Source organism: Balaenoptera ricei, chromosome 1, assembly GCF_028023285.1.
Source record: "Balaenoptera ricei isolate mBalRic1 chromosome 1, mBalRic1.hap2, whole genome shotgun sequence".
NCBI lineage: Eukaryota > Metazoa > Chordata > Mammalia > Artiodactyla > Balaenopteridae > Balaenoptera > Balaenoptera ricei.
Window position 1 is genome coordinate 103,431,410 of NC_082639.1, and position 144,179 is coordinate 103,575,588.

General features: G+C 41.7%; 3 protein-coding genes, 1 long non-coding RNA gene and 1 pseudogene across 12 annotated transcripts; 3 read left to right on the forward strand and 2 right to left on the reverse strand.

The window, feature by feature from the left end:
* Positions 1–839, forward strand: part of LOC132351520 (WW domain binding protein 1-like) — a 1,121-nt pseudogene extending 282 nt beyond the window's left edge.
* An 8,692-nt stretch (positions 840–9,531) lies between these two features.
* Positions 9,532–68,514, forward strand: TTF2 (transcription termination factor 2). 9 transcript variants are annotated; one of them, XR_009504310.1, is made up of 27 exons: positions 9,532–9,576; positions 9,656–9,758; positions 12,095–12,181; positions 21,829–21,895; positions 22,711–23,712; positions 24,311–24,425; positions 24,765–24,947; positions 26,752–26,879; positions 28,131–28,212; positions 30,041–30,160; positions 31,751–31,901; positions 34,174–34,279; positions 37,226–37,407; positions 38,118–38,271; positions 38,599–38,690; positions 39,514–39,596; positions 40,000–40,133; positions 43,865–44,035; positions 46,385–46,443; positions 47,285–47,435; positions 48,127–48,209; positions 50,016–50,090; positions 52,984–53,165; positions 53,460–53,595; positions 53,908–53,977; positions 63,329–63,756; positions 64,328–65,794. XR_009504310.1 is itself a non-coding variant. In XM_059928768.1 (23 exons), the coding sequence occupies exons 1-23, from the start codon at positions 9,549–9,551 to the stop codon at positions 53,126–53,128; spliced, it is 3,501 nt and encodes a 1,166-aa protein (XP_059784751.1). In that variant the 5' UTR covers positions 9,532–9,548; the 3' UTR covers positions 53,129–53,752. The 9 variants fall into 9 exon arrangements, 2 of the variants coding, with proteins under 2 accessions (XP_059784751.1, XP_059784782.1); XR_009504305.1 differs by having other exon boundaries at positions 52,984–53,595; XR_009504312.1 differs by having other exon boundaries at positions 38,151–38,271; positions 52,984–53,595.
* TRIM45 (tripartite motif containing 45) lies at positions 63,294–72,132 on the reverse strand. Its single transcript, XM_059928812.1, has 6 exons — positions 71,379–72,132; positions 68,991–69,724; positions 67,622–67,751; positions 66,657–66,771; positions 64,457–64,583; positions 63,294–63,559 (listed from the first exon to the last, which is right to left on the reverse strand). Exons 1-6 carry the CDS (start codon positions 71,864–71,866, stop codon positions 63,411–63,413), a joined length of 1,743 nt encoding a protein of 580 aa, XP_059784795.1. The 5' UTR covers positions 71,867–72,132; the 3' UTR covers positions 63,294–63,410.
* A 791-nt stretch (positions 72,133–72,923) lies between these two features.
* On the forward strand, positions 72,924–92,947 carry LOC132351526 (uncharacterized). Its single transcript, XR_009498367.1, has 6 exons — positions 72,924–73,288; positions 81,894–82,027; positions 84,198–84,287; positions 87,852–87,949; positions 88,076–88,183; positions 92,570–92,947. It is a non-coding gene; the product is annotated as an uncharacterized LOC132351526 (long non-coding RNA).
* An 11,707-nt stretch (positions 92,948–104,654) lies between these two features.
* VTCN1 (V-set domain containing T cell activation inhibitor 1) lies at positions 104,655–126,132 on the reverse strand. Its single transcript, XM_059919276.1, is given in 5 exon segments — positions 104,655–104,776; positions 109,785–110,063; positions 112,934–113,281; positions 124,379–124,443; positions 126,098–126,132. Coding segments are annotated over 5 exon segments (849 nt in total).
* Positions 126,133–144,179: the final 18,047 nt, after the last annotated feature.

Here is a 144,179-nt window from a genome sequence, read left to right on the forward strand (position 1 = left end):
GCGGCAACATGAAATCCACCTGATCGCCTACCGGGAAGCCCACAATTACTCAGCGCTGCCATTTTATTTCAGGTTTTTGCCGAACTCTTTACTACCTCCTTATGAGGAAGTGGAACCGACCTCCAACTCCTCCCCCGCCATACAGAGCCTTCCAGCTCCAGCAGCAGCAGCAGCTGCCTGCAGTGTGGCCCTACAGGCCTACTGCCTACCGTGTGGCCGATCTCACCAGGGCCTCCCAGGGGGCTCCGAGCAGCCCCTTGTCGGGCCCAGCAGAAGCAGCACGCGACCCCCGAGCATCGCTGACCCTGAGCCCTCCGACATGCCAGCAGCCCCAGCAGCCGCCAAAGCCCCCGGGATGGAGCCCAGCGGCTCTGTGGCCGGCCTGGGGGAGGTGGACCCTGGGGCCTTCCTGGACAAGGATTCCGAATGTAAGGAGGAGCTGCTGAAAGGGTGCAGCTCCGAGCAGGGCGGCGCCCTCCCCGACAGCAAAGACAAGACGCCCGGCAGACATCGCCGCTTCACAGGTGACTCGGGCACCGAGGTGTGTGTGCGCAACCGGGGCCACCATGATGACGACCTCAGAGAGTTCAACGTGCTCATCGACGATGCTCTGGACGGACCCCTGGACTTCTGCCGCAGCTGCCACGTGCGGCCCCCTGGCGACGAGGAGGAAGGGCTCTGCCAGCCCTCGGAGGAGCAGGCCCGGGAGCCCGGGCGCCCCCACCTGCCGCGGCTGCCTGCCTGCCTGCTGCTGAACACCATCAACGAGCAGGACTCCCCAGACTCCCAGAGCAGCAGCTCCCCCAGCTAGAGCAGGCCCTGCCTGCGCCCGAGAACTTGGCGACGCAACCAGGGTAGGGAACCATGAGAGAAGCATTAAGTGACTGTGTTCCTTTCCCGCCCCCCCCCCCCCCGCCCCGCTCCTGCATTTTCCTGCATCTCCAGGTACAGTTTGGGGTGTGGGTGCCTCACCCCCCATAGAAACACAGTGTCGTGGAGGGCCAAGAAGTTGTCCTGTGACTCATTCCTCATACCCCACCCCGTCCCCCTTTACCTCTTTTCAAATCACGTGTCACTACCTGCTTGGGTCAGAGAGATGTGTGTTTCAGAAGCCCCCAAGGAGGGGGTGAGACTGTGCCCTGAGGTGACTCTTGGTGATGGAGTGGATTCATGTTCTGGTGTGAGATTACAAGAACCTCGCCGCGTCTCAGTCCGAAAGAGGCGGCAGGTCTCAGCCCTGGGTGAAGCCCCCAGAGGTCTGGGGATTGTCACTCCTCGCTGCCTGTGTCTCCGGAGCTGGAACTGGGCCCCTCCTGTGGGAGGATGAGAGCTGACCGGCCGTTTCGTGGTGGGTTGGTAAAGGGCTTGTGCCCTCAAATTCCAGGTGATGAGATCGAGGTGGCACGATGCATCCTGGAGGGGCCCCTTCCCAGCAGGTCCTGGCTGGCTGCAGACTGGTTCAGTGTGGAAGATTACACCTGCCTTCTCTTGGTTTTTTTTTCTTTTTTTAAAAAAAACAACAACAAAAGCGAGCTGAAAATAAGAACTTGACCAGTGGGAAGGCAAGAATTCTGTTTTAGAAAAGGAAAATTTATGGCTTTTTCCCAACTTGGCCTTCAAAGAGTCCTGGCTACAGTTGAGCCAGAAGGAGAAGTTTTGTGTGCAGGCTTGGCTGGGGGCTATCTCTGGAACTTCTGCGGGCGAGCAGGAGGCCCTGCGCTGTGGCAGCGGATAGAGGTGCAGCTTTCCGCATCTCTGCCGTTTGATCTGTGCCCATAGGTGACCAGTACCCTCCCCCATCCCAAGCACACATCTGCCGGCCTTCATGTCTCACTGTTCTCTACGAACAAATGAGGAAGCTGTGGGTCCTGAGAAAGGGCGGTCCCGCAGCCTGACTCTCACACAGTATTGTCTCTTGATTCTGAATAAGCTGTTTTGTTTATTTGTTTATTTTTTCAGACGGACCGTTCGGAAAAAAATGCCTTGGTTATCTGTGGTTTTCGTGCCCTTTCCCTGCTCCGCGCCCCCTTGAGTGGGGTAACTAATTTTTGTAGCCTATGTCAAGTGTCTAAGTGGCCCAGGTAGGAGGGTGAGGGCAGCCATCCTGAAGGACCACAGGATCCTTATTGCTGTAGTTTGGCCTCAAAAACCAGTTGAGCTTTGACAGGAATAATCTGAACGGAGAAAGCAAACTGCCGAAACTAACGTTCCCTGTCCAGCCCCGTTCATATGAAGAGTTTGGTTCTCCTCCCACTCTTGAACGATGACATTCAGGCTAGGCATTGATGTTATGGTAAGAAAGGAAGGTATATATATATATGTATATATATGAATACACGTGTATATATGTGTGTATGTGTATATATATATGTATATATACACATACACACAATATAGACAAATCCAAGGCTGTGATGTGAACGAGTGTCTGAGTTTGGAGTCCACAAAACCAAAATCCACGTTGAACAAAGTGCAGTCCGTATACAGCGACTTTTTGGATAACCTGTGTGTGTCTGTCCGTTGTGTGTGAGCCCCCAGCCCTGTTTTCCTGTGACTACGCTTTGAACGGCAGCCACTCTGCTCACGTTACCCACGCGTTTGGAGCAGGCGCGGCCCTCTCAAGGTAATTTATTTTACGCATTTACTGTTTGCTGAGCAAATGTCTGACTGTGCACTTGGGTGAACTCAGCAGCGCTGTCGGCGGCAGTCCCCACGTTTGCCAGAGATGCTGTGCTCCAAGTAGAGGTTTTACTCTACCCATCACTGCAATTTGCACATTGCTCCGTGGACACTCGGAGGCCTGCGTTCTGCTCCCTGTAAACGGAAACGTGCTCTGAGCCTGTCTGCCTCCCTCAGCTGCTCCTGGCCCTCGGCGTCAGCCCCCGGGGGTGTCCACAACCGCTCGGGACAGAAGGCCAGGGTGGAACCTCAGACAGAAGCTGGACTGGATCTTCAGTGTCAAGCTCGGACTGGCGGTGGCCCAGACATCAGCCCTGCCCAGAATTGCCAGGAGGGTTTGGCAGCCTCCACAGTGTCGTAGGGCTTACCTCCCTCTGCTGAGGTCCAGCGTGTGGCCGGAATGTGGCGCGAGTGGGCAGGAGTGTGCCAGAAGCCCTCAGATGCCTTTCCTGCCACCTTTTTTTTTTGTTTTTTGTTTTTATCCCAAACAACTCACTGAAGTGTCTCAAAGGAGATCAAGTTTTACCAAAATGAACCCTGCTTGAGTTAACTGGTTGAAGGGATGGATTCTGGCCCTCTCAGGATTCCTTCTCCAGTCAGAGTGGGGACCTGGTCCACGCGTTTACTGCTGGGTTCACTGCAGCATCCAACGCGAAAGGCGTGAGAAGAAGAAAACGCAGCCGGTGGAGCTGGGCTCGAGTCCAGAGTCACAGCCTGGCCCCTGCTACATGAGGCTGCCCTGCATGACGAAAGACCGAAGTAGGGAGCTGAAGGACTCGGGAGGGCGCCGGGGAGATTTGAGGGAGTCTGGTATCCCAGGTGAATAAGAAGAAAGGGTTGGTCGAGGGTTTGGTGCTACAGTCGGAAGATTTGCAAATGCTAACACGTTCCCCTGTGAGGCACATCACCCTTTGTCAGTTATTGCGAATATGTGTATTTTAAGCAATAAGATTCAGCTGGTCAGACTTTTCTGTGCAGTCTCGGTGATGCATTTCCTGTGCTGTGATTGTTCTGAAGACAGAGTGGCTCTAACCACCGTGAGAAGCCCAAATAAAATCGATCCCCGAAAAAAAGTAAAAAGAAGCAGACTCACAGATATAGAGAACAAACTAGGAGTTACCAGTGGAAAGAGGGAAGGGGGGAGGGGCAATATAGGGGTGGGGAGTAAGAGGTACAAACTATTAGGTATAAAATAAGCTACAAGGATATATTGTACAACACGGAGAATATAGCCAATATTTTATAATTACTATAAATAGAGTATAACCTTTAAAAATTGTGAATCACTATATTGTACACCTGTAATTTGTATAATATTATTATACATTAACTATACTTCGATTAAAAGGAGTTAATAGTTTATTGTTAAAAACATTTTTCAAAGCACTATAATTATAGTATATATGCAATCCTATTACTTAACATTCTATAAACATTAACATACGTTAATATTTCTTTGATCTCCTTGAGTTAATAACAATTAATGTCAATTTTGCTTAGGTTTTAGTTTAAGTTTCATACAAACCTTTAAAGGAAAAGGCCTTTCAAGACCAATATAAAAGAGGAAGATGGGGGCTTCCCTGGTGGCGCAGTGGTTAGGAATCCGCCTGCCAATGCAGGGGACACGGGTTCGTGCCCCGGACCGGGAAGATTCCACATGCCGCGGAGCGGCTAGGCCCGTGAGCCACAACTACTGAGCCTGCGCGTCTGGAGCTTGTGCTCTGCAACAAGAGAGGCCGCGATAGTGAGAGGCCCGCGCACCGCGATGAAGAGTGGTCCCCGCTCGCCGCAACTGGAGAAAGCCCTTGCACAGAAACGAAGACCCAACACAGCCAAAAATAAATAAATAAATAAATAAATTTATTAAAAAAAAAAAAGAGGAAGATGATGGCTAATAAGCGCATGAAGAGGAGCTCAACATCAATAGTCGTTAGGAAATGCACATTAAAACCAAGCTGAGATATCACTTCACAGCTGCTAGAATGACTATAATAAAAAAGACAGACAATAACAAGTGTTGGTAAGGATGTGGAGAACCTGGAACCTTTATATGTTGCTCTTGGGAATGTAAAATGGTACAGTCCCTTTGGAAAACAGCTGGTAACTCCTTAAAAATTTACACATAAACTTACCACCTGACAAGCAATTCCTCTTAAGGTATCTATCCAAGAGAAATGAAAAAAAAAAGTCTATATAAAGACTTGTTAATGTTCATAACAACATGATTGCTAGTAAACCCTAAGGGAAAACAATCCAAATATAATGGAATACCATTCAGCAATAAAATGATTGAAACTTTGATACACACTACAACACGGATGAACCTCAAAACATTATGCTAAATGAAAGGAGACAGAGGCAATGGACTACATATTGTATACTCCATTTATAAGAAATGTCCCAAAAGGCATACTTATAAATACAGAAAGCAGATCAGTGGTGGCCTTGGTGCTGGGGGTGTTAGTGGGAACTGACTACATACAGATTTGAGGGAAGTTTTGGGGGGTGATGGAAATGTTCTAAAACTAGATTGTGGTGATGGTTGCACAACTTTATAAATTTACTAAAAAAGTATTGAATTGTACACTTCCCAAAAAAGAAAAGTGGATGAAGGAGGGCCTGATTTGAACCATTTTGGGGGTAATATTTTAAGATCCGTGACATTTGGAACGTAATACAAAATATGGTACAACAAAAGAATTTGTAAAATCTCTTCACTTTTCCAATTATAACCAGATTTGTCTTTACTATATTCTCATCCTGACTGTGCCTTTATCAAAGTTTAAAATGGTCATATATTTGAAAGGCACAAAATAAAATGAAATCGAATTACCATTACATATCGTTAAACAAAAAGAATGAAAACAGCAGAAAAGGTGGACCTTGTGTTTGGCTTTTATGTTAATATGCTGCTACCTAGTGATCATTTATAAAATGGCAGGACTTGGTTTGTTTTTTTATCTTGGATTTGTTGAGCCACGTCTGTATAACAGAAATATCTGAATGCTTGGCTATGTGTAGGTTAAATATCTAAATGAATCACTGAATAATTTATGCTTCCTAAAAACACTGTGGTGGCAAGAACTGGATTGGGAGTCCCCCCAAAATGGCTTCCAGTCCCTGATCTGTCCAGTGTCAGCTTTCTGACTTTGAGCCAGGAAAACATTAATCTTCTGGTTCCAAAGTTCAAGGAGAGGCTCGTAAGGAAGTGGCTAATAGCATGGCCTTGGGGCAAGCTCCTTAACTACTCTAAACCTTGGTGTCCTATTCTTTAAAATGGGGATAGAGGAATACCCACTGCCAGGGTACCTCTGAGAACTACATGTAAGAATGCGTGTAAAAGCACTTATCTCAAAATATACCTCAGAAGTTAGGCTACAGTGATGTTTCCCTATAGTAATAATGTGCCTCATGGGGACAAAAAATCCTTTATCTACTGTTTAAAATTAGTTACCACTCCCCACCCCAAAGCAATTAGCAAAAACCCAGAAGGATATAAATTCAAAATATACTTAGATTATCAGCTAATTGGAAAAACATATTCGGACAATTTCATTTTTAAAATAAGGAGTAAAGGTAAAGGTTGCATAGAACTTTGAATTTTACAAATAACTTGAAATTTGGAATTGCTGATTATTTTAAAACAATCCAGACGGTGACAGGGATGTCAAGGGGTGACTTCTAGCTGATACTCTCACCACCAGTATCTTACGGATGCCTGTCATGTTTAATATATGCCAGCCAGCACAATTCTGACCAGATAAAATACAACTGTTCCATTTCCCCAAGAATTAAAATGAGTGTTTGCTCCACTCTGGATTTTATTCCACAAGTCAGTGAACCATTCTGCTTAAGGATTAATACCATCTACAACTAAAGGGTTTCTACTATTTACTCCTTCATCCATTAATTTCCTTAGGATGTCAAAACATCTAGGTGATTGATCTTAGGTTTTATTTTCCATGCAGATGTTTTGGCATTGCTTATACAGTGTATCTTTGTCTTTAACAGCTTTATTGAAGGATAATTTAGACACCATAGAATTCACCTATTTAAAGTGTACAGTGCCCTGAGTCTTAGGAAATGTATATAGTTGTGCAGCCATTACTACGATCCAGTTTTAGAACAGTTCCATCACATACTTTACGTTTGACCAGCCCCATACAGAAAGAATGTATTAGCTCATTAACCTGTGGATTTAAACCATCTAGCTCTAGGACCTAGTCTAGCCATTCATTTTGAATCAATCAAGTTTTAAAGAAAAACAAACTCAAAGTCTCAACTTTACTCAAAATAGGAGTCCATAAAGCACATCGTGTCCAAAGGGCTCTCCAAGAGTCTACAGGCTAATTAAGGATATAAATTAAAAATAAGTTAATATATACACACTAATGTATGTATTTTGAAAAGTGTATATTGTATAATTCACTATAGTTTATGCCAAAATTATGGCCACCTTTCACAAAAAAACTTGTTTGTATTTTCACTCTTATAAATATGATTAAGTGGGACAAACTGTCCAGAGCTTAAACATTTTGTTCTAGCATATCCCAAATTTATGGGAGAAATAGTTCCCCTTTCTGTGATTTGGCTGTGCACATTTTCATGGGGTTGGACCTGATACTGGCTTGAATACTTGCAGAGGAAGAGCTTCTTCCTCAATGGGATATTTAAGAGGCCCCAATTTTGTCTTATTTGTTTCAAAAAGATATTATTCAAGAAATAATTAAATTATCATGCCCCTTTTCCTGCAAATCCAGTGTTCATGGTCTTCTTCTCTTAACACAGCATCTATTAAAAATGTGCATAAAAAACTCTCAATGCGAGAATTACAATCTGGGAATAATGAAAATGCCTCTATTTATTTATTTGTTTTTTGCTCCTTTCCTGTCTCTACATTTATCTATAGGTGTTTCAGAAGGGATAGTTATGTATAAACTAATTCCACTTTGCTTCCAGACACATCTTTATCTAGTCCTACAGAGTTTACTGCTAACTCCACTCATCTTGACATTTAAATACTATTTTACATTGTTATTTAAGTGTTCAATATGTGCTAGTTCTGTCTCCTCCAAATACTGAGCAAACTCTTTGTGGTTAGAATAGTCATCTTAAACTTTGTATATGAAAAAATGAATTGTATATTTCTCAAGCACCTGGTCCACATTGGGCACACAGAAAGCTATTTAATAAGGACTCACTTAATTAATAAATGATACCTTGGGGCTTCCCTGGTGGCGCAGTGGTTAAGAATCCGCCTGCCAGTTCAGGGGGCGGGTTCGATCCCTGGTCTGAGAACATTCCACATGCCACGGAGCAACTAAGCCCATGAGCCACAACTACTGAGCTTGCGCTTCTAGAGCCCGTGCTCCGCAACAAGAGAAGCCATTGTAATGAGAAGCTGGCGCACCACAACGAAGAGTAGCCCCCGCTCGCCGAAACTAGAGAAAGCCCGCGTGCAGCAACAAAGATCCAACACAGCCATAAATAAATAAATAAAATCTATTAAAAAAATAAATAAATGATACCTCAGGTTTGTCTCCCCTCCTCTGGAACCCCTAGGACATTTACATTTATTATATAGCCCAGATTTCCTAGAATTTGCAGATTTCCTGTCCTACGGTCTCCATAAGTACAGTTGCACACGCCATATGTCTGGACATATGGTCCTCAGTAGTTTTAAGACGAAGCCATCTTTCTTGCAATAAGTCTCTGATTTCTATTCCTCCCTTTTTGTTAACTAAGAGACCTGATTACGATTTCAAATAGTCCCCTTTCTTTTAACTTCACCCTCGATTTTTAATATTACAAAAAGCATACTAGTAGAAAAAGTCTGACAATACAAAGTGTGCAAAATAAAACTCCCTTTCACCAAAGGCAATCTATTTCTCCTGTTGTTTCCACTTTGACATTTCTAACTCAGGTCTCCTACACTGAGCGCCTAGAGAACATGCAGTACACAGAGGAGGCAGCTGCGCTGTCCCCTGGGCACCCGTCGGCAGACGGCCCACTCGCTAATTCTCTGACCTCAGGTGAGTCACTCAAACTTCTATGCGTGTCGGGGGTCCTTAAAATGCTGCCCATGTCACCAGGTTGTCAAGAGAGACATGTATGGTTTAGCGCTTTGTGTTGTGTAGCCCTAGTCTTTATGCCTGCTCTACGATAGACTTGCCAGTTCACCCCGCAGCTTTAAAGGACGCCCCATCGGCCCTCACTCGCGCCCCGCCCCTCGCCCCTAAATTGCAAATCCAGTGCCTCCTCCTGCGGTGGCCCCTTCTCAGGGACTCCTCCCCTCCCCAGTGACCCCTCGCGGAGGCAGGGCGCCCACTAGCGCCAGGCCCCGGCTCGCAGACGACCGCGAAGCTCCAGGCGCTCTTGGACTCCGGGAGAAGGCAGCTTTCTTTGCAGAGGAGTTTGTAACGTCTGTTTCCTCTAGGGCCGCCTCTAGATCTTAAATGAATATACGCTAGAGTCGCCCCGCTCACAGTCCCGTTCTTTCGTCTTCCAGGACCTGCAAAGCAAAGCTTCCCTCGTCCGGGAAGCCCTGCCAGCCCCCAAGCCTCCCTCTAGCACCAGCCACGCCCCACCAGCCAGACCAGGTTTCCCCCTCCGCCCCCTCGCCTCATTTTTGATTTCGGCGCGCCGCGAGCCTAGGGCGGCTGTGATTTGGTTGGAGGTGAGCACACTTCCCGTCTGATTAACGGATAGTAGCTAGGGTGGGTGGGGCTAAGGCCGCGGCGGTGAATTATGGGGGTTAAGACTACAAGAGGTGGGTGACGATTGGTTCCTGAATGAGGGGGGCGGAGTAAAAGGCGGAAGCAGGCGTTGTGGGTGGGGGTGGTTTCGGGAAAGAGGAAAGAAGCAGCGGGATGGAAGTAGTTGGGTGTCCGCAGCACGGTAGGAGGTCAGGGTCCTAGGGGCCTTCGGGGTCTGTCAGCCTAGCGTGGCGTAATCATTGTCGACCTTCTCTCCTCAGGGACCTTATGTATTCTGAAGACCGGCGTCCGAGATGGCCCGAATAAAGGAAAGAGCTTCTACGTGTGCCGGGCGGACACATGCAGCTTCGTGCGGGCCACCGAGTAGGTCTCGAGCTGGGCACGATTCCCTGCGACTGCGCGTGGCCTCCCAGGAGAATTCTCCGGCTCCCCGCTTCCCACAAGGACTAGGAGAGCTGGGACCCCCGGTCTGCGGAGCCAGGGCCCTTTAAGTAGTTGGAAATCCCAGGAAAGTGTGGCATGTTAGGGACACGCTCCGCCATTGCTTCCTGTGTGACCCAAGGCTGGTTACTTTCCCTCTCTGGGCCGCCAATTCCCTCACTTATAACGTGGAGGATTGGCTACATCTGGATCCTTCTGGTCCTTTTCAGTTCTGGGTTTCTGTTCACCTGTCAGGCCTTGACCCTCCCTTCTCCTGCTTGAACATTACCCCCTTCCCATTTAAGTGAGGCATGCAGGCATAGCAGAAATTAATTGGCGCCAGCTTTGCACTAGTTTTAGGCAGAACTGGTTTTTACTTATTTTTAAAATTTTGTTTATTTATTTATTTTTGGCTGTATTGGGGCCTCGTTGCTGCGCGCGGGTTTCCTCTAGTTGCGGAGAGCGGGGGCTACTCTTCGTTGCAGTGCGCAGGCTCCTCATTACGGTGGCTTCTCTTGTTGCGGAGCACGGGCTCTAGGCACGCGGGCTTCAGTAGTGGCGCATAGGCTCAGTAGTTGTGGCTCTCGGGCTCTAGAGCATAGGCTCAGTAGTTGTGGTGCACAGGCTTAGTTGCTCCGCGGGATGTGGGATCTTCGCGGACCAGGGCTCGAACTCGTGTTCCCTGCATTGGCAGGCGGATTCTTAACCACTGCGCCATCAGGGAAGCCCAGGGAAGCCCAGGGAAGACCTCCAACTGGTTTTTAAATGTTTGAAGTTAAAACACTCTGGTAGTCAGATTAACAGCCCCCTTTAAAAATAGTATTCTCTGCATTTAAGTGGTGAGATTGATATTCTAAAGAAACAAATTACTTTAGGGATTAAGGCCGAAAGAAACATCAGAAATCTGATTCAGCAGTCTAGTTTTTTACAAAGGTGAAAGCTGATACCCAGAAATATTAAGCATCTTCTTTGAAGTGAGGAAAGTTAACACTGTTCTCATAAAGTGTTGTTAATGTTTTCACAGTACCAAGTGTCCACAGTTTCTATGTGAAATTTTAAACTGTCACATCATTATGCATTTTTCCTGCTCTCTACTGAACTTGGTTTAGAAAAGGTATTTTTCTACATATGTAAGGCGCACATAATGGATATCAATACTAGAAAATAAAGTATTTTTTCAATACGTATATTAACTTCTCATGTTTCCCCCAAATGATTTAGATGATTTGTGTTCTTGTTATGCTTTGAAACTAAGTGGAAGATTTTTACCCTTTTTCAGATTTAGAAAATAAATTTTTAGAGAAAATATTTCCTTAGCCTTCTAATAAGTTTTTACATTTGAAAGAAATTACTGGGATCCAATTTAATTAAATACAAAATGACTCTATTTAAATCAGTGTTAAATCTTAAGATAGAAGGGACCAAACAAAAATACTCAAGCTATCAACACCATATCATTATGTCAGAGTTTACTGTTTAATTTCTGATATCTATATGGAGCTTCTTAGGTTCAGTACCTAGCTCAAGTTTCATGAGACATTAAAGCACATTCAGATTTGTAGGAGTTAAACATTAATGGAAGCATAACATTTGGTTTTAAGTGAAGAGAAAAATGCCCTTATATGGCGTACCATTTATAAGAACATATTGCTATACAAACTAGTATAATAATATTTGACACGAAGATGGTTATTTGATAAATTTGACCTCTTTGGAATGTCTCGTAACCAGAATATAAGCAAAAAGACAGAAAGAAAATGCCACAGGTCATGTGAGAGTACTTTAGATCTTCACTCTCAAATGTTATACATAAATACTTTCATAATAAGAAGTTGGAAGGGAGGAGTTGGACTTATGCCAACCAAGCATGAAGCAAATTAGTAGAGTGTGTTTGCAGAGTTCGCATGCCAACAACACTGAGTGACAGCTAACAGGTTATCAGGAAAAAGGATGATGCAAGAACCTGAGGAAAATTCACAGCTTGGAGGTATCGCAGTATAGTGGTCACATAGCACAGTATTGTTTTAAACTTGAGTCCTCAGGAAAAAGATAGGTATATTTACTGTTATGTTTTATTTGGAGGCATGAGAAAAGATGAAAGCTGGGGGCCCTTTCCCCAGAGGAATGCACCTAGACATAAAAGTGTGTGGGATTTACAAACCCAGTAGAGGTCATACATGGACCCTTAAGTTTAAAACCCATATTCTGGATTTAATTTTAGGATACTGACCTCTATTCTTTGCCTCCTAAAACAAAATTTCAATTTTTTTTCCCTCTAGCATTCCTGTTTCTCATTGTTTATTGCATGAGGACTTTGTGGTAGAGCTTCAGGGTCTGTTTCTATCACAGGGCAAGAAAGAATACAGGTAAGTGTCCAAAAGGAACAGCTAAGTGTATTTGTTTTTTATTTTGTTTTGCTTGGCCTGGTGGGGTTACAGTCAGGTGTTTTCCTAGGATTGACTATTCTTTAAAAGTCATTAAAAAACAAACGGTATTTCTATATATATTGATTATCTTTTGGGCTGTCACTTCCTAACTTCTGAGCTACTGGTTAATGTGAGAAGCCTGACTTCTGGTTAATTTCTGGATAAACTGCTCTACCTCTCCCCCTCTCCAGCTCTCAAGTAGCCAATTTAACATCAGCCCACCAATGGTCATTAACTTGTACTAACTTGTCAACTTTCTCATTCTAGTAGTAGAACGAGGTAATGTGTAAAAATGTCTAATGTATGTTAAGTACTCAATAAATGCTAGTTTCCCAACTCAGAGAAGGGGCAGAGAAGTCTATATAGGTGGCAGATATTTGTCATGAGTATTGAAAAATAAGTAGGAATTCGCTAGGGGCAAAAAAGAGGTCATATTTAACAGATCAGTATCCTGCATTAGTGTACAGGGGCATGAAGTAATTGCAAGCATTTGGTTCAGTGGTAGTTTAGCATATATTTAAGTGGAGACTTCAGAAGATAAGACTGGCCAGGAAGGCAGGGGCCAGATGTAATGCTTTTATATGATATTCTGTGCAGTTTAGAATTTATATATTCTAGATAAATTTTTCCCCCCAAGTATAAGCATTCAAGTACCATCTTCACAATTTTTACATAACTGAAAACTGCCTGTACTACTATATTTCTTAACTGAGTTATGCATGCAGTAAAATGCACAGTTCTTTTAAGTGTTCAACCGGTTGAGTTTTGAGAAAGGTATATACCCATCCTTTATAACCAAGATCCCAGTCAAAATATAGAATATTTATTTCTATTACCCCATTAAGTGCCACTGGATCCCTTCTAGTTAATCCCCCCACCCACTGTAGCCAATCATTGTTTTGATTCATACTGTATGTATTCTTTTGTATCTGGCTTCTTTTATGTAACAGTATCTGTGAGATTCATCCATGTGGTTGTGTGTATCAGTAATTCATTTTTTTAAAATGAATTTATTTATTTATTTATTTTTTGGCTGCGTTGGGTCTTCGTTGCTGCGCACGGGCTTTCTCTAGTTGTGGCGAGCAGGGGCTACTCTTCATTGCGGTGCGCGGGCTTCTCATTGCGATGGCTTCTCTTTGTTGCAGAGCACGGGCTGTAGGGCGTGCAGTCTTCAGTAGTTGTGGCGTGCAGGCTCAGTAGTTGTGGCTTGCAGGCTCTAGAGCACAGGCTCAGTAGTTGTGGCGCATGGGCTTAGTTGCTCTGCGGCATGTGGGATCTTCCCAGACCAGGGATCGAACCCATGTGTCCTGCATTGGCAGGCGGATTCTTAATCACTGCGCCACCAGGGAAGTCCCCAGTAATTCATTCTTTATTATTGCCTGATTGAATTCCATTTTATGAATGCCATTTTTAATACCATTTATGAAAACCATTTTGTTTCATGTGGTTTTTTGCCATTTCTGTATATCTTCTTTGATGGAGTATCTGTTTAAAATTTTTGCCCATTTTTTAAATTGAAATTTTTAAATGAGATAATTGTAGTCACAAGCAATTAAAAGAAATATTGATAGTACAGAGAGATCCTCTGTAGACTTTACCTAATGGTAACATTTTGCAAAATTTAGTATAATATCATAACTAGGATATTGATATTGATAATCCACTGATCTCATTTGTAAAGATGGTTTTACTTGTACTGATTTGTGTGTGTACATATACATTTAGTTCTATACAACTTTATCAAGTGTAGTTTCGTGTATTCACTACAACAGTCAAGATATTGAGTGGTTTCATTACCAGAGGATCCTTCTTGTTGCCCTTTTATAACCACACCCACCTTCCTCGTTTCCCCCTGTTCACCCCTGCCAATCATGAACCTGATCTCCAGCTCTAAAATTTTGTCATTTCAAAATGTTACATACATGGAATCATACAGCATAACTTTGGGGGATTTTTGCCTATTTTTAAAATTGTGTTGTCTTTCGTTATTGAGTTGAGAGAGTTCTTTATGTATTCTCTGTACAGGTCCTTTGGCAGATATATGGATTGTGAATGCTTTCTCCCAATCTGTGGCTTTCATTTTCTTGACTATCTTTTGAGGAGCAGAAGCTTTTCATTTTATGAAGTCCAATTTATCATTTTTTTATGGTCTGTGTTTTTGTGTTCTCTGAGAAATCTTTGCCTACCTCAAGATCATAAAGTTCTCTAGTGGTTTCTTCTAGAAGTTTTATAGTTTTTTTTTTTTAATGGCTCTTTTGTTTAGTCTATACTCTACCTCATATTATCAATAATTTGGGGTACCTCATGAGATTCAAATTGAGGTTCATTTAATTTTTCATATAGTAATGAATGAATGTGATTCAATTGTTTCAGCACCATTTTTTGAAGGCTTTCCTTTCCCCATGGAAAAGCTTGGCACCTTTGTTGAAAAATCGGTTGACCACCACGTGTGGGTCTATTTTTGGACTTGCTAAGCTCTTCCATTGATCTGTTTTCGTATCCTGACACGATCAGATAAGATCGTGTGAATCCAACTTTCCTTTTCAAGATTGGCTATTCTAGGTCCTTTACATTTCCATATAAAATGTAGAATCGACTTTTAAAATTTCCTCAGAAAACTCAGTTGGGATTTCATTGAACCTATATAGATCAGTTTGGGGAGAACTGACATCAGTATTGATCTTCCAGTTCATGAGCATGGTATATTATTTATTTATGACTTTCAAAATTTCTTTCAGCCTTATGGAATAGTTCTCATTATAGAGTACTATACCCTTTTGGTTAAATTTAGTCCTCAGTGTTAATGTTTTTTGACACTGTTATAAATGGAATTTTTTTTTTTTTGGGCTGCACCATGTGGTTTGCGGGATCTTAGTTCCCCAATCAGAGATTGAACCGTGACCATCGGCAGTGAAAGTGCAGAGTCCTAACCACTCGACCGCCAGGGAATTCTCTATAAATGGAATTTTAAAAAAATTCACTTTTCTGTTGTTTTCTGCTAGTACAGTGGTGCCAGTAAGCCTCTAGTACATGAAGTTAGGATGTTCTCCTTTACACACTACTGGGGACCCTGAATCATACAGAGATATTGTTCTATGTGTTAGGAAGACGCCGAAGAATTTTTCATTCAATTTGCATTAAAAGAAGAACTATTGAAGTTAGATTAGGAAGTGAAGGCAGTGGAGGCACGGAGCCCACTGAACTAATAGCTGCTATTGAATGCCTACTACGTGGCATGTTCTTTACCTCTTATCTTCATAGAATCTGCTGTGAGAGGTTTTAATATCCCTGTTGTATAGACAGATGAGGAAACATTTAGAGAGGTTAGAAAAGGAATCTGAGGTGCCATGGTTATGATGTGGCATCGCTGGGATTTGAGCCTAGGTCTAACCAACTCCAGGCACACCCACCTTCTCTAAGTGAAAGATGGGTTTGGATTTAAGCCCTGGCAGTGGAGTTGGGTGCACTTAGACTGGAGAACACTTGCTGAAATGGATATGGCACATTTCCTGGTAGGGTGTTTAAGCATGTTTAAGCATGTTCTTTCCTCCGTTTACTCAGCTGGGACAGTGGTCATCGTGGCCCCGATTTCACTGGGTTGTGAGGGTTCACTGAGGCTATGTGTGGGGTGCACTTAGTCTGGCATTCAGCACGTGGTCAGTGCTCAGGAAATGGTTGCCTAGTTGGGTTTATGGATGATGAGTTTACCATTAAGCAAGGCAAGGAAGGAAAGGTAACATCAGTAGAGGATGGCTAACACATACAGCTTTGGACTCATTGTGTCTTATGTATGTATGAAACCAGCTAACAAAGTGAGTGGGCAGCTCCGAAGAAAGGTCTAAACTGAAGACAGAAGTTTGAGAACTTGTCTCTAATATTCTTCACACTAGGTAGATGAGGCTGAGAGGTGATCATTATTTTAAAAATAGAAAAAGAATGCTTGAATGTATTTCTTTTAGTCCAAATCTAGAACACTTATTAGGAGGTACTTACTAGAGCTTTAAAAAGCTTGTTTTAGGACAAATAAAATACAGTTCTACAACACACAACAAAATAAAAACAAAGCAAAAAAAGCAAAAAATCCAACAAGTACCCTGATAGGTGGTACAGGCTGGAAATTTAAAAAGAAATAGGTAATGTGTCTATGGATGATGACTTCCTTAGCAGACAGTAAGGCATTTAGCCAGAACCCCTATACTCTGGAGAATGATGTCAGGGAGTACAGCCTTTTCTTCCCCAAAACTGGGTTTTCTTTTCAGGATCTTAAAGTACTTTACATGCTTGAATTAATACCATTATGTTTAACGCTCAACCTAGCTAGGCGACAGGTGTAGCAGAGTAATGCAGGGGAGGTATAAACCAAAGTAGGACTAAGATGCCCATTTTTGTTACCTTGGAGTAAAGCTGCTTTTGTGTGTAGTTCTCTAACTAAGCACCAGATGGTACCACTCACCAGCGTTTGACTGACCCTTCAGCCATGGGCATTTTTAATGCCCAGTTTATGGGCATTAAAGAAAACTATGATAGTCCCTCAGTAGAACCAGAGGGAACAACCCTTGCTTTGACGTTAATGATGTGGCACACGTTGATACACAGATGTTGGACATTGTCATCCAGCTCCTGAGTTCATGTTCTCTCCTCTCTCTCTCCCTCTTTTAGCTTTTATTCTCAAGGATATGGGGTCAAAATAGATGGTAATATTCTTTTGTCTGTAGTTGGGTAAAACCAACCAGTTATTTTAGTTCTTTAAATAACTGGTTGTAGTGGGATGTTCAAAATACTTCATTTTTCATACAACTTGAATCTTTGCATGTCTAGGAAACTCCTTGTGTGGTTGGTTACTGGGTAGAATTGACATGCAGATTATTTAACCCAGTGATGATTATCTAGGCTGATGGCGGAGAGGCATTTGGGCATGAACCAGGCCCATGCAGAAGGACCTCAGGCCCAGCAACCCATGAAGAGCTCCACTCAATAAAGCCAGGACTTTTACTAGGTGCTGTAGAGTGTCGTGCACTGTGCTGTATCATAGAAGTAATCCTTGTATGGAGAGGATATTAACCCTTTGTAATATGTGTAGCAATTACTTTCCCCAGTTTGCCTTTTGTCTTATAATTTCACCTATAGTATTTTTACTATATGGAAGTTTAATACTTTTATGTAGTCAAATTACTAAATCCTTTCTCTCTCAGCTGCAGGATTTTGTCATTCCCTTTTCACTTCAGGATTACAAAAATATTCATCTCCATTTTTTTCCTAGAACATTTACAGTTTCACTTTTTTTTTATTTTTAATAAATTTATTTACTTATTTATTTTTGGCTGCGTTGGGTTTTTGTTGCTGCGTGCGGGCTTTCTCTAGTTGTGGCGAGCAGGGGCTACTCTTCGTTGTGGTGCGCGGGCTTCTCATTGTGGTGGCTTCTCTTTTTGCAGAGCACAGGCTCTAGGCGCGCGGGATTCAGTAGTTGTGGCACACGGGCTCAGTAGTTGTGGCTCACGGGCTCTCGAGCGCAGGCTCAGTAGTTGTGGCGCACGGGCTTAGTTGCTCCGCGGCATGTCGGATCTCCCCAGACCAGGACTTGAACCCGTGTCCCCTGCATTGGCAGGCGGATTCTTAACCACTGCGCCACCAGGGAAGTCCTACAGTTTCATTCTTTACATTTTTGTTCCATCTTGAATTTTTGTGTAAAAGAATGAGGTAGAAATCCAGCTTTATGTTTCTCCGTTGCTGCATATATAGATGTGAACCCATATTTCTAAGGTCCCTGTGACACAATTGGGATAAGGGACACACGGAGGTTGGCGAGCAGTCCAATCTGCACGTTAGAGTGCTATATTGGATGTGTTCAAGTGCCAGATGCTTCTGTGACTGTAAGACTAACAGTAGGAGATTAAGGCTGATGAAGGTTACCGAGAAAGTGGAGGAACTGAGACTTGGATTTGGCCTTGAATGACCTCTTGCTGGTTTCTTCATCATTATTGTTCATAACCTATGTCCTGGAAAATAATTAATGAATATACTGTAGAAATTATGCTCTTTTTTCATAGTGGAATCAGTATTTGCTTTCTCTATGAGAATATATTTCCACTGCTTTCTCTGTTGATTTACAGTTTAATAAATGTAACAAACTTTTTATCCTAAAAGCAGAGAAGCCGCCCAGATTGATTTTAATAAAAATGTAAGTAGAAGCATTTTTTGCACTGTGCCTAGCACATAGTTGATGCTCAGTGTGTGTTATTTTCTTCCCTCTTTCTCCAAATCTTGCCCTTCTTCTGAAAGTCTTTGAGGCGTGGGCTTTAAAACAGATACTATAAAATATTCTTTCAGTAAAGGTTTCAAGTACTTGATACACTTTCAACAACATCAGGAATTTGTTCTTGACTTATTTTTGTAAGTCATAGTACTCCCTAATAGTAGCCAGTACTTTGAATTTTTATGCATTCAAGGCATTTCAGAAATTTTCAGAACTATATGTTCAATATAGTATCCTATTGCAGTAAGATAAATTAGAGACCAGTACATGTTTTTTAAAATTGTGAGCTTGAATGGGAAAATTGTGAGTTCGTATGAGAGGGGCTGGTCCTGTTTTCTTTTTAACTTGACTTTTATGGAATACTTGTCCATTTGGGGCTTGTTATCTTTGCTTCTATGTCCAAGCGAAGTATGGCGTTGAGGGGTCGTGACCTGCTCAGGATTTGTTTTTGAGTTAGGACTCAGACTGTTGTGATTCCTGTTGTATATCACAGGACTAATTTAAGAAGTTTGAAAAAGAACAAGAAATTAAACGGAAAGAAAGCAGAAAGAAGGAATTAGCGCAGGTAAAACTTAAATTTAATGAGTTAGAAAGCAGCAAAAAGAGAACTAATAAATAAAACCTAGAAGCTAATTGATGAAGAAAAACAGAGAAGGCTCTAATCCACAGTATGAGATATAGATAGTTGCCTTACGGATATATTAAAACACATGTGAAATGACATATACAAAAGGTTATTCGTTGTGATATTGCTTTTAATAGGAAAGAATTGGAAACAACCAAACTGTCCCCATCAAGAGGGTATGGTTAAATAAATAATGGGACATCCTTATAGTGGAAAACTGCAGCTGTGTAAAAAACTGTGCAGCTGTAGGAAAAAAAAAAAAAAAATATATATATATATATATAAGGAAGTCCTTTATGTATATGTTTTTATAGAAAAATCTCCAAGACATTGTTAGGTTTAAAATAAAAAAAAGAAACAAGCAACGTATTTAGTACCTTGAGTAGAGAAGGAAGAAATAAAATATTATATTGATCTGAATATGCATTAAAACCATCTCTGGAAAGGCAAACAAAAAATTAATGGAAATGGTTACTTGGGAGGGATGTGAACGGAACATATGAGGAGGGGGTGCTTTTCACTGCCATTTTACACTTTTTGATTGAGTATATTACCTATTTAAACAATTAAAATATGTATTTTAAAAGCTCTTTTTTAACTGATTACATGTTTTTGAGAAGTCATTTGGGGGAAGGAAAAAATCAGTTGGTTCTGTTTAGTTCAGCAATACTTAATTATTATGTACAAAAGGCGAGGCTTAGTTAGGAATGAAGAGATCATATATGGTTATAGCCTTCTGGTTGCTGAAAATATAGTTGGGTAGACAGGCAGATACAAGTGTAATACAACTATATACAACAAAAATACAGAAGCAGTACAATGAATGAACAGGGCAGGGGATATGGGAAAACCTTGCAAAGGAGGTGTGTCTTGAACTAGGTGTGGAGGGACCTGTAGGACTTTAACAGCTGTTGATGGGGTAATGGTGGGCAAATAGGGATAAGGAGGACATCCTTTGGATGGAGGATGGTACACATGCAAAGTCCAGTAGGATGGAGAGTGCGTGGCTTAGTTTGAGGATGGGACAGAGTAGCCATTTCTGGATAGCTGGAGTGTAGGTAGTGTTTGTGTGAGCAGGGACTGTCTTGTACTGGGATGTAAGTCTGTATTCAGTCTTTTTTTTCTTTTTTTTTTATTCCTTTTTTTTTATTGTGGTAAAATATACATAAATAATATTTATTTTAACCATTTATAAATATGCAGTTCAGTGGCATTCAATACAGTCACAGTGTTGTGTAACCATCACCACTGTCTATAACAAAAACTTTTTCATCATCCTCAACAAAAACTCTGTAACCATCAAACAGTAACAACCCCATTTTCCCTCCCACCAGCCCTTAGTAACCTCTATTCTATTTTCTGTCTCTATGAATTTGCCTATTCTAGGTACCTCGTGTAAGTGGAATCTACAATATTTGTCCTTCTATGTCTGGCTTATTTCACTAAACATAGTGTTTTCAAGGTTCATCCATGTTATAGCATGTAACAAAATGCCATTCCTTTTTTGGCTTAATAAATCCCCCTGTGTGTATATACCATATTTTGTTATTCATCGGTTGATTGACACTTGGGTTGTTTCCACCTTGTAGCTATTGTGAATCATGAAAAGGAACGTAGAGCTACCATATGATCCAACAACTCTGCTACTACCTACACTGCACATCTAAAAGAACTGAAAGCAGGGATTTGAACAAATATTTGTACACCAATGATCATAGTCTTTTTTTTCTTAATGGAAGATCGGAAATATATACAGAATTAGACAGGATAGAATAATACAGCACATGAGCTTCAACAGTCACCAATTCATGGCTAATCTTGTTCCATATATACCCTACCCACTCCACCCCCCAACTCCTGCCATATTTGGAAACAGATCCCAGATAATGTCATTTCTTCTGTAAATATTTCAGTGTGTAGCTCTAAAAGATATGAACTCTTTTTTTTTTTTTAACCAGTTGGAGTACAGATTTCCAGTAGATTCATAAATGTTATAAATAGTTTATTTTTTGGTAGTTTTTGTTCATTTGCTTAAGTCAAGATCCAAATAAGGTCCACAGGTTGCAGTTGATTGATAGGTTTTTTAAGTCTCTTAAGTAGGTCCCCCCAATCTTTTTTTCTCCCTTGTGATTTACTTGTTGAAGGAATCAAGTTGTTTATCTTAATAGCATTTCCCACTGTTAAGAGTTTGCAGATTACATCCCCTGGTCTAGTTTTAATGTGTTCCTCTGTTGTTTGGATTTCCTGTAACTCGGTAATTGGATCCAAGTTTGACCAGATTCAAGTTAGTTTTTGTTTGTTTTGGTTTGGCTTGGCTTTTTTGTTTGTTTGTTTGTTTTTTACTTTATGGGAAGTATTATGGCTTCCCATTAGGGACACATAATGTCTGTTTATCTCCTTTTTTCTGATTTTAGCAGTCCTTGCTGATCAGTGTTCCCATGTCAGTCATTCTGTAGAGTTAAAAGAATAAATCTATGAATATCCTCTGGTTACCATGACATCTGTATCCTTTCACTTCTCAGCTCTTATAAATATCCTGTGAGATAAAGAATTTTTAAATGTCGTACATATAAGAGTAATTGGTTTCAAGTGACCTTTGAAAGCTGGTATCAGATAATTGTAAGATGTTTTCTTGGGTTAAAAACAAATTTATCTCTTGTTTTAATGTATTTTCACAAATTTGATTATTTCTGTTTTATACTTCATTAGGTTATTCTTCCGATGTGTTAGAAGTAAGGCAGAGGGGAAGCAATGGTGTGGAAATATCCCATGGCAGGTAGGAATTATTCATCTGTTTTCAAACCTGACTATTAAGATTGTTTAATCTGTGGGATCACCTGAAAAGACCCTGAAGTCCAGTATAAACTGGTTTTCATTGTACTGTCTCTGAAAGACAGTTCTTTTCTTTAAGCATGGTAGACCTTGTTGGGACTCTTAATTCAAAGGACTATTTGGGTCTTAAATATAGTTAGTATCCTGCTATTTAGGGAAAAATTTAAACTTACTTGACTAACTTCAGCATGTTTTTATAGGCTGATATCTATTTGATGTTGGTATAAGCTGAGTATAATTCATAAGCTTCTAGAATGTGAGAATTAGGAGAGACCCTACAGAAATCCAGTACATGAGGAGCTAGACTGTGCAAGGTCATGAAACTTGTTTTTGTAGGGAGATAGCTTGGACTTAAGATTCTGGATTTGCACCGTGAAACCTTCCTAAAGCCAAAATCAAAGCAAGTATAGGGTACTGTTTAGGTTTGGGGAAAAGTTCATCTTGAGAGAATAGTTTTTCATGAAAAGTATACATTGTGGCTATTGCTATTATTAAAACACTTTGACTTGGTCACTACTGTTCCTTGAGGCCTGGAAAAGCAGTGATCACGGACAGAAAAGGAACCAAGCATTGAAAGTACTGTTAAGAAACGAATACTTTGTGAGTTCGGCAGTCCTTTCTAGAGGGAGAAATGCTCCCAGGAACATTCAGAAAAATTGGACTGCTTTTACCGTGTTTCCATTTCCTCTGAAAAAAGGTATTCTAGATGTTAAGGTTGCTTTAATATTTTATATTAAGATGATTTCCTTTGTCTTTTAGGATCCTAATTCCAAAGAACATTCTGTAACCAGTAAGTCTCGGCATGCCTCTGAGCCATCTCGTTATCCTTCCAGCCAGCAGAGAAACCCGTTCAAGTTAGTTGACAAGAATCAAGAACCATCCCTCCGGAAGCAGTTCATCAAAGGTGAAGATGAGGAAAAGACAGCTGGTAGGAAGCAAAGAGAAAAGGGAGATCCACTCCTGGATCAAAAGAAGGAACAGAAGCCTGAATCTAAGTGCTGGACGGAGAAAGATCTCTCATCTGGCCTGGCGGTAAAGAAAAAACAATCTGCTGTTCAAGAGACGCGGCGAGGGGAGAAGACAGAGTTTCATAGTGCAGCAAAGGAGGTTGAAGGGATGCACAAAAGAAACCTTTCTGAGATGAAATCCAAACAGGTCCGTGGGAGTGAGCTGAGAGGACCATCTGCATCTCAGGAGAAGTCAAATGGTGAGAGTCATTCTGTCCAAAAAGAATCAGAACCTCCAAGGGAAAAGGACACTAAGACTTTGCCTCGAATTGTTCACAGTCAACACCCAATAAGCCAGCCCCTGAAAGGGGGACACCTCAGCAAGGAGCACCCCAAGAGCTGGGAAGCTAGAGAAACAAAGGCAAAGAATGACCCAAGCACGCAGACCTGCCATAAGAGTCTGCTCCAGGGCCATTTGCAGGCACAGCTGGAGGCCCGGGACACGCCTGCTCCAAAGGGACCAGCTGCTCAGCCTGCACCGCCGGCCGCAGGGCATCCCCAGGGAGAGAGGCGAGATGCCGATACACGCGGTGGTGACAGTGAGGAAGATGACGTCGTTTTTGTTTCCTCTAAGCCAGGGAGCCCCTTGCTCTTTGACTTGACTCTAGACTCACAGAAGAAGGAGAACCTTAAATGCCCTGGTCAGAGTGTGCAAAGAAAAATTCCTCCTGACTCAGGCGTTTCCAAGAAGGGAGAATCTTCAGACCCAGCAGCCCAGCGTGTGTACCTCACAACACAGCTGAAACAAAAGAAGGTACTACTGACCTGTGTTTTGTTTATAAGTTTGGAGCATTGCTTGCTGTGGGCAGATAAGGGACGCCACAAACAAGTTAAATATATTAACGTGAGAAAGGTTTTTTTTTTTTTTTAAACATCTTTATTGGAGTATAATTGCTTTGCAATGGTGTGTTAGTTTCTGCTTTATAACAAAGTGAATCAGTTATACATATGTCCCCATATCTCCTCCCTCTTGCGACTCCCTCCCTCCCACCCTCCCTATCCCACCCCTCTAGGTGGTCACAAAGCACCGAGCTGATCTCCCTGTGCTATGCGGCTGCTTCCCACTAGCTATCTGTTTTACGTTTGGTGTGTATATATGTCCATGCTTCAAAAAAAAAAAAAAAAAGTGAGAAAGGTTTTAGCGGTGGATGTTTAGTTTCTGCCTTTTGCTATGTTTATATTTTCAGGCTTGGTAAGTCGCCTGGGTTTAGAAAGAAAAAAGTTTCTGGTTTTCACACATATAGTTAAAAGACCGTGATTTCAGAGTTTTAGCATTTTAGGCTATTTTAATCTGAGACTATCTTTCTAATGACTTGAGAGGAGAGACCCACGTTATAGGATCTGTTTTCCAGAGAACACTGGCATCTGTGAACATCCAGGCTCTTCCAGACAAGGGTCAGAAGTTGTTCAAGCAACTTCAGGAGCTGGAGGATGCACTCAGTGCCCTGGCCCTCTCCCCAGAGCAAGGTAAAAGGGGTTCTGCCCCCGAACTCGCAGTTTGCATGAACTTCACGAGACATTCGAGAGGCGTGTCAATAAAGAATAGGCTGACTCATTCACCTGCTCATCTTGTTATCTGTTACTGAGCTTCCTTTATAAGTTATGCCTGTGATTTATGAAAACTTCCTCCTATTTCCTGTGGACTCAAGTCTTTTTCCCATTGTTTAAGAAATGGTTTAAATGCTGTGCTCTCTCAGAAGTCTTCCCCAGCTCATGGCGATCCCACCCTCTCTTGACCTCACCTCACGTGTAGAATTCCTTCACTTTTCTGAAGTGTAATCTGTTCTTCCCTTGTTTTTTGAGCAGGCATTAATGAGAAGAGTAACACTCAAGTACCACAGCAGAGTAACTTCACCAAAACAACCACTGACCCTCCCCAGTTGGTGCCTCCCAAACCCCTGCAGGGCCGGGATCTCCAGCCTCTGGGTTGTCTAGGACTGAAGGCTGCCCGCCAGGAGGCTGCTGGAGGGTCTGATCAGTGCTGTGGAGGTGAGATCCGAGGGCCTGGCCCTGGTGGGAATTGCTACACCTACGAGTTAAATGCTGCCTCGTAGATACCTTTGTAACCATGAAAAGGGAGAAACCATTCTGAGTTGCCTGTGTGATAAAGCTCGTGATGCTCAGCTAAGTTTATACACAGTGTAATTTAGATCTTTGTGAGGGCAGAGACTGTGTCTGCCCTGTTCACTGACCTTGTTCACGGTCCTTGATCGGTCGGCCCGGTGGTCGGCGTATGGGAGTCATCCAGTAAATGTTTGTGGGTGAAAACTTGAACTCATATCACGATGAGGGAGGCAAGCCAGTGGATATGTTTATAGTCCTTCTGTGTGTGTGTGCGTGTGCACGTGCGCTGAGGCAGAGCAGGGGACTATGTGACCATGACCAGTAGACTCACAAGAGAGCAGTACCACCCGATTTAAATGAGTGTTTCCATCCTGAACTCTGCAGAAAACAATGAATTCAGAGGCACCTGTAGAATGAAGATCCCAGGTAGAGTCTCAACTATGTAACATGATCGGTTGGTTTGCTGACCAGGACACAGGACCTCGAGTGGGCTGGCAGCGAGGAGAAAAGCTGAAGCCAGTTTTCTCCCAACTGAGAACTGCTCGAGATATAGGGAGGGAAAAGGAGAGAAAAAAGAAAACAGGAGGAAGGGAGGGGAGAAAGGTTGAAGAACAGTAGTCAAGAAGGGGGTAAGGAATAGACGGGGTGCCAGATGAAGCAAAGGTCTCTCTAAAAGGGCACAGAGAAAACATACTTACATGTATAAAATAGATAAACAACAGGGACCTACTATATAGCACAGGGAACTATACTCAATATCTTGTAATAACCTATAATGGAAAAGAATCTGAAAAAGAATATATATATAAAGAATATGTATGTATGTAACTGAATCACTTTGCTGTACACTTGAAACTAACACAACATTGTAAATTAACTATACTTCCATTAAAAAAAAAAAAAGAAAAAGTACTTGGTCCAGTGGCACAGCATAGCTGTACTCCAGACTGTTTGAAGAACATTGCTGTGTGACAGCGTCATTCAGTAATCACCATGGTGATGGAGTTGCCTAGAGAAATTAAGTTATGGTGGATTATTAAGGTACGAAGTTATGTAATATGTTTAGGAAAGAATTCCATTAAAATAGCCTTTCATTTAAAAACATTTTAACATTTAAGTGAATAATTAATTTTTATTTGTCTTAGAAGTCTCTTATTTGGATACTTCATCCCTAAACTTGCAACCAACTAAGGTGCTTGTGTTTATTAATGAAGCTCAGTAGAAGTTCTCTGTGTAGAATGAGTGGGCTCCAGCACTGAAGTATCACATTCTCGGTGCTGTGCGGACAGCCTGGGGCGCACACTGTAGGGGCTGTGTCTCCCTGTCTGCCTGAACTTCGTCAGACTTCCTGTTGCTCAACCTCTTCTATTGCTGGCTTTTCTTCTTTGCATCCAGCCCCAGGGGTCTTTTTTTCTGAAAATTCTCATGGTATTACCTTCTTCCCTGCCACCTCTTCAAAGCTGAAAGAGAAAAAAATATTCTGGGTTATCTTATTTTTTTTATTATACTTCATTTTGTCCTCTATTAGAACACTTGATAATGTGATTTTAAAAAATAACAGACAGACAGAGACTAGGGATAATGAAGCCTGTGAGTCTAGGAGAATCTGGAGGCAAGAATTTTTAGTCCATACAGATCCATCATCTGGCAAATAATGAATTGCCTTTTTGCAGCTCTGCCCAGGACGTAATACTCGCAACACTTATAGGTAACTTCGATTTGTACGCAGGCCCCATGAGCCAAGATCGCCTTCGCTCAGTGTGGCAAATCACAAGTGAAGCCATTGATGAGCTGCATCGATCACTTGAGTCACGTCCTGGCGAGACAGCTGTGGCAGAGGATCCGGCTGGGTTGAAGGTGAGCCGGGAAGGCCCACAGGGCAGAGTGTCCTATAACAGTATCCCAGCGCCCACGAGGAGGGGGACCAACTACTGTGAAAGTGCCCATCAGAGTGCCATTCTGACATATCTTTTCTACAGATAATGCTCAAGTGGCTTCCCTTGCAGTATTTTCTTTTTTTCTGTTTAGCAGTGAGAAGAAAAAAACAACGCAGTTTTTTTTTTCTTAAAGTCATACAGTTATATATGTCTGTAGCAGTAACAGATCCATTTACTGAGCTTCAATAGGTGCCACAAGGTTGCAAAGGAATTGCTGCTCTTAGTGGACTAGTTGGGGTGAAAGTGCATGTACAACCTGTGTAAGACAACTAGACAATGACTGTAAGACAGAAAACATGCATTGTCACGTACTGTGGACTGTATGCAAAGTACAAAGGGATTCGAAATAAAGGAAAAGTTACTCTAGGTCAGCAGTATTATTTGTGCCTTAAAGAAACTGCAAGCCTAGAGAGAGGATAGAAACCAAATACTCCAGTTGGAGGGAGTGGTGCTCAGAGGGGAGATACAGGGATTGGTATTCATAAGTGATGATCAGGTGACATCAGTGCCTGAGCTGGGAGCAGCAGGTGAGGTAACTAGGCAGGAAGAGTCCCTTGCTGTGGAGCCTGGACTTGGTGAAGGAACTTAGACTGGAATGGCTCAAGAGATATCATGGCATCACTGTAGAATTTTGAGCAGGGATGTTTTGTGAAGGTTATTTATGTCACAGAGTTCAAGGTCAACTGGAGGAAGGAAAGAATAGAAGGTGGGCCCCCAGTTAAAGGGCTATCAATTTATGACTAGCACTGCGGACTGGGACATTGTCCACAGAGAGGAGAGGCACGTTTAAGAGAGAATGAGGAAGAGCCAGTGGAATGGCTGGTAAAAGTTGGGTGACCAGTCAGAGGTCTTGGCTGCAAACAGTAGAAACTGACTTGGGCTGATGAAGCAGACAAAGCAGGACTCTCACTTGAGAGCGAGAGAGGCGGCTCTTGATAGACATGCTGGACGACTGGCATCAGTGACAGCTGTCCTGGGCAGACCAGGACGTGTGGTGAGAGGGAGGAGTCCAGGACTTCAAGGAGAAACGAGCGGCTGATCTGACAACTAGGATATTGGGAGGGTCACTTATAGAAAATAAACAAGTAGAGTATGGAGTCCATGTGGCCAGGCTGCAGCATAGCCTCTCATCAGGAACTGGTACTTAACTTTCGGTCATTACCTTTGTCAGATCCCTTTGCTGCTGCACCAGAAGCAGGCATTAGCCTGGCTGCTATGGCGGGAAAGTCAGAAGCCACGAGGAGGAATTCTGGGTGAGTCTGGTGTTAGGCTAAGAGCCAACAAATGCAGTGCTTCGTTCAGTCCTCTCAACTCCGGGTAGGTACTCTAATGCTCCATTTGACAGATGAGGAAACTGCGGTGTGGGAAGTTTAAGCCACGTGCTCCAGAGTACACAGCCATAGGATCCGTCAGGTCTTGGTTGCAGGCAGTAGAGATTGACTCTGGCCGATGAAGCAGAGGGAGGGTTTATTCTGTGGTGGCCCACAGAATCTCTGGGAGATGTGGAGGGCCGGGCTGGACTTCTAGGAGCAATGGCAAAAGCCAAGTCACCAACGGAGTGTCCTGTAAGAACCGTCATGGCTGCTCTGTGCCATCGAGCAGTAGAAGAAAGCACTGCCGCCCCCAAATCAAACACTGCCGTCTCCAACCTTTCCTGTAGAAAGCGTTTCACAGGGAGCCTCTTTTCTAAAGTTACTCACATCTGAATCGAAGTCTGGTGTGAGTGTAAGTGCTCTGTAGAGCCAGGTCATGCTGCCGGTGCCTTAGCTGCAGAAGAGGCAGGAAGTAAGTTTTCCAGGCTCTGCTTTGCAGACTCGTCACGCTAAAATTTTCCAAGGTGCTCAACGTCCAGAGAGCATGACAAATGTCCACTATGGCTAGTAAGTGGCTGTGTCTGGGTCTCCAAGACCACCTCCAGGTTGGATGATTTGCTAGGATGCACAGCATATAGTCATATTCGTGGGTGTAATTTATTACAGTCAAATAAATTGAATAATAATTGAGCGATTTGATTTGATATAGATCAGAATTAGCAAAGGAAGAAGGCATTTGGGGCAAAGGCCAGGGAAAACCAGGTTCAGGTTCCAGAGGCCTGTCCCAGTGGAGTCACTCAGTGTGTGCTTAAGTCTTCCACATGTAAAATGTTGCCAACCAGGAAAGCTTGTTAGTGATTCGGTACCCAGGGTTTTTACTGGGGGCTGGTCACATAGGCAGCTTCAGGCTGGCAGGTACTGAGATTCCAGAAGGAAAGCAGGTGTTCAGCATAAACTGTACTGTTGGTACAAGCAGTTTAGGCACAGTGAGCCACTCTTACCCAGTCTGGGAATGGGGGGACCCCTCCTGAAATCCAAGTTTCCAGATGCCAGCCAAGGGCCAGCCTCGTAAGCTGGCCTTCCAAAGGAGAGTAGTCAGCTGCTTTGTTAGCTCTGCACAGTGGCAGAACCAGACTTTGAACCAGAGCCCATGCTGTGACATTTTACTTCTGCTTACGTCAGAATGAGTATTTAAACTGTTAAAAAGGGGATAATAATATTTTATAGGGTATAAATAGTAAATTGGATGAGCTCAGTAATCGGCACAATGATGGTACCCAAGAACTGCTAACTTATGACTTTCTTTGATGAATAAGTTAAGGGGATGGAGGACTGTCTTGAATTAACTCTAACTCCAAAAGTGTGGTAGTAAAGTGGGTGGTAGGCTATATCTACTGGACTTTTTTGCTTTTGCAGAGAAATAAATAAGACTAGGCAACATCATCAAACCGAGGGAGATATTGATGAATGTATTGGATAAGTAACAATATAACACGGAGACTCGAATAAGATCTAAATAATAAGTTTTAAATTTTACAAAAGTCCTAGTAAATGTCTTTGACCTAGATCTCAAAATAAATAGCAAGAGTTAGCGTTCATTTTAATAAGAAAGACAAAGGCTTCAATAGAGGAGGCAAAGCATGGGGACTGGAATGGCACTGACAGCAGAGGACCAGGGCTGGTGTCTGCCCGGGGCTGCTTCTCTTGAAGCTGAGCTGATTCTTTGCCCTAAGTAGTTACCTCTCCTATTTGTGTTTTTATTTTCCAGCGGATGATATGGGGTTAGGAAAAACCCTGACAATGATTGCACTCATCCTGACCCAGAAGAATCAAGAGAAAAACAAAGAAAAGGACAAAACCACGGGTTTGGCTTGGCTTTCCAAAAATGGTATTCAAAAGCCTGCTGTTTCCTAAATCATGTGAGGCAGCGGAGAGTGGAAATTTTTCAGCCATGAAAGGATGCCTTTGGTCATATTTAATTTATTGGAAAACTAGCATTAGACTACTTTCCTATAGTATCATTTCTGACACTGAATACGCTAACTAGAAGTGATCATTTTTTCCTTTTAATATAAGGTTAGCTTGACCTGTGATTAGGAACAATTTTATGGAGAAAGCTAAGGCTCCAGAAAACTTAGTTTAAACCTAATGATTATTTTTGTTAATGTTGAGGATATAACTATGGGATAGATCCAAATTAGTTAATATGTTATTTTTTGAAAGAAGATCTGTGACAAATTCAGATTTTAGCCACCATAGCAGACACTGTTTTCCATGTTTCTGAACTTCCAGAAGTTTCCAGATTCTAGACAATTTCTCTTATTTCAACCTCTGTTTTTAAAATGTAATAACTATGTAAGTACCTTAAGGGTCCTATATATTATGTAGAGCCAACACCACATGTAAATTGCCACGTACACATGTACATTTCTCAGTTGGTTAGATAGTTAAGGAATCTGTGGCCATCTGCTGTCAGGGCCTCTAGTGACCACTGTTGCAGCTGGACCCTGTGTCCCTGTGTGTAGTAGCAGCATGTGCGCACCTGCACACACACAAAGGATGGGGGGCAGTGGTACAAATACTCCGGCACTAACTGGTTCCAAAGTAATGTTTGCTTGTCCTAGGGAATTTTGTACTTACACTTTAATGTGAATGTAATTAAGTTATGCTTTTCAGAGAAAAGTAATAATACTCCCTTGTAATGAATCAACTCAGGATGAGTTAGGAAATGATCCAGCTTCTACATTCTGGCCACTGTGAAAGCACATTGGGGTTTTTTGGGTTTTTAAAGCGAAGTCGTGTGCTACCCACTTTCCTCGCCCTCTTTAGCCTTTCTCTCTTCCACTTTTATAGGGGAAAATAAATAATGGTTTTGAGTTAAAAGATTATTTCTTCCGTTTTCTATTCTACTTCATGCATACTTCATTTTATTGCACTTCACTTTATTGCGCTTCACAGATACTGTTTTTTACAAATTGAGGGTTTCTGTCAACCCTGTGTTGAGCAAGCCTTTTGGCGCCATTGTTCCAACAGCATTTGCTCACTTCATGTGTCCATGTCACATTTTGGTAATTCTTGCAATACTTCAAACCCTCCACCAGTAAAAAGATTACGAGTTGCTGGAGGCTCAGATGATGTTAGCATTTTTAAGCAATGAAGTATGTTTAAATTAAGCTATGCACCTTTTTTAAAAAACGTAATGCTATGGCACACTTAACAGACTATAGTGTAGTGTAAACATACCTTTTATATGCACTGGGAAACCAGAAAGTTTGTGTGACTCACTTTATTGCTGTGGTCTGGATCCAAACCCGCAATATCTCCAAGGTATAAGCTATGTGTAGAAATAGAAGCAGCAGTTGTTAAAAATATTGATTGAAGGAATAAATGTCAGTCAAGGGGAAGAGGTAATGCCTTTAAGAAGTTAAAACTATTTAATGAGTGTAACGAGGTGTTGATTTTCTTTTCCCCTCTCAAGACTCCTCTGAGTTCCCTTCCCATGGAACACTAATCATCTGTCCTGCTTCCCTGATCCATCACTGGAAAAATGAGGTGGAGAAATGTGTGAGCAACAACAAACTAAGAGTCTACCTCTATCATGGGTCAAACCGGGATCAACGTGCAAAAGCGTAAGTGCAGAAATACTGCACACAGTACGAGGTGCTCAGCATCTTGGCTTAAGGGGCCATTTGACCTTACTTGCTCTCCCTGACATTTCATTTAATCAGGGCTAGTGGTATTTGTGAAGACCAGAGGCACTCTCACCACCAAACAGCCTTCACCTGTGCTAGGAGATGCATCTCGAGACAGAATGGTGTTCTGCTGCTATATCCTGTCCCCATCCTCCGCAAGCTGCCGTGAGAGTTAGCCTGAGATGCCTGAGTTGTCAGCCAGGGGGCAGCAGCGTTCCCCTGGTAAAAGGGGATATGTCACAATTATTTCATGAGTGCTGAATTTCTTTTTTTTTTTTTATAAATTTATTTATTTTATTTTATTTATTTTATTTTTGGTTGTGATGGGCCTTTGCTGCACGCAGGCTTTCTCTAGTTGCAGCGAGTGGGGGCTATTCTTCGTTGTAGTGCATGGGCTTCTCGTTGCGGTGGCTTCTCTTGTTGCGGAGCACAGGCTCTAGGCGCGCGGGCTTCGGGAGTTGTGGCTCATGGGCTCTAGAGCGCAGGCTCAGTAGTTGTGGTGCACGGGCTTAGTTGCTCCGCGGCATGTGGGATCTTCCTGGGCCAGGGATCGAACCCGTGTCCCCTGCATTGGCAGGCAGATTCCTAACCACTGTGCCACCAGGGAAGCCCATGAGTGCTGAATTTCTGATTCCAACTTCACATTCTTTTTCTGTTAGTGTGAATGGACCCAGCTCAGTCTTACAGAGCATCTTGATATAATGTTAATGATTAGTTGCTATAGCCTAGTTATATTTTTATGGCTGTATTTTTTGTATGTGAACCATCTAAGAAGTTTTAGATTCAAAAGTTTAGGATTAAATGTAAAATAGATAGCTAGTGGGAAGCAGCAGCATAGCACAGGGAGATCAGCTCGGTGTGTTACCTAGAGGGGTGGGGTAGGGAGGGTGGGAGGGCGACTCAAGAGGGAGGGGATATATGTATGCATATGGCTGATTCACTTTGTTGTACAACAGAAACTAACATAGTATTGTGAAGCAATTATACTCCAATAAAAATCTATTAAAAAAAAAAAAGTTTAGGATTAAGCCTAACTGAATTCCTGAAGGGGGATGATCAGGAAGGAGGAAAGAAAATGTTTCCCCAAATGGTGATTATAGTCCTAGTCTTTGTCTTTTGGTTTTAAAGGACTTGTTTTTTGTTCTTAATTGTGATATGATGGTCTGGGTTGAACACTTGCTGATCTAGTCAAGAACTAAGTTGTTTCTGTTTCTAAGTAATCTCTCTCCCCAGCCTCTGATACTGGATATTTTCTCTCTTAAAGAACAGGGCAGTAGTCTCTCACGGGTAGATTGCCAGCTTGGTTGGTGACCCTCAGTCTTCAGGGCACACCAGCTCTCATGACTGATAGTCATTTGAGCAGACGAAAGGTATCAGGGCAGCAATGGCTGTCCCGCATGGCTTCTTCGGCATGGAGTACTGTAGATTTTTATTTAGAAGTCAGTTGCATCTTACGTGATTTGCATTTTGATCATACTGGGTTTGATGTTCGGAGGGCACTAGCTGACTGATTGGAATCACTCTCAATTATACATTTTTTATATGATGGTAAGGCAACATGTAGACATCGCTGCCTCTCCAAATACATTTTTATCAAAAGTATTTATTGAAGTTCTCTCAGGTACACAATACTAAGCTTCCTTGGAAAAAGAATTGTGCTTTTCATTAAGAATCTTTACATGTAAAGAGTATAGGTGAGGTAAACTGAAAGTGTACGACATGTATCTTTATGCCCAAATGTCAAAGCTAGATGGATGGGTTTTCACAAATCCATTACAGAATGAGGAGGAGAAAACACCATTGCTGTAAGATGAACAGTACTTCGAGGGTTTACTTCCTTGGGACTTTAGTGTCATCTATGTCAAATTAACTAAATATTAACTTCCAGACTTTCTGTTCTTGCCAGATCACCTCAAGCTTAATATGACCCCGCCAGAGATGATCTTTCCTGACTTGGCTGGGAAGAGGGAGGCTGTTCTAGTTATAGCGAATAATCTGTAAAAATGACCAGTGGTAAGCAATAAGGAAGCCAGGTGTATAAAATTTACCTCTCCAGAGTCATGTGTGTGTGAATTAAGGACATGAATTAATGAGTTCTGCTGTCTGTCCTTCCAGCCGTAGGCATTTTTGTGAAGGAATCAACTCTGTCTCTCGTTGTCAGGGTCGTGGCGGGATGGTTTAACTTTTGCTCTGTGTTACATCTCTGCAGCCTCTCCACATATGACATCGTGGTCACTACCTACAGCCTTCTGGCCAAGGAGATTCCCACAAAGAAGCCAGAGGGAGAGATGCCAGGTGCAAACCTCAGTGTGGAGGTGAGGCGTGGGTGCTGCCAGGGAAGTAGGGTTGGAACCGCGGATCATTTAACAGGAGTCTTTTCACAGCATCAGAGATGGCAAAGGAACCCTCCCGTGAGGTCATGAACATTCGAACTGTTTCACCTGTGGAAACAGAGAGTTCTTTCCTCTGTCCCTTCTCTTTTACTCTAGACAACCTCCTCAGCAATAAAGGTGGAGATGGTACAGTAGTTTGCTGTGTTTTAGAAACAATAACTACATTTCAGTTGGTGGTGGTCATATCACATGAATAAAGGAAAGCTTCACTTGTTACAGTGTTTATTTGAGAGTTCTGGGGGTATATTCTCAGGATGTGTTTTATATTTCGTGTTAGGAATAGTATTTTCATATGAAGCCATTATTCCCTGCCTTCCTCTACTTTCCAGGAAACGGGGTTGCAAATAATAAGGCTACAGTGGGCCAGAGGCTAAATGGTAACCAGGGGAAAAAACCTGAATGTTTGTTGCTGTGTCCAGGGTAGTCTCAGTTACATAGAGTAGAGGCTTTATTGCATAAATATTGTGGGCTTTTTCCCCCTGAAAATACAGTGTTGTTCCAAGAACTACCCTTTTGCATATGCTTTTAGTCTTAGTACAATAGGATATTCACAGCTTTCTGTATTTGGGGAGATCTCTAGAACGCTTCTCCATCTCATGACCAACTCTACCTTCTCTCGGATGATTAACTTTTCAGATTCCTCAGTAATTCCTCTTAGCTTTGAGGCTAAAACCCTCATCCCTTTAAATGATATATTAGGCCTTTTACGGTCTTGCCCTGCCTGTGTGGCCTTCCTCCCCCACACCCCAGCCCTCCCAGTGGCACCCCATGCTCAACTGTACCAAGGAGTGTACTTCCACCCATGATCTGTCGTGCTCTTGTGCCTTTGTGCTCCCTCTGAATGGAATGCTTTGCCTCCCCCTCTGGTTAAATGCATCTCCTAGCACCTTGTGCTTGCTTATGTCACGGCAGTCCTTTAATTCCCCAAATATTGAGTATCTACTGATGCCAAAATCTTGGCTCTCTGTGCACCGATGTCGAATAGAAGTACGGAGACAGCGTTTGGAGGAGAAAAGAAAGGGTAGTCGTATTCTTTGCCAGGCAAAGAGGGAACACAGCAGGCCAGCGCCTCAAAAACGCGCCCCCCCCCCCCAATCCCTGGGGAATCAGGAGAAGTCTTATAGGTGGGACTCGCAGTCTGGGGTAGGTGATAAGGATCAAAGTAGTGAAGGTCTTGCATTTTTCTTCTTCCTGCATTATTTCAAAACAGTCACAGCTGGCGTCAGGCAACCTGGTAATTGGGTCCGTTCTTCGTCTCTGGGTTATCCGCCCGCAACCGTCTTTCTGAAATGCAGAACGCTACAAGGGGTGATTTGCTACAAGAGAGTGTAGGGAGTGTGAACACCAGGTGCAGGATGTAATTCACATGGAGATGGAGGGTGTTAGGTGCAGGATGTAATTCACACAGAGTCAGAGAGTGTTAGGGGTTAGCTTTGGGAAGGACAAATCTAGTTACAGACACTACAGATTAGCAACAGTTAAAATAAAACTAGGATTGATTAACTCTTTCAGACCAGTTAATGCTCCTTCTCCACCCTGTTCATTGTTCCCTTTATTTTCCTTGTTATCAGGAGAGGAAAAACCTCATTTCTATTTTTGTTGTAACACTACCCCATGCCAGATGCTATTTCAGATATTAGGGATACTGCAGTGAACAAGACCAACTAGATTCCTACTGTCCTGTATTGAATTATCCAGTGGGATTTACTATATATACATTGTGTGTAATGATCTTTATGCTTGTTTTATTTTTTCTCCCCTGCTAGATTGTGAGCTCCTTAAGGGTAGGAAATGTTCTTTGTGTCTGGCTTAGCATTTTATATATAAAAGTAGACTTTTATGTATGTACCATGTCTTCTTTATCCATTCCTCTGTTGATGGACATTTAGGCTGCTTCCATGTCCTGGCTATTGTAAATAGTGCTGCACTGAACATTGTGGTGCATGTATCTTTTTGAATTATGGTTTTCTCCAGATATATGCCCAGGAGTAGGATTGCTGGATCATATGGCAACTCTGTTTTTAGTTTTTTAAGGGGCCTCCATACTGTTCTCCATAGTGGCTGTATCAATATACATTCCCACCAAGAGTGTAGGAGAGTTCCCTTTTCTCCACACCCTCTCCAGCATTTATTGTTTGTAGACTTTTTGATGATGGCCATTCTGACTGGTGTGAGGTGATACCTCATTGTAGTTTTGATTTGCATTTCTCTGATAATTAGTGATGTTGAGCATCTTTTTATGTGCCTCTTGCCATCTGTATGTCTTCTTTGGAGAAATGTCTATTTAGATCTTCCAGCCGTTTTTTGATTGGGTTGTTTGGTTTCTTGATATTGAGCTACATAAACTGTTTGTATATTTTGGAGATTAATCCCTTGTCAGTCGCTTTGTTTGTAAATATTTTCTCCCATTCTGTGGGTTGTCTTTTCATTTTGTTTACGGTTTCCTTTGCTGTGCAAAAGCTTCTTTAAGTGTCATTAGGTCCCATTTGTTTATTTTTGTTTTTATTTTCATTACTCTAGGAGGTGGATCAAAAAAGAGCTTGCTGAGATTTATGTCAGAGAGTGTTCTGCCTATGTTTTCCTCTAAGAGTTTTATAGTGTCCAGTCTTACATTTATGACTTTAATCCATTTTGAGTTTATTTTTGTGTATGGTGTTAGAGAGTGTTCTAATTTCATTCTTTTATATGTAGCTGTCCAACCACTCTTGGTTTCTTAAGCTTAATTCTTATTTCAGTGTACCTGATCTAAGCCCTCAAACTTGAAGGTTAGAGCGGGTCTTCGATACTTGCTTGTTATTTTCCCTTATCTTCTTGATGACATGCACGTTTTCCCGTACTCTTATTGGATTTCACCTGTGTTTCTTCCAGGGTATCTCGTCACCTTTGCTTCGAGTAGTCTGGGCTCGAATCATATTGGATGAAGCTCACAATGTTAAGAATCCCCGAGTGCAGACTTCCTTGGCTGTGTGTAAGCTCCAAGCCCAAGCCCGTTGGGCTGTCACTGGAACCCCCATTCAGAACAACTTGTTGGACGTGTATTCACTGCTGAAGTGAGTAAAACTCTTTGGATTATGTAGATGTGAACCCTGTCGGTAACCCTTCATAATTATTTCATATCTCATCTCTCCAGTGTGTACCAGACTATCTTGTGTAGCAGATGGCAAGCCTGTCAACCTTTAAAGGGCAGAAGAATTAATATTTATGAGCTATAATCTGTTGATTGACTGGCTGATACAGGACTTTGATGACATCCAGCCCCTATATATGGAAAAATAAGGGACCAATTAAATTAAAGGAAACAACAGTCAACTTTCTTCAGTCCCAGGAATGTTTTGGGCTACTTCTGCTTTAAAACGTGTGGCCTGAGGGCAGGACTACAATTTATTTGAAGCAAACAGAAAAGAAGGCTGATTTTAAAATACTTGTTTTAATTCAAGTCAGCTCATAAGAGGATACAGAATTTCTTTACTAGCCTTTGAAGTTTTAGGAATGAATGCTAGCTATTGGTTATATGTCCTGTTGTGACGATATAGACGTTGTTAATGGGAAAATTCACATTTTTATAATGTGGTTTTATAATGTGGTTATTGACTTGGATCCTTTTGCTCTGTCTAGCAGAGTTTTGCTATGAAATTGACGTTTACAAATGATTGGATGACATGTAAAATCTGATTTGCTTTTCACCTTATGTCTGTCTTTGAACCTTTCCTCCATCCTCCCATGCTTCTTTCCTATTCTCTATCCTTCTCCAATGAAAAAGATTTCTCCGTTGTTCTCCATTTGATGAACTCAGTCTGTGGAAGAGTCAGGTTGACAATGGTTCAAAGAAAGGAGAAGAACGGTTAAATATTTTAACCAAGAGCCTTTTGCTGAGGAGAACAAAAGACCAGCTGGACCCCACCGGCAAGCCCTTGGTAATCCCATTGGCACATGTCCCTGGGGGAGGCCAGGAAGGAGGGCGACCATGTCCTTGACTTGCCTTGAACTGCCATCTGCTTTGCTTCAGGAGCCTCTGAGTCTCCCATTTTCCTAGGAGGAGGCCCTCGGGTTGCTGTCCTGCCCCTCGTGTCACAGCAGTCCCGTGTGCAGTGTGTTAGAGCAGTCCTGTTTTCAGGGGAGGGTGGGAGCTGCTGTCCAGAGCCTGACTAGATTTCTGGTGCCAACTCTGGGGAGTGTACTCCCTAATGTTCAGTTAATTTGTATAACTTCATCCCAGCTGCTTGTTTCTTTTACTCTTCCAGGTGGTGCTCCCCCAGCGTAAATTTCAGTTGCACCATTTAAAGCTTTCTGAAGATGAAGAGAATGTTTATAGTGTCCTTTTTGCAAGATCAAGGTGTGTGCAGTGAAGAAGCACCTTCTCACATCTATTTCATTCTTGTTCTTGCTTGGGAGTGAGTCGAGGGTCAGGGTTCCTCTAACTGTAATTATGGTATTACTGACAAGTTGGATATCTGTGTTCCTTTTTTAAAAAACCTCCCTTTCTCTCTCCTCACCTCTCCTCAGCTCACCTTTGTCTCACATACACATTGAACCTGTTCTCCATTGGCTTCCTTGCATAGAAGGTCTAGGGTGTGCGCACTGTACACCAGGTCTTTCTGTTCCTCATGGGGCTGTATTAGGAAAGTATATCTTTGACCTTTGACCTGTTACCCAGCCTCTCATTGGAACTTTTAAAAAACTGCTCAGTAATCCTTCTTGTCATCTGTCCTTTGCACTTGCTCTAAAGCTCTTATCCTTCCCTGAATTCCAGATTTCTACTCTCCTAGTTGGTACCTCTCACTTCCAATGTAAATAAGTTTTTTCTCTTTGTATACCTTATGTTTATTAATAAATATTATAATAGTATATTAACTTATACTAATTAATAATATGTTACTGTATTACATGTTAATATTAAATTGATATTAAATATAATACTAATATTTGATATTAATCTTTGTTAATATTTATTAATCATTTTTAAGTGGTTTGGCTTTTAAAGTAATTATTTTTTATTACCTTTGCCCAATGCTTGCTGTGAGCCTACCTTCATTTAACAAGTTCGCTTTTATAATTTTTCAAGGTCCTACTGCAAACACAGTTAAACAGTGACCATTGTAAACCTGTTTGGTCTTAGCGACCATTTTATGTGCATTTTCTTTTTCGATCTGAGGCAGGTCAGCTGTGCAGTCCTATCTAAAAAGACATGAAAGTGGGGGCAGCCAATCTGGAAGAAACCTTGATAATCCATTCAGTAGAGGTAAGCAGTGGGACACTCATAAATACAGAAAACCATGAAAATGTGGACGCAGATTTGGTAAACTTACAGAAATCGGGAGGGGTCATGAATTCTTGATTGCAGAGACTTGACCTTAGCTTGGAACCTCAAACCAAAGTAAAATCTACTGACCTGCAAGCACCAGACCTGGTGATCTAAACTTCTTTTTAGTTATTTTCAAAATCTGTTTGATTAAAATACAAGTAGGTCTATAAAGAAAACCAGTATTTCGTACTTCTCTAATTGGTAGAGAAGTGAGCTAAAACTATATGATTGAACCTCAGATCAAAGAAGTTTAAAATCTCCTCATTTATTTCACGGTTCTTCCCCATATTTCTGTTTTAAACCCTGTACTGTTTCCTGTGTCTGTTTTCCTTCTTGGAAGTGGCGCAGGAGTTTGGGTCCAGTGGGCCTGGGCTCTCGGTGGCAGCAGACTCGCAGACATCTAGCACCGCCCACATACTGTCACAGTTGCTGAGACTCCGCCAGTGTTGTTGTCATCTTTCTCTGCTGAAGTCGGTAAGCAAAGCCACCTGTGTGGGACCCCAGAGGGGCTGTGGAGAAGTCCACCTCAGTCTCCTGAAACTGGGATCCAGTCTGCTGGATCAAGGAAAATGGGGTTTGAGTGTGTTTTGTTTTCTGGTGGGATAGGAAAGAGAAGACTCTTTATTTCACTTTATTTTATATTAACCTTTATTGATCTTGAGATAATTCCCATGATGTTGAGAACAGTTTTTGTTATTTGTTTTATTATTTTTCTTTAATTAATTAATTAATTAATTAATTGGCTGCACTGGGTCTTTTTTTTAACAGATTTTTTTTAAATTAATTAATTAATTAATTTATGGCTGTGTTGGGTCTTCGTTTCTGTGCGAGGGCTTTCTCTAGTTGTGGCAAGCGGGGGCCACTCTTCATCGCAGTGCGTGGGCCTCTCACTATCGCGGCCTCTCTTGTTGCGGAGCACAGGCTCCAGACGCGCAGGCTCAGTAATTGTGGCTCACGGGCCCAGTTGCTCCACGGCATGTGGGATCTTCCCAGACCAGGGCTCGAACCCGTGTCCCCTGCATTGGCAGGCAGATTCTCAACCACTGCGCCACCAGGGAAGCCCTGCACTGGGTCTTATTTGCGGCATGTGGGATCTTCGTTGCGGGGTGTGGGATCTTCTTAGTTGTGGCATGCGGGGATCTTTAGTTGCAGCATTCGGGATCTTTAGTTGCGGCATGCAGGATCTAGTTCCCTGACCAGGGATCAAACCCGGGCCACCTGCATTGGGAGCATGGAGTCTTAACCGCTTGACCACCAGGGAAGTCCCTGGTTTGTTTGAATAAGCTTTATTTTAGAATAGAAAATGGCATCTTGTTAAAAAGGAAGCCATATATGAATACTTCGGTATTTTAGGATGTCATAAAGCTTATTTAGCTACTAGTGTTAAGTCTAGTTATGAACACTCAGGTATTTAAAGTTGGCTTGATATTGGATAGAGGCACATCTGTAATTAAGAGGAATATGTTATAGGCAGAACACTCTGACATAAATCGCAGCAATAGTTTTTTGGATCTCTCTCCTAGAGAAATGGAAATAAAAGCAAAAATAAACAAATGGGACCTAATTAAACTTAAAAGCTTTTGCACAGCAAAGGAAACCATAAACAAAATGAAAAGACAACCCACAGAACGGAAGAAAATATTTGCAAACAATGCTACCAACAAGGGATTAATCTCCAAAATATACAAACAGCTCATACAGCTTAATATCAAAAAAACAACCCAATCAAAAAATGGGCAGAAGACCTAAATAGATATTTCACCAAAGACATATAGATGGCCAAGAAGCACATGAAAAGATGCTCAGTGTCACTAATTATTAGAGAAATGCCAATCACAACCATAATGAGGTCCTCACCTCACACCAGTCAGAATGGCCATCATTAAAAAGTTGACACATCTTCAAGAAATTCATGGAAAAGACTCTGACAAGTACAGGTTTCTGGTAACTGACTGTACTGCTGAACTGAATGAATAAGCATTTTCAGAACTCTAATGAAAAACTGATGAACTCATAAAAGTGCTAACAAAAGATCAAGATGCAAAAAAAAATTAATTACATGGGACTGAGTGAACTGATGAGGATGAGTATAATTTTTGTGACTTTCTGTCAGAATTAAAAAAAAAAAAATGCCACAAGGACTCAGAGGCAAAGAATATACAAATCAATTTTCACTGCAAAGTAAAGGAGCTGTTACAGTGGAGGATTACTGGACTGAATGTCAATATTATGACATAGTATGAGTGTGTTTCATGTTTGGTAATTGCAATCATTGTTGCTTTTGTTGTGGTCATCCATGTACACTGCTTGGTGTCAGTCTATTTATCTCTTGTAAAAATAAAATACAGTGTGTGTGTGTGTGTGTGAAAAAATAAAAAAATAAAAAAAATAAAAAGTTGACAAACAATAAATGCTGGAGAGGGTGTGGAGAAAAAGGAACCCTCCTACACTGTTGGTGGGAGTCTAAATGCGTGCAGCCACTCTGGAGAACAGTATGGAGGATCCTTAAAAAACTAAAAATAGAGTTACCATATAATCCAGCAATCCCACTCCTGGGCACATATCTGGAGAAAACTAATTCAAAAAGATATATGCACCCCAATGTTCATATTCATTACAGCATTATCTACAATAGCCAAGACATGGAAACAACCTAAATGTCTATCAACAGATGAGTGGATAAAGAAGATGTGGTGCTTGTGTGTGTATATATATATATGCATACATATAATGGAATATTACTCAGTCATAAAAAGAGAATGAAATAATGCCATTTGCAGCAACATGGATGGGACTAGAGATTATCATATTAAGTAATCAAAGATAAATATCATATGATATCACTTATTTGTGGAATCTAAAAAAATGATACAAATGAACTTATTTACAAAACAGAAATAGACTCACAAACATAGAAAACAAACTTATGGTTACCAAACGGGATAGCAGAGGGTGGTGAGGAAGGGATAAATTAGGAGTTTGGGATTAACATATACACACTACTATATATTGAATAGGTAAACAACAAGGACCTAATGTATAGCACAGGGAACTAAACTCAGTATCTCGTAATAACCTGGGAATTCTCTGGCGCTCCAGTGGTTAGGACTTGGTGCTTTCACTTCCAGGGCCTGGGTTCGATCTCTGGTCGGGAAACCAAGATCCTGCAAGCCACGTGGTGTAGCCAAAATAAAAAAATCTTGTAATAACCTTTAATGGAAAAGAATCTGAAAGAGAATATATATGTGTGTGAGTGTATGTATGTATAAGGGAATCACTTTGCTGTACACCAGAAACTAACACAATACTGTAAATATACTTCAATTAAAAAAAAAAAGGGGAATATGTTATTCTTTTTTTTTTTCTCTTGGCAGTTAAAATTTATTTTCTCCTTAGTTATCAAGGATTCTTTACTTTCTTTATACTCTTCTGAACTTTTCCAGATTTTCTAAATTGAGCATATGTTATTTTTATGAACAGAAAAAGAACTACTCCTGGTATTTGAAAATTTTTTCTTTTATTAAAAAAATTTTTATTGAAGTATGTTATTCTTTTGAGGTGCTGTAGTAATGTATCTTTTTTTTGGTAGTAAATTGCATCTTGATTATCAATAGCTTAATTAACTGTACTGTTCTAGCTGGGGAGAATAGAATGATCTTGCAATCTGGCAATTTTCTAAGAAGTTCCATCATTTGATTGATTGATTGATTGATTAAATGGATTCCTTTTTTTTTTTTAATTATTTTTGATTGCGTTGGGTCTTCGTTACTGCACATGGGCTTTCTCTAGTTATGGCGAGCGGCGGCTACTCTTCTTTGCAGTGCGTGAGCTTCTCATTGCAGTGGCTTCTCTTGTTGCGGAGCACGGGCTCTAGGCTCACGCGGGCTTCAGTAGTTGTGGCGCACGGGCTTAGTTGCTCCGCGGCATGTGGGATCTTCCCGGACCAGGGATCGAACCCGTGTCCCCTGCATTGGCAGGCGGATTCTTAACCACTGCACCACCAGAGAAGTCCCTTGATTTATTTTTGATCTGGTGAAAAAAGCTTGCAAGATTACATTTTAATCTGGGTTTACCCGAGGAGATACTGATGGTAAATTATGAGACATTTTGCCACGTGCTGTGTTAAACAGTTAGCACTTTGGCAGGTCACGTGCCTTGCTGCCTCAACCGCCCATCTGCTCTGTCCCCTGTCTGATTCTGCTCAGGCCCTGGATCCGAAAGAGCTGAAGAGTGAAGGCCTGGTCCTTTCCCTGGACGAGCAGCTCAGAGCCTTGACCTTGTCCGAATTCCATAACTCAGAGCCGTCTGCCTCCGTTTCCCTTAATGGCAAATGCTTCAAGGTGGAGCTTTTTGACGACAGGAGAGAGAGCACCAAGGTAGTATGATCACCTCTATTCTAGTAGAAAGACTTTGACTCCTTACACATTTCCCTGAGTGAGAGCGCCACATTTGTCCAAGCGAGTCCAGCCATTTGACAGCAGAGCTGGAGCTGTTAGATGTTGGCTGGTCAAATCCTCCCTCCAGTCTTAAATTCTAGTTTGAGTTGATGAATAAAACTGAAGTCTTACTACATAGTGGGCTTTCAGAGAGTGGCTTGGGCCGACCTGGCATCAGGGCAGATTTCTGGCATGGATTCCTGGGGAAGGAGCCTGTCAGGTGTATGCCGGCCACAGGGCCCAGGCAAGTGAGCAGTTTGTTTTGGGAAAACAACGAAGGCCTGAGCCTCGAGACTGTGTAATACGTCTGAGCGCCAGTTGCTTTGCTTTGTTGAGAGGCTTCCATCTGCCGGGTTTGTTTCCTACCAGCCTCTCCTCATTAGTCACTCTGTTCTGTTTTCATTGAATGTTTTAAGAACTGAAGGGTTCTATCAGAGGAAGGCCGGGGTGTGTGTCCTGCCTCTCCACTGGCTCGCTTGGAACCTGCCCATTGTCTCGCCTGCCCTGAGGGCTGGGTTCCCTCTCTGCTGCTTTCTGAGGCTGCCTCAACCTCTCTTCAAAGGCTTTAAAAGATATAACTAGAAAGGAGGTCACTGCCAGGGGAATGGTTTTACCAAAGAATTACTTTTAATTAGATTTTTAAAATATTTACCTAGGTCTTCACCCTCAGTAACTGAGAGAAACATAAGAAGGGCACCACATGTGGCCGGACTTCAGGCCCTAGCACCCTCAGTTAGCTATTGGGTTAAAATTCATGTTCCTAATAATTTGTGTTCCTGACAACTTGTCTGATACTCAGGTCATCGTTCACAAGGCTTCTTAATGTGAACCCATTAATCGTAGTTCACACCGCTTAAGGTGGTTTCACGTGAGGAAGGGAGTTTTGTTTGGTAGCACAAACCTAAACTCATACAGAATGTTAATAGAATTTGGCCCCAGCTCACAGCCCATGAATCCTGCTTTCCCACTGCATTTTTTTCAAAATACCTATCGCCAGGTTTTTCATGAGGCAGTTCGAGAACTTTCCACAACCTTGAGTTGCCAAGACACCAGGCACTTCATGTACCTGCTTTTTTCCTTCCTACTAATTCAAAATGGTACAGTCCTGTGACTGTCTTCCTGCCCAGGCATCAGCGTGTTTGTTCAGGTGGGAGCGCAGCCTTACGCGGGGGCCTCCACAGGTTGCCACTAGCACCACGACGGCATAGAATGGAAGAGCTAAGGGCACCTCAGTTCCTCTGGCTCAGCCCCTTTTTACTGATGAGGAAGCTGAGCTCTTAACTGGGAGTTCCAAAGTGATCCAGCCCTGTGATGGCAGAATAAGAACTCTCTTCATCTCCTGATTCTTGGTCTAATTTTCGTCCTCTTCCGTCATTCTGGGGATGAACTTTAGAGCCTTTGGAAAGGTCATTCACATTAGCAGTCAGGAAGAATGAGCCCAGCTGCTCTCCAGAGTCCTGCCCACGTGTTCTCATCGCCTGGTCCCTCATAGGCTTGAATATGCCCTGAGCAGTTTTGGTAAATACCCAGAGAGCTTGTCGTGAAGCTTGAGCAAGTATTCCTCAGCCTGGACAGGTTCTCTTCTTCAACATCTTTTGCAGCAGACCTCAAACTGGGTCAAGCTCTTTCACTTTCTCCTTCTGCAAATGTTAGGATAGTATCTTCTCTGGTCCAGCAATATGCTGAGTGCTAGGGGTGCAGAAATGAACCAGACATACGCTGGCTCTGCCTCTTCGGAGCATATCCGGCCATGAAAGCAAGAGATGACTAATAAGCAATTAATATATAGTATGAAAAAGACCATGATAATAGAAAGAAAAGGTGGTATAGTAGCATGTAGGCAGTGGGCTCCTGGGATTGGAGAGGACGTCCAAGAAGCTGACACGTAAGGCTGTCCTAGGCAGAGGGAACAGAATGGACAAAGAGGAGACAAAGCATGGCTTAGTGGAGGGAGAATGTTGGTATCGCCCGAGCATCATTTGAAGAGCGCGTAGTGAGGGTTGAGGCTGGAGATGTGAGTGGAAGGCAGGGTAGCAAGGATCTGGGAGGCCACCGTAAGGAGCCTGGGCTTTGTTCTCAGCGGGAAGCCACTGCAGGGGCTTCAGCCAGAGGAGGAAAATAAGAAACTGACATTTTGGAAATAGCCCTCTGGCTGCAGAGAGGAAAGGGAACTAGAAAGGAGTAAGACCAGAAGCCGAGAGGCTGTGGAGGAGAATGATTCTTTAATTCAGAAAGTGGAGAAAAGCAGATTGGCTTAAACCTCCGTATGTTAATTCCACCTTTTCCCAGATTTCATCTCTGTTGGCAGAATTGGAGGCAATCCGAAGAAATTCAGGGTCCCAAAAGAGGTAAATGTGTTATTTCATTATCCAAGCATTGCTTGTAATTACGCTAGAAAATTTAATATTGCAGATAGTTATAAATCTTCGCTTTTTATATCAAGGACCTTGAGTCATGCTTAGCAGAAAGCACTCAGGTTACAGCACAGCTTCCCTTTGATTTCTAATTAAAATATTTGTGGCACTGGTTGAAAAGGCAATCCCTAGAGGATCCGAGTAAACTGAGCATCTGAAGAAGTGTTTAAGAGCAGAGAAGAAGCATCTCAAGAAAAGCAAGAGAGTAACAGGTGGGCGAGGGAGGGAGAAGAGTGGGGTCAGACCGGGAGCCCCCATGGTGCTGGGGATGTTCCTAAGCTGGGGACGTGGTTATGGGAGGTTCATTCGTTGTTTGACTTTACTGTGTGCTATTCAGTGCATTTGTAGATGGGAAACATTTTGATCTAAACACATAAAACTCTAATGAAAGCACAGCATGGGGGGAACAGAGAAGCCCTAGCAGCTTACGGTTCTGACTGGCAAGGGGGGCCTCTACCCCTCTGCAGGGGCACGGACCTCCTCTGGAGAAGCACTAGGCCCCAGGTGACCAGAGGCTGCAGCCAGTACTTTAGCTTAGCCACCACTTTGTTCTGACTTCATTTTGCACAAAATAAGTTGTAGACTGGATCTAGAAATAGCTGGAAATATTGTAATCTTACAGTGTCACCGAAGTGTGTACCCTTAGGTAGCAGAAGGCCTTTCCTCGTCCACATTTGATAACTGAATTGTACGAATAACAGGCGTTAAAGCCCTGCGGATGAATTTGTTTCATCAATTCGGGGGCATTGGTTTTCTGTTTTATCCTTCCTTCCAGTGTCATCGTCTCTCAGTGGACCAGCATGCTGAAGGTTGTAACCTTGCACCTTAAGAGGCATGGACTGACTTATTCCACCATCGATGGCTCTGTTAACCCCAAACAGAGAATGGACTTGGTGGAGGCATTTAACAACTCCAGGGGCCCTCAGGTATGAGCTGATCACAGCAGAGCTCTGTAATCAAGAGCAAATTGTTCCCAATTACACAGAGGAAATTTTAACATAGCTCGATTCAAAAATATTCATAGCTTTGATCCCTCCAGGTGTTTTTGATTCCTTCGACATTTATTGGGGATACACATCAAAGTGTGCAAATACTCTAAGAGAATAAACTATGAGGGCTAAAAAGAGAGTAAGAACATAACTGGTTAGGATCAAGAGACTCTTTGTGGAGGAGGCAAGCCTGGCAGGAAGGGTGGGATCTTGATGTGAGGAAAGATGGAGGGAAGTGGGAGAACAGAGGCATCTAATTATGGATAATGAGAATTTGGAAAGCACTAGTTGAGTGATGGCAGGAGAATCATGGCAGTGGTTGGGGGACTGATGGAACAGACAGAATCCGGTTGATGGGAAGTTTATTGAGCTAACCACCCCTGGTGCTCTAAATGGTAGTATTCATACATTTCGGCAGGCGCACAATTAATGTTTTGAGAATGACTCACCAAAAAAAGGTTAAATGAGAATTTTCTCAAAGGTGAGGCATGGGAGATAGGATCTCAGAGTTTCGAAACAGTGCCTTTATGACAGCAGAAGAAAATTTGATAAGAGCATGTTGCTAAGAAGGAGAGGTGATTTATGAGACCAAGTCTGTGTAAAGTTAATGGTGTGCTTCCTTTTGAAGGTTATGCTAATCTCTCTCTTGGCTGGAGGTGTTGGTCTAAACCTGACCGGAGGAAACCATCTTTTTCTTCTGGACATGCACTGGTAATGATTCTGGATTTTTCTTGAGTTGTCACAGCATAGCAGGGAGACCAGAGGGGCAGTAAGGCCTGACTTCTTATATTGAGTGTGTTCCTTTCATATTATGGAGCTGCCTCTGTGCATACATGTGTATAAGATACAGATCAAAATGGTGTAGGGCTAGGGACTTTCCTGGTGGCGCAGTGGTTAAGAATCCGCCTGCCAATGCAGGGGACATGGGTTCGATCCCTGGTCCGGGAAGATCTCACATGTCGCAGAGCAACTAAGCCTGTGCGCCACAACTACTGAGCCTGCGCTCTAGAGCCTGTGAGCCACAACTACTTGAGCCCATCTGCCGCAACTACTGAAGCCTGCGTGCCTAGAGCCCGTGCTCCGCAACCAGAGAAGCCCCTGCAATGAGAAGCCCGCACATCGCAACGAAGAGTAGTCCCCTCTCGCCGCAACTAGAGAGAAAGCCCGCACACAGCAAGACCCAACACAGCCAAAAATAAATAAAATAATAAATAATTTAAAGAGAGAGAGAGAGAAAAAAATTGGTGTAGGGTTAGTTGCCGGCCCTGAATTCCTGAGCAAGCAAGGCTTCAAATGACTATTTAAAATAGTCTGTTCACTATTTATTGTTAATCTAACATCTGTTTCCATGGAAACTGGGAGCAGGGTGGGGGGTGCTTTTCCTTATGGCCAAGAGCTGCTTCACTCAATGAAGAGTTTTATCTCTTCAAAACACCGTATTTCAGACATACTTGCTGACGTCCAAGGAAATCTCAGCCTTGCCGAAGAGGGAGAACTGTTACTCCAAAGGGAAAAGGCAAAGGAATTTTCTAATTATGTTAGACACATACTTAACACAGAGCCTTGGACTCACTGCACATAGTGTCAACACCGGGAGTATGGCAGCATCCTTCCTAGATACGAAGTGAATGACTCATGTATTGCTGGGAGAAAGCGTCTTAATTTGTCCCTGTTTTGAGTTTTCAGTGATGCCAGTCAGGGATTGCCGCACCAGGCACTGGTGCCAGAGATTGTCATTTGTTAATTCTCCAGGCAGCCCAGATGGGCACAAACAGGCCAACCTGTTATTATCTTCCTGGAGAATGTGGTTAGGTCTTACTTGGGACTCCCCTATACTCGTGAGTGAGGAAGCAGAATGGGGATCATGCTGGTTTCTGAGTTGGAGCAATGTTATCCAAGATTTTAAAGAGGTAAGATGAGAAACTAGTTTAGAATTGATAATGAGAATCTAGAAAGAATGAAACAAATTAAGTCTCCTTAGTTGAATCATAGAATATTAACGTTGAAAAAGGCATTAGAGATCATTTGCCAGCCCTCCTGTTTCCAAGTAGCCATCTGAAGCCTGGAGGGTTGTGGTTAGATGACTTGCCCAAAGTCACTCAACTAGTTAGTGACAGGATTTGAGCATTGGTTTAACCTCTGTTACTTAAGAGTTTCCAACTGATGGTGGTGCTAAGAGTTCCTATTAGCAATCTGACCCCAGTTTCTCATGAGACGGCAAGAAGACACCTGGGGCTTTCTGAGTCCCACATAGACTAGAACAGAGATCTACACATTTTTTCTATAAGTATTTTAGGCCAGATAGTAAATATTTTAGGCTTTGCCAGCTACATAGGTCTCTGTTGCATATTCTTTGTTGTAGGTTTTTTTTTTTTTAACAAACCTTTAAAAATGTAACAACAATTTTAAACACAAGAGCCATACAGAAACAGACTGTGGGCTGCGTTTGGCCCATGGGATTTGCCCACCCCTGGTCTAGGGTGTCAGTACCTTTGAGCTTTACTTGTCTTCTAACAGGAATCCGTCACTTGAAGATCAAGCTTGTGACCGAATTTACCGAGTAGGGCAGCAGAAAGATGTTGTCATACACAGGTAAGTAAGTAAAAGTCTCCAGGACAAAGGTCTGCTTTCATGAAAATTTTTCTTGGGTAATGTTTTAATAGAATGTGTAAAGTATTTGATGATCACTGTACTAATGGTGCTTGTGGGGCACATCCTTGTTGGTACTCACAGTCAGGAAGGGAACACAAGCAATTTGTGGATAACCTTGGAGTTGGTCCTGCAGAAGAAGAAAAGCTTATGAACAATGCTGAGCCTTAACTCAGTCAAGGCTGCCCATGAAAGGACCCTCCTCCCTCCCTCTCTTCCTCTCTTTCTCTCTCTCTCTTTTTCTTTTAACTTTTATTTTGACATAATTCCAGACGTATAGAGAAGAATGTAAGAATTCTTACAAGAATACCCCAAAGTTCTTGATTGCAAGAATAATACCAAAAAATTCCTGTGCACTGTGACACTTGTGTGTGTGTGTGTGTGTGTGTAAGTTTTTTTCTGGACCATTTGGCAGTAAGTTGCAGACATGATGCTCCTTTACCTCTAAATATTAAAATATGCATTTCCTAAAAATGACATTCTCTTACATAACTATAATAAAGTTATCAAAACCAGGATGTTAACAATGATACAATACTCATATCTGATCTATGGACCTTATTCAGTTTTGCCACTTGTCCCAGTGATGTCCTTCCCAGCCAAAGAAAATTCTAGGTCCTGTGTAGCATTTGATTGTCATGACTCTTTTGTCCCCTTTAATCTGGAACAACACCTCAATCTTTCTTTGTGTTTTATGACAGTGACATTTTTGAAGTGCACAGGCCAGTTATTTTGTAGAGTGCCCCTGTCCTTGAGACCCTCTTCTCTTTAAAAACAACAACAGAACCTGCCTTAATGGTACAATACAGTCTAGTTATGGACCTCTTTTTCTTCTTCCTTTTCATGGCTACGTTTTCTGAATAATTAGAAATCCTTGTCTATCTTTACTTACTTACTTCCCATTCATTCCCCAACCTATACAAACTGGCTTTCACCCCCATCGCTCCATTAAAGCTACTCTTGCTAAGGGACACCAATGAATTCCAAAATTCGCCAAGTACAGCGATTATGTCAGTTGTTCTGTCTTTAGCTCTCTTCTCAGCTCACTTTGTATGCACCTCTCTTAATAATCCCGTCTACTCCAGTAAGTCCAAAATCTATACTCTCTGTTCCAAGGTTTCCTAAACTTCAGGCCCAGATATCCAAATCCCCATGAAATATCTGAATCTGAGTGTCCACATCCACACCCATTATTCATTCACTCATGCATTTGTCTCATTCAACTCAAAAAACGAATACCTGTTGAGGAGTCCCCATGTAGCAAGTACTGTTACATGCTCCAGGGACTCACAGTGTCACAAGCTGAGATTGTTTCTCCCTGGTACCTCATATCTACTGATTCTTCTGAATTCCTTGTCTTTGTGAATAGTATCACTGTTTATGTATTCATGGAGCCATAACTAGACTCCCCCTTCTTGCTCACATTTCACAAACCAAGTCCATTCATTTTATTTTCTAGGTGTTTCTTGTAACCATCCCTTTCTTCCCATCCCACTGCCATTTCCTCCTTTCAAAACTAAGTTTCTTAGCATCACAGGCAGAGTCACTTGTGATCCAGCCCCCGCCAGCCTCTTGAGCTTCGGCTGTTGTAGTACAACATAGTTTTTGACTTTTGCCCTGGCCAGACTTCTACGACCCCCGCAGCAGACCATGTTCCAAAACTCAGCCATGGTTTTACACATGTTCCTATTCCCTGGGATGCCCTCCCCACTGTTCTATCTGGCAAACCCTTGCTCATCCTACAAGTCACACTAAGAGTCAACTTGTCAATGGAGCCTTCCCTGAAGACCCCAGACAGATTTCTTTTCACTCCTCTTGTACGCTGGACATACTTCTGTTATAGCGCTTTCCAGGTCATATTATTATTGTTGCTGTTTATTTTCATGTCTTTGTTTTGTGTTCTCTTTGACTGCAAGACCATGTTCAAATCTCCGTTCCTACACCTAGCATAGTGCATGGCATATAGTGAATCTTCATCAGCACTTGTTGAATGAGTGAATAAGGGACAACAGTGGTATTTCCTTGGTTTGTAAAACCTGTTTTCAGTGTGAATTAGCCAAGAGATAAGACACTCTGTACTTAAACCAGCACACATATTCCTAGCAGAAACTTGATAAGCTTTAGGCCTTCTGACCTTATCAGGATGGAGCTTTTTGTGTAAAAGCTGGATCTCTATACTTCTTTTTGGATTGGGATATCTTTTGCTTATTTTGGCGCTTCTCAATTATCTCAGCTTCAGAAAGAAATAAAAGGTCAATCTGAGGTCAGATCACTTTATTTTTAAATTTTTTAAATTTTTATTTATTTATTTATTTATTTAGGCTGTGTTGGGTCTTTGTTGCTGCACGCGGGCTTTCTCTAGTTGCGGCAAGCGGGGGCTACTCTTTGTCGCAGGGCGCGGCCTTCTCATTGTGGTGGCTTCTCTTGTTGCGGAGCATGGGCTCTAGGCACACGGGCTTCGGTAGTTGTGGCACGCGGGCTTCAGTAGCTGTGGCTCATGGGCTCTAGAGCTCAGGCTCGGTAGTTGTGACGCATGGGCTTAGTTGCTCCGCGACATGTGGGATCTTCCTGGACCAGGGATAGAACCCATGTCCCCTGCATTGGCAGGCGGATTCTTAACCACTGCACCACCAGGGAAGTCCAAGGTCAGATCACTTTAAATGGATATATATTTAGTCTAAGTTGTTTAGGTCTCCTAAACATAGAGTTCTTAATCAAACCTAAGGAAAAATAAAGGAAGAAATCTCATTTAAAAACTAAAGCATAAATAGACATTTGAATATGTCATCAGATATGCTGCTTTGGGTTTTTGATTATTTGCTTGTCTATTTTTCAGATTTGTTTGTGAGGGAACAGTGGAAGAGAAGATCTTGCAGCTCCAAGAGAAAAAGAAAGATTTGGCCAAACAGATTCTATCAGGATCTGGAGAAGTTGTCACCAAGCTCACCTTGGCCGATCTCAAAGTCCTTTTTGGCATCTAACTTCCTGTTTATGGGGCTCAGAATAGTGCCATTGTTGGTTTGTATTAGGATCTGGGGAGAATGACCTAACCCTGGTCCTTTGAGCTCTCGTTGCCATTCAGTTTCACCTTCAAGCCCGCCTCAAAGTGAGGATCAGTTATCATGTTAACCACTTGGTTAACCAGTCATGTTAATCAATCAATGTATTTAATGTGTGACATAGAAACCAATAAATTACTTCAGATAAGAGAAAATGCTTTAGAGTTAGAGAATTTGGAAAACAACCTTGGGAGAGTTGTACCTAAGCTTCAGTAAAAGCTCAAAAAGCCCTCTGTTGCTTTTCTCTTCTCAGCTGGTGGCGACCCAATGTTACTGCCTTTTCTAACACAGGCTCCATCCCATCTCTTCATCTCCTGTCAACGAGGCTGCTCATATAACCATCTCTTTATGGGCTGAGCAGAAGCGGGTCTCTACGTAATATGTAGATGGTTAGTATTTGTATCATTGTATTATTTAGAATTTGGTATCATATCATTTAGTGTTATTATATTATTTTGTATTGCTATCATATGTAGTATTTATGTCATAAAATTTAATTTTTGTATCATTTTTCTAGTATTTGTATTTTTACAAATTTACAGTATTTGTAGCACTTAGTATCATTGTTTCATGTAGTATTACTGTGTCATTTAGTATTTGTATTATCATTGGCATAATCCAATAAACATGTGTTTGACAGTGTAGCAGAGATAATGCTTTGTGTCCACTAACCCCCATTTCCTTTTCCTCCTGGCCACCAGAGACTACATTTCCTAGTCTTCACTGCAGTTACATGGGTCCGTATTACTGAGTTCTATGGAGAGAAGTGATGTAAGTCATTTCTTATCTGCCTTTCTAAAACCTTGCAAGTGATTCTTTGTGCTGTTTCTTCTCTTGTTGGCCCACTGAATACAAAGGAACTGATGGACGACTACAGGGCCCTAGAGATTTGTGAAGCCACTAGGTCAGAGATTCTTAACCGACTGTTGTCCACAGACCCTCTGGCAGACTGGTAAGCCTCAGTTCCTGAACGACATCGGAACAAAGCCTCCTGTATGTGCCTCCCTTCTCACCCTAGCTCGCCTACATTGGACTATGACATGATCAAGAAATAATTTTTTTTAAAACCATGAGACTTGGATGTTTGTATAGCAGTTTGTATCCTGACTAATACAAACTCTTGAGAATTTCTTACTTTGGGAAACTATTCAGATTCCCTTCTTCCCATTGGCAGTCATTTCCAAAACAGTTACTCAGCTAATTTCTGCTAGAAAGAATTGTATTTCTTCCTAGATAGAACTGTTGCCCTCCTCTGAGTTAGGATTAGGTGACAAAGCCCTGTGTTAAGCCAGTCACAGTATGGGCTGAGGCACTGGGGCCTGTTTAAGCAAAGGTGCCCTCTAAGGACATGGTCTAAAGGCCCACAGAGGCAAAGACAGGTGGCCTGGAAGGAAGAGTTCTGACTTAACTCTACTTCCAGGTTCACCTTAGCTGAGGGTGTAGCCTTGAAAAAATCATTAACTTCTCTACACTTTGGTTTCCGCATTTGTGGTGGGCATTGTTTTTAGAACTTCGGCAGCTATAGTGAAGTCCCTGATAAAATCGGGAAATGGAGGATGTAAGATTACCCTTCGGGAGTTACGCTGTAGGATCAACACACCAGGGCAAAGGGAGTGTCACCTGAGAAGCAGTGGCTCCCAGGCCAGCAAGAACGTACAGACCCTGCCTCTGCCGTTTGCTGACTGTCTGGCGTTCAGCCAGTTGCAGGTTCCCCAGGCGCCTCAGTTCTTTCATCTGTAAGATGTGAGGATTAGCATGCAGCTCACTCTGCTCCACTGGGAATTTAGCAACACACATACACACCATACCCCGTTCGACCAGATCGACAGGTGGGTCACGTCAGCCAGAAGGCGTGTTAGGTGAACACTGTCAGTGTCCTTTCCAGGGACTGTTTAGGAGAGAGGCGGTGTCAACTCTGAGGTTCAAGTATTCTTGCTTTTAGTCTGAAGATGGATGCAGGGATTATAACCTACAATCTTCAGATATTCAGAGCCCATTGACCAATGTAATCTACTCTAATATTCCTTCTGGTATCTTAAATAGTTTCTCTAGTGTTCCTCATTCTGATTCTAAGCTAGCAAAGCCACTCAGTCTTGTCTTGGGTAGGTGTTCCTATAACAGGGAGATGCTATCGATGTGAGGCAGATACAGCAAAAATTGGAACCACTGTCATACCAGACATGCATCCCTCAGTCCTAGCCCTGGGGTGGAAATGTCTCATGAATTAGTATAAGTAGCATTCTGGTGTCCGTCTCAGGCTCACGTTCATTTAGTTACTGTGAGTCCGTTGCTTAAGGTCAGGGCATGACAAGCTGGGTCCCTGCACCCTCTAGCAGTGGGCAGCATCCCACAGTGTAGTGATCTAATTGAGGTGCTGCCCTGTGAGTTCTGCCAGTGTCAACCAGCCTTCCTTTATGTGACACCATAACTGTCAGATTTTCTTTTTACCTCTATCTGCCTACCTCAGCAGACTTAGGCAAGAACAGTAAATGCTTTGTTAACCATGAAGTGCCATCCAAATGCTAGTGTTATTGCTGTGGGACCAGGTCTTGGAATATGAGAATAAAATAGAAGCATGGGTGCAGCTGAAAGACCCAGATGGTGAACATCTGTCACCAAAGTGCAACATTGCTGAGCACCCAGTTTACAAGGTATTTCTTATGTGACAGAGTTGCCTTCATGGAAGGTTTATAGTTTGACTTCTTTTTGGCAGTGTCAATCAAAAAAGGGCATCGTGCGTGCCATGGCTGGATGGAACCTGGGCCCTTTAAAGCCTTACCAAGGACTCCTGTTGCCATCCAGTTATTATGAACACAATAGGTAGAATGATGTCTTTGTGGGACATGACCCCTTCCTCTAGCAGTCATGTATGTGATCTGGAATGGCTACGTATGAATACTGGGCTCTTTCCTCTCTCTGATTGTCTTGCCCAATGAAGTAGCTTTCTGCAGGGCTGAAAGGTGAAGCCAGATTATCCTGCACAGATAGTCATGGAAATGCCAGTGCTCGGTGTGGCCCCTCTGGTGTTCTGAAATCTTGATATCTACCATAATGCCTTGAGAGAATTTGGGTTTACAGAGTGGGATATGGTACTGCTATTTGCTATGTAGCATCTAGCCCCAGAGAAAGCCAGAAAGAATTAAAAGGCATTCCTTCAAGCACAAAGAGAATTACAGTAAGAATTTAGAATTTGTAGGCATATGACCTCGATTAAAATGTTTTCATAGGTAAAAATGAAATCAGCGTCAGTTATAGTACAAAGTACCACCTGAGTGAGTAGCCAGGGGACGGGGATGGAAATGAAAGAACGGCCTAACCCCTAGCGGGGAACAGGGAAGACGATGTCTTCGCTAGCTCGAGTCCTTTTTACCAGAATGCTTAGCTAAATCGGAGTGTAGGAAGAGATTACATATGAAAGGAAGGATGGGAAGAATACTTTCACTGCTTAATTATTCATACATTAATTTAAAAACATATATTAAACATGCCAGGGCACTCCTGGGCGCTGAAAACATAAGGATAAGCAAAACCCAAAACAGTCCCTGTCCTCCTGAGGCTTCCAGCCTAGAAGGGGCGACAGGCATTAATCAGATCATCACGTGTGGCTGCAAAGTGGCCATTGTGATGAGTGCTACAGTGGCGGGGGCGGGGGGGGGGGGTGTCCGCGTGGCTGGGAGGGCTTAGAACAGGGATTTGACCTAGTTAAGGAGGACTTCTCTGAGGAAGTGTCGAAGGAATTGAAATCAATACGTAGAAGCTAATAAGGCAAAGAGTGAAACGCCTCTTCCTATATTCTGCTTTTAATTAGCATTCACTTCACCCAACCACCTCTTAATTGAGAAAAACCTAACACACAGGTATACATCCTCTGGAGTAGAGCTGAGTGACTGCCGCATTTTAGAGATTAGAGAATGGGTGGGCTGGCAGGTATGTGTGTATGTTTGTTATCCAAGAAGGCCCAGGTGTTTATCCAGTTACAACATCCCAGGGGACGGAGGCTATAATTTGCGGCCCGTTTCCTCCTACCTGTAACACCAAGAGATATAGCTTACATCCTGCTGCTGCACCTTGTTGATGCTTCAGTGCTCACAACTCAGAGGTGGTTTCTGAAGCACTTTGTTACGCTGGGGACAGTTCCTAAATCCTGAGACTTCTTTTTGCCCTCACCTTGGAATCGTGGGCTCTGCAGATCAGTCTTGCTCTGCCAAGTCTTTCAGCTAGGTTTACACTCCACTGTAGCACAGATCAAATAACAGCCCCACTCCACCCCGCCCCACCCCACCCCCGCACAAACTTTAAATATCTGTAGTGGAACTGTTACCATGAATATTGCTTAAAGGCTAGGGCATTTGCCAGAACCTAGGTATCTTATAGAAATTTTCTGTTGCAATAGAACTTCATCTACAGTACAGTTATCCAATTACCAAAAGCTTTTTCCAACTGAAATAAACGATAAGCTTTTTATTCTCAGTTCTGAAATCTCATTCATTAAAAGACACATGGGGCAAAATGATGTAAAACAACAGGCTTCTTCATGGCAATCACTTCCCTAGATGTCTGAGGTAATTGGAAAATTCAAGGCTGGTCCCTAAAGTGCATATAATTTATCCAACAGTTTTGAGAGAAGGCTGAGATTTTTTTCCAAGTGGTATTTGGTTGAAGGAAAAATGTCAGTCTGGGGGAAGGGAAGTCTGGCCTGTAGAAACAGGTACCAAGGAGATCCAAACTAAAAATTCTACCAATTAGATTTTTTTTTTTAATTTATTTATTTTTATTTATTTATGGCTGTGTTGGGTCTTCGTTTCTGTGCGAGGGCTTTCTCTCGTTGCGGCAAGCGGGGGCCACTCTTCATCGCGGTGCGCGGGCCTCTCACCATCGCGGCCTCTCTTGTTGCGGAGCACAGGCTCCAGACGCGCAGGCTCAGTAATCGTGGCTCACGGGCCCAGCTGCTCCGCGGCATGTGGGATCCTCCCAGACCAGGGCTCGAACCCGTGTCCCCTGCATTAGCAGGCAGACTCTCAACCACTGCGCCACCAGGGAAGCCCTACCAATTAGATCTTTATTCATTCAACAAAATATTGATTAAGCCTCTACTATGTGCCAGGAACTGTCTTCCGTGGGGATAGTATAGTGGTCAATAAATGTCAAATCCCTGCCTTCATAGACCTTACAGTCTAGGGTAAGAGGACAGACAATAAAGAAATAGAATATATATGTTAGATGGTGATGAAGCGGAGTAAGGATGATACAGAGTCTTGGGCTGGGGAGTTGCTATTTTATACAGGGTAGTTAGGGACCTCTCCAATAAGATGGTGTTTGACAAAGGAGCAGAAACCTGAGGAAAATGAGAGAGTGAATCATGTAGGTATCCGTGAGAAGGGCATTCCAGGTGGAGGGGCAGTGACTGTAAAGGCTTCAAGACAGAGTTTGAGGGGCCCCAGGCAGGCCAGTTTGGCTGGAATAGAGTGATGGGGGTGGGGGGGATGGGTAGGAAAGAGAGAAGAGCGAGGATCCAGGTCCTGCAGGGTCTTAGATGCTGATGTAAAGGCTGTTCTGAGTAAGATGGGAGGCCTTTGGAGGTTGTCGAGCAAGACGAGTGACACAATCAGATGTATTTTAAAAGGACTGTTGGGTGGAGAATAGACTGTAGACAGTTGAGAGTGAAAGCAGGGAGACTACTTAGAAGGCCATTGCAAAAGTCCAGGTGAGAAATCATGGCATCTCAGACCAGTGTGGTTAGCAGTGTAGGCAGAGAGCAGTGCTCAGCAGATGTATTTTGAAGGGATGGCAGATAGGATTTGCCAGTGGATTGGACGTAATGCCAAGGATGTTTCCAAGGTGACTGGCTCCACCCCCTGTAGGAGTGGATTTGGACTTTCCTTTCAGAGAGCTGGAGAAGACTGCAGGAAAAACACTTTGGTGCTGGTGGTCAGTTGGGCAGTGAGAATTGGAAATTGAGAGTTCTGTTTTGGACATCTTAAAGATGAGGTGCCTATGATACATCCAAGTGGAGATGTTAAGTAAGCTCTTGGATATAATCATATGGAGTTTGGAGCTGGAGATAAATTTAGGAGTCATCAGTGTATAAAAGGCACTTAAACTCATGAGAGGATGAAATCACCTAGGAAGTGGGGGGAAGATAAAAATGCAGGAACTAATCCTTGGAGCTCTTAAATGTGTAGAGACTGGAGAGATGAGGAACTAGAGAAAGGAAGTCAATGAGATAAGTGATTAAGAAGAGTGATGCGGGACTTCCCTGGTGGCGCAGTGGATAAGAATCCGCCTGCCAGTGCAGGGGACACGGGTTCAATCCCTGGTCTGGGAAGATCCCACGTGTCGCGGAGCAACTAAGCCCGTGCACCACAACTACTGAGCCTGTGCTCTAGAGCCCATGAGCCACAACTACTGAGCCCTCGTGCCACAACTACTGAAGCCCACACACCTAGAACCTGTGCTCCACAACCACAACAAGAGAAGCCACCGCAATGAGAAGCCCACGCACTGCAACAAAGAGTAGCCCCCGCTTGCCGCAACTAGAGAAAGCCCGTGCACAGCAACGAAGACCCAACACAGCCAAAAATAAATAAATGAATGAATAAATAAATAAAGAAGAAGAGTGATGCCAGATAAACCAAGTGAAGAAGATCTTTCTTGGAGGGGAAAGTGATCAGCTGTGTTAAATGCTGTTGATAGGTCAAAGAGGATAAAGATCAAGAACTGACCATTGGATTCCATAACATGGATATTACAGGTGACCTTTACAAGAGCTGTTTCAGGGGAGTGGTGAGGATTAAAGACTGGATTAGATCCAAGAGAGAATTCAAGGAGGGGAAGTAGAGATAGCAAACAATTTTTTTTTGAGGTCTTTTTAAAAGGAAGCAGAAAAATGGAGCAGCTGTCAGAGGGGGATGAAAAAACTGTTGTGGACTGATCTGTGTTCCCCGCAAATTCATAGATTGAAGTCCTAGCCCCCAGTGTGACTGTATTTGGAGACAGGGCCTTTAAGGAGATAATTAAGGTTAAATGAGATCATATGGGTGAACCCTAATTCAATAGGACTGGTGTCTTAATAAGAAGAGACATCAGGGATGCATGTGCAGAAAAAAGGCCACGTGATGACACAGGAGAAGGTGGCCATCTGCAAGCCAGGGAGAGCCCTCAGGAGAAACCAACCCCACTGGCGCCTTGGACTTCCAGCCTCCAGAACTGTGAGAAAAGAAATTTCTGTTGTTTAAACCACCCAGTCTGTGGTATTCTATATGGCAGCCCTAGAAGTCTCATACAAAAATCAAGGGAAATTTGTTTTTTAAGATAGGGAATATTGTAGCATGTTTATTTTCTGAAATTAGCCATCCAGTAGAGGGGGAAATTACTGGAGCAACGTTCCTGGGTTGTAGAGATGGAATGAGAGCTCATATAAAAGTTTGCTTTTGATAGGCATATAGGTAGATTTGTAGACATGGTGGGAAGTTCAGGAAATTCTCTTCTGAATTCTTTCGTTTTCTTGGTGAAATAGGAAGCAAGATCATAAGTGGAGAGGGGAAGTGGAGTACAAATTGCAATTTGAGAAGAAAGTAGGAAATATAATTGTCTAGGAGAGTGGAGAATAAATGGACTAGAGAGATGTCAGACTACTACTGGGCAATGCTAAGAGCCCATCAAGATCACTGGTCATAGATTTAAAGGGAGACTAGTCATCATACGTTCGTGATTTTCTCCAGGATCATTCAGTTGGGTTAGATGGAGATCTGGATCTAATCTGGGGTTTTGCCAGGCAAAGAGGACAGAGGGAGACTACATGCAAGGGCGTGATGATGCTCTGTAGAGTCCAAACTGAGAGAGGATGAAGGAAAGGACACGAGGCGGGGGAAGGGAACAGTGGGAAGGTGGTCACTGCACTGGGGATTCTAGGGAGGCAGAAGAATTAGTAGAGTCAGGTGGGTGATCTGGAAAGATGGGAGGTCTTGGTTGCAGGATGCTTGAAATTGAGATTATGCAGAGGGAGCAGCTGGAATCAAGGTCTAGGGTATGACTGACTGCTGGGTGAGGGAAACAAGAACATTAGAGTCATGGAGTTAAGATGTCTTCGTGGATATTGAATTATTCTAAGACTGATGAGGAGTAGTACTGGAGTAGCAGCAAGTTTGGTGCTAAAATCTTCAAGGAAAAGGGGGGAATGACTCGGGGCTCTGTGGAGGGCTGAACCACGTAGGGGTAACAGCTTGCATAAAAGCCTGAGCTTCAAGGCTGGCCATTTTTAAAGGAGGAGGAATAATGATCTAGAACGGGATTTCTCGACAGCAGCGCTATTAACACTTTGGATGGAATAATTCTTCATTGTGGGAAGCTGGCCCGAACTGGGCATAAGCAGCATTTCTGACTTCTACCCAAGAGATGCTAGTGGCACCCTGCCCCCAGCTGTGGCAAGGAAAAATGTCTGAGACTTTACTGAACATCCTTGGGGGACAAATTCACAACATCAGTTGATAACCACTGATCTCAAAGCAGCAGTGCTGAGCTAAAGGACTCCTACCTGACCTCTGGGCCCAGTGATTATAAGGAGTGAGGAGGAGCAAATAATAATTTCAGAGGGTTACAGGGCCATCAGGGAGTTCTGGGAATATCAGATTTTGGTCAGAGAGAAGGCTGAAGGGAATCTTTCCAGAAAAGGGAGAAAATATAGTAAATATCTTCGTATTTACAGCTACAATGTAGCTCACGTCTATCAGCCTTAAGGAGGAAATTTTTCCAGGATGACCTGACAGTGTGTTTTGTCTAATTATTTCACTGCCTTTGCCTGACTCAATTCACCATTCCAAGGAGTCACTTCTTAATGGATCTTACATTGCAGATTTCAATAATTATATTTAATACATGCTGAGTTTTTGCTATATAAGAAATCAAGTGTCCCAGAAGAACACACAAACTATGTACAGTGAAGACCACGGCAGGGCTGGGGCACCAGTGCTGTGTACCTCCTCTCCCAAGAATCCTCTTCAGTTAAGCAGGCATGCTCTAGGAGTCAAAGCTTCTAGTTAACTTCCTAGGTATACAGACAAAACTGAAGACGGTTCTTTAAAAGACAAAGAGGGTGAGAGATGTGAGGAGGATGAAGGTATCTGGATCACCTGGCATGAGTACATCTGCAAGGAATTTATGAGGTCCTATTTCAACAGCATTTCCCTTTATTTACTGACTATGTGTCTACCCCTGACCAAACAGTAATCTTCTAGGATCTGGGGTTATGAGATGAACGTGGTGTAGAGGGGAAGTGGCGGACCTCCACCTTAAACAGCAATATCACGTTATAATCCATTTAAAGTGTGCTAGCAACAAGTGGATATGAGGAAAGGAGGTTTTTATTCTCTGAGGGACATACCTAAATAACATGTAGCTCAGGGAGAAATAAGAAAGTTACACATCAAAAAGTGAGGAACTAAATTACCCCCGTGAGTGCTAAATTCCATTGGCATGGGTACCTCTATGTCTGTACAAAACAGAAGGGAGCCTCCTTGGTACAGAAAGGACATTTTTTTTTTTTTTGAGGGGGTGATACAGAGTTTATTCAATTAGATTTTTCTGTTTACAACTGAGATCACATCTACATACTATATTGCTAGCCTACATGAGTACATTATTTCTAACGAGTTTATTAGACTTAAAATGAATGGGCTCAGTCATACAAAAACATGCACACACTGACACTGTTTTAAAACAGTAGTGCATACATTATACTCCTCCTATAAAGCCAGCTTTGATTAACAACCGCTAGTTTCAAAGATCTGTCTGCTTTTGAAGATGAACTAAGATACACACTGTATGATTCTAAAATCTATTTTAGCCATTTTGTACAGTCGCTCTCCTACTGGACTACAGTATATACCTACTGGACTACAGTATATATGTTTTAAAAGGACACTAATGAGGGGCACCATCTGGTATTAACTTTAACCAGACAGCTGACTGCCTCCCCTCCCCCCAAAGACCTTTGGCCAAGAAGAAGAGAAACGTAGTGTGGTCTCTGGTGCTCGACCACCTGCACGTACAATCAGTGAGTAACTCACAAAAAGGGACTTGGACACGAGGGTATAACATAAGGCACTTTGTTTTTAATTCTATCAGTTTCTTCAGCATTAAGGTCAGGGGTCCTCTGGTGATCTGAAGCCGTGCTGGCCGCAGCTGTGACCACAGACCCAGGAAGCCGTCAGAGGGCCACCGTCCTCAGTAGACTCCGTGCTGCGCTCTGCCCACCTGCCCACGTGCATTCCGACTTTTCGGTAAACTTCCCACAGCACGACCAGTGGGGGCGCCCTGGGTGGCCTTTGTGTCCGTGGCCACAGCCTAGGTACCCACCTGCATGGTTCAAAGAGGAGAGGGGAGAATCACCATTAGAGGAAAGTCCAGCGGTTACCACGGAAATTAATGCTCCTGGCGACATTCAGACTCATGGACGTGAAAACGTCTAATAAAAACCCAGCGAGAGGAACAAGCTATTCGACGCCTCTGTAGTCAGAAGAACTCTCAAGACTGATGACAGCAAATCAATTCAGGTTAGCGGAAGTTCTAAGAAGAGTGTTATTTTAACACTCTGCTAACTCAAGGAGAAGAACTGGTTTGGATTTTAACTATAACATAATCTAGATAAAAGGGAAGGGCAGAGTGGTGAGTGGTGGAAATAAACAAGATAGATCCTGAAGTGTTTATATGAAAGTTTACAAGAGCCTATCTTAAGGCCCACCATTAGAGTAAGGACACCACAGAATACTGAAAATAATTAGATCTCTTGCCTGAGCTGACCCTCTTGCCCACCCTCCCTTCCCCCAAGAAAAGAGCCAGAGCTGGTTCAGTTAATTTATTCATCTGTTCTCCCATCCCTGCCTTGTTTGGAATTTCTGTAAGGTTTTAAAAGGAACGGAGCGGGTTTACATCTTTGATACTGCTCAGGCTGTCGGAAAGGGTACAGGCTGAAATCGAGCATTCTAGGAGAAGCACAGGGCTCCTAGGATTGATGAAGTGTATCAAAACTAAAAAACTCAGAACTTTGCAGCTTGCTATTTCAGTTTCCAGAACGAAGAAGCTTTAAATGAAACTTTTAGAACTGTGATATATTTATATGCACAGACTACCTTCCTGGAAACAAAGCCTAAGTCTGAACACCCCGAAGCTGGTCGCTGTGGTAGTTGATCCCGCCGCCGGGAGACAGCAGCAGAGGGAGAGCGAGGGCTTTCAGGAGCAACTGGTTCCCCTTACCCGGCATGGTGCCTCCACACGCGCAGCGAGCAGTCTTCTGGCCTCCGCTGGAGCAGAACGTGCAGCAGTGAAACACGCCTGGGTGTGAGCGGTGCCGTTTCCTCACGGTCACAGTGAATGGTGAGCCCTTCAGTGTTCAGACCAAGAGCAAAGAACAGCACCTTGTGAGTCAACAGGGGTGTGCTGAGCGTCACACGTACTAAACAGAGTGTAAGCCGCAGGGCCTGTCCCCGGAGGGACGAGGACAGCAGGAGGGAGACAGCGACTGGGGGACAGCAACCAGCTGGGCGCTGAGCTGCACGGGGCCAGATACAAATGCAGTGAGCAGGGAGTCAAGGAATCCGTGCTGCTCTCCCAGCATGCAGACCACCTGACACACTAGGAAACCCAACTGTGCTTTCACGTCTCTGACCTTGGTCTCTATCTCCTCCATTCCTGAGCAAGCTTGGGTAACTATAGAGCACACAACCACAAGGTGAGGACATCTGTGGTCCTTTCTCCAATTTCTCAGCCACACCCCCTCTCCCCTCACATACTGAGCCAGCTCCTCTCCTTCCATGCCTCCATCCTGGACACAACTGTTTACCCATCCCCTCACTCTGGGTTGGTGAAGATAGATGGAAGGGAGGAAGGTTAAGAGCCTGTGGTTAATAATTCTCAGATTAGAAACCCTCCTGCCTCTTTTCCTTCAAGGATAACTTCCATTCTCTAATTTCGACCCTATGTTAAACAGTAAATATTTAATAAGTGTTGCTATGTGCCTATCCCTGCATGAGAACCACACATTCTGCAAAAGCACAAAGCAGAGAGGCTGGCACCTTAGAAGCCTTTCAAATGTTAAATCTCTCTGTCTTTAAAGAGTTTACAGTCTATTTTAAAAACAACCTGGAGTTCAAAGCTATGGGTTCAAATTATGATTTTGCCACACAGGTACTGTGTACTGTGGCAAGTTTGTTTTCTCGGTCCAGTTGGATGATGATGCTTATGCCTCAGTGATTTGGAGGAAAAGTGAAATAATGTTTGTAAAAACACCTAACCCGGGCTTCCCTGGTGGCGCAGTGGTTGGGAGTCCGCCTGCCAATGCGGGGGACACGGGTTCGAGCCCTGGTCCGGGAGGATCCCACATGCCGCGGAGCGGCTGGGCCCGTGTGCCGCAACTACTGAGTCTGCGCCACAACTACTGAGCCTGCGTGCCATGGCTACCAAAGCCCACGTGCCTAGAGCCCGCGCTCTGCAATGGGAGAAGCCACTGCGATGAGAGGCCCGCGTACCACAATGAGGAGTAGCCCCCACTCGCCACAACTAGAGAAAGACCGTGCGCAGCAACAAGGACCCAATGCAGCCAAAATAAATAAAATAAATAAATTTATAAATAAATAATAAATAAATTTTTAAAATTAAAAAAAAAACACCTAACCCGTCTGACATCCTGTAATTAGGCAAGCAGCAAGTGGCTATTGAATATGAGTCTTCCTAGGGCACAGACCACAAGCCTAACACATCATGATGCTCTATGGTGCTTTATTGTCCCTGTCAGTGTTGATTTCTGGTTGGGGGAAACCTCTGACAGCTCGAATGTCAGCAGAGATTCTGCTGGACATGTTGAGTATTACCCAATTTTTAAAAATTCATAATCTCTAAACCAGAAAGCGTTACATGTATCTGTGGAGGTAACACACAAACATATACATATAAACAGAGTAGAGAATTATCTGGGCAGATGGTTAGGCAGACAGATGACTGGTCAGTCAAGAAGAGAGGGTATAACTTTCCCAATGGTGTTCCAGTAAGTCCATGTCTGGTCATAGTCTGAAAAAGCTGGAAAATCCTGAGCTAGATTATACTGCTCGAATGTGTGTATGCTTGTCCGCTGGTAGATTGGCCCCTCTGTGATCAAGGCATCTTTCCCAAATTAAGAATTCCAACAAACTAACTGGGAGAATGATAAAATACAAGCACAACTTCCAGGAGGTAAAGTAGGGATAGAGAGTTCTTATGGTCACCAGCATCCTCTCGTAAGAAAAAGAGCTGCAAAATCTGGGCCATTTCTAAAGTGAGGCGAAGTAAGAAAGAAGAGAATCCTGTTCAAGCCCTCTATACAGCTGATCCTGTGAGAAATGTCTCCACGTCCTAAGATGACAAAACCCAGGGAGGCCAGGGTGAAAGGAGGTCAGGGAAGCACAGGTAAGGTCTCACTCACCTGCACGTGTTGTTCCTTGACACAGACGAACACAGTGTAGATGCCAGGTTCCTTGGGGGTATAGGAAACGTAGTATGTCCCATCCTTGTTATCGTGGACCATCGTTTTGACTGGACTGGATGGAGGGGAGAGTTCAAAGATACCACTCATTCTCACAAGCCTGCTTCAGTTACCCACTATTTTAGGATGTAAACTCTACACCAGCGGTCCCCAACCTTTTTGGCACCAGGGACTAGTTTCGTGGAAGACAATTTTTCCACGGATGCGGTGGCGAGGGGAAGGGTTCAGGCGGTTAATGCGAGCGATGGGGAGTGATGGGGAGCGGCAGATGAAGCTTCGCTCGCTTGCCTGCCGCTCACCTCCTGCTGTGCGGTCCGGTTCCTAACGGGGCTGGGGACCCCTGCTCTACACCATAAATCCACTATTAATTTTAAATGTCCCCCAAGCAGGATGTATCTTCTACTTGTCTCGGAAATTAATTTTACAACAGAAGGTAAGCAACATAAATGCTGATTTAATCGGATGTTCTGGTGAATTCCTTGAAAGCGTCACTGTGTTCTCTCCCGTCAGCTTCTGTTGTACCCTCCTGCTCTTCGTCCTCCCTCCTCCCTCCTCTAATTCCAGAGATGTATAACTTTGCTCCCAGCACAATTTAGTAGCAAAGTGAGGCTGAATTTTGAGAAGGGCGCCATTCAGTCTAACACAGAATATTTTTCAGTCTATTCGAAGCTTGGGATGAAGACAGTCTGAGGGGCAGATCAGACCTTTGGGAGAGAACTGAATACAGGCCTAAAACCCACACAAGGAAACACATCTGGTCCACTTGGTCCTATTGCACTTTTCAATGGCATCATGGGGAGGTAGGCTGGAACTACTGCCGTTACAGCCCCACTACTGCAAAGGACCTCGGGTTTCCAGTCGCATCACCGCTCGTTACCTGTGATGCCTGAGTGTATAATACAAACCTGTCTTTCTTATCTTTAGGGACTACTGCGACTTGAATGTTCTCTCCTCCCCTGCCCATGCTCTCTCCTGCTGCGTCCTTACAAATGACGGTGAAAGAGGCTGTCTGTTTCTCGCGGGCTCTGTGGAGATCTGCGGAAGATAAACACTCCATCCTCACCTCAAAGGCCAACTTCGGTGACTGTATCCCCAGATCAGACACCATCTTGCTTTTTCTCTTTAGAACAAAAAGTTGTGTTTCCAGTTTCCTCCCTTTCTTTTCTCTCCCGGCATACCTCTTGGGAGTTGCTCCCGGTGAGCCTGCTTCTGTCTCAGCCAGCAGCTGCTCTTGGATCATATAGGATCCTGGACCTTAATTTCAGCCTTAAGGAAGGTTTGAAAACGCTCAGGCTTGATGTATGTATTCAGAGAAAACAACCTCTGGACACTGTGAGAGAGGCTGGTAACCCCAAACTACCCTGAGCTGCAGATCCTGCTGGAAGAGGCAGGGGGTACAGGGTGACCACCTGGGACTCTTCATGCTGTGAAGTCCTCCACAGCGTGGTAGCTGTGCCATGGTGTTGGGGGCATATTCAATAGCTACAGCCTCTGGTCCAGAAGTCAGATGAAACAGGCTTCTTAACCTGGGGTTCGTGAACTACTATGAGGCCTTATGAAGGGTCTAAGAATCTCCTGAAATTGTATGCCCAAATTAATGGGTGTTTCTTGGGGAGAGATCATTCTCAAAGGGATCTGTGACCTCCGAACAGGTAAGAATTCCTGTGCCAGTTAGGATGACTCTAGAAGAGTGTCTTCCTGTGAGGACTGATCTGTGAAATATATGTTTGATCAATGTGCTTCCTTTAGGAAGAGAACAATGTGGTCAAAAGAAATTGTTTTTCCCTTCTACTGACTGAAATGCCTACCATATTCTTTCAAATGCCAACATGTGGCTTACATGAACCAAAAAGGGCATAGAAGAAAGCAAACCATAATCCTGTCATCCTCACTCCTCAGAAACTCTCTTCAGAACTTGGTCCAAGCCATCCTCTCTGAACAGGCAGGATTCTGCCCTGCCCTGAGGTCTATGCTGTTATCTCCTATGGGCACTGCCTCTGTCCTGTCATCTGAGAAACAGCATGATCCTTGAGTTCCTTGGTAGTTACTACTTTTCTCTACTGGAAAAGGGTCAAGCTTCACCCCTGTAGGGATCTTAACTGTACCCTGACCAGAACAAATCAGAAAGAAAAGGACAAGGGAGGGGTCACCATCCATTGGATCCATATGTCTCTCTCCCTAGCTAAATGAAGGCCATGGCTGAAAAAGCCACATGTCTTTAACACCATGTCCTGTCCACTGTCCTCTCAGTGCCAGTGGGAAATGCCTTCCTACCTTCCCCTTGAAGGACACATTTGGCTGGATCGACCTCTTTGGTACTGATGGCCCCATAAACTTCATAGCCACGGCACAGGCCTGCTTTTTCCTTAGGAGAGAAGGTGATCTTCTCGTTCACTCCAGGACGGGCACTATATTCCACTGTGTTCAACTTCGTGAGCCGTTCCACGACCACCCCTTTGGTGATGAGGATCTCCAGGTCGGAGCCACTGGTCAGCAAGCGCTCGGTGAACTCCACTCCGGTCCGCATGTCTGCCAGCAGCTGCTGCAGCTGTGCCTTCTGCAGCTGCAGGGAGTTTTCCTTCTGGATCCGGATGTCTTCCAGCTGCTTCAGCAGCTTGTCCCGATGCTCCTTGATGGCCCTGATGTAGCCCTCGGAGAAGGTGCGGATGTCGGTGGCCACGGCCTCCACCCGTTCCTGCAGGGCGCCGTTGGTCCCTTCGATCTGTGCCAGGGCCTTCTCCAGGGCCTCCACGTGGGGCTGGGTGCCTTTGAGGAGCTCCCGCACGGAGTCCCCGTGCTTGTGGACAGCGCTGCTCGTGAGCTCGCAGGGGTGCTCCCGGTGCTCCCCCACCACGCAGTCCCGGCACACGGGCTGGTCGCAGAGCTCGCAGAACCGTCTCAGCTCCTCCGCGGGGTGGGCAGGACATGGAATGGGTTTCCCCATCTGGCTGTAGCCTTTCAGGTCTTTCAGGTCCACCATGGTATGGTAAGTCGTCTTCTTCTGCCGCCTGGGGGCAAACAGAGTCGGGAACGGGTAGTGAGGGGACAACTCTACTTGGGAAACAGTCCGGCAGTTTTAAGAGCACGGGCTCTGAAGTCCAACAAATCTGGGTTCGGTTCCTCATTCTAACCTCTTACTAACCGCATGACCCTCTCGGATTCCAGTTCCTCTTCTGTATCGTGGGGATAATACCTACCTGAAAGGGCTGCTGTATAGGATTAAATGACAGTAGGCTGGGGCTCTCTGGCTCGGCACCTGACTTTGCCAGAGGTTGCAATGCTAAGGCTACATCCTGGAACTTTCCCCAAAGAATTAATTTGTCAAGTTTAGGCAAGAGCCACAGCCTACTCCTGCAGCAAGCTAGAGGGGAGAGCACAGTGGAGACCCAGCAGCAAGAGACCAGACCTGTGCCAGATGGCACAGCAATAAACCTCAGGCAATTAAAAAGCAGCTAGCTGGCCACGACAGTCTCCCTCAGCTTCCACCTAACACTCTGGTAAAGCATTTCCTTTGACTAGTGCCTACGTCACCCAAAGCAGCAAGCTAGAATTTTCCTCAACAAGCGTCATCAACATTATTAGAGAGAGCAAAATCAGTGGTCAGTAAAATCAAACCTCTCTTTTAATTCCCCTTTTCTGTAGCCCTCTAGAGATTCAGGGAAATCCCTAGGAAACCATGGTAACTGTTCAGATTTTCCCCGTTAGCATTATAGCAACATCAAGCTTACATGCCTATTCCGGCACCAGAAGAGTGGCTGTAGACAAAATAGGGTCAGCTGTTTAGCTGGCAGCAAAGTAGTCCTAATTACAAGTTAAAAATAGAAAGACCGAAGACTACTAACTTATTCTGTTGGTAAGGCCAGAAAACACATGGAAGGCAGAACTTAAAACTACCGTAGGCTAATCCTAAAACCTTGGTCATCTTACACTGTGATGTTCTGGAATGGGGGAAGGGGGTCTGAAAGGGGCAAAGTGATTTATGTGACAAACTGTTCAACAAACACCCTAAAAGACATAATCTGCACCCCATTACCTACCAGCCCATGTCACCAAGTTCCAGAGTAACACTAGGGTACAAGGCAAAGGCTGAGGTTGGGCCCCACCAATCAGCACCTTATACTGGGAAGGCAGCAGAGATTAGTAGCAAGAGCATAGAAGGCAGTCAGAAGATCTGGATTTTAAATTCAGTTCCGTTATACACTACTTACCAGCTATGGGACCCTGGCAAATCACATATTGCTGAGCTTCAGTTTCCTCAAATAATAAATAGGGATGAAAACATTGCCTGCTTTTCTATGAGTTGCAAGGATCAAATGAGATCGAGGGCACGGGCTTTGTTATTATACTCATTCACTTTCTCTAGCACCCAATACAATTATTCACTATACAAATGATTGATGATCCAAGGAAAGTGTAAAAGTGCTTTGTAAACTGAAAAGGACTCTGCAAACCTTTGATGCTATAATTATCATGGGTATTATATAAAGGCTGCAGGAGTTAACTACTGTTCTGGAATATCTGTAATCACATTGTATATTGCTCTCTGACCTTCCATGGAATTCAAGCTTTCCTTTCCATTTGCTCACCAAGGTTATTTCTCTGTCTTGACACCTCTTTGTACTCCGTTCTTAAGCCACACCAGGTGGGGTATCCCATCTTTACCTATGAGCCTGGCAGCAGAAGTGGCAGAGATTGGCTTTGCAGGTCTGACACCTCTTTTCCACTTCCCTGTCGCTGCAAAGGTCACACACCAGGCCCTGGCCTTCCCCACGCAGACTCTCCAGCATCACATCATTCATGGCCAGGTGGTCTATGGTTAAAGCCTTCACTCCACCCATGGGCAGGTCCACCTGAGCATCACATACCGGACAGAGGATGCCAATCTGCGGCTGCAGAGTGCGTGGCTTGAGTTCTTGGGTTACTGACCCCTCAGAGCTTGTGTCAGAGTCTCCCCCTCGGATGTCCACTACTGAGAAGGGTTCCAGCTGCTCCAGACAGGTGGTGCAAACTGTGTGCAAACAAGGCAAGAGCCTGGGGGCTTTGAAAAGCCCCATGCACAAAGGGCAGCGAGTCTTGCCTGAGTTTCCAGGTGTGGTCCCACTGGGAAGTTTGCCCACGAAGCCCAGCAGCGGCTTCCTCTTTTCCGCCATATTCCCTACGTTTGTGCTCAGTATCAGAAAAGGCCCTGGGCAGTTCTATAATGAAGTAGTATGTGATTAGGCCCACCCAAAGAGAAAGTTTCCAAAACTTGAACTGAGACCATGGGGACTCTCCCTTTGGCAAATCAAAGGGCAAAAAGGAAGAAAAGGATTCCTCAAAGGAACCACCCACAGATCTCAGCAAGGCCCCCTCCTTTGCAAGGCATCCCATACCAGACACGCCCACGCCCTCCTCTGTCTCCCCCAAGTCCTCCTCCCCGGAAGCGCTTCCAGATTTAGGTCTCCAGCTAGTCCTGCTGTCGACTCCAGAACCCCTGCACCTCCATCACCCTCCACTACCAGCCCCCTCCCACCGCCCGCCCCACTGATCCCGCGGCCGACACACGACAAGTGCCACCCCCGCCCCCGCGTGATGAGGTAGGGGGCGCCTCCCACTCCTTCCCTTCACTGGGCCCTCCGCAGAAGGCACGCGGCGGACGAGGGACCTGCGAGACCCCGCCGGCTCCTCGGTTGCCACCGCCTACCCACCCTTAGGTCCAAGGTGCCCGACGGCCCTGGCCCCTCCTCGCACCAATCCCAGCCCGGGGCTACTCAGGCGAGCCCAATCACGGTCCGAGAGGGGCGGCCCTCGCCGCTGCGGGCCCCGCCACCCTCCAGAGTGACACCATCTGCATCCAATAAGCTTTGGAAATTCCACATCTTTGCCTGTCCTCTCCGGGGAGGGGCGGGATCAAACTAAGGGCCTGAGGCGGGGCGGCCTGAGGGCTTGGGCCTCGGAGGAGAAAAAGAGTAAAGCTGCGAGTGAGCGGCATAGTATAGCCAGCGTCACCATTTCACGGCGACTGTCCCCCTCTCTACGGCTGTGGCGACCAGAGAGGCCAGAGTACCACTTAAAAAGCCGCGCTGATGTGCCACGGGGACGGCCTCCTTTGCGCTCTCGGATTGGTCCCACCAACCCAGCCTGCGCCCTCTCATTGGTGGGTGGCGCTGTCAGGTGGTGCCGAGCTCTGCCCAGGGCTTGCTGGGAGTTGAAGCAGGAGGAGTTTTCCTGGTTCCCGAGCTCTCGGACCCCGCGGTTGGCGTTTTTTCCTCGGCGCGGCTGAGAGCCTGCGAGTTCCTCTCTCTCTGGGCCTCCCAGCTTATTTTAGTTAAGGAGTCACCGAGACCTAGCGTGCTGGTTACCAGAGCTTCTAGAAGCGGCTTGCCGGCTCCTGGCATTTTCCGGGCCAGACTGGTTATGAGGACGCGGCAGGGAGACCGTTGAACCCAGGTCTAGCGTTGCCTTCGTTCGGCCAGCGCCCGGGAGCTCGACTCCAGATTCCCTGGGGCTGGAGAAGCCGTTGTTTCGTTCGTCGGGGCCAGAGGTGCAGATGACTAAGGAGTTGTTTGTCATCCAGAATTCTACAGTTTTGTGTAAGAGAAGCAGGGCAAGTTTGTCCGCTGTTTTTATCAATCAGGGGCAGCCCGTGACCGGTCACAATGGGATAGTGGAAGATATCAAAGAGGGATAAGTCCTTTGTGGGCTCACAAACTAATGGGAAGATGAACACATCAGGCACTCTTTCCTTCACAGTTTCTTTGTCTTCTTATAGTGTCCTTACGAGAAGTCTCCTGATTTGGCCTTATGGGGGATTTGCTACACCTGGGATCTAGGATCTGTATCTCTAGAATTACAGAAATGGTTACACTCTGGCTCCTTACCTTCCACTTGTTCTCCTTATCTTAAGCCCGTGTAGGATGTCTGATTATCTGTCTCACTGCTTGCTTTGTTAATGACTTTCCCTGGTTGATTTGGACCCAATGGGCAACTGTCTCATTGATGTCTTCATTAGCCATTTCGTGCTGTAGGCACAGAGCCTGGAGCCTAAGCTTTACGAAATATGGAATCTGAAACGAACAAAAACTTGACTCTGAAATATGAAAAGAAACTATAAAATAAAAATTGAAATGTTTGGCCATATCCAAAATATAACATGTCAGTGAGTCAAATGCCACTTTTATATGTAAATTACATGTAATTTCCAAAAGTAAGCATGCCTACAAAGGTCTTAAAATAGTCCTTACCTGGGGCTTCCCTGGTGGCGCAGTGGTTGAGAATCTGCCTGCCAATGCAGGGGACACGGGTTCGAGCCCTGGTCTGGGAAGATCCCACATGCCGCGGAGCAACTGGGCCCCTGAGCCACAATTACTGAGCCTGCGCGTCTGGAGCCTGTGCTCCACAACAAGAGAGGCCGCGACAGTGAGAGGCCCGCGCACTGCGATGAAGAGTGGCCCCCACTCGCCACAACTGGAGAAAGCACTCACACAGAAACGAAGACCCAATGCAGCCATAAATTAATTAATTAATTAATTAATTAATTAATTAAAAAAAATAGTCCTTACCTAGATTTCTTCAGCTTCTTGCCCTTCTCCATACCTACTGGCTCGGAATCTGCTTTCTCCTCTCCAGTATGCTGGGTTGAGTCACAAAAACTCTGCAGACTTGGGTTTGCTATATATTCTTGCTCTGAACTTCACCTCAACCCTCCCTGATGCCCGGTCATGCTTTGCTTCATCTCTTATTCATGCTCTATCATATTTCCTATGGTAGATGTTCCAAGCTTCTCTTGTTTAAGAAGTGCTTTATAATTTACATGTTTATTATCTTACTTAATCTTTTAACAACTCTCTGAGAAAAGTCTCAAGTTTGGTGGCCAGCCCAAGGTAACACATCTGAGACTTGAACTCTGTCTTATGACGCCATGTTTAAGATTCTAGCCCAACCACCTCTCTGCCCTTTCCTTTTCCAGCTTCTTAAGCATTGAATCCTTCATATACTCAGCAGGTAACTGCCTTTAATTAAGAAAAGCAACTCCCTCACTTTTTACTAAAAATATCTATGATTCATCACACCTCCTTTCAGACCTGTCCTGACTGCTTTTCTTCTATTCCAAGTTTAACCCCACAGGACTTTTGCTCTTGATTCCAACCTTGCCTGCCTTCTCAAAACCTTGCTATTCCTACATTTTCAGTCAATCCTTTACTAGCATGTTCTTCTACCAAATCCTTCCTTGACCAGGCTGCCTGTCAACTTACTGACCTTTGTGACTCACCACTACATTTCAGAAGAGTAATCTCACTTTCTGCTTTCATCATGGTCTTCTCATTATCACCATCGCCACCCATTTTTTTCCTCCCCCAAATAAACTAACTCCTGTTTCCTGTTGAGATTTCTCTTGTTGATCACAAGTGACCATGTCACTGGCCTTTTCTCACTTAGTCTCTTTAGTATTCACCACTGTTATGTACTTCTTCATCCTTAAAACTTGCTTTCCCCCTTTCCTTCTGAAATACCCTCCTGGCCTTCTGGTCTCCTGGACTACTTCTCACGTTCTCCTTCCTCACTAGTTCCCCTTCCTCCACTTTACCTTTTCTTCTTATGCAGATGATCCTCAGATTCACACTTTCAGTACTGACCTCTCTCCTGAGCTTTGGTCACAGCCATCTGTTATAAACCTGTGCTCAAATGTGGCCCCATCACCTTAAGCCCTGCATATCTTAAACTTCATTGAGCTTCTTTATTCACCAAGCTGCTCTTCGAATTTTCCTATTTTATTCTCTCAAGGATATCATCCTTCTCCCTTCTCTCCAGCTTGAAACCTTATAGTGCTCTTGGCCTCCTTTCTCTTTTTCCATATCCAGGCAGATACCAGTTTTTTTCCATCCCCACTGCCAATACCTTACTGCGTAGAATTTTCTGATGATAAGGACATTATCACCCTTAATTCAAGTATTAGACTAGCCTCTGAATTATTCCTGCCCTCCATTTTTTCTCAGTTGAATTTATACAGTTTTTCCAAATTAATTGTAAAAATATGATACAAATCAGTCTTCATTCTAAAAGCTTCAGTAGCTCCCAATCCCCATAGGATAAAATCTGGATTCCTTAATAGATCCATAAAACTTGCCTTTTAGTTTACCTAAACATTGCCAAGAACACTTCTTGGCCTTATCCAATTTTGTCTTCAGAATTCTTCCACCTTTATTATTTAAATGTACCTTCTCTTTTTCTTTTTTTTTAAATTAATTTTTATTGGAGTATAGTTGCTTTACAATGTTGTGTTAGTTTCTACTGTACAGCAAAGTGAATCAGCTATACGTATACGTATATCCCCTCTTTTTCGGCTTTCCCATTTAGGTCACCACAGAGCATCGAGTAAAGTTCCCTGTGCTATACAGTAGGTTCTCATTAGTTATCTATTTTATACATAGTATCATTAGTGTATATATGTCAATCCCAATCTCCCAATTCCTCCCACTTCTTTTTTTAATTGACTTTTTCTTTTTTTTTTTTTTTTTTTATTGACGTATAGTTGTTTTACAACGTTGTGTTAAATTCTGCTGTAGAGCAAAGTGATTCAGTTATACATGTATATACATTCTTTTCCATTATGGTTTATCACAGGATATTGAATATAGTTCCCTGTGTTATACAGTAGGAACTGGTTGTTTATCCATTCTATATATAATAGCTTACATCTGCTAACTTCAACCTCCCACTCCATCCCTCCCCATCCCTCCCCAACCTATCCTCCCTCTTGGCAACCACAAGTCTGTTCTTTATGTCTGTGAGTCTGTTTGTGTTTCGTAGATAGGTTCATTTGTGTCATATTTTAGATTCCACATATAAGTGATATCATATGGTATTTGTCTTTCTCTGTCTGACTTACTTCACTTAGTATGATAATCTCTAGTTCCATCCATGTTGCTGCAAATGGCATTATTTCGTTCTTTTTTATGGCTGAGTAGTATTCCATTGCATTATATATATGTACTGCATCTTCTTTATCCATTCATCTGTCAGTGGACATTTAGGTTGTTTCCATGTCTTGGTTATTGTGAATAGTGCTGCTGTGAACATAGGGGTGCATGTATCTTTTTGCATTATAGTTTTGTCTGGATATATGCCCAGGAGTAGGATTACTGGATCATATGGTAATTCTATTTTTAGTTTTTTGAGGAACTTTCATTCTGTTTTTCCATAGTGGCTGCACCAACTTACATTTCCACCAACAGTATAAGAGCATTCTCTTTTCTCCACACCCTCTTCAGCATTTTTTATTTGTAGACTTTTTAACGATGGCTATTCTGACCAGTGTGAGGTGGTACCTCATTGTAGTTTTGATTTGCATTTATCTAATAATTAGCAGTGTTGAATATCTTTTCATGTGCCTATTGGCCATTTTCTTCTTTGGAGAAATGTTTATTTAGGTCTTCTGCCCATCTTTTGATTGGGTTGTTTGTTTTTTGTTGTTGTTGATTTGTATGAGCTGTTTGTATACTTTGGAAATTACAGAGAGTTGGAAATCTCTTGTCTGTTGCATCATTTGCAAATATTTTCTCCCATTCCGTAGGTTGTCTTTTCATTTTGTTGATGGTTTCCTTTGCTGTGCAAAAACTTGTAAGTTTGATTAGGTCCCATTTGTTTATTTTTGTTTTTATATCTGTTGCCTTGGGAGACTGATCTAAGAAAACGTTGGTATGATTTATGTCAGAGAATGTTTTGCCTATGATCTCTTCTAGGAGTTTTAAGGTGTCATGTCTTATGTTTAAGTCTTTAAGCCATTTTGAGTTTATTTTGTATATGGTGTGAGGGTATGTTCTAACTTCATTGATTTTCATGTGTCTGTCCAACTTTCCCAACACCACTTGCTGAAGAGACTTTTTCCCATTGTGTATTCTTGCCTCCTTTGTTGAAGATTAATTGACTGTAGGTGTGTGGGTTTATTTCTGAGCTCTCTATTCTGTTCCATTGATCCATATGTCTGTTTTTGTGCCAGTACCATGCTGGGGTTTTTTTTTTTTAACCATGCTGTTTTGATTATTGTAGCTTTGTAGTATGGTCTGAAGTCTGGGAGGGTTATGCCTCCAGCTTTGTTCTTTTTCCCTAGGATTGCTCTGGCAATTCTGGGTCTTTTATGGTTCCATATAAATTTTAGGATTATTTGTTCTAGTTCTGTGAAAAATGTCATGGGTAATTTGATAGGGATTGCATTATATCTGTAGATTGCTTTGGCTAGTATGGCCGTTTTAACAATATTAATTCTTCCCATCCAAGAGCATGGGATATCTTCCCATTTCTTTGAATCATTTTCAGTATCCTGTATTAATGTTTTATGGTTCTCAGCATATAAGTCTTTCACTTCCTTGGTCAGGTTTATTCCTAAGTATTTAATTTTTTTTTTTGGTGCCATTTTAAAAGATATTGTTTTTTTTACATTCCCTTTCTGATATTTCATTGTTAGTGTAAAGAAATGCAACCAATTTCTGAAACATACCCTTCCTTCTATGTTACGCTGCTTCACACTACTTCCGTGAAACTTTCCCTGTTATTTCAGAGCTCCAGATTTGACTCCAATAGCTCTTCTGCCTCTACTTTTCACTTTTCAGTTTGTGCTACGTTCTGGTATTAAACGGTTTTATTTATTATGCATGTATTGATATATGTATATATGTATACATATATGTACACATACACACATACATTCTTTGTCTATTGAGATGAAAAACCCTTGGCAACCAATCCTGTGCCTACACAGTAGACATCTAAAAAAGACTTATTAGTGATGAGGCAAATAAATGATCTCAAAGTAGAACAAATGGGATGACCTGCAACCAAGAGTTTTGTGGATAATGCAGACCATAAGTGATATGGGGTGAGATTAAGGGAGAGGATTGTTTAAGGATTCTACTTTCCCAGAATTAGTTAGTGTTTTGTTCCATGCTCACATACTGCTTCATCTTTCTGGGGACCCCAGGCAGAAAATAGTTACAGGGAAGTGCAGAGTTATGGGATCAGAGGAACAGGACTGATGTAAGTGACCAGGTCCATTAAGGTGTCTAAGGAGTTTCAGCCCACTCCTGTAGCCCAAGACAGGGAATGTACCAAAGACAAGAAGACTAGGAAGGGAAGATGACCCATCAGGAAACCAGGCAGGTCTGGATTAGACAGTATGCCTAATCATCACCACCAGCCATGGAGTGAATGTATAGAAAGTGAACCAGAGAGCCATGTCAGACTTACCTTTCAACATTATAGCTGTTTCTGTCACTCACCATCCATCCTCCTGCCTTATTTCAGAGCAAGGACAGTCCTTTCTCCTAAGATCTGTGCTCTGAAGCCCAGTCTCAACTGCCTCCTCTCCCTCTCTCTTCATACTTTTTTTTTTTTAATTAAATTTAATTTTCTAGCTTCATTGAGATATATTTGACATATAATATTGTATAAGTTTAAGGTGTACAACTTGTTGATTTGATACATTTATGTATTACAAAATGATTACCAACATAGCTTAGCTAACACCTGCATCATAACACATAATTACCATTTCTTTTTTGTGGTGAGAACATTTGAGATCCACTCTCTTAGCAACTTTCAAGTATACAACACACTACTGTTAACTGTAGTCACCATGCTGTACATTAGATCCCCAGAACTTATTCCTCTTATAACTGGAAGTTTGTACATTTGATCACCATCTCCTATTTTCCCCTGCCACCTACCCCTAGTAACTACCATTCTAGTCTGTTTCTATGAGTTTGGCTTTTTCAGATTCCACATGTAAGTGACATCATACTTCCTGGTGGAGTTTTCTTTCAGCTCATACCCATGCTTCACTCTGTTCTTCTACCCTACAACCTGTCTTGAGCTCCTGATTTTGCTCTGCCTCTTAAAAAGAATAGTCTACACTTGTTTCTCTAATTCTTCTCCTCACATTTTACTCCTAAACAGAGTACAGTCTGGCTTTTCCTCTCACCATTCCCTGAAATTGCTGTTGCCAAAGTCTCTGATAACTTCCCACTTGCTGTATCCAGTGGATACTTTTCAGTTATTATCTATAGAATTTGCTATAGCTTTTGACATTGACAGTTTCTTCTGGAAACTTTCCCCTGTTTGGTTGCTATAACACTCTTCTTGATCTTCTCTCCTCTTCCTGCCCCTCTAATCATTCCTTTTCTTTCTCTCTGGGGTGTACTACTTCCTCTATATGGCTTTTAAATGTTGTTATTTCCCAGGGCCCTTTAGCCCCCCTCCACCCTTTAAAAAAAACAAACAAACAACTTTTCATCCTCCCTTGGTTGTTGTGGGATTTGGAGGTGAAAGCACCACCCCACTGCAGGGAGCAGCTCCCTCCCTGCTCTTCCTGCTTTACTTCAAATTCTTATCATACTTTGTTTGGATTACGAATTAGTGTCCCTATTTCCAATCCATTCGCTATAATCCTGTTAGAGAGCTTTCTGAAACTACATTTTGATCATGATCTTCAGTGGCTATTCAGTACCTTCATTTATTCATCAAATATCATTTAAGCACCTGGAATATGTTTTCCCCAAATGTCTTCGTGGCTTGCTCTCCACTAGAATAATCAGTTCTGTGAAGGGAGGGACTTTTGACTCTGTGCCAGGATTTATCATTGTGTAGAACAAGCAAAAATCCCTGCTCTCATGCAGATTATCTTCTAGTAGGGGCTTGACTCTACCTCTGCCAGCCTAGCCAAGTTCATTTCTTGCACTGCCCCACCCTGACCCCAGCATGCACCCTGAGCTTCTGCCTCTTTTATGATTGTACAAGCTACTTGCTCTGCTTAGGACACCCTGATCATTCTCCTTGCCTAGTTAATTCCTACCCATTGGTCAAAGCTCAGTTTTCAGACATCAACTTCTCTAGGAATCCTTCATTGATCAAGTCTTTATTACGTGCTGCTCTATGTGCTACCCGTGGTACTCTGTGATGACCTCTAATAAGTCTTTAACATTCTGCATTTCAATTTTATACTTGCTTGTCTGTTTCTGTCCTCTGCCCTCACTACACCCCACCCCTCCCACACTAAGAGCAAGGAACTGTTTTATTTCTGCATTCCCAACATTGGGCACATGTCTCAAACATAGTATGGTTTAATAAATGTTCCATATGTGAATAAATGGCCTAGATTCATGTTTAATTTCTAAGAAACTGATCATAATGATAGGATAGATGACTGGAGAAATTTATTGTTTATTTCAGTAGGTCATTTTTGCTTTCTGATTTTTTTTTTTCCAAAAGCCTGAGTCTTTAGTGCCATCTAGTGGAAGTAGCTGCAATAAAGAGCTATGCTACTGGTAAAGCTTGGACAGTGTACGCTGTTCTATCTTGTTTATTTTGAACAGAGACAGAGAAGGTAGAACTTGGTCGCATTGCATTATTGGCGCTTTGATTTACATCTAGAAATTCACTGTACCCTGAGATGATTCTAATTGTGAGATCTAGCAAGTATAAATACTCCCTTATAATGGATATTTTCTGATAAATGGGAAACTCCTCAACTTTGAGGTGTATGATGCAATGGCTAGAATGATCTGAGCTTTGAGGCTCTCCTTGTGTAACTGTTTTTAGGTCAGACTGGAAGTAAACAAGAACTAAGTTCCATTATTACTTAACTACCTACCTTTTCAGAAAAAAAAATTTTCACTGTCTTATCCAAGATCTTCTGGCTCTTCTCACTTGACTCCTAATCATCTGACCAAATTCTCTGCCATGACCCCAGACATTCTATAGTTGTTGTAGTCAGGAAGCTGCACCCAATCTTAATTGATTTGGTATAAATATTAACTATTCTTAGACTATTTATACATTATTGTACACTCTATTCATATCTTTGTGTAAATTCCTTTGCTATATTTATCATGTAATAAAACTCATTAACCTTTTAAAAAGCATCTGATACATTATATTAAACAAATTAATGTGGATAAATGCTTTGTGATCATATCTCATATAAATTTATCTTCTATATAAAATATACATGATTAAATTAAATCAGTAATAATATAAAGAAAATGGCACATTTGGAGATTGGTGATGATTCTCGTGATTCAAATTAGAGCAGCAGTTGTGCAGTGCTCAGTCTGTTATATTAGAGAATGGATCATAAAAGTCATGCTTTGCACTCTTTATAATGTTGCATTATAATTTAACATATGCTATTTTTTTTCCTCTTAGGATTCTTTTGTGATTTATATTTAATGAACATGTCAACTTCCAAGATAAATCATGAAAATTTTGATTTGGAAGAGACCCTTTGTTTGGAATACGTTTGCCCTAGATATCTTCATGGCTTATTCTCTACCAAAATGGTAAGTCTTTGAGGGCAAGGACTATTGTCTATTAAATTCTATGTCTATCCACAGTATCTAGATGCATGCCTGTCCCATAGTTGGAGCCCAATAATTATTTATTGAATGGATGTATGAGAAAATTGAGGCATGGCTAGGTAAAGACATTGGCTTAAGGTCACACAAGAAGTTAGTGGTAGAACTGGGCAAGAATCCATGTTTTCTGACTCCTACTCTATTGAGTGATTCAATACAACACCTCGTCTCTAATCGGTGCTGCTTTTAAACCAGGCCCCTGGGTCCCCTGCCTTGGGTCCTTTGCTTTGAAAGGACCCCCTGTGGCCCTTCTCCAGTTACATCCCTTCCCAGGGGCCAAGATATTCTAAGAGTACATCTCCCCACTACTCTCCACCCCACCCCACCCCCCATTGACACACACACATTCCAGAGGATACTCTAGCTACCAGGGATTCTTGAAATTCCCTGACAGATAGCTGGAAGCCTACTTCCAGGGCCTGTGCTGGCTCTTCTTTGGTTATAGACAGGATAAGTGTGCCTACACCTAGGCCTCAGGAGTGGTAACGGCCAGCTGTTGTGGGTGGTGGAGCTTGATCAAGTTTGTTGGGATAGGCACACAAATGTGTGTGAGGCCCCTCTGTCGGGTGGAAGAAGAAGAACAGATCATGGGCTGTTTGCGCCTGTTTCTCCTCTTGCTCATGGTCCCTCAAATGTTAGGGGCAGACCTACATCCATAATAAATCTGGTTCTCCCCACATATTAAATGTCATTTAAACCGGCACTAAGTGAATACCTGTATTGTGCCAGACACTGCACTAGGCATTTTCAAATGTATTTGAAATGTATTTGAAATTCAAATGTATTTTATCATTTATGTGTTACCCTTAGGAAGACTCAGAAGTGACTTGCCTAAGGACCCACAGCTGACTAGGTGCAGAGCTAAATGCATAGCAGTATCTTCAGGAAGAGTTAAATGCTCTATACTTAACAAGACACACACATGCATGTATATATAATGTAATTATATACATAATTATATATTTTACATATAAATTATATAAAAATGTATATATAGCATATATATGCACGTGTATGTACATGTCTGGGGGTGTGTGTGTGTTACATATATACGTTGTGTGTATATAGATTTTTTTTTCATTGATAAAATAATGTTTGATAAAAACACGTGAACAATTTAAGAAAGTGTAAGTAAATAGTAAATCTCCCCTGCCACACCTTGAGTCAGAGACAACCAATTAACTTTTCTGTTGTTGTTGTTGTTAAAGATACTCATATATTTTAAAACTTAACCACCAACAATTTTTGAACTTTTTTTATTTGGGCGTCTTTAGATATAAGCTGTGTACAAGAGGAGAGAAAAGTATAACACAGCCCCAAGTACCCATCATTCAGCTTCACCAGTTAATGGCATTCTGTCATTCTTATATATTTCTCCAACTTTTATTATCATTTTTCTTTGTTGGCGTATTTTAAATCAAATCCCAGGTAATCATGTCATTTTATTAAATTATATTAAGATACTTATTTGAAAAGGTTTAGATATAAAGATGGAAAAATTTTGACTTTTCATGTAGACTTTTTAGTTTTAAAAATGCCACATAGGGCTTCCCTGGTGGCACAGTGGTTAAGAATCCGCCTGCCAATGCAGGGGACACGGGTTCGAGCCCTGGTCCAGGAAGATTACACGTGCCGCGGAGCAACTAAGCCCGTGCGCCACAACTACTGAGCCTGTGCTCTAGAGCCCGCAAGCCACAGCTACTGAGCCCACGTGCCACAACTACTGAAGCCCTCACGCCTAGAGCCCGTGCTCCACAACAAGAGAAGCCACCGCAATGAGAAGCCTGCGCACCGCAACAAAGAGCAGCCCCTGCTCGCCACAACTAGAGAAAAGCCCACATACAGCAACAAAGACCCAACACAGCCAAAAATAAAATAAATAAATTTATTTAAAATAAAAAATAAAAATAAAATGAAAATGAAAATGCCATATACAGTTAAATACCAGTTTTATATATTTATTTTTAAATTTCTTCCTTTATTTGAAAGCGGACTCAGATGGGAGTTAGACATTTAATAATGATTTTTGTAACTATAAATAAAGCTTACATGATATGTGTGCATTTTGCTTTATGTCATGCTCTTTTCTTTGCAGGATTCTGTGGGACTGCCCTTTTATTTTGTTATAATTGGTCCACTTTCTGGTTTTTTCCTTTCCCTTCATTTGGAAGAGCTGTTAGAAATGGTAAGCAAATAAATGCTTTTTTTCCTCATTCCTGTGAGTGATAGAACTTGAAAGTGATGAATATGAAAAGGCAGACTGATTTAACATAGTGCCTTTTCTAATTCAAATGACAGCTAACTTTTCTGAGCTAAAGTGCACCCACATCTTGGCAATAGCATTTAGAGCATGAGTAGATTATAATGTTTCATGGCATACAGAGAGGTCTGTACATTAGTTCCAGGAATGTTGCTAGGAAATATAAATAAATAATGTTTCTAGTTGCAAGGAAATGTAAATAATCCCCACCAACTGAGGCAAAGCCTAGTTATTTATTTCCATAATGACAAAAACTACTTTTATTTTAAGTACCTATTTTCTAGATAGCATTTAAATCTGCTGTGCATTTTAATAAATTCTTCATTTTCTTGCACAGTGTACAGGACTTGAAAGCTTTTTCTCCTGTTATTAATGAGGAGTACACCTAATATTAATGAGGTATTTTCAGGAAACTCTGGTGTGATAAATTCCTTCTGTTCTTCAGTGTTCCATGCCTCTCTTTTAGACAGAGTCCCATAAAAAATAATCTTTGGAGTGATACTGTCTGGAGGGCTGGACTGGGGAGGGGACTCTCTGGCAAGATGCTCCTGAATATCTATGTGAGAGGAGCTGAGAGCCAGCAGTCTGGGTGGAAAGAAGATTCAAAGGGTTGTTTGGAAGCTGCAGTTGCAGAGCAAAACACTTTTTCCTTGTATATGTATCCAGTGTGGCTTGGTGCTGCCACTGCTTTAGACTTACGCTATCCAGTATGGGAGCCACTAGCTATAAGTGGCTTTTGAGCACTTGAAATGTTGTTAATATAAATTAGAAATGGTGTAAGTGTAAAGTACGTGCTGGTTTTCAAAGATTTATTATGAAAAAAATGTAAACTATCTCATTTAATAATATTTTATCTTGATTGCACATTAAAATGTTATATAATATATATTTTAAATATAGACTATTTTTTAGAGTAGTTTTAGATTCACAGCAAAATTGAGCAAAAAATGTGGAGAGTTCTGTATGTCCCCCCCACCGCCAGCCTCCCTCACCATCAACACCCTGCACTAGGGAGTTACACTTGTTATAACTGATTAGTCATAATTGATACAAATTATCACCCAAAGTCCATATTTACATTAGGGTTTACTCTTGGTGTTGTACATTCTATAGGTTTTGACAAATGTATAATGACATGTATCCACTATTACAGTATCATACAGAATAGTTTCACTGTGCCCTACTTGTTTATCTCTTCTCCCCAAACCGCTAACAACCCCTGATCTTTTTGTCTATAGTCTTGCCCTTTCCAGAAAGTCATACAGTGAGTAGCCTTTTCAGATTGGCTTTTTTCACTTAATAATATTCATTTAAGATTCTTCCATGTCTTCATGGCTTGATAGCTCGTTTCTTTTTAGCGCCGAATAACATTCCAATGTATGAAGGTACTACAGTTCATTTATCTAAAAGTGATAATATTTTAATTAAAATCTATTAAATAAAATCTATTATTAAATTTATTTTCACTTGTTTCTTTTTTACTTTTTAAATGTGGCTTCTAAAATAAAATTACATAGACTGCTGACATTAAATTTCTACTGAACAGCACTGCTCTAGACTGTGGTAAAACAGTGTTACTGGTAGAGTTTTTCTTCAATACAACATTCTCATTCAAACACCTGTCTAAGTTTCTCTGCCTCCTACGAAGAGCATTCTCCTTCTCCAGCACTTGCCTTGATTAGGTCCCTCTGTTGTCCCCAAACTACTTGGGATTGCAATGCTCCTCCCCTAACCCCTCCCAACAGGGACTTATGTTATTTAATTCATTTTGTCAGGACCATATGATAATTGACTTTTTAGGTCTTTTACCACCATACTAGGTTCTCTGGAGCATATAAATACGGGGTCTATGGCCAAGTGGCTTACAATAAAAAAACATTTTCTTAGAAGAACTGAAATAAAACATTAGGAGTTAACAACTTTTTTGTTAGAAATCTTAGAGTTTATCTTCATTTATATAAGTGATTCATATAATAATATTGTTTCTAAAAACTAATTGAAATAGGAGTTTATAATCTGATTTATTCCTCTTTTGTGTTCTCAGTGGTAGTGACATTGCCTGTAAGTGGGCAGTTTTTTCATTCTTGGGGTATAAAAAAATCTTACTCTTTAATGTATAAAGAGAGAGAGAGAGAGAGAGAGAGAGGGGGGGGGACCAGATATATAGTATATCTGTATATTAAAATTTCCTGAGGGAGGCAATTAGAAAATAAATGTCTGAAAATGTTCCTTAGGGGGTTGGTCACGAAAAACAGTTTGAGACACACTGGTTTACTGGACTAGGTATTCTTAGAGTATGCATACTCTAGAGTATGCATAAGAATGTTTTTATAACCAGTTAATCTCCAAAGTTTCCAAAGAGTGGAGAGGAGGAAAAAATAGAGGAAAGATAATTGAAAGATGTACATTTATAGGTTGGGGGAAAAGGAGCATCTCAAGAATGTTAGAATTCTCTACCACTAACTGATTATTAACATTTTGCCAAATTAATTAGTTCATTCATTCATTCTCTCTTCCCCCACCCCAACCCATATCATCTAGGTGAACAGAATATAGACACTCATTGCACTATTTTCTCAAGTGTTTTCTAGGTGTGAACATTTTTGAAATAAAAGTTGGGGTTAAATGCTATCATCTCCACATCCTATCTCTATCACTCCTGTACCCTAATTCTACATTGGGGCCCTATTGAACCACAGTTTCTTGGTAACATGTTTTCTTTCACCTTTGGTCTTTTGCATGCATTGCTCCCTCTGCCTGGAGATATCATCTGGCCTCCCCATCTTCCTTCACACACAGCCTTTCCCTGGATAACTCCCAGAAGTCTTCTAAGGTTTAACTTCCTCCAGGAAGCCCTCCCTGACTACTCAAAACCACTCAAGCCTAGGTTAAGAGTCCTGCATTTATTCCCTTTGTTGTGATTGTCCTTATTATTGCCCTTGCCATGTAGTATTATACCTGTGCATTAAACTTAATCTGTCTTCATTGCACTGTGAGTTCCTTAAAGGCAAGAATTATGACTTATTTTATTCATCTTTTTGTCCTCTGTGGTTATTACGGGGCCTCACACAATATTTATTAAATAAAGCAACAATTAATTTTTCTATGAGGTGCATACTTGTTTTATATAATTCCATTTAAAAGGAAAAAAAAACCAAGAAATAAAGTCTTGATGTTTCATTTATCTTATAAAGCTTTACTGCTGATAACAGTATAATTTCAGGTTAGATTTTTATAAGTATTAAATATAGCTCCCAGAGCCCCATTATTACCCCTGTAAAACTCTTGGTGAAATGTCCCTGACAATCCCAGGAGAAATTGGTTTGTTATTTCTCTCAGCTTCAACAGAACTGTCTTTCTGCTTCTGTATTATAACATTCCGGGGGTGGGGTGGGGTGGGGAGATACCAAGATAGGAAGTTTGGAGTTTGGTGAGAGACTTATGAGTGATACTAAGCATTTTTCCTTACATTTGTATCATTTTTTATAGTTTACAGTGCACTTATTCCTCACAAAAGCCCTGTGAAGTAGACATTATTAACTCCTTTTTAAGGATGCTGCTAATAAAAGCCAGAATGTGTTATGAAGGTAAGAGAGTCTCTTTTTTTATTTTCTAGACTTTAGGCATTTCCCCCAAATCTGGGGTCCACTAATTTTAAATCTACAGCACCTTACCAAATTCTGCCAACTTCTCTTTTGTATAATATTGTGTAGGTACAACCCAAGCTGCAACTTCACTCTTCAGCAGCAGGAACTACTCTCTAACGAATGATGTACTCCAGATTGAAAATTCCTCAAGTGAAATGCTTGAGATTAAGTAAGGTCAGTTGTTTTTCTAACTTATCAAATCTTTTGGTATATAATTCTATATATTTACCCAGGATGAAGGCTATGATTGCAGCTGTGTGTGCAGCGGACAGAGACTGGAAAGGGCATGCACAGACACAGTGATCATTATTAGGGTGGTGGATTTAGGAGTAATTTTTTCTCTATAAGTTAAAAATTGTATATAATTTTTAGAGTAGGTACATACCCAAGTTTTTTTGCACATTAATTAAGGGAAGCTAATAGCCACCCATTTTGAGTCTTATTAGATTCTTAGCTAATTTAACTCACTCGTTGAGCAGCCATTTTCCCTCTGTCTTTCCATCTCCCATCAAGAAATCTCCCTCCCTCTCCTCTCAATAACACGCGTAGTACTCTGCCAGAATCATTGGATCAAACCACAGCATCATGCCACATTGACCAGGAAAGACTTGTTCCTCTATTTCTTATTCTTAACTCTGTCGTTCCTCTGTTGTGAATTAGGCCTAATGAATTCTTGCTTTTCTCCTCCTGAAGCAAATTACTTTGTTCAGAAGAAGTCAGTCTTAAATTCTACCATGCCTCAAGGGGGTGGTTCTTGGATCAAAAATCAAAAATTAAAATGAAACTGGAGGCAAGAGGATTCGTTTAGAGGCTGGGCAATTGTTCACTTAAGAGAAGGTGCTGAATTAGGCAGGAACAATAAGGATGAAGAGGAGTAGATGGATTATAGAGGCATTTTGGGAGTGTAATTGACAAGAATTGATGACCAATTAATAAGGATGTGTTAGGGATCAAAGATGACTCTGAGACTTCTAGCTTGGATGACTTAAGTAGATACTGCAACTCACAAAAATGAGTTTGTTTTGGATATGTTTAGAATGAAATAACTTCAGATGGAGGTACTCAGTCAAGAGTTGGGAACATGTCTGTATCAAGAGAAGGTGATGAAAACTGGAGATAAAAATTTGAGAATTATCAGATTTTTTTTGTAACTACCAAAAATATAGGTGATCTTTCAGTTAAAATGACCCTCTTCCTTTGGTGTAAATTACATCTGCTCCATAATATATGTTTGAGACATCTTTACTATTTTCATACTGTTAATGATAGGATTCTGGACCATCGTTTGCCCAGAGAGCAATTGCGTATCCGAAGCAGAGAGGAAAGTCAAAGGGAAGGAATTGATCATTTAGTGAACTCAGAAGCTATCTATGTTCTGGGAATAAGAGACTGTGGGTGGTCTTCAAATGACAAGAGAACTTAGAGATCCGCTTTCATGGCCCTTTCTGGCAGTCTAACTCCAGAGGGGTTTTTTTTTGTTTTTGTTTTTAAATCACAGCTTGGGTCCTAATACAAATCTGAGCAGAGTCCTGTAGGCCTCTTCTTTCCACACCTGGCAGGGAGCTGGCTCAGTGTGGCCACACCGTGTGAAAGCTCTTAAACAAAGTTGGTCACTCTTTGTGCTGCCATTTCAACTGACCAGTAGTCCAATGACATTTATACATACTGAGGATTGCCTGACCCTCCCTACAATGGCTGATAGATAGGCAATGTGATTATTCTTTTTCCTTGACTGAGCAGGCTGTACCTCTGGAGGGCCCTGGAAGCCCTTGACGGGAGAATGACCTAGTACAAGCTTCTGAGCTTTGGAGGATACCCTTTCTAACAAGGCCATTTCCTCAGGGGTCTTCCATAGCATCATAGTTGCCTGCTCTTTCTTTTCCTACAAATATATAGAGCATTAGTGTGCAGAAGGGTCACTCTGTACTGTAATGGGAGTTGGGTGACTACTCTCTACTTGAACACTTGGCCCTGATGAGTCCAGTGCAGCTATGCCCAGCCTAAGCATTCCACTCTAACAACAGCTCAGAGGATTGCTCTGCTCCTTCAAATCTGCTTGGAAGTTTTTTCCCCAAATAAGCCCTCTTTTTTTTTTAATTCAAAAAATTAAAAAAAAATTTTAATACAATTTTTAAAGGTTACTTTGCATTTACAGTTATTGCAAAATATTGGCTACATTCCTCATGTACAATACATCCTTGAGCTTATCTTATACCCAGTTGTTTGTACCTCCCACTTCCCCACCCCTATATTGCCCCTCCCCCCTCCCCACTGGTACCCACTAGTTTGTTCTCTATATCTGTAAGTCTGCTTCTTTTTTTGATATATTCACTAGTTTGCTGTATTTTTTAGATTCCATATATAAGTGATAGTATTTGCCTTTCTCCAACTTATTTCACTTAGCATAATGTCCTCTAAGTCCATCCATGTTGCTGCAAATGGCAAAATTTTATTCTTTTTTATGACTGAGTAGCATTCTGTTGTATATATATACATCACATCTTCTTTATCCAGTCATCCACTGATGGACACTTAGGTTACTTCCATATCTTGGCAATTATAAATAATGCTGCTGTGAACATTGGGTTGCATGTATCTTTTCAAATTAGTGTTTTTGTTTTTTTTGGGTACATACCCAGGAGTGGAATTGCTGGATCATACGGTAGTTCTATTTTTAGTTTTTTGAGAAGCCTCCATACTGTTTTCCACAGTGGCTGCACCAATTTACATTCCCACCAACAGTGTACACGGGTTCCCTTTTCTCCACATCTTCTCCAACGTTTGTTATTTGTGTTCTTTTTGTTGATAGCCATTCTGACAGGTGTGAGGTGATATCTCATTGTGGTTTTGACTTGCATTTCCCTGATGATTAGCGATGTTGAGCATCTTTTCATGTGCTTGTTGGTCATCTGCATTTCCTTTTTGGAAGAATGTCTATTTAGTTCTTCTGACCATTTTTTTAATTGAAATATAGTTGATTTACAATGTTTTGTTAGTTTCTGCTGTACAGAAAAGTGATTCAGTTATACATATATATACGTATTCTTTTTCATATTCTTTTCCCTTATGGTTTATTACAGGATATTGAATATAGTACCTTGTGCTATACAGTAAGACCTTGTTGTTTATCTGTTTTATATATAGCAGTTTGTATCTGCTAATCCCAAACTCCTAATTTATCCCTCTCCCCCATCTCCCTTTCCCCTTTGGTAACCATAAGTTTGTCTTCTACGTCTGTGAGTCTGCTTTTGTTTCGTAAATAAGTTCATTTGTGTCACGTTTTAGATTCCATGTGTGAGTGATATCATATGGTATTTGTCTTTCTCTTTCTGACTTACTTCACTAATCTCTAGGTCCATCCATGTTGCTGCAAACTCTTCTGCGCGTTTTTTAATTGGGTTTGTTTTTTTGATGTTGAGTCGTATGAGCTGTTTATATATGTTTGATATTAATCCCTTATTGGTCATATCATTTGCAAATATTTTCTCCCATTCAGTAGGTTGTCTTCATTTTGTTGATGGTTTCCTTTGATGTGCAAAAACTTTTTAGTTTAATTAGGTTCCATTTGCTTATTTTTGCTTTTGTTTCCTTTACATTAGGAGATGGATCCAAAAAAGATATTGCTGTGATTTATGTCAAAGAGTGTTCTGCCTCTGTTTTCCTCTAGAAGCTTTATAATATTTGGTAGTACATTTAGGTCTTTAATCCATTTTGAGTTTATTTTTATATGTGGTGTCAAATAAGCCCTCTTATATTTACATTCTGTAGCACTAGAGTTTGTGTCCCTTTTGCATGACTTTGACCAACACACAGATGTTTCACTCTACAAGGACTGCAAAAAGGATTTTAGTGAGAAGGATAGAAAAAAGAAAAAAGCTGTTTTCTATCCTGAGAGCCCCAGGACAGAAAAGATTGTAGTCTACCTCTAGCCCAAAGACAGCCTTAGTTCTCAGCAATTTAGTTTAGTCACATGGAGCCAAACTGCCCTGTCACTCAGTTCTACTTGTTTGAAGATTGGACGCACACTGGTTTTATTTTTCATCTTTTCATGCTCTGTGGTCTTTTGTGACATTTAAAATAGTAACCTGTGGTTTGCGGAGGCCATTAGCCAATTCAGTTCCCTTAACAGCATCCACCTGCTGAGCCATTGTGCTCTAGTCTTCAAGTGTCCTCTGACCTGGTTTGAAGCAGTAGCTCTTTGGACAAGGCTTTCTCTTGTGTCCCAACTGTTCAAACATTAAACATCTATTCTTGGTCAAATAGGGGGAAAAAAGCTAAGTTGGTCACATCTTTCCTATTATGGTTGCCTTGATATTCAGTTGCCCTGCCTAACACATATTTAATACTTAATAATAGCTCATTTTATTAGTTCCTTCTTCTATGCCAGTGTTACGGACTGAACTGTGTTCCCCCACATTCATATGTTGAAGTCCTACCCCCCAGTACCTCAGAATGTGACTGTATTTGGAGATAGGGCCTTTAAAGAGGTGATTAAGGTTAAATGGAGTAATATTAAGGTTAAATGGAGTAATATGGGTGGACCTTAATCTAATATTACAGGTGTCCTTTTAAGAAGAGGAACAGACGCCAGGGATGCATGTACACAGAGAAGAGACCACGTAAGGACACATTGAAAAGATGGCCATCTGCAGGCCAAGAAAAGAGGCCTTAGGAGGAACCAAACCTGCTGACACTTTGATCTTGGATTTCTAGCACCTAGAACTATGAGAAAATAAATTTCTGTTGTCTGAGCCACCCACTGCCATCTCCAGGGAATAGCTGGGTGAATATATTTGCAAGTAACTATTCTTTTTCCTTTCCTGTATATACTGGTTAAAATTGTAGGTCTCACAGGTTATCAAAAGTTCAGAAACAGATATAAGTATACTTATAAGAACATGCAATATAGTAAAATATTTAAAAAGTCAGTAGGGGTAAGGATGAATTAATTAAGAAGTAGTATTGGAGAATCACTTGAAAAAACAACATTTAACTCGCTTACCTCACAGATTATACAAAAAATTAACTTCAGATGGAATAAAGATTTAAATGTTGAAAAAGAAACATGGAAATACTAAAATATAAAGATTAATATTTTAATGTAATCCAGGGTACAGAAGGCATGTTTAAACATATGTAAACATAAGTACTAAAAGAAGAAACAAAAATGGAAAAAATTGATAAATTTGATTGCATAAAAGGTGTGGTTCGTCCTGGCAGAGTAGACAGGACCATTTGTGGTCCAGTGCTCAACATTTGTGAATTCAAGGAAGAACTTATAATAATTAAACATGTTCTTTCCAGGTATATTTGAGGCCAAACAACATAGAACATATAAACTGGTCTCAAGAGACATTTTGGATCATCTGGTAAAGACGATTATAGCAGTTTACAACCATCTTCTGCAGTCTTGGAGACAGTCCCCAAGGAACTTTTGGGAACACATGAAGGTGACGTTAGAGTGAGTTAGGAGGAGGCTTGCAGTTTCACTGCCAGCCCCTTTGTGAGTTAGGGAAGGGCTTTGGTGGAAATGCCCAAGTGTAATTTAGGAATCATTGCAGTCTCCTCCAGGAAGAAGGACCGTCTTCCTTACAGATGGCTTCAGATCTTCATGAGCAATGAAGCTGAAAGCTCCCAATGAGTCCTCATAGTTTAATATATATAATAACACAGTAGCCAATATTTATATAATGTTACAAATATTATAGCACTTTTACACATGACCGTACTTTTTCAGAAATAGTATGGCTTGTGATGAGAGATTTGAGTTTGAATGCTTTTTCAACCTGTTGGCTTATATGATCTTTGGTAAGTTACTTAACCTCTCAGGACCTGTTTTCCCCTCTGTAAAATGGTGATGGTGATGGTGCTAGGGTCAAGGTGATACCACCTTATAAGATAAGGACTGAATGAGACAAATACCTAGTATGATGTTTGAGACCTAGGAAGCACTTGATTTCCTTTCCTTCTCTGAAGATGGTTATTTGTGTCAGTAGACCTCACATTCCCACAATAGTTATATGTTTATGAAGGTGACATATTCAAATATGTCTCACGTTACGCAGTGATTCTTAACTGCAGCAATGGGGGTGGAAGTGGTGACGCCTGTATTGTTAAAGAGCACCCCCGCACCCTCAGTGAGAGTCCTTGGTCTACACTTGATACCCCAAGGATCTCTCACTAGTTGGATATTTTTACTCCTGCTTTACTTCAGTGAAGTGAGGATTATTTACCTCCGTGGGAAGACAGTACATTAAGCTAATGAAAAAGGTAGTCGAGAAATTACCTTCTCATGTGTGGCTAGATGCCAGGGAGCATTGTTTTCTTGGGGTGAGGGGGTGCCTGTGGGGAAGTTGTGATGGAAAGAATGGTGGAAAGACAGAATACTCAGGGTCTAGAGGACAGTTGATTGGGCTGTATGGGAGAAAATGGATAAAAGGGAAGGTGAGAGGAACTGAAGACAATTGTCATTTTTCTCGTAGATCCTCATTTAGCAGTCTGTGACTTGGCTTCTTCTGGGGTACCTACTGCCTCTCAATAGGAACTGCTGTCTTTATGCTGTAAACTTGTCGCATTTCCAGTCTCACCTACCCTAGGTATGAGACCTGGACCTACCACTTGAGTTGTATACGGTTATCTCCTTCATCAAAGTACTTAATAAAGTACCATAAGGTCCTGGAATTTTATCTGTCAAAGCCTAGTAGTTCTCCTTATAATGAAACATAATGGTTACAAATAAATTTTGGGAAGTGCAAATATGGAAGGCAAAGAGAGAAAGGAAATGGTTTCAGTTTGCTATGAACTGCTTACAGGCTAGATTAACTGAGCATCACTTTTGGCTTATTCTAAAGAAGGGATATAAGACCAAGGTATCCATAAAGTTCTTATTCGAAGTATCCTTTAGAGTTTTGGGTAATCACCTTATAACTGAAAATGCTAAGGATACTTCTTAGGCCAGGCAATTAGATTTGAGCTGAAGAGATAAGATAATGCTGCAGGTGAAATTATGACTTTGAGAAGAGAGAGGCATATCATTATCTGGGGGAGCCATGCCGTTCAGTAGACACAGAGGCTCCTGTAGTGGTAACTACAGACCCCCCCTTCTAAGTTGTGACTTAACTGCTTTGGCCCAGCAGATGCTATCAGTAAACAAAGCTTCCTGGGAGTGTCTGCTTGATCCTCTTTTAAGAGCAAGTTTCCAAAGACTGCCTAGGCCCCCATCCTTATTTTGTCATCATCTTCAAACTGTCCGAATACTCAGCAATGAGGAGCAATAGACAAAAACAACGTGTGATTTTGTGTTAAATTGCATGTATAGACTAGAGAAGAGTAAAATCATAGTGCACAGGACCACTCAAAGACAGCTTCATGGGAAAGAAGAATTTATGCTCGAGAGAGAGAGAATTTAAAGAAAGACAAGAGAGCATCTCTAAAGTTCTGTTTTTGTGACTGTTAATTTTTACTCATGGCTCCCATACTGAAACTCCTGGAGATGATTGATGTGAAAGAGGAAATAAGACAGTGTTAGAAGGAGCAAGGTGCTCAGGCGTATAGTAAGACAGTCTGAATTAGAGCAGCTGGTTGGATGTATGGAGACTTTAACAGCTGGAGGGAGATTAGGAATTACAAATTTCATTAATAGAACCAAAGCACATCACAGATGCCATCAGGCAGAAGCCTTATTATGCAGCAATGACCCCCCGCACGCCCCATCCCCCAATTAACAAGGCACAGATTGAGGTCACTGTGCACTTCCAACAAATCTGGGTATAGCTGGTAGCCAGTACTTCTCCTTGAAGTTTGACTTGTTCCCTCAAATTGTTAATACTTCTGAAATGTTTTAGCATTTGGCATCCGGATTTGAGCTTCCCTAGATGTTTGTGGGGTACATCATATTCTCGTCTTTGTACTTCAGTTAATATGGTGCATCTGGTGTCTAATGCCTCTGCACATATCACTGTGTGGTCATGGACAAGGCCAAAGAATTAACCTGGGTTGGGAGTCGTTATGCTTTCACAGTTTACTTTCTCAGTTTGGTTCAGCATTATTCTCTTCTTGCAAAAGGCCGATTGGGAACAAGCTGGGAATGCAGCAGAGTTATTTCAGAAGTCCCCTGGGAATTTGCTCTTTAGCAATTAAATTTTCTTTAGACTTTATTCCTCCACCAACTACGAGTGTGATTTTGAGCAAGTTATATAGCCTGAGGATAGCCAGTTACCCACACTTCACCCTGGGCCTCTGGGTCTTCATCTGAAAAGTGAAAGGACTAGGAAAGAGGATTTTGAGGTCCTTCCACCTCTAAGATTTTGAGAATTTGATAATTCCTGACTAGTAAGAATCAGATTTTTTTGATACTAGAGCAATGGGTTTGTCCACCCCTGTGTATTCTCCCACATTCATCTGCCTCAGGTCTACTGTCACCACTTATTTTTCCAGATGGAGACTTGGCAGGCTGGTAAAGCCTAATGTAGTTTCCTTAAGAAACTAGACCCAGCCACCTTGCCCATACTCACAGGCTCCTATCAATCATTCCCTCCCATTCATTTATCCATTCATTCAACAAACATTTATTGAAGGCCCATTATGTGCTATGTACTAATCTTTAGAACCTGATGTATGGCTTTTTATCCATTTTCCCTTATACTTGTGTTCTTTGACAAACCAGGCAGACAACAGCATAGGAAATGTATATTTAATCATTCTCTTGAATGGTCAGAACTCTAAAATCAGGTTTTCTATAACAAAATGTAATACAGGCACAGTAGGTCCAAAGTGCCAGGGAGGCAGTGGTCAACATGTAAAAAGTGTGGGAATGGGCCTGGAAAGAAAACATTCTTTTCCATCAAAGTTTCATTCCTCAGGGCCTCATTTCAAAGGTTCATTGCCCCTGCTTTCAGAAATCTCTGTTTCAAGGAAGTTACATGTTTTTGCTACCTTAATTTGAATTTTGACTAGGCAGAGTCCTGAGATCTAAATTCAGAGTGAAAGAACTTGTGATGGAACTCAGGCAGCTCTCTCACAGGACTTAATTTGTAGAGTAGAAAGAAAGGAAAGGAACGTAGAAGCTCAACCAGCTGAAGATAATCCATCAGGAATTCCTGGTTGCCTGAAACTGAGTTCTGGCTCTCTGTGCTGAGGCAGCAGCCAAAGAGAGAGAAACTAATGCCTAATTTTAGGAAGCAAACAGTTTGTTTGCTCCCCTGTTTTCTAGATCCTTTTCTACTCTACATCAGGGTTTCTTAGTCTCAGCACAATTGACATTTTGGGCTGGATAATTCTTTGTTGTGGCTGGATGGCCTGTATGTTGTAGGATGTTGAGCAGCATCCCTGGGTTCTATCCACTAGATGCCAGTAGCACCTCCAAGTTGTGACAACAAAATCGTCTCCAGAATTTCCAGGTGTCCCCTGAGGTGGTGCAAAATCACCTGGCTGTGCCCCACCGCTCTAGGTGCTGGTGAAAGCTGGGGCGATCACTGTCCACGCAGGGTATAGAGTAGAAGCCTCAGACCTTGTGATGGCAGGGTATCACACACAGTCAAGGTGAGAGGTCTTTTCCTGCACCATTCCAGGATGAACATCATCTGAGAAGTAAAATAGCATTCGTTTGTTTTAAAAATCAGGTGTTCACGTAGTTTAGAAAATCAGTGTTGCCCAACTACATTTTTTATGTTAAAATTATGATTTTCCACATATCTTAAGCATGTGTCAGGTGGGAGGAGATGCCAGGGCACTTTTGCATTGTAAATGAAAAGTGAATCATTTGACCCATCACTAAAATACAGCTACCTCTGAATTGTGAAGTGGCAGCTGATTGGCAGCTTCTTACTGAATCCACTACAGTTTAATTTGTGGATTATAAAATGTAGATATATTGCAATCAAAACTTTCTAGAAACTTCCTCAGAGCAACATTACAGCAGTATAGCTAAAGATTCTGAGACAAATGAGATGCAATATCCCATTCTCTCACTCCCTGGATGGGGATGGGGAGGTCCCTGAGATATGGGGATATACTTGTCTCCACATTCACTTTACTTCAGAGTCTAATACACTTCTCTAGTTCAGATGACTTATTTCCCAACTTTTAATATATGTCTTTGAAGATAAATTTATCTTGTTCATATTGAAGTCTTCTGTGGGTTGCTTTTGGCTTCTTCTTCTTGATGTTATTTGTTCACTCCCGAGTTCTAGACATAAATTCATTTCTCCCTAGAACTATAAAACTAGGTCATATCTTGTGGTGAAATAGTTCTGCAGATTCCTGGAATTCTGAAAATAACAGCAATAGGATACCATTACAGCCATTCAACAAACATTTATCAAGAACTGAAAGTCTCCCTTCCACTGTATGAGTATATTTCTTGTTCAGAAATGGGCTTGTTTTTCTGTATTTTGATGATATTCTATTGAGGCCACATGGTATCATGGGTTGCTAGGGGAAAGGAGATGGCTTGAATCTTCCCTTAAGGAAAGGGATCATCCTCAGAACAAACAGGAACTGAGAGAGGAACTATGGGCAGGCTCCTAGATAGAAGTGGAAAGGTGGCTTCTATCTGAGTTCTCAACCAGGCAATGTGTGTGACCTAAAGTGTCATGATCAGTTATAATATGTATCTCAAGTAATGATCTCTTCACTTATTTTTTAAAAATTGATTTAAGGTTATCCCTCTATAATTCTAGAGAGAAAGAGATGGAGCTGCAGCTAACCAGGTAACAGTATTTAACCCTTTGTGTACTGCATGTGAACATGCAGGTCTTGGTTTATTAAAAAAAAAAAAAAAAAAACTGCAAATTTTACTGCTCTAAGGGAATACAAGATAAAAATGAATAAGCTATAATTTATAGGTCAGATTATCTAGTCACAGTATATTAAAAACTCATTTCCTTGTGGGAATCAAGGAAAGAAGAAAGGGCTCCTTCTACTATGAGATATTCAAAGGAGAGTTTCCTAGGGAAATCTCCCTCCAGTGACAACCATGGAGGTCGGAAATGATGGAAACTGGCAGACTTCCTTACAAAGAATCTGTTTTGTGCACTGCACCATAGTGTTTGGAGAACAGGAGAAAGAATGAAAAGCAGATCAAGAGATCCCCAGCCAAGATGGTGGAGTAGAAAGACCCTGAGCTCACCTCCTTTCACAGGCACACCAAAATCACAACCATTTGCAGAAAAACCATCGATGAAAAAGACCGGAGCCTACCAGAAAAGATCTTCTACAACTAAAGACATAAAGAAGGAACTACAATGAGACAGGTAGGAGAGGCAGACTCAACGATATAGTCAAGTCCCATACTCCCAGGTGGGTGACCCACAAACTGGAGGATAATTACATTGCAGAGGTTCTCCCAAAGGAGTGAGAGATCTGAGCCCCACATCAGGCTCCCCAGCTCAGGAGACCTGCATCAGGAAGACAAGCCCCCAGAACATTTGGCTTTGAAGGCCAGTGAGGCTTACTTTTAGGAGAGCCAAAGGGTGGGAGGAAGAGAGACTTCACTCTTAAAGGGTGCACACAAAATCTCACATGTTCTGGAACCCAGGGCAGAAGCAGTAATCTGGTAGGAGCCTGGGTCAGACATACCTACTAATCCTGGAATGTCTCCCAGAGAGGCAGGAGGCAACTGCATATCACCCTAGGAACACAAGCACTGATGGCAGCCATTTTGGGGAGCTCCTACCATGTGGACACTAGTACTGGCAAACACCATTGTGAAACTCTCCCTCTAGCTCAGCAGCACCAAGACCTGGCCCCACCCAACAGCCTATAGTCACCAGTGCTGGGATGCCTCAGGCCAAGCAGCTAACTGGGCAGGGACACAGCCCCACCCATCAGCAGACTGGCTGCCGTAAGAGCCCATAGCTGCCTCTGGACATGGCCTCACCCACCAAAGGGCCCAGGACCCAGCTCCACCCACCAGTGGGCAGGTACCAGCCCCAGAATCCCCTGGACCCTGATGCTGCCCTCCAGGAAGCCTGTTCTAGCCTCTGGGCCAGCTTCAGCCACAAGGGGGCAGACACTAGATGCAAGAAAACCACAATCCCAGAGCCTGCAGACCTAGCCTGCCACCAGCAGGCCAGACCCTGCCCTGGGGAGCAGCTGGGCCCCACCCCTAACCACTAGCAGGCCAATGCAAACTTGAGACACCCCAGACCCAACTGGGTCAGGAACTGTGCCCACTCCCCCCACCCCCGCAGCAATCCAAGACCAGCCCTGGGACCCCTGGGCCCTGCAGCTGGACTCCAGGACATGGCTTTGCCTGCCAGTAGACCGGCACTAACACCCTTGCTTAACCCATCAGTCGGTGGACAATATTACCAGAGTTTTCTGGACCCTGACTCCATCCAGCCATGACCCAGCACTATTCCTGGGTCCCCATGGGGTTCCGCAGTCAGCTGCCTCTGCAGCCAGCAGCCTCCACATGAGACAGGGCCTGGCCACGTTGGACCAAGGGCTAACCAAGCTTACTAGACCTCCCACATAGCCTATGACAACAGGAGGACCCATGCCACCCTCATATGAAGGACTCTAGGGCGTACAGCTTGAGTGATGAGAGAGGAGTGTGCTGTTGGGACGCATAGGAGGTCTCCCACAGAATATCACTTCTCCACGGTCGTAAGATGTACCCAACCTACCAGATACATAAAAATACAAACAGCAGCGTAGCAAAATGAGGTGACAGAGGAACGTGTTCCAGACGAAGGAACAAGATAAAACCCCAGAAGAACAACTAAGTGGAGATAGGCAATCTACCTGAGAAGGAGTTCAGGGTAGTGATTGTAAAGATGATCAAAGAACTAGGGAGAAGAACGGACACACAGAGTGAGAAGTTAAAAGTTTTTAACAAAGAGTTAGAAAATATATATTGATAGAACAACCAAACAGAGATGAAGAACACAATAACTGAAATGAAAAATACACTAGAAGGAATCAACAGTAGACTAAATGATGGATCAGTGAACTGGAAGACAGTAGTGGAAATCAGTGATGCTGAACAGAAAAAGGAATGAAAAGAAATGAGGACCGTTTGAGACCTCTGGGACAACATCAAGTGTACTAATATTCACATTATAGGGGTCCCAGAAGGCGAAGAGAGAGAGAAAGGAACTGAGAACATATTTGAAGATATAATAGCTGAAAACTTCACTACCCTGGGAAAGGAAATAGACATCCCAAGTCCAGAAAGTGCAGAGAGTCCCATCCAGGATTAACCCAAAGAGGAATACACCAAGACACATTGTAATTAAAATGGCAAAAACTAAAGATAAAGAGAGAATATTAAAGGCAGCAAGGGAAAAGCAGCAAATAACATACAAGGGACCTCCCATAAGGCTATCAGCTGACTTTTCAGCAGAAACTCTGCAGTTTGGAAGGGAGTGGCACAATATATTTAAAGTGAAATATACAACCAAGAATACTCTAGCCAGCAAGGCTCTCTTGTTCAGATTTGATGGAGAGATCAAAAGCTTTACAGGCAAGCAAAAGTTAAGAGTTCAGCACCACCAAACCAGCTTTACAAGAAATGTTAAAGGAACTTCTTTAAGTTAAAAAGAAAAGGCCAAAACTGGAAACATGAAAATTATGAAAGGAAAAAGCTCATAGGTAAAGGCAAACATAAATGTAAATATAGGAAAACATAAACATAAATGTAGGAAATCATGTCATGCACAAAGCTAGTAAGAAGGCTAAAAGACAAAAGTAGTAAAAATCATCTATATCCTCAGTAAGCAGTTAAGGGATACACAAAACAGATGTAAAATATGATATCAAAAACAGTAATCTTGAGGGAAGGAGAGTACAAATGCAGGGTTGTTAAAAAGCATTTGAAATTAAGAGATCAGCAACTTAATACAATCATGTGTGTGTGTATATATATATATATATACATATATATATGTATATATATATATATATTGCTGTATAAAAACCTCATGGTAACCACAAATCAAAAACCTATGCTAGATACACAAAAAAGTAAAAGGAATCCAAGCATAACACTAAAGATGGTCATCAAATCACAAGAGAAGAGAACAAAAGAAGAAGAAAGGAAAAAGAAAGACAGAAACAAACCCCAAACAATTAACAAAATGGCAACAAGAACACATACATATCAATAATTACTTTAAATTAAAAGGACTAAGTGCTCCAGTCAATAGACGTACAGTGGCTGAATGGATAAAAGAACAAGACCTGTATACATGCTGCCTACAAGAGACTCACTTCAGATCTAAAGACACACAGACTGAAAGTGAGGGGATGGAAAAAGTTATTCCATGCAAACTGAAATCAAAACAAAGCTGGGGTGGCAAAACCTATATCAGACAAAATAAGCTTTAAAATAAAGACTGCTATAAGAGACAAAGAAGGACACCGCATAATGATCGAGGGATCAATCCAAGATGAAGATATAACAATTGTGAATATATATGCATCCACCATAGGAGCACCTAAATACATAAAGCAAATGTTAATGGACGTAAAGGGAGAAATCAACAGTAACACAATAACAGTAGGGGACTTTAACACCTCACTTACATCAATGGACAGATCGTCCAGACAAAAAATCAGTAAGGAAACACTGGCCTTGAATGACACATTAGACGAGATGGACTTAATGTCTATATCTATATCTATCTATATCTATCTATATCTATCCATATATATTTATGGATATCCATATCACATTTCATTCAAAAGCAGAATGCACATTCTTTTCAAGTGCACATAGAACATTCTCCAGGATAGATCACATGCTAGGCAACAAAACAAGCCTTGGTAAATTTTTAAAAATTGAAATCATATAAAGCATCTTTTCCAATCACAATGCTATGAAACAAGAGGTCAACTACAAGAAAAAAAGACTGCCAAAAAAAAAAAAAAACACACCCAAACATGTGGAGGCTAAACAATATGCTACTAAACAATCAATGGGTCAATGAAGAAATCAGAGGAAATTAAAAAAAAAATACCTAGAGACAAATGAAAATGAAAACACAATCCAAAAATCTACGGGACACAGCAAAAGCAGTTCTAAGAGGGAAGTTTATAGCGACACAAGCTTACCTCGGGAAACATGATCTGACCTGATCCCACAACAGCCCCATGAGAAAGGGTTTCCTCTGATTTCGTAGTTTGCATACCACCTTTGCAATTTTTTATAATATCCATGTACTACCTTATATCTAAGTATACAACTTTATATTTGTATTTCAACCACTTTTTTTAATACATCTTTATTGGAGTATAATTTCTTCACAATACCATGTTAGTTTCTGTTGCACAACAAAGCGAATCAGCCATATACATACACATGTCCCCATATCCCCTCCCTCTTGAGCCTCCCTCCCACCCTCCCTGTCCCACCCCTCTAGGTCATCTCAATCACTGTTTTTTAAAATAAATGTAAAGTGTTTTTTACCACACTCAAAAAAGCAAAGCAGATCAACAGATTTTTGCCTGAGGACTTAACAATCTAGACAAGGAATATATGTGCCTTAGAGAGTGTAAGATATTATAAATTATACATGCTCACCAAGGGGATGTGAGATAAAAGGACCAGCAGGAAATGGGTGAAGGAAGTGTGGATCTGAGTTACCATAGAGTAGAGGAGATTTCCAGGAAGGGGCAGAGAGAGAGGGAGCAAGGCCAGAGAGCAGTAGTAGATAGCTGAGAGAAGGAGGAACCTTAGGGAGAGAAACTTAGAGAGCTGTGACTGCATAGCTGAGGACTTTAACTTTGATATAATAGTGCCCAGTGAGCCACTTTAGGCTGCAGAGTAAAGGACTGCTGTGATGAAAATAGCATTTGAAAAATTTTATTCTGGCACCTTGTTTCCTATCACCTGAAACAGAGGAAGGAGCAAGTACAAGGTTTTAGAACTAGTCGGGGCATGAGATGATTAGGGTCAATCTGAAAGACAACATGGGCAAATACTGTAGAGCTTGGTAACAAATTGACCTGAAGGAAAAAAGGGGAAAAAAATAGCTCTAAGGTTGTGAGCCCGGTGCATGGTGGCAGTGCCACTGAGTAATGTGGTGGTGTTGACTGTAACTTCACAAGCTCAGTTGTATACAAATTCCACATGCAGAAGAATATTCAGAAAGAGATGTCCTACCAGTAATTAGAGCCAGAGGACTGAAGTGAGAGTGAGAAGTCTTAGCAAGAGGGCTAGTTGGTGAGTGCTTTGTCAAGTCTCCAGTCAACAGGGGCTTTGTTGAGGGGGGCTGGGAGGAGGCCACTTACGTGAGCGATTATGCTCATGTCATGATGTTTCATTGTGAAATCCAGAGTAATGGATCAGGGCCAAATATCTCTTTCTCTTCAATAAGATATGTTTGCCTTCAAGGATGACTCAATAAATGAAAAGATGTTTGAATTTACACAAATATTTGAATTGCATAGAGTTGTTTTTCCTGGAAGTCTGTCAATGAGGTCTCTACTCTTTGTTAACAAATGCTTACCTTTCACAATAGCAGTGGAAATAGTGCCTACTGCCCTGACGTTATTAAATGTTTCTCTCTGAGGCTGGTGCTGGGAGCTGCTTGATTCCTGTCAGGGACATAAACACACACAGTGGCTCCCCCACACCATTCGTGATTCATCTCACCTTTCGTACCAGTGACTCTGCATGTTTCTGTGTAGCCAAGGTGCATTATTTTAGCATCAGGTAAGGGCAGAGAGGCAGGAGTACCCAGCTGATGGCAACAGAAGAGACACACAGGGAAGCCTTTGAGTTCAGCAGCTGGAGGTGACTTCGCCTTTTAATCTCAGAGTCTGTAAAGGGAGAGAAAAAGTTCAGGGCCATAGAGGAAAAGCTGGATGTCTTCTTCACATGGCTGGTTAGCAAAGAAAAATACCCCCAAAAAACAGAACAGGTTGTTCCTAATATAACTTGTGCCCTAATTTTAGGGCAATTTTGTACCCCATTCTCTACCTTTCTGTAACTAGCTTAAAAGCAGAGCTTTCCCTTTCTGCAAAGAAGTTCCATTCTCTCGTCCACTCCAGTGAGCACTCAGCCAAATGAAAAACGATTCCAATAAACACATTGCTATTGGTTACCAAGTAAAGAACAGCCATGGCCAGTCCTTGGTGTCAGACACATTTTTTTCCCTCTAGGCAGTGACCTTTACAGGTTCTGTGTCATTTGCTTTCATCACACCACTACAGAGTAATGAGAAAGTATTGTTCTCATTTTGAAGTAGAGAAAGGCAGAAGTGAAGAAATTAAATTACTCTTTACTCTGTTTTCTCCCTAGACAGTCCAATGTCATTTAGCTCATTTCAGCTCTGATACTTACTAGCTGTGTGACTTCAGGCAAGTTTAGGCAAGTTACTCTATATGTGCTCCAGTTTCTTTATCTATAAAATAGGGCCAAAATAATAATAGTCAACTTCATAGGATTCTTGTGAGGATTAATGAGTTAATACGCGTAAAGCACTTAGAACAGAACCTGGCACCATAGTAAGCGTTCAGTAGGTATTAGCTGTCAAGACAATAACAGTAACCCCACTCAAGCCTAATAAACATTACTTCCATTAAGCTGATCATTTTCCAAACCCACCTCCTTAGCCCGAATTCTGTCCTAAATTCCACATCTGTATTTACAGTTGCTACTATATGTCAGTTAAAAATATAATTATTCAGCAAATATTTTTGAGCACCTGTTGTTTGAGTTCAAAGGAGTCCAATGAACACCCTCTCCCCAGCTGAGTTCTGAACCAGTTAAAGAGCGAGACAAAGTGAGGCAACTGGAGGACTAAAATCACCTTTACTCCTGATAAATCTGATACTGAAGGATTAAGCTTTGTCTGCAGGGAAGTGGGCTGCAGCCCAGACTTCCCCAGTGACAGGCAGCACAAGACAGGGGCAGGCTTCCTCCCACAAGGGCAGATTCTACCCCTGAAAACTGTCGGCTTAGAGGAGAAGAGTAGAATGTATACTTCTGGTTAGCTAGAGAGAAAAGGAAAAATGAGGAGCCGAGCTACTTATACCCAGCTTCTCCTAATAAACTCACTAATCGGGTAAGTTAATTTCTCTTCCTCTGGGGAAGAGTGAAAGAGGGGAGAAGAGAGACTAGAAGGGTTACATTGGTGGGAATCTCTTCCCATGGAAGGAAATATGTGGAGTCGGGATGAAGCAGTCTCCCCCAGACTTGGTGTATGCTGGGTAATGTGCTAATAAGCATTGGACATCTCTACCTTTGTACATAGTGGGCACTTTCAACTCAACAGCTCTAAAATCTTCATCTTTTTACCAGACATGTTGCTTTTCCTACATTTCCATTTTTGTTGTTGGTAGCATTACTAACCTCCTAAGCAACCTGGATAGCAATATCAGACCCCTTTTGACTTGTTCCTTCTCTTGTCCTTCACGTTTGTGTCACCAAGGCCTGTAGATTATTTTCTTCGTTAACTTTTGATTCTCCCACCTTTCCTTCCCATTGTCGCTGCCCCAGTTAAGGCCCTCATAATTTCTCCCCTGGACATTGACATAGGCTTCTGACTTCATGCCTTCCTAGTCTATCAAAATCATTCTTTTTCTTCAAAACCCAGCTTGAACTCTTCCTCATCTGTTGAGCCACTACAGTCATGATTAACTACTCTTTCCTGTGGGTACCGTATCCACACTGATTAACTTCTCTTAAGACAGCTGTGCTATTCATCTCAGTATTTCATGGGACTTACAAATTACTTTGTATATATTTGGCACTAAATAGGTATTTGTTGAATGAATGACCCAAATTAGCAGTATAGTTAGAGAACACAGGATATAAACCCCATGGCCTCATACAGTTGTTTAAAAACTTACTTTGTGCATGGTAAGAAGGAATTGTGTTATTTTATCTTAATTTTGAGCTATGTCATGCTTCTAAAAGTTGGATATAGTCCTAGTACTGGTACATGGAACACTTGTTCTGATGTATCCAATAAGCATGTATGGAAAAAGAACCTGCTCACTGAATAAAAGCTGTGCCCAATTTCTGTGGTTTGTTCGGTTATTGCCATTTCTATTAGAAGACATTAGTTATATAGTTTGGAGCTTTTAATTGAGATCTTTAATTGAGATCTAAACTGAAATACTGTTGTTAACACTCATTGTTTTAAATGCCCCCTTCTCTTCTGGGAAGGCCTTCCATCCAGGTACTGCCTCATTGGTCTAAGTATGGGCAGCTGACCCAAGTTGAGCTGTTCTGGGAATGTATTCAATAGAATCAGACTGAGGGATTGAGCTTCAGTCTAGTTACTCTCTTGAGTGAGAGAGACTTTTAAAGGTAGGAGCTCTTGGCAACCATATTCTGCCCTATAGACTAAAACAAGAGAGAGTAAATTAGAGAGCAAAGAGAATAAAGTAGAAATGAGAGACAAAGAATGGAATTTAAGTTCTTGGATCCAGCTGTTCCTGAAGCCACACTGCACTTTCTGTCCTTGGTTTCATGAGACATCCTAATACCCTTCTAATAAATTCCCTCTTTTAGCTTACGCTTCAGTTGGTTTTGTTTTCTGTTATAGGCAACTAAAAGTGTTCCGATTGGTACAGTCACCAGTTTGTTTCACAGGATAGTGGAAGAGCTCTCTCCTTCTCATATATATGATTTTTTATTAGATACTTTTTTTTATTGTGGTAAAAAACGTAATATAAAACTTACTATCTTAACCATTTTAAGTGTACAGTTCAGTAATGTTAAGTATATTCACATTCTTGTGAAAAAAATCTCCAAAACTTTTTCATTTTGCAAATCTGAAACTCTATACCCATTAAACAACAACTCCGTATCCTTTCCCCTTGGCCCCAGCTCCTGGTAACCATTATTGTACTTTCTGTTTCTATGAATTTGATTACTTCAGATACTTTATAAGTAGAATCAAATGGTAGAATCAAACAATATTTATCTTTCTGTGACTGGCTTATTTCACTTATAGCATAATATCCTGAAGATTCATCCATGTTGTAGCATGCAAAAGGATTTCCTTCCTTTTTAAGGCTGAATAATATTCCATTGTATGTATACCACATTTTGTTTATCCATTCATCTGTTGAGTGGACATTGGGGCTGCTTCCTCCTCTTGGTTATTGTGAATAATGCTGCTGTAAACATGGGTGTACAAATATATCTTTGAGACACTGCTTTCAGTTCTTTTGGACATAATACACAGAAATGGGACTGCTAGATCATTTGGAAGTTCTGTTTTAAGTTTTTTGAGGAACCTCCCGTACTGTTTTCTATAGTGGTTGTACCATTTTATAGTCTCACCATCATACACAAGCATTCCAATTTCTTCTCATCCTCACCAACACTTGTTGTTTTCTGTTCTGTTGTTGTTGTTGTTAGTAGCCATTCTAATTGTATGAGGTGATATTGTGGTTTCCGTTTACATTTCTCTGATGATTAGGGATATTGAACATCTTTTCATATACTTGTTGGCCATTTTGTATATCTTCTTTGGAGAAATGTCTATTCGAGTCCTTTGCCCATTTTTTAATCAAGTTATTTGACTTTTTCGTTGTTGAATTATAGAAGTTCTTTATGTATTCTGGATACTAATCACTTATCAAATATATGATTTACAAATATTTTCTCCCATTCCATAGGTTGCCTTTTTGTATATATAAATTTGAATTAAAAAATAGCTGATGAGGTACTTCCCTGGTGGTGCAGTGGTTAAGAATCCACCTGCCAGTGCAGGGGACACGGGTTTGATCCCTGGTCCAGGAAGATCCCACATGCTGCGAAGCAACTAAGCCTGTGCGCCACAACTGAGCCCATGTGCCACAACTACTGAAGCCCGTGTGCCTAGAGCCCGTGCTCCACAACAAGAGAAACCACGACAATGAGAAGCCTGTGCACCACAATGAAGAGTAGCCCCTGCTCACCACAACTAGAGAGAAAAGCCCGCGCCCAGCAATGAAGACCCAATGTGGCCAAATAAATAAATAAATCAATCAAATTATTAAAAAAAATAGCTGATGAAAATATGGTTTATTCAGTTAAATTCAGCAAACATTTAAAGGGCACTTAAAACGTGCAAGGTATTCTGTTTGGTACTAGGCTTGATATAAGACAGTGGTTCTCCTGATATACTCCTTCCCCTATCGCTTGAATTCAGTTTAACCCCAGCAGGGATGGTTTTAAAATTCATAATTCAGTCTATGCATTTCCTTGACACTAGCTCAACCCTAGGTTTTGTAATATACTAAAGCACTGCAGGGAGACTAGGGTGTTGAGCCTCCCTGGCTCCTGGTCTTCTCAGCCTGGGAGGCCAGCTCAATCTGGAGCTTTCAGATTAATCTTGTGCCAGTATTAGTGGGATCTTGAGCAAGTCCTGGAAGGACTGAATAAGAAGGACTAAGGCAGACTCTAAGACCTTTAGTCTTCAAATCAAAAGTCTTCTCAAAGGCAGGATAGACCCAAACCAGATCCAGGGGACTCGGGATGTAGATCACCAGCTGAATATATCAAGGATTTTAAATAATCATCACTTCTCCACTGCTTTACCAAACCAATCCTTCTGAGTCAGGGCCTCAGAATCCTAAATATTGCTCTCCAGGCAGTAAGAAGGTATACAAGATGAGAACTAATTGCCACCTTTGACCTATATGCCATAAGTATTGTTTTGTATTAGTTTTCTTCTTACATAATGCAATCCCAACTGGAATTGTGATTGAGATCTCTGTGAAACTTTCTGTGCCCTGGTACATAATATATCTGTTAAAGAAATTAGATTTTAGCTTACACTAGATTATAACCCCAATAAACCCATACCAAACGTGTAGAAGAACCCACCTGTCACTTAGATATCCCCTGTGGCTTTGGCAATGTTGTTTTCAATCATACAGGAGTATGTGTTGTTGATCGTGACATTGTAGAGTATGGATACAACCTTCATGGTCACATTCTCAGAGTTCAGCTCAAAGCTGGTGTTGGAGACTTCTGAGAAGTTGGCTCCCTGGTCAACTTGGGATGCCCAGACCACTGTTGGCTGGGGAAACCATCAGGGAGCCTCACATCGTAAGCGCTCTGAGGTGGCGTTACACTCCACGTTCACTTCTGGGATGCTGAAGGCTGCAGGGTTGAAGGTCAAAAAGGGGCAGGGGTCAAGGTCAGACAGATAAGACAATATAGACTTTGAAGTGCTAGGTCTTAAAAACACATTGAAGTGACTCCGTACTTTCCCAGTGGGCTGTCTATGTATGACCCATCGTATTGTAGATGCAAAAAATGATTTGCTCATAGTACTGCTATACATCACAACACTTTGGACAATATCACAAACTCCAAGGACCTAAGTTCTAGCTATAATTGTTACAACAAATAAATTTCTCCAAGTAAGAGGAGTTCCAGTGATCACACAAAAAAATTATCAGTTAGGGAAACTGGGTATTTATTTTCCTAGATACCTATGAAGCCTCCTGAATTTTATGTTAATTTTTCTGCCTGGAGGGTAAAAGCGTGGGGAGGGAGAAGGAAGAAACAAACAGCATTCACCTACCCACAGAAATTCCATACAGAGGCCTTGTCGTCCTGGGGATCTGAAGTTTGCTTGGGTAGAGACTGCCCAGCCCTGGTATCCATGAATAAAGACAGGCATTTGTTTTCTTTTAAGATAATTCTCCTCACTGGAGAGGCCAGTACATTTTGAATTTAAGACTAACTTCCTCTTCTATCTAGGCAGAGAGACACTTACAGAAAATGTCAAGGCCTGGACTTTGGCCTGTAAAATGTTTATGATGCCAAAAGGGCAAGATACAAATTATTAATTTATTTAGCATCTTCCTTTTCCCAGGACTGTGCTAGTGTGGAGTGAGAGGTGGAAGGAAAGCCTTTGCCATGCCCTTCAAGAGCCTGCTGCCTAGCAGGAGAGACGAGACTCACATACTTGGAGCAGGCAGGGCACAAGCTCCTGGGAGATGATGTGGGAACCTGCGTGCACATGACAATGAACCACCATTTATTGAGGGTGTGCTCTGTGCTAGGGACCAAATTCCAGACATGATTTTTTTTTTGTTCCTCACAACAGTCCTAGGGATATCTATTATTGTGCCCATTTAACAAAATAAGCTTTTAATTTTAGAATAACTTTAGATTTACAGAAAGGTTGCAAAGATAGTACAGAGAGTTCTTGTATACGTCTCACCCAGTTTCCCCTAATATTAACAACATCTTAAATAACCATGATGCATTTGTCAAAACTGAGAAACTATCATTCGTATATTACTATTAACTAAACTCCAGCCTTTATTTGGATTTTACCAGTTTTTCCACTAATGTCCATTTTATATCCCAGGATCCCATCCAGAATACCACATTGCATTTATTTGTCATGTCTTTTTAGATTCCTCTGGTCTGTGACAGTTTTTCAGTCTTTCCATGTTTTGCATGATCTTGACAGTTTTGAGGAGTAGTGGCCAGGTATTTTGTAGAATGCCCCTCTATTGTAATTTGTCTGATGTTTTTCTCAAGATTAGACTGAGGTTATGGGTTTTGGAGAGGAAAACTATAGAAGTAAAAAAGTGCCCTTCTCATCATGTCACATCAGAGAGTGCATGCTATTAACATGATTTATCAAGGGGATGTTAACTTAGACCACCTGGCTGAGTCTATGTTTGCCAGGTTTCTTTGGAAGCTGGACTTCACTAAGTCTAACACACCCTAAGTGCAGTGGTCGGGGAGGGGGAAGTTCTAAGCTCCACCTCCTTGGGGGGAGAGATCTAAATACATTATTTGGAATTCATCTGTAAAGAAGATTTGTTTCATCTCCCTCATATAAGTATGGACTCGTGTATTTCTTTTATGCTTAGTTATAATTTAATACTATAGTGTTTATTTTGTTGCTCAAATGGTTCCAGCTTTGCCATTGGAAGCCCTTTCAATTGGCCCCAGTGTCCCTTTGACCTGACTTTATTAATCTCTATTTTAAGATAAAGAAGCTGAGGCTCAGTGAGGTTGCCTTGCCCAGGCCACTGTATGTGCCTAGGTCTGACTAGATCTATGCTTCAAACCACTACATACACATATTATGAGGGGTCCAAGAAAGACCTGTGCAGGCTAGCTTAGCCTGGGACGCCTCAGGATACTTTCTGCCTATCCTTCAAGGCTCCTCCCAAATGTCAAATTCTCTCCATGGGGGCCTTCCTGCCCCTTTCCTCCCTATGCATTTGGATATGATCTCTTTCTTCCTCTGAATCCCCAAATCACTCTATTTATATTTTCTCTTAAAGCATTTAATACACTTTACCAATTATTGTAGCTATGTTTCTTATTTACATATGTTTCTTATCTCTGCCCTGACCCTCAACTCTCTAAGCTCTACACTCTCAGCTCTACAGAAGGAAGGACAATTATCTTTGTTTTCTTAATCATCTTTTTACTCCTTCCAATATCTGAGTCCCTTGTACATAGATTCAGAAAATATGTTAAATTTAGTTGGTAAGAAAGCATGGATTTCATTGGAGGAGGATTAGTGAGTTTATAGGCCAATATTGTTTTGGTCAGTTACCTTTGAACTTCTATAGTGGGTTCCACTGTCGTGAGTCCCTGGAGATACTGATTTCAGACTTGGGCTAGGGCCTACTTAGCACAGAAAAGTCTCAGACCAGATTATAGTCTTCTCTCATTAGCAAGACCAAAGGGAAAGAACAGAGAGCTACTGATGGAGAAAACATATTCTGGCAAAATATTTCAGGGAATATATGAGAAAATTCAGAAGAGGCTAGAGTCCTGAACAAAAGATTTTAAGACCTAATATTATAGTGGGTGACTTCCGGAGTTGGTGTGGGTCTTGGGCAGCAAGGATGGCTGCTAGCAGAATTCGGATGGTCTTTGTCTGATATTAGTCACTCATGAGCATAATATGACATTTCATCAGCAATTCACATTCTCTAGTCTCAAATATCTTCTGGCACCTTCTTTCCCTCTCTTCAAAAGTAACTTACCTCCAGTTTTATACTCGAGGTTAGCATTCCCCTTGCCTTTAGAAGTGATGATGTAACATTTATAGGTGCCAGCATCTGTGAGTTGCACATTTTTCAGCCTCAGAGAGGCATTGCCAACTATCACTTGATCAGCAAACACTGCTGTCCGATCTCTGAACATTTCATCCTGGTCCGACAGGTCATCTTTGCCTTCTTTGAACTCATGGACCAAGCCCATAACACCTTCCTTCAGCCACTGTATCATGATATCAGAAAGTTTGATGTCAGGTTCAAAAGTGCAGCTCAGGATTCCATCCTCCCCAATGTTCCCAGCTGAGGTGAGAGTAGTGACTGTGATGGAGTGTCTCCCTACAATTCAGGAAACAGGGGTCAATGCCAAGGGAAGCTTTGGAACATCTACAACCAAATCCTTCATTACTAAAAAGCCAAACAGGGACTTCTGTAATAAATTAGAAATATACAAAACAGGAGAGGCATGAAAAAAGAAGACATAAGAATAGAAAGAGTATTAAGACAATAGTTTTGATACCTACAGCAGATCTGCCAATAGCAGATAAAAAAGCTACACTTTTTGAGACCAAGCAACTGAAACCTTGAGACCAAATAAGAGGAGAACGTATTGGACTTGGGTTTTGAAGATGGGAATTCAGATCCTGGTTTTGTCACTTAAGAGCTACGTGACCTTGACTACATCTCTGGATCTCAGAAAAATGGAGGTAATGATATCTGTCTTACCTACCATAAAGAGCTCTTGTGAGGATCAAATCAAATGGATGTGAACTTGATTTGCAAACTGTAATTACACATATAAGGTATTGTTATTCTTAGTTAACCAGAAGTGGCACAGACGTGAAACCTCACGTTAACTAAATATGGCTAATAATTCTGAAGAATGCTAAATTCTAAAGTGCTGTTACTTTTATCTCCACTTGAATGATGAAGAAACGAAGGCATAGAGAGTAGAAGTGATTTGGTCAAGGTCAGAGTGCTAGCTATGGCATAATGAAGAATGATACTTAATTAAATTGATTTTTGGCCTAAGATAGAAGTCACACCCTTCTCTCCGAACATATAACAAGTACAAGTATTAATTATGGTGACAGCCACATCCACTGCCTCTTCCCCACTTGCCCAGCTGACAGCCCACTCAGTCTGTAAAGGATTGACCAGCTCTTCTCTCTGTACTGGAGGCTGCTGATGGGGGATGCCTACAGGGGTACTTTAATTAACTGAATATTCTTGAGAGTCTCCTTCTGTGGTTTGGATGTGAAGGTAAGGAGAGGATGGGTCTTTGAGCCCAAGAAGAGAGTGGAACAGACCCAAGGAAGTGTGGGGGAGAGACCATGAGAGGAAATGGTGAAGAGAGTCCCCCATCCCCAGAGCTACCTTAGATCCTGAGGGTTTTCCGGTCTAGTTCCTGTCCCACTGTCTGGGTATCCTTTAAACAAACACCTTATATTATAATGGTCTGCACAAACCTCTCTTTCTTATAGCCAAGAAAGTCCAACATGATGGTTGCTGAGTGCTTCTCAACTGGACTTCTCAGCTTCCTTATTGGTATTCCTGCCTCTCATCTTTGCCTCCATCTAACCCATTTTACATGCATTAATCTTACAGGTAGACCTTAAAGTACAATCTGAACATGTCAGTTTCCTAATCACTAATCTTCCACTGCTCCCAAGGGCTGTGGAATAAACTTCAGACTAACAGCATGGCCTTCAAAGTTAAATATTGCATGGCACATAGGAAATGCCCATAGGTATTAGCCCTTTCCAGCCAGACTTCCCACTACATCCTTTCAAAGTCTATATTGTAGTCTTTGTGTATCAAGTGATTTATTGATTTGCTGCTTTCCATGAAAAAATACATAAGCAAAGCACACTTGCTATTTTTCAAATGTAAGAGGTAAACATTATGAACATAGGGGATATCTTTGGCATCTTGCGTCTTCCAGCCCATAAGGGGTTGGAATTGTCTTATTAGCTCCTAGGCTTTTATAAAGTCGATGAAGGTAATGGATGAGGGACAGAACTGGAGAAGCAAGCTAGATGAATTTATATTATAAAGAACAGAGAGTTACTGATGGAAGAAAAAGTACCAGTAAAAACGAGGCAGAGGAAACAAAAACCTGTGCATAGGCTGTGTTGGGAGGATGTTTTGAAGGTTTTGGAGTAGAGGAGGAGAGGCTTTGGAGTAGCTGCCATGCTTGGCCATTCATGTGGGAGATTTGGGAGAAAAGTTATGAAAGAAGGTAGTAGGAAGTTTAGCTGTGTAGTATGAATGTAACACACCCCATCCCCTGCCTTGGCATTTTATTGAACACTGCTTTCAAGATTTAATTTGCTTTTTAATTGTTTTTACTTGACAGATTGATATCCAAGACATTGCAGGCTAGTACTGGTTATAATTATACTATGCATCTTCACACACTGTGCATTGTGCACCTACAATTTATAGTTCCCTCCTCTCCTTTATCACCAGTTATCCAAATTCTACTTATATTCAAGGCTATTCAGATGGTAGGACTCGCATGAAACCCCCTTTTGATATGCCAAACCGAAATTAAAAGATTGTCTCTTTCCTCTTCCTGAACACGTTTCTTTGCCTTTATTATAGCATCTGTCTCCCTCTACCTTGTCTCTAGTCTGTCTCTGGCACTAATTTGTAAGCTTTTCAAGGGAAAAAAATGTCTTAATCATATTTGTAAGTCCTATAACACTTTTTTTAAAAAAATTATTTATTTATTTTTGGCTGTGTTGGGTCTTCGTTTCTGTGCGAGGGCTCTCTCTAGTTGCGGCAAGCGGGGGCCACTCTTCATCGCGGTGCGCGGGACTCTCACTATCGTGGCCTCTCTTGTTGCGGAGCACAGGCTCCAGACGCGCAGGCTCGGTAGTTGTGGCTCACGGGCCTACTCGCTCCGCGGCATGTGGGATCCTCCCAGACCAGGGCTCGAACCCGTGTTCCCTGCATCAGCAGGCAGACTCTCAACCACTGCGCCACCAGGGAAGCCCCCCCTATTACGCTTTGATGGTTAATTTTATGTGTCAGCTTGACTGGGCCACAGAGTGCCCAGACATATTTGGTCAGACGTTCTGGGTGTGTCTCTGAAGGAGATTAATATTTGAATCAGTAAAGCAGATCACCCTTCTTAATGTGGGTGGGCCTCATCCAATCAATTAAAGACCTAAATAGAACAAAAAGGCCGAGCAAGAGGGAACTTGTGCTGCCTTTGAGCTGGGACACAAGTCTTTCCCTGCCTTCAGACTTGAACTGAAACATTGTCTCTCTTTGGATCTTGAGCCTGCCAGCTTTTGGGCCGGAACTACGCCATTGGCTCTCCTGGTTCTCAAGCCTTTGGGCTCAGACTGGAACTAAACTGTCTGGGTCTCCAGCTTGCTGCCTGCAGATCTTAGGACTTCTCAGAGTCCATAATCATGTGAGTCAATTCTTTCTAAATCTCCCTCTCTCTCTGCCTCTCACTCCCTTTCTCCCTATACCTCCACCCTATTGGTTCTGTTTCTCTGGAGAACCTGACATATAAATTCTGGTACCAAGAAGTGGGGTACTGCTGTAATAAGTACCTAAGCATGTGGAGGAAGTTTTGGAACTGGGTAATGGGAAGAGGCTGGAAGAGTTTTGAGGTGCATGCTAGAAATGTGCATGTTAAGGGCGATTCTGGTGAGATCTCAGATGGGAAATAAGGAATATGTTATTGGAAACTGGAGGGAAACAATCCTTGTTAGAAAATGGCATAAGAACTTGGCTGAATTGTGTTCTAGTGTTTTGTGGAAGGTAAAACTTGTGAGTGATAAAGTTGGATATTTAGCTGAGGAGATTTCTAAGCAAAGTGTTGAAAGAGAGGCTTGGTTACTCCTGACTGCTTATGCTAAAATATGAGAAAGGAGAGAGATGAATTGGAGAAGGAATTGTTGAGCAAAAAGGAACCACAACTTGCAGATTTGGCAAGTTCTCAGCCTATCCATATTGCAAAACATGAGAAGACGGTTCTGAAGACAGCACTCAGGGTGGACAACCATTTAATAAGGAGATCGTAGGTATGACTCGTGAGGATCTTAACAGCCACCTCAACAGAAGCCAGGAAAAGAGATAGGATTATATACTGCCAGCTTGGTACAGAAAAACCAAAGGGAATAGAGAAATGAGACAAAATGAAAGAAAGCTGTCAGACTTCGTAGATCTTACAGAACCAGACCATGGAGCTCTTCAGCTCTATGCTTCAGCAGGCCAAGGGCCTCTATCTCAACAGGCTGGAGGGCCTCTAATGGAAGCCTTAGAGATGGGGCCATCTGGAGCCTGGGGTGGGGGGTGGCAGTGGGACTTTTCAACTGCTAGAATTGTGAGAAAATAAATTTCTATTGTTTAAGCTACCCAGTGTATGGTATTTTGTTATGGCAGCCTGAGCAAACTAAGACAAGTGCCTAGTGCTGTGTTTCTACAGAGAAAAATAATATTTGTTGAGTGAATGAATAAATGAATGAATGAAAGAATGAAAATCAGTAGAAATCAAAGCACTGTTTGAGATAATGATTCTATCCAAAATGATTGTAGGAGTAAGGAACATTTGGCTAGATTATCCCATCTAAATTTTGGGGAAATGTGAGTCAGTGAAAAAGAAAGCAATGAAAATACACCATGATTCTCAATAAAATCATAGAGCAAGCATAACTATGTTAGAGCAAGGGTAAATTTGATTGTAGTTTATAAAGTTCCATTAAAGTTGAATTGAAAAATTACTTTTTAGAAAAAAATACATGATTAGCACAGTTTATGGAGAGAATGAAATGGTAATGACATATCTTAGTTGAGTAATTATGTTACCGAATTAATTTTAATGTGTTGGCCTTGAGCCCACAGGTGGAGAATTTGTTGAAATATCTCTTAGAAAACTTAATGATTAAAAGTAGACAGCTGTGGAGTGCCCCAGGGACCCACCGCAGGCTCTAGCTCATTTAAGGTTGCATTAAAGATGTGGCAGATGGAATGAGTGTAATGTTGATTAAATCCCCCCTCCTTGTAGCAAATCAGGAGGAGGAATAAAAGCCAGTGAGAATTTAAGAAACCATGAGGACCTGGCCATTGCTTTGCACCCAGAAAGCAATCAATAAATACTTATTTGTTAGGTGAATAAATGATGGTTACAAGTGATAAAATGAGATTTAATTTGCAAGCAACAGTATATAAATATTGCTTCTCTCAAAAAGAAATCTGTTTTCAATTTTGCAAACAAATATTGGCTCAAGGAGCTACGTTCTAGGAACCACAGTCTGGCCTAATGTGACTCTCCAGACCTCTTAACCACCAGGGGCTCTTGTGTGGTTTGTTGAGGGTAAAAGGCCTTTAAGAGATGGTTAGAGGCAGCTATCTACTGATATAGAATTTTGTTAAACAGGCACGGGTTTCAAGAATTCCATTGGTCTCTAAGATTCCATCAAGCCTCTTTAAAGTTAGGAGCCCCTGACACTTACTGAAAATGAATTCTCTAGCTCATGAGGGCTAATTACTATCACAGCTCTGGTCTGCGTGGGAAAAGAGGAGCTGCCGAAGGGCGGGAGCAAGCTGGAATTGGAGCCATTTTGTTCTCACACGAGTGGGCACTATTCAATTGCCCTCTGCAGTAGGAGCAAGAATCTCTTGGGAAGTGGGGTTATAGGTAACACAAGGCAGGGATTCTTTATGGAAGTTACGATGCTGGGTTGCCCAACACCACTGGATGAAACCTGGGTAATGAACTTTCCTCTGAAATGACTCAGGAAGACAAGTCCTGTAGATTTCAGTAGCATAGAGAGCATCCTCAGCTTCTGCTGCAACCCAGCTGTGCAGATGGGCGCCATAGCACGTGGGTTAAAGGTGGAAGCACACAGGCTTAAGCCTGCACCTGTGGAACCTGTGGTGGCACCTGTGGGTGCCACTCTTGCCAGAGAAGAGGGCAGGGTTGGGGATAACAGTTGCTCTTGTGAGAAGACAGCAGAAAGGATGCTGGGCCAGGCTAGATAAAGGAATGATGTAGGGAAGCAGCAGCAGAGCATCGGCGTTTGAGAACAGGTATCAGGCTGTCTGTGTTCAAGTCCCAGCTCTGCCACTCACTGGATATGGGACCTTGGGCAAGTTTTCTAACTTCTCTATTCCATAATTTTTTTTCATCTGTAAAATGGGGATGCTAATAATAGTAGCTTCCTCAGAGGGCCCCTGAAAGGACTAAGTGATACAATACAGGTAAAGAGCTTAACATAGTACCTGACTTGCCGCATGTTAAACCTTAAATCAATGATATTGATAACCATTATGAATTAGAATCATTTGGAAAGAAAGATTGCAGATCAGAGCAATCGGGAGGAAATAAACACTTGAGATTTAATTTGCAAGCGACAGTATATAAATATTGCTTCTCTCAAAAAGAAAGCTGTTTTCAATTTTGCAAACAAATATTGGCTCAAGGAGCTATGTTCTAGGAACCACAGTCTGGCCTAATATGACTCTTCAGACCTCTTAACCACCAGGGGCTCTTGTGTGGTTTGTTGAGGGTAAAAGGGCTTTAAGAGCCGGGAGGAAATAAACACTTTACTAAATGCTTATAGTGACTCATTTTAAGTCAGATAACAACCTTGAGAGGTAGGAATTACCGTTCTACCCATTTTATGAATAGGATAAAGAGGCTCTGGGGGATTAAATGGCTTGCCTAAAGCCCCGTATCTAGCAAGTAGTGGAGCCAGTATCAAACTCAGCCTTGTCTGAGTTTGTCCTAAGCCTGTACTCTTTCCACCACATTTTGCTGATATCCAGCGCCAGATTGAGATATATAGAGAGCCTATCCACTAAAACAGTATCCCCACCTCATGTAAAAATAAAAAACAATTAAAAACCATAAAACAAGTGTAAGAAAGGCCAACATCTGTCTATTTTCTCAGATGACTACAATGACAAAATATGTATCAATTTCTTTCCAAACAACTTCAGTGCTCCTGTTATGGTGCCATAAGCACATGCCTGATTGTTTTATCCAGTGACCAAAGATGGAGCATAATTAGGAGGCAGTGTCCTGTGGCTTTCTGCCCTGGCTTCCCTAACTTCAGAGGAGCTTCCGGGTGTGGCCAGGAAATAGTACAAGTTTTAGGAGGTGCTATGTGAATGCATTAATAATAGCAAATTATTATTAATGGCACTGATGGTATCAATGAAAACAATAATAGCAGCCATTTATTACACACATATATGTCTGGCACTTTATAAACACTTTCTCATGTAATTCCCACAACGACTTTATTTTACCAGTGAAGTTCGGGAAAGTTAAGTTATATCCCAAGGAACACACAGTTAACGTTAGACCTGAGATTAGAACAACTCTGATCCCTAAATGTTTGTACTCTACAGAGCTGTTCAGAGTCACCCAGTGGGTGAGTGATAGCACAGGGACTGGCAAAGTATAGTCAGGGACCTTTCCACTGCATCTCCCTCCTTCTCAAAGGGTCATCCACGAAGCCTGCCCTAAAACCAGCCTAATGGGAGCTGCTCAGCCTCTCTTCCAAACAACCCACCTCAAATGCATTTTATGTTTTATGGGGTCCATATTTAGAGCTTGTAAGGAGTGGAATGGCTATGAGAAGATGACATACACAGCCTCAGGAGAGCTACAAAGAAATAGATTCTTTTCTGTATTTAGGAATATCTTTACATCTTTAAAATCTGTGGTGTCAGGAATATTGCCTGCAAGGCATACCAGAAAACACCCTTCTCTGCCACAGCTCAGCATGAATGTTATCACTGGTATGGAGTGATGGGTAGGCGTGTGGGTTCTGGAAGCAAATTTCCAGGGCTTGAAACACAACTGCGCCTCCTTGCTTGCTGTGTGCAACTTTAGGCAATTTTCTAATCAGGACATAGTAATATTTATCTCCTATTTGTTGTGAGTGGTAAATCAGATAATATATGCAAACTTATTTAGCACAGTGAGGTGAACACAAAAAGGATGCAAAAGATATCACTATCACCATCATCATCATCTACCTAATGCTATTTGCTTAATTTCACTGTCTTGTGTATTCATCCAGCTAACATTTTATCTAATTTACTTAAAGTGTGATAATATAATGCTCTTGGGTAAGGGTTATTATGGTCCTTTTAATAGAGGCAATTTAGAAAAATCCAACTAAACAGTGTTAAAGTAATAAACAGCCCACTTAATCCAAAATAACCAGCTTTTACCTTATGAAACAGAAAGAAGGCAGAAAACCTTTCATTGGTGGTAGGGTTTTAATATTATTGGTGGTACACTGATGAACTGAGTGAACTGTAACTTTTATCTATGTATTCACCCCTCCATGCCTCCGTCCACTGGTCTATTCAAAAAGCACTTAAGGAGTACCGTCTGTATTCAAGGAACTGAGCTCAGTACCTGAGGTCGCTGTAGCTATGCCACAGGAAAAGGTATAAGTAGCAAAATGTTGACTGTCACAGGGAAGCTGTGACAGTGTGAAAATTCTTGCTAGGATGGTCAAAGAGACTAACAGGCAAAAGATAACTCGGTAAGGGCTCTGATGCCAAGCCACTTAGCTGTAGGCCTCCAAACCAAAGGGTTAGGCCCCAAGGTTTAGAGTGAAGGACAAACACTAGGGTTTTAATTCAAGGTGGCAAATAAGATCAAGAATAGGGTAAGGTATAACTAAAGAGGAGTTAAGGATTAGTGAGGAAGGTACCAAAATGTATGTATTGAGATCTTTAAAAGTCCAAAATATTTGCTTTACTAGTCAATATTTTATTTCCATATATATAATATATATTATAGAAGATATAGAAGTATAACATACATACATAAAATGTACACGTAATTGTGCAGTTTGAAAAATTATCACAACTTCTCCCCATGTACCCACCACCCACACTGAGAACTAGAACTTTACTATCCCCCAGAAGTCCCCTCACGCCCCCTCCTAATGGCTGCTCTCTCACTCTTCCCAGGATAATAATCATTATTCTGCCTTCTAACAGCAGAGGTTCATTTGCCTGGTTTTTATACAGAATGTACTGTCTTGTGTCTGGCTCTGTCGCTCAGCATTATGCTTCTCATGTGAAAATGCACCCAGTCTCTCAGTCACCAGGAAATATTTAGAAGGTAAAATCACAACAGTGTCCCACAAGATCCAGTGTCAGGGAGAACGTGGAACCCTGGGTCTCTCATACACTTCCTGTGAAGAGGGACTTGGTAAATCCCTTTGGAAAACTAAATGGCAGTATCTACTAAGGGCTGTTTATTGGCTTTCTGGACATACTGTTTTGTGAAGTGCTTATTTTAAGATATTAGAAAAAGAATTAAAAGACAGCAACAACTAGGTCCTACTGTACAGCACAGGGAACTCTGTCCAGTCTCCTGGTTTAAACCATAATGGAAAAGAATATTTAAAAAAAAGAATGTATATATGTGTATAACGGAGTCACTTTGCTATACAGCAGAAATTAGTACAACATTGTAAATCAACTATACTTCAATAAAAAATTTTTTTTAAATAAAAAAGAACTTAAATGGATCATCACTTAAAAAAAAAAAGAAAAGAATTCAGGGACTTCGCTGGTGGTCCAGTGGGTAAGATTCCGTGCTCCCAATGCAGGGGACCCAGGTTCGATCCCTGGTCAGGGAACTAGATCCCATATGCATGCCGCAACTAAGAAGTCCACATACTGCAACTAAAGATACTGCATGCCGCAACTAAACATGCCACAGCAAGGATCCCGAGTGCCGCAGCTAAGACCCGGCGCAGCCTAAATAAATAAATAAATAAATATTTTTTAAAAAGAAAGAAAAGACAGCAAAACAGAATGGAAAGAGGGACATTAATAAAGATAAAAGCCAAAATTAATTAAATAAGAAAATCAGAGAAAGTAAAAAGAAAACCAAAACCTGGTTCCTTCAAAACTACTATAAAGCTAATTAACACCTGTAAACCTATTTTAAGATATGAGAGGAAAAAAAAAAAAGATATGAGAGCGAGCGCGCCCAAGATTAGGAATAGAAAGAGATGAAATAAAGAGAAAACAAATTATAAAAGAATATTAGAATGAAACAGGCTAATGAGCTCAGAAACAGATCCATATGCATTTGGATACTTGATTTATGACAAAAATGGCACTAGTGAGAAGTGGGGGAAGGATAGTATTTTGACCTATCTTGCCACTATCTTTGCCCATGCACAAATTATTCTAGATAGTTCTAGATATAAATGTGAGAGGTTAAACATTAAAGCTTCTACAAGATAACCTAGAAGAAAATGTTTATGACCTTGGGATAGGCAGACTTCTTAAACAAACTGGTTACCAAAAACTCCTGGTATAAAGGAAGAGATTGATAAATTGGACTATGTTAAAATTGGGAACTTTGCTCATTGAAAGCCATCATTAAGAGAGTGAAAAAGCAAGCCACAGAGTAGAGGAGATTTTGCAATACACATAACCAAATTGCACCCAGAATATATAGAGTTCCCACATATCAAAAAGAAAAAGATAACCCAATAGAAAAATGGATGAAAGACAAAATATACATTTTTGTTGATAAAAGAAAATGGAGAAGGATGCTTATGTCTTTCCTAGGCAAACATATCTACAACGAGTTTTCTTCATTTAGGCCTTGTGATTACTATTTAGTGGCAGCACACACACTGGAGGAGAGTGACACAGAGAAAAGACAGCTGGAACTATAAAAACTAAAGTTATGAAGTAACAGCTTTGGCCACAGACTAAGTTAAAATAAATGTGTTGGCCTGAGTCAGGCACTTTAAGGGAAATGAAGCAAACGACTTGCTTCAGAGAGGACAGCTGCTGGTCTAACTCATTCAATGTCTTAATTAATCTGGCATCCATAATAGATGCTTCTGAGACATGGTGTCCACAGAAGAGAAGACTATTCCTGCAGTGGACATCAGTTAGCTGCATTCAGAAACTCACCATCCATGCCGCAATGGCATCTGTTTCCTACATGGAACGGCAGTTATGACCAGGGTAAGGATTCTCCTTAAGAACCCTGTGTACAAAGACTTGATATTCTTTAACACTTCAGCTGAAGCTTCATTGCAAAGGAATCATCTCCTCAGGCCAGCCATTGATAGAATGGCTCAGGCACAGCACTTTACCTGTGATCCCAGAGCGCTATCTTCAGCACTACCTGGTAGACAGAACACTCTGATAGACATTCCATTTGATTCTCTCACCTACCTGGTGATGTAGACATTATTTCCTCCACACCATACATGAGGAAACTGAGGTCCAGGGAGTTAAATGAATAAAGTGCAGAGAACACAGTCAATAAGTAGAAGAACCAGTTCTCTACTCTGAAGTTTTCTTGGTCCAAGATCTGTGCTCTTGCCATTCTACCACACTGAATGATTAGGGACTTAGTGACAAGGGGTGAATGGATCAATGATAATGCAATAAATCACATACCTGGAATACCAAAACCGATGATAAGTGCAATTGCTCCAGCCAGAATAACGATGATGCTAATAATGCTGTAGAGAGAGAAAAACAGGAAATTACTTCTTCATTCCATTTGACGTGCTGCTTTGCAACCTGGGCTCATACCTGTCATTTGTAAGGGGTGTTACATAAAGAGTCTCAACTTTTTCTTCAACATAAGCTCTCTCCTAGAAATAGGTACCTTAGAAAGGAATCTCAGCGATCCCATCCCTGTCCCCCTGGGGTGCTGGGATAGATTAAAGGAGTGGCTCTTTTATCTGGCTATGTGTGTCATCTTTCCTACTTCCCGGTCAGTGAAGACCATACACAAAGACTGCTGGGGAAAACCCGATGGCATTTCTGTAATGCCAGGTGCCACTTGAGGGGGGACTGGTTCCATCCCCAGCCCACCCTGAGCATTACTGCCCATCCCTCTTACATCATTAACCTATCTGTTTTGTCTCCTTCCATAGACTTTAAACTCCTAAGGACAGCGGTCATGTCTTCACTTTGTACCCACTCACCTCTAGTCTACTTCACCGGGTAGATCCTCGACAGGAGTTTGTTTCCTCTTATTAAAAAAATAAGACAGAAAGTTTAGAAAATACAAAGAAGCAAAAATAAGACAATAAAGTCACCTGTAACTCCACCATCCAGACATAACAACCACTAACTTCTTGATATGTATCTCGCCAGTTTTCCATGAGCAGATTAACAAATGACATTTGGGAAATAAACAAATAAGGAAGTATTGCTTACATTTACTGAGTGCTAGAATTACGTAGCAGACATGTTGTTTTAGGTGCCATTTATGGATTATGTCATTTATCCATGTGATAACCTTCTGAGGTAAACAAATTTCTTATGTCCATTTTACAGATGAGGAATGACACAGGGAGGTCAGGCATCTTCCGTACATTCACACGGTTGGTAAGTGGTAGGGCTGGGATTAGAATCTGTCTCCAGAATCTGCACCTGACTGCTTCCTACGCTGCCTCCCAGGGGTGAGGGCTCACAAGTGGTTTGTCCCTCCTCTCTGCCCAGAGGGGCCCATGAGGGGATACCGGCTTTAGCTGGTGCGAGTGACTCAGGCAGAACAGAAGGCGCAGGTCAGAGCTGGCGTGGAGGCAAAGCTTGCCCAGTGCTGCCTGCTCTGGTGCATAAGTCATCAGGCAGGTGTCCTCGGCCACACGCTCACTGCTGGCCACTCATACCCTCCCCACACCCACGCTGACGTTACGCAATAGGCACGACAAAAGAAAGGCACAGAGGGGCGAAGAATGATGCTATAGAGAGAAAAGGGAAGCACGGGGCATTTTACTTGCTGCCCTGAATAGGTTCGTTGTACCCAGCTCTCCTCAGCTCAGGGATGGGTCCACCAGAGAGAAACAACAGACTTACAAGAAACAATTTGAGTAAACAGTTACCCTGGAGGATAAACCCTCATGAGGTACAGCCATAGGGGCAGCAATTGAATAAGCAAAATGAAGCTTTTAATAACAGGGTATCTGCAGTTGATTCCAAGAAGAGGCCGCATTTGACCACTTCCCCTCTTTTTACACACCCAGGTGTGGCCTCAGATCTTACTGGTCCAAGTGTGTGAGAACAGGTGGACAAACTCATAGCAAGAGGTATTATACTATCTGGCTCTCTTTGACTACTGAGCTGGACAGCAGACTTGCTTTTGTGACCCAGGAATTCACTCACCTTGGGTGAATTACTTCATCTCTCTGAGACTCCATTTATCCTTAGAATGGGAGGTAATTCCTGCCCTACCTTCTATAAGTGTTACAGGTTGATGTGTGTTGCCCTCCAAATTTGTATTTTGAAGTCCTAACCCCCAGAACCTCAGAATGTGACTTTATTTGGAAATAGTCATTGTAGATGTGATTAGTTAAGATGAAGTCATACTGGGGTAGGGTGGGACCCTAATTCAACATGACTTGTGCCCTTATAAAAAGGGGAAATTTGTGGTCGCAGGGAAAGCACCATATGAAGATGAAAGCAGAGATCTATAAGCCAAGGAACACCAAAGATTGCCAGCAAACTACTAGAAGCTAGGGGAGAGGCCTGGAACAGATTCTCCCTCACAGCCCTCAGAAGGAACTAACCCTGCTGACACCTGGACTGCTAGTCTCCAAAATAGTGAGACGACATTTTTTTCTGTTGTTACCCAGTTTGTGGTACTTTGTTACAGCAGCCCTAGCAAACCAATACAAATGAGTTGTTTTAAGAGCAAAACTGACAATGATTGTTGCATATTCCATAAAGGGCTATTCATATGTTACTTTTTACTATAAAAAATTTACTTGTGGCTTTTTGCTGCAAGCTTATTATCAAAAGCTAGGACTTAAATCTGGAGAATAACCCAACTGGTGATAATAAAAATATCATAGTAGTTTGATATATCAAAAAAAGCATGTACTAGGCTTGGTGCTAAGCATTCAGTGTGCATTTTCTCATTTGCTTGAATTACCAGATCCTGTTCTCCTTAATTTCTCTCATATTCCTCCATTTCTATTTCCACTGCTCCTGGTCACCATCATGTCTCACCGGCATCATTGCAACACTCTCCTGACAGCCCTGCTTCTAGTCTAGACCTCTCCAACCCATTCTTCACACTGCCAGAATCAGTGGTGACCTCAGAATTTCTGAGTATGAGTGTGGCTTAGGGGAGATAACCTAGTTGAAAGCGGGGCCGAAGGTGATCACTGAGGCAGTATAATGCTGTAATCACGAGCATGGCTTCTGGATCCAGCCTGAATAGGTTCAAGTCCCAGCACCACTACTTACTAATTGTGTGACCGCAAATTTCCATTCCTTCTTGTGAAGATTGAGTTAAACACATTTTAAAAGATCACCTAGAACGGTGTCTGGCTCATAGGAAGCTTTAATAATATTAGCTATTATCATTCTTGTTTTTCTGCTATGGTTATATAACAAGCACATGTTTCTAACGAAGTATATATTTTCTTGGTGGTGCTGATGGAAATGGTTGTGAGTACCCGTTGGTTAGCTACTGAGCTATTGGTAAGAATGATTACAAAACTAATCATAATAGTCCTCTGCTTAAAACTTCAAGTGCCTTTCCATTTCCCTCATGATAAAAATCCACTTTTTGATGTAGCCAGCATGGCCTTCCAAAGGGGGCCTTGCCCTCTCTCTCCAGCCTTGCCTGTCCCCACACTGCCCCTGGGGTCCTCCACTCCAGTCACACTGAACCATCACAGATCTCCCTGCTGCAGACCTACCCTCTCTAAGGAGGGGGTTGGACAGCAGAGGCACTGAACAGACACCTGGATACTGACCAACAGGAAGGGGACAGTGGAGGTTCTAGGTTTCAGTCAAAGCAGCTGAGCCCGTCTTCCTTACCCCCAGGCCCACATGCTTCGCTCGCTGTGGAAGCAGAACCCTGCCGTCTGTCAGCAAGTTCCCTATCTAAGCAGAGATCACCTTGAGGTTTGTTCTGAGCTGGTATTCCCTTGGGAAACCACTCAACCTCCAGAGCCTTGGAAAGAGAAGCAGGAACTATCAGAGCAGCCAAATGAACTAATTCTTGTCTGCTGCTTATTAATTTTTCAAAAAGATGAATAAAATATTTCACATAAGGTGTTCTTACATTGCTTTTTGGTTTTTACTTCCCCAGAATAATTTCCAATAACTACGCTCCAGGAAATTTTTAATGCAAAGCTATGTCTTCTAACCACTGCACTGGAATTCACAGTGCACATTGGTTAGACCCTCCTGACAAAAGAGCCCAGATGAAAGTCAATGCCTTTGGAGGATTTGCTCACTTAATAAACATTTATTAAGTACTTACTATGAGAAAGACATTGTTCTGGGCAATATGGAGAAAGTATAGAGATGACGTAAGCAAAGTGCCTGCCCTCAAGGAACTTATGGTGTAACTGAGGTAAAACACACACACACACACACAAATAAAACATACACAAACATACATATGCACACACAGACACACATACACACCACTGTAATAAGACATAATGTGGTGAGGGCTTCAGTAAAGAGAGGAACAAATTCTCACAGGAATTCTAGGGAGGCAGGAAGTATTTAAATCTGAGAGAAATAGGGAGAATCAAAGTGCAGTTTCGTGACCAAATTTCAAAGAAAGTAAAGAGAAAGGCTTTGTTCAGAAATATATTTAGCTAATTCATGCTGCAATACAGTCTCTCTCCAAGGCAGAACCAAAAAGAAAAGTGGTTGTTTGTGCTGCACTGCATGGGGTCAGGACCCAAGCATCACACTTTAGTGATCTGGGCCGGGAGAAGGTGATTTCAGTGGCTGCAGAGCTCTGCCTTTCAGGGGAGGGACCAGCCTTGCAGCCTGGGAGTCTGCAAACATATCCATACTACCCAAGGATGGCCTTGCTCAGTTCCTTCACATGTCTTTGCTTCAGCTGCGGCCACTCTCTGTGGCACTTGAAAGAAATGAGGCATTTCTGTTAAGACATGTGTTCCTGAAAAACCTCACGTTCTACAAAATCACACAATGAAGGTAACAGGGCTTATGGGGAAAAATAGGGTTAAGAGCAGACTATTCAAAATCTATGTGACTTTGTAACTGGTCTCTAAGAGACGCAATAATCGGTACCTTGGGAGGTAAATTGGACGGCCAAAGCAGGCAGCCCACTAGGCCCAGAAGCTGCTTTGGGGAAAATTTAAAATGCACAGAAACAATTGAGTCGAAACACTGACTTAAGGTGCTGTGAGCCAGTGAGACTGCTGTGAAGGTGAGTATGACGGTGGGGGGGAAAGTGGAACCTGGGAGGTGCAAGGCCGGGATGTGTGTCTCTGGGGCAGGAGCCCCAAGGGCAGGTGTTCATTTAAAATTAAAAGAAAAAAAGAACGGCAAGCCACACTGAGCCCTTCCCACTGAAGTTGTCATTCTTCTCTGCTATTTCAGCTCCCCTTGCCTTGGAAAAAGTTGCACGTGAACCAATACTATTTCCATGTTAAGCCATTATTGTTCCCCTATTTTCCAACCACATATGAGCTAATTAGTGCTCTAGAAATCTATATAGCAGCAGACAGACTGTATTAACGAATTACCAAGAAATAAACTGGGATAGAGATACCTACCTCTTAAGGACAAATTCTCATTGTATCAGAGGCCCACGAGGGTGATAAAACAATAGCTAATGGTTATTGGTCATGTTCTGTGTGCCAGCGCTATGCATACAGAGTCTCGTTCATTCCTTACAACAATGCTGTGAGGTAAGTACCACTATCTTTACCTTTTTACATGTGCAGAGACTGAGGCTTAGCTTAAGTAAATGACCAAGCTCTCACAGCTAGAAAATGGGAGAGCCGGGTCTTAAACCCAGGGAGTCCAACTTGTGAGCCTGTGCTCCTCAGAGCCACACTTCTAGAAAAAGTGCCATATGGCAGGAGGCTACAAGTTTGGGAGGCTCCCTCGGCCTCACCCCTGCATATCTTCTCTCGCTCCATTTCTGAAAACAAGGCCTTCCTCTATCTGCTACGCCATTGTGTAGAGCACTCATCCCAGAAGACGTCAGCTGCTCTTTGTTTTATTCAAACATTAATGGTTTCTCTGTTGTCCAGTTTCAGCCTCCTTCTCAAATACTTAGAAGCTGAGAGATACCACATTCCTCATAGATCATCAGCTTACCTCCACTTGTGTAACTGGTAAATGATTAACACTCTGAAAATTAGATTAAGTTAGCAAACGTGGGATTAATCTGAATAAATTCTACTCTTAAATATTACAAGCAGAATATTTGAGTAAATCAGGTAAATATTTCAATAAATCAAACATATTACTTTGTTCATAAACTAATAAAGTAACTAGGTTTATAAAGGAATGCTGAAATCGAAGACATTTATTTCAGCCTATCCAAAAAGTTTCTCTTTCTCTCTCTCTCTTTTTTTTCCCCATAAAAGGAGAAAAGGCATTATTTTAAATACTATATGAAGCACTGGGCTTCAAGGTAAAATTATGTAACCGTTTTCTAGATATTGATGAGTATAGGTTTTAGGTTTCTGAGACGTTTAGATTGCCATGTACTCAACTTCTTTTTTTCCCTGAAGAATCCAGGATGTAGAGTATGTTTCCCTAACTCTAAGTGCCTCTCCTGCATCTCTTTATATTGGGAAAAGCAAGGCCAGCGTGGATCCAGGGAACCCAGACCGTGAGCATCACGAGTGGGGAAGAAATTGGCAAAGAGGAGGAGCTGTTCCTTGGAGCTTGAGGACCGCGTGTGGAAGAGGCTGCCTTCTTTCTGGGCAGGCCTGCTCTGTCCACACTGCGGCGGTCAGCACGGCTCTGTGTTCGGGAAAGGGATTTTAGGAAACTGCGTGTGAGAGACTTGGGTGCTCTTACGTGTCAGGTTGAGGCATCCTTTCTTCTTTCAAGCTGCCACTAGGGCTCGTGACACAGGATTGTGGGGTCCTCCAAAGCACAGGCCCCAGGATTACATCATACGTGGGCCCCAAAGCCACAAAACCAGGGAGACATGACCAGCAAATAGATTTCATCTCGCACACCAACTTCTTTTGAATGATTGATGGTGGTGGCCTAGGATAGCGTGTTGGAAAAGATTGCAAGGCTGCCTCGGGGCTCAGCAAGAGAGAGGGCCACCCCTGATTAGTGATTTCTAAGTGAGCATTTCCAAGTGAGCCCTATCCCTGGGTCAGCAGCAACACATGAAAGGGGGCTTTAACTGACCGATCACTACGAACTACCCGAGTCTCAGGCTAATTTAATGGCAAAGTAGGGCAGTGTTGGCTGACACTCCAATGTCAGCGAACAGTCCAATGGCAGTGTTAGCTGACACTCCTCTATGTACATTTTGGGCCCTAGGCTTTAAGGAGAACACTGATTAACATGTATGTTTAGGACAGTGTTTCTCAAGCTCAGCCCTATGGACTATTTGGGCCAGATACTTCTTGGCTGTCGGGCTGTCCTGTGCATTGTAGGATGTTTACCAGCATCCCTGGCCTCCAGTTAGGATGCCAGTAGCACCCCTGCCCCACGTGTGACAACCTAAAATGTCTCCAGATGTGTCACCCCAGTTGAGAATCATTGATCTAGGAGTAACAGGACCAGGGTGGTGATGTGATTAGAAGACAAGTCTTTTGAAGAATAGTTAGGGAAACCAGGGTAGTTTAATGTAGACAGGACTAACTGTAGTGATGATCATTCCAAAACTTGAAGTTCTAGGAGGTTAGGTTTAGATTCGGCATACAGAGAAACTTTCCAACAGAGCTTTCTGGCGCTGGCCTGAGACTGCAGTTTCCCATCACTGTGTGTGGCGTACAAGCAGGGGCTGAGTAGCCACTTAGGGAGAGAAGTGGGAAGTGAAGAGTTTCTGGTACCAAACAAGGGTTGGAACAATGCAGAAAGTCCCTTTCAAATATAGTATTATAGTTAAATGATTCTGTAATTTGATATTCCCTGGGATATGCTCTGGCCTTGCCGTTGCCACAGTTACGTATTCTGTATATGCCTCCTAAAACCTTTGTTAACAATGATAGCTGATATTTACTGAGTGCGTGACCTCATTTATCTCATTTAATCCCCACAACAACCCTATGAGGTAGGTACTATTATCTTTGTTTTACAGGTGGGGAAACCGAGGCCTAGTATTAAGGAACTCATCCAAGGGCTCATCCCTGGGGAATTAGACTCCACTGTCCATGGCCTTCATTATTATACTCTATTTTATATAAATCCAAAGTTTTGAAAATCCCAGGGTTCAAATCCGTGTCCAGGCTCATGTGTTGTACAGTTGTAACCTGTGGAAGGACAACATGGCCAGGTTTACATAGATTGAAGGAGTCCCTCTCTCTCAGGAGCTATCTTTTGTCTGAAACTCTGAAAGGAAAACAGGAAGGGGGAGTGTCAGGTGGAAAAATACAGAATGTTCATAACTAGACATCTTTCCCTAAACAATGTTGGAGTTTGCAGCGAAGCCATTCTATTTTATTCTTAAGCTGGCTCTATTTATAACCGTCACCCTGATTGTCCACGAAGCCCACATTAGCATTTCATCAGGCGGGTGCACAAGCAGAGTGAGACAAAAGTCAATACAAGGTTGATTACTAGTCCTTTTCCTAATCATACCTGTATTTTCCGTTCCTCCTTATTCTCACCGCGGAGAAAAAAACATTTCCAGAAGATTCCTTCAGCAGCATAACCCATCCCATTGCGTTGAATAACAAACACACTTCAGACCTTTTATGAACCTCGATGGCAGCAGGGAGCTTGAATCACTGAGAATGCTGCCATTCCTCCTATACCCGTGTCCAAATTAAACACTTCCACCTCCACAGGATTCTTGTAAGGGCGCAAAGAAACAAACCATGCTTCGTAACGTGTAAATATTAGCTATCATTTTAAAATTATAAAGGTTAATTTAAAATTTTTACCCCTTCTTAGTACCCCCTAATTTAAATGACTTCTCATTGCTGTAAAGTTCAAACTGAGCCTAGAATTTAAGACCATCCTAAAAGGCCATGCTGTCTGCCTAACCCTTCTCCCCATCTGGAGCCCTGTGTTCCAACAGGCTGATCTCCCCGTTACCTTCTGCCTAGCGCATCCTTCCACCTCCTCTCTGGTTATCAAGAGCGGGTCACGTTCAAAGCCCAGCTCAGCTCTGTCTGTCCTCTGGCGTCTTTCCTGAAGGTGCAGCCCAGAGCATGCTCTCCTTTCTCTTTCCTTAACAGAGTTAAGAGAGTGGGGCAGGAAGGTGAACCCCAGAACCCGTGAGAGAGGAGGAGGGCCAGGCACTGGCGTCAGGAGGGGAGGCGGAGGCAGGGGCTGGATCTGAGGCGGTCTGATGGTGAAGCACCGCGCAGGCTACCTCCGATAACCATTCCTCCCCTGAGTCACTGCGGTCTGGGCCTCGGGCAGACGAAGGGCCCGCAGAGCGTGAAAGATCTAAGGACTAGGCCCCCTGCGCAGCTCCCTAAAGCCACATTTGACCGTCTGGCTTTTTAATTCCTTGACTTGCCTTCAGGATCATGCGCTGTCACTGAAGAGGTTCAGAGCACTGCCTGGGCTGTCCCTTCTCAGAATGCCGAGCCCTGCCATCAGTTCACTGTTTATTCATTAATAAAGCTGGAAACAAGTATATCGGGCACCCTCCGAGCATTTCTCTACCCAAGCACATATACCTGTCTTAGGCAGTCTGATGCCTCGGCATCCTGAAATGGGACCCAAGGACATACTTGTACACTCCAAGGCTTCTATCATTCACTCTCTTTATTTCAGTAACACTAAAAAATATCCCCAGAGAAAAGCAGACCACTGTATCCTGGAAATCAGTAGGGATATGGTGTGTAGTCTTCCAAAAGTCCTACCAGGAATTCTACTGCAAATCCTCACCTGCTAGGACTCACATTCTCGTTTTTTAGACATGGGCACAGTTCTGCAGGTGTGGCCATGTAAAGTTTTTGAGGACAGAGGTGTGGCAATCAGGCTGCCGGGCCCATTCTTTGAGGACCTGGCCTGTCTGAGCTGCACTCATCAGCTGCCCTGGGGCTGCCCTGTGTGCCATGACAAGCCTTGGTTTCCCACACCAAGGACAGTTCTGAAACCCAGGGCAAGGGAAACACTCCCTGTCCTAGGATCTCCAGCTGTCCTCAAGTTGAACTCCTTTGTGGGCCTATTACAGACGCAAAGTTTCCCTGGCCTTCCTGGAATCTGCACCCTGCCTCTGCCCTGGAGCTGGGCTTGAACCCAGGCCTTCTTGTAATGATTTCAGACTCTGCTCTCTGTCTTTCCCCCTCTGGTCCAGCCTGAATTCTGGGTCCCTGGTCTCAGCTTTCTCCTGTAGATTCATGGTTCCTGCATTCCCCTGATACTATTACATGCAGTAAGGTCCTACTGTTTTCTCCTATACCGACCCCCGACTCCCGTCCCAGACCCTTGTGGGCCACCCTAACCCACTGTGACCCAGGGCCAGGCACTGACCCAGAGATTGGTTACAGGGCTACAATGAAACACAAGATTTCGTTTTATCTTCTGATTAAGACTTCTACATATTCAGATACCATATTCTAGTAACAGCTTAAGATTTAAATCTCAAGTTTTGATTTGAGCATTAAAAAATGAAGAATGCATATAAATTCTGAAAGGTTAAAAAGTTTGAACACAAATAAAAGCTCAAGGAGAGTCTACATAAATTTGTGGATACTTTATCCCATTTCTTGCCCCACTTCTGGCCCCCTACTTCCATGTTCCATTTGTTCTAAACTATCTTGGGCCCCTAAATAGGCCAGGCTGTTTCTTGTCTCTATGCTTTGTTCATGTTGTTTTTCCAGTTCTTGGAACATGGTAGGAACTTAATGTTTGTTGAATAAATTCTCCACTTTAGAGAATGCTTCCCTCAGAGTGTCTAGCACACAGTACTTAAAACTTGAAGTAATGATTAAATAAATATCAATACTGTGTTACTAAGGGAAACTAACACATTCTTAACTTTTGAGCAGCCAATTATGGGAGAAATTATCATTTATCTTCTCTAAAGGAAAATATTGGGAGTTTTGTAGTGACATGTACACACTGCTATATTTAAAATAGATAACCAACAAAAACCTACTGTATAGCAAGGGAACTCTGCTCAATATTCTATAATAACCTAAATGGGAAAAGAAATTGAAGAAGAATAGGTCCCAGTATACGTATAACTGAATCACTTTGCTGTACACCTGAAACTAACACAACATTGTTAATCAACTATACTCCAATATAAAATAAAAGTTTTAAAAAAAGAGTAAAAAATAACAAGAAAAGTATAACTATTGACACAAAGATTTTAAAAATTTAAAAAAATAAAATAAAGGAAAATAATCTTTTAAAAATTGTAGTATATGAAATCTTGCCAGTGCTATGAATTATAACAAAATGCCTTGGAGAGTTGGATATAGGAGAAGACCTGGTTGGCTGGGGTCAAGAAGGGAACCTGGAAAATGAATTAATTGATAACAGCTATGCTTGATTACTTGTTAAACTTGTGTCCTTTCAGTCATTCCGCTCCACAAATCACTTACAAAATAGAGGTGTCCCTCTAAAAGAAAAAGAAACTTTACAGGGAATGAAAATTTAAATTTCCAGCAATAGTAAATATAAATACCTTTTAAAAAATCTAACTTTATAAATGCTGAATAAAACAAAACAAAGCAAAACCAGACACATATTTTTGAACACTTGGTTTTGCTGGCAAGAAAAAGAAATGTGCAGAGGCTAAAAATGAAGGAGACACATGAATCCAGACAAGATAGTGCTGAACAGTGGCTATCTATGCTTCCCAGTGACCAAAAGCTTCTGTCTTAAGAGCCATGCAGAACACAGAGACAAAGCTAAGGGGCCACATAAGCTTGGGTCTCTAATTGGAGACTCACATAAGCTAGGATCCCTACTCCCCCAAGGACAATAACCTCACTTGGTCTTGGTTCTGAGTGAAGAGAAAAAAATACTCCCCTGAGAGTGTGTATGTACCAGCCAGTCATCATGCAGGTTTGAGGCCTGAATTCACAACACATCCAGCCCCAAAGAATCCTAAACCAAGAATTAAGTTTAAAGCATTCCTAGTTGGTAAAGTCCCAATGCTTAATAGAAGCAAAAGGAAATATTCTCTAAAGAAATATACTCTCCAACAGATGAATGGATAAAGAAGATGTGATATATATACCCAATAAAATAAGAATGAAATAATGCCATTTGCAGCAACATGGATGGACCTAGAGATGATCATATTAAGTAAAGTAAGTCAGAAAGGGAAAGACAAATATCATATGATGTCGCTTATATGTGGAATCTAAAAAATAAGAATCAACTTATTTACAAAACAGAAATAGACTCAGACATAGAAAACAAACTTATGGTTATCAGAGGGGAAAGCAGGGGGAGGGATAAATTAGGAGTTTGGGATTAAAATATACACACTACCATATATGGAGTAGATAACCAACAATGACCTACTATATATATAGCACAGGGAACTCTACACAATATCTTGCAATAACCTATAATGGAAAAGAATCTAAAAAAGAATATCTATATATTATCTGTGTATGTGTATACATAGTTTTATATATATAACTGAATAACTTTGCTATACACCCGAAACTAACACAACATTGTAAATCAACTATATTGCAATAAAAATTTTAAAACATAGAAAATAAAAATGGTTTTCCCACCTCAAAAAAAGAAAAAAAAAGAAAAAAAATGTACTCTCAACCCAGGGCTCAATAAATTTCAGCAAATGAAATTCCCCAAAATACAAGCTCATAATAATACAAAAAACCCCACTAAGTACACAGAGAAACAACTACCATGAATAAAAGTTGGTAGAAACAAGCAGATTTGGCATGAAAAGACTTTCAATACTGAAACCATTAGATACAGAGTATAAACTAAGATTTTCAAATTTGTTAAAATAAATGAAAGAGGGAATGCAAAGCCTGAGTAAGGAACAAGAGACTAAAAAAACTGATCAGAAAAATTTGAAAAAGAACTAGACAGAATATCTAGAAATGAAAAATAAATAATTGATTTTTAAAACTCACTGGACAGGTTAAGTAATAGATTGGGTACAACTGGAAGAGAGAATTAGTCAATCAGAAATAAGAGTTGAAAAATTACACATGGTACAGTATAGAGAAAGAGGTTAAAAACATAAAAGAGGGGGAGGAAGGGGATCAAGATGGCAGAGTAGGAGAAGCTCACCTGCCCCCACAAACATGTCAAAAACACTCTACATGTGGAACAATTCTCACAGAAAACCAACTGGAAACTGGCAGATTTCCTATACAACCAAAGCTGCACATAAGATCTTCATGTAACTAGATAGGACAGGAGAAAAAAAAAGGCAAAATAGACTTTAAAATGAAGTCCATAAAGAAAGACAATGAAGGACATTATATAATGTTAAGAGATCAATACAAGAAGAGGATATTACATTTATTAACATATATGCACCCAAGAGAGGAGCACCTAAACACAAAACAAATACTAACAGACATAAAGGGAGATATTGAGAGGAATACAATAATTGTAGTAGATTTTAACACCTCACTGACATCAATGGACAGATAATCCAGACAGAAAATCAATAAGGCACAGAGTTTCTAAATGACAAACAGACCAGTTCAACTTAATTGATATCTACAGGACACTACATCCAAAAAAAACCCAGAATACACATTCTTTTCAAGTGCACACGGAACATTCTCTAGGATAGACCACATTCTAGGTCACAAAACAAGGCTCAACAAATTTAAGAGGATAGAAATTATTTCAAGCAACTTTTCTGACCATGACAGTATGAAGTTAGATATTAACCACAGGAAAAAAAAAAAACAGGAAAAGAATGAATACTTGGAGACTGAACAACATGCTACTAAAAAACCAGTGGCTAGGGCTTCCCTGGTGGCACACTGGATAAGAATCTGTCTGCCAGTGCAGGGGACACGGGTTCGATCCCTGGTCGGGGAGGATCCTAGATGCCATGGGGCAACTGGGCCCATGCACCACAACTACTGAGCCTGCACTCTAGAGCCTGCCAGCCACAACTACTGAAGCCTATGCGCCTGGAGCCCATGCTCTGCAACAAGAGAAGCCACTGCAACGAGAAGCCCGTGCACCGCAACGAAGAGTAGCCCCCGCTTGCCGCAACTAGAGAAAGCCCGCATGCAGCAACGAAGACCCAACACAGCCAAAATTTTTTTAAAAAATTAAAAAAAAAACAACCAGTGGCTCAATGATGAAATCAAAGAAGAAGTCAGAAAATAACACGAGACAAAGGACAATGAAAACACAATGTAACAAAGCATATGGGATGCAGCAAAAGCAGTTCTAAGAAGGAAGTTCACAGTGATATACAAGCCTTCCTCAAGAAACAAGAAAAATCTCAAACAATCTAACCTACCACCTAAAAAAATTAGAAAAAGAAGAACAATCAAAATCCAAAGTTAGCAGGAGGAAGGAAATAATGATCAGAGAGGAAATAAATAAAATAGAGATTTAAAAAAAAATAGAAAAGATCAATAAAACCAAGAGATATTTTTTTAAGATAAACAAAATCAACAAATCTCTAGCCAGGCTCACCAAGAAGCAAAGAGAGAAGACCCAAATAAACAAAATAATAAATGAAAAACAAGAAATAAAAACTGATACTGCAGAAATACAAAAAATCATAAGAGAATGTTATGAACAGTTGTGTGCCAACAAATTAGACAACTTAAAAGAAATGGACAAGTTTCTAGAAACATACAGCCTGCTGAAACTGAGGCAAGAAGAAACAGATAATTTGAACAGACTGATCACTAGAAGTGAAATAGAATCTGTATTTAAAAAAAAAAAAAAAGGAAAAAGAAAAACTCCCTACAAAAAAAAAAATGTCCAGGACTGGATGGCTTCACTGGGGAATTCTACCAAACATACAAAGAAGAACTTATACCTATTCTTCTCAAACTCTTCCAAAATACTGAAGAGAAGGGAACACTCCCAAGTTCATTCTATGAAGCCACCATCACCCTAACACCAAAACCAGATAAAGACACTACAAAAAATAAATAAATAAAATAAAATTATAGGCCAGTATCTTTGATGAATACAGATGCAAAAATTCTCAACAAAATATTAGCAGACTGAATCCAACAAGACATAAATAGGTTCATACCCATGATCAAGTTGGATTCATCCCAGGGTCACAAGGATTGTTCAACATATGGAAATCAATCAATGTGATATACCACATTAACAAAAGGAAAGACCAAAACCATATGATCATCTGCATAGATGCAGAAAAAGCATCTGACAAAATTTAACATTCATTCAAGATAAAAACTCTCACCAAAGTGAGTACAGAGAGAACATATCTCAACATAATAAAAGCCATTTACACCTGTTTGTGTCATCTTTGATTCTTTCATCAGTGTTTTATACTTTTCTGAGTACAGGTCTTTTACCTCCTTGGGTAGGCTTATTCCTAGGTATTTTATTTATTTTGTTGCAACGGTGAATGAGATTGTTTCCTTAATTTCTCTTTCTGATCTTTCATTGTCAGTGTATAAGAGTGCAAGAGATTTCTGTGCATTAATTTTATATCTTGCAACTTTACCAAATTCATTGATTAGCTCTAGTACTTTTCTGGTGGCATCTTTAGGATTTTCCATGTATAATATCATGTCATCTGCAAACAGTGACAGTTTTACTTCTTCTTTTCCAATTTATATTCCTTTTATTTCTTTTTCTTCTCTGATTGCTGTGGCTAGGACTTCCAAAACTAACAGGACAGCTACATGCAAAAGAATGAAATTAGAACACTCCCTAACACCATACACAAAAAGAAACTTGAAATGGATTAAAGACCTAAATGTAAGACTGGACACTATAAAACTCTTAGAGGAAAACATAGGAAAAACACTCTTTGACATAAATCACAGCAAGATCTTTTTTGACTCACCTTCTAGAGTAATGGAAATAAAAACAAAAATAAACAAATGGGACCTAATGAAACTTAAAAGCTTCTGCACAGCAAAGGAAACTATAAACAAGACGAAAAGACAACCCTAAGAATGGGAGAAAATTATTGCAAATGAATCAACGGACAAAGGATTAACCTCCAAAATATACAAACAGCTCATGCAGCTCAATATCAAGAAAACAAACAACCCAGTCAAAAAATGGGCAGAAGACCTAAATAGACATTTCTCCAAAGAAGACATACAGATGGTCAACAAACACATGAAAAAATGCTCAACATCACTAATTATTAGAGAAATGCAAATCAAAACTACAGTGAGGTATCACCTCACACTGGTCAGAATGGCCATCATCAAAATATGTACAAACAGTAAATGCTGGAGAGGGTGTGGAGAAAAGGGAACACTCTTACACTGTTGGTGGGAATGTAAATTGATAGAGCCACTATGGAGAACAGTATGGAGGTTCCTTAAAAAAATAAAAATAGAATTATCATATGAGCCAGCAATCCCCCTACTGGGCATCTATGCAGAGAAAACCATAACTCAAAAAAAACACATGACCCTAATGTTCATTGCAGCACTATTTACCATAGCCAGGTCATGGAAGCAATCTAAATGCCCATGGACAGATGAATGGATAAAGAAGTTGTGGTACATATATACAATGGAATATTACTCAGTCATAAAAAGGAATGAAATTGGGTCATTTGTAGAGATGTGGATGGACCTAGAGACTGTCATACAGAGTGAAGTAAGTTAGTTAGAAAGAGAAAAACAAATATCGTATATTAACGCATATATGTGGAATCTAGAAAAATGGTACAGATGAACCTGTTTGCAAGGCAGAAATAGAGATACAGACATAGAGAACAAACGTATGGACACCAAGGGGGGAGGGGGGGTGGGATGAATTAGGAGATTAGGATTAACATATATACACTAACTAATACGTATAAAATAGGTAACTAATGAGAAACTGCTGTATAGCACAGGGAACTCCACTTCGCTGTACAGTAGAAACTATCACAACATTGTAAAACAACTATACCCCAATTTAAAAAGAAAAAGCCATTTACTACAAACCCACAGCCAACATAATACTCAACAGTGAAACACTGACAGCTTTCCTGCTAAAATCTGGAATAAGACAAGGGTGACCACTCTCACCACTTCTATTCAACATAGTACTGGAAGTCCTAGCCACAGCAATCAGACAAGAAAAGAAATAAATGTCATCCAAATTGGAAGGGAAGAGGTAAAACTGTCACTATTTGCAGATGCCATGATACTCTATATAGAGTACCCTAAAGTATCCACACAAAAACTATTAGAACTAATAAACAAATTCAGCAAAGTAGCAGGATAGAAAATTAATATACAGAAATCTGTTGCATTTTTTACACTAATAATGAAATATCATAAAGAGAAAGTTAAAAACAACCTTGTTTAAAATCATATCCAAAAAAAAAACCTAGGAATAAACTTAACCAAGGAGGTAAAAGACTTGTATGCTGAAACCTATAAAACATTCATAAAGGAAATTGAAGATGAGTCAAAGAAATAGAAAGGTATCCCACGCTCTTGGATTGGAAGAATTAATATTGTTAAAATGGCTATAATATCCAAAGCAATCTACAGACTTAATGCAATCCCTACCAAAATACCCATGAGATTTTTCACAGACCTAGAACAAATAATCCTAAAATTTATATGGAACCATAAAAGATCCAGAATTGCCAAAGCAATCCTGAGGAAAAAGAACAAAGCTGGAGGCATAACCGTCCCAGACTTCAGACAATACTACAAAGCTACAGTAATTGAAACAATGTGGTATTAGCACAAAAAATGGCATATAGATCAATGGAACAGAATAGAGAGCCCAGAAATAAACCCACACACCTATGGATAATTAAACTATGACACAAGAGGCAAGAATATACAATGGAGAAAAGACAGTCTCTTCAACAAGTGGTGTAGGGAAAGCTGGACCGCTACATGTAAATCAATGAAATTAGAACACTTCCTCACACCATATACAAAAATAAGCTCAAAATGGCGTAAAGACCTAAATATAAGATACGACAGCATATAACTCCTAGAAGAGAATGTAGGCAAAACATTTTTAGACATAAATCGTAGAAATATTTTCTTAGATCAGTCTCCCAAGACAAAAGAAATAAAAGCAAAAATTAACAAGTGCAACCTAATCAAGAGCTTTTACACAGCAAAGGAAACCATAAACAAAATGAAAAGACAACCTAGGAGAAAATATTTGCAAATGATGCAACCAACAAGGGGTTAATATCCAAAATATACAAACAGCCCATACAACTCAATATCGAAAAAAGAAACAACCCAATCATAAAATGGGCAGAAGACCTAAATAGACATTTCTCCAAAGAAAGCATAGAGATGGCTAACAGGCACATGAAAATATGCTCAACATTGCTAATTATTAGAGAAATGTAAATCAAAACCACAATGAGGTATCACCTCAGACCGGTCAAAATGGCTATCATCAAGAAGTCTACAAGTAATAAATGCTAGAGAGGGTGTGGAGAAAAGGGAACCCTCCTACACTGTTAGTGGGAATGTAAATTGGTGGAGCCACTATGGAAAACGATACGGAGATTCCTTAAAAAACTAAAAATAGAGCTACCATAGGAGCCAGCAATCCCACTTCTGCGTATATATCCAGAAAAGATGAAAACTCTAATTGGAAAAGATACATACATCCCAGTGTTCATAGCAGCACTATTTACAATTACCAAGATATGGAAACAACACAACACAAGTGCTCATCAACAGATGGTCAGCTTAAAAAGACGTGGTATACAATAGAATATTATTCAGCCATAAAAAAGAATGAAATAGTGCCATTTGCAGCAAAATCGATGGACCTAGAGGATATTATACTTAGTGAAGTAAATCAGACAAATATTATATGATATCACTTATAGCTGGAATCTAAAAAGTAATACAAATGAACTATATACAAAACAGAAATAGAGTCACAGACATAGGAAACAAACTTATGGTTACCAAAGGGGAAATGGAGGGGGGAGAGATAAATTAGGAGTTTGGGATTAATAGATAGAAAGTACTATACATAAAATACATAAGCAACAAGGATTTACTGTATAGCACGGGGAACTGTATTCCATATCTTTCACCTATAATGGAAAATAATCTGAAATATATATATATATATATAACTGAATCACTTTGCTGTATACCAGGAGCTAACACAACATGGTAAATCAACTATACTTTAATGAAAAAAAAAAGAAAAAAGTTTTCACCACAAGAACAATAATTCTATAACTATGTATTGTGATGATGTTAATTAGACTTGTGGAAATAATTTCTCAATACATACAAATATCAGATCTTTATGTTGTATACCTGAAACTAATATAATATTGTATGTCAATTATACCTCAATAAAAATTTAAAATATATATATAAAAGAGAGGCTAAGACAAACAAAAAACAAAATTTTAATATATATCATACCAGAGGTCCAGAAAGAGAGAATAGAGAATGAGAGAGAGGCAATACCTGAAGAGAAAAAGTATGTTTTTAGTATTCATGAAAGATCCCAATCTTCAGATTCAGGAAGCTCAATGCATCTCAAGTAGTGTAAATAAAAAGAAAGCTACCAGACATTTCATAGTGAAACTGTAAAAGAACAAAGACCCAAAAGATCTTATAGGCAGTAAGAGAGAAAAGACAGATTACCTAAAAAGGAATGAAAATTAGACAAATAGCTTATATTCCAAAGTAACAAAAGAAGCCAGAAAAATGATGGAATTATATTTTCAAAGTGCGAAGAGAAAAGGAAATTTGAGATATGAAGTATATCTGTAGTACCCATTAGGTATTATGGATACTGATATGATATGGAGAGCATGTGGTACCCATGATTAAGGCTTCATGCCCAATAGAGAGACTACTAGATTATGCTATAAACACATAAAAGTAAGATTTATACCTTCACCATAGGGGTAAAATCAGCATTAATGGTCATCCAGAGAATTTGTTTCAAGCATTTTGAACAACTTGGAGAAACGAGTCACAGACAAAGCTTTGCTTTCCAGGGATCAAAGCTATCAAGAACTTCAGGAGATGAACCAAAGAAAGCTGTATTGGGTCAGCATAGGGTAACTAGAAGCCCAGGCAGCAGCAGGCTATTCACAGGGTTGATAAGCTTGTCCTATGGCATCTCTCCCACTCCTGACCAACACACTCACAAATGGGGGCCAGAGATCAGAGTTAAGTTTCAACGAACTCATCTAGAAATTTACAATCAG

Excerpts from the sequence above, each read along its gene's own strand:
- TTF2 (XM_059928768.1), top strand. The coding sequence starts at position 9,549 with ATGGAAGTAGTTGGGTGTCCGCAGCACG. Across the intron at positions 21,896-22,710 it reads GTGGAAATATCCCATGGCAG|GATCCTAATTCCAAAGAACA; the intron begins GTAGGAATTATT and ends TTTGTCTTTTAG. Across the intron at positions 31,902-34,173 it reads CGGGATCAACGTGCAAAAGC|CCTCTCCACATATGACATCG; the intron begins GTAAGTGCAGAA and ends ACATCTCTGCAG.
- TRIM45 (XM_059928812.1), bottom strand. The coding sequence starts at position 71,866 with ATGGCGGAAAAGAGGAAGCCGCTGCTGGGCTTCGTGGGCAAACTTCCC. Across the intron at positions 69,725-71,378 it reads TTCTGCTGCCAGGCTCATAG|GCGGCAGAAGAAGACGACTT; the intron begins GTAAAGATGGGA and ends GTTTGCCCCCAG. Across the intron at positions 66,772-67,621 it reads CCTAAAGATAAGAAAGACAG|TCCAGTCAAAACGATGGTCC; the intron begins GTTTGTATTATA and ends CCCTCCATCCAG.